This window comes from Trichomycterus rosablanca, chromosome 14 (assembly GCF_030014385.1).
Source record: "Trichomycterus rosablanca isolate fTriRos1 chromosome 14, fTriRos1.hap1, whole genome shotgun sequence".
In the NCBI taxonomy this organism is placed as follows: Eukaryota; Metazoa; Chordata; class Actinopteri; order Siluriformes; family Trichomycteridae; genus Trichomycterus; species Trichomycterus rosablanca.
Genome location: NC_086001.1, coordinates 32,649,867 through 32,794,045, shown reverse-complemented (window position 1 = coordinate 32,794,045; position 144,179 = coordinate 32,649,867). Strand labels below are relative to the sequence as shown.

General features: G+C 39.6%; 2 protein-coding genes and 22 non-coding genes across 24 annotated transcripts; 7 read left to right on the top strand and 17 right to left on the bottom strand.

Moving 5' to 3' along the window:
• The first annotated feature begins 6,312 nt into the window (after nt 1-6,312).
• Nucleotides 6,313-6,384, top strand: trnaq-cug (transfer RNA glutamine (anticodon CUG)). Its single transcript has one exon. It is a non-coding gene; the product is annotated as a tRNA-Gln (tRNA).
• Nucleotides 6,385-50,721: 44,337 nt separating this feature from the next.
• On the top strand, nt 50,722-58,200 carry LOC134326008 (tripartite motif-containing protein 16-like). The gene is made up of 6 exons (XM_063008200.1): nt 50,722-51,312; nt 53,057-53,152; nt 53,941-54,174; nt 56,638-56,797; nt 56,883-56,942; nt 57,629-58,200. The coding sequence occupies exons 1-6, from the start codon at nt 50,722-50,724 to the stop codon at nt 58,168-58,170; spliced, it is 1,683 nt and encodes a 560-aa protein (XP_062864270.1). The 3' UTR covers nt 58,171-58,200.
• A 2,633-nt stretch (nt 58,201-60,833) lies between these two features.
• Nucleotides 60,834-60,905, bottom strand: trnat-cgu (transfer RNA threonine (anticodon CGU)). Its single transcript has one exon. It is a non-coding gene; the product is annotated as a tRNA-Thr (tRNA).
• Nucleotides 60,906-61,224: 319 nt separating this feature from the next.
• Nucleotides 61,225-61,298, bottom strand: trnai-aau (transfer RNA isoleucine (anticodon AAU)). Its single transcript has one exon. It is a non-coding gene; the product is annotated as a tRNA-Ile (tRNA).
• A 4,102-nt stretch (nt 61,299-65,400) lies between these two features.
• On the top strand, nt 65,401-65,474 carry trnai-aau (transfer RNA isoleucine (anticodon AAU)). The gene has a single exon. It is a non-coding gene; the product is annotated as a tRNA-Ile (tRNA).
• A 3,830-nt stretch (nt 65,475-69,304) lies between these two features.
• On the bottom strand, nt 69,305-69,376 carry trnaq-uug (transfer RNA glutamine (anticodon UUG)). Its single transcript has one exon. It is a non-coding gene; the product is annotated as a tRNA-Gln (tRNA).
• Nucleotides 69,377-69,610: 234 nt separating this feature from the next.
• Nucleotides 69,611-69,684, top strand: trnan-guu (transfer RNA asparagine (anticodon GUU)). Its single transcript has one exon. It is a non-coding gene; the product is annotated as a tRNA-Asn (tRNA).
• Nucleotides 69,685-69,900: 216 nt separating this feature from the next.
• On the bottom strand, nt 69,901-69,973 carry trnak-cuu (transfer RNA lysine (anticodon CUU)). The gene has a single exon. It is a non-coding gene; the product is annotated as a tRNA-Lys (tRNA).
• Nucleotides 69,974-77,366: 7,393 nt separating this feature from the next.
• Nucleotides 77,367-77,440, bottom strand: trnaa-ugc (transfer RNA alanine (anticodon UGC)). Its single transcript has one exon. It is a non-coding gene; the product is annotated as a tRNA-Ala (tRNA).
• Nucleotides 77,441-77,536: 96 nt separating this feature from the next.
• On the bottom strand, nt 77,537-77,608 carry trnaa-cgc (transfer RNA alanine (anticodon CGC)). Its single transcript has one exon. It is a non-coding gene; the product is annotated as a tRNA-Ala (tRNA).
• Nucleotides 77,609-78,424: 816 nt separating this feature from the next.
• Nucleotides 78,425-78,496, bottom strand: trnaa-ugc (transfer RNA alanine (anticodon UGC)). The gene has a single exon. It is a non-coding gene; the product is annotated as a tRNA-Ala (tRNA).
• Nucleotides 78,497-79,258: 762 nt separating this feature from the next.
• trnaa-cgc (transfer RNA alanine (anticodon CGC)) lies at nt 79,259-79,330 on the bottom strand. Its single transcript has one exon. It is a non-coding gene; the product is annotated as a tRNA-Ala (tRNA).
• A 601-nt stretch (nt 79,331-79,931) lies between these two features.
• On the bottom strand, nt 79,932-80,003 carry trnaa-cgc (transfer RNA alanine (anticodon CGC)). Its single transcript has one exon. It is a non-coding gene; the product is annotated as a tRNA-Ala (tRNA).
• Nucleotides 80,004-82,560: 2,557 nt separating this feature from the next.
• Nucleotides 82,561-82,632, bottom strand: trnat-cgu (transfer RNA threonine (anticodon CGU)). The gene has a single exon. It is a non-coding gene; the product is annotated as a tRNA-Thr (tRNA).
• Nucleotides 82,633-82,818: 186 nt separating this feature from the next.
• On the bottom strand, nt 82,819-82,890 carry trnaa-ugc (transfer RNA alanine (anticodon UGC)). Its single transcript has one exon. It is a non-coding gene; the product is annotated as a tRNA-Ala (tRNA).
• A 762-nt stretch (nt 82,891-83,652) lies between these two features.
• trnaa-ugc (transfer RNA alanine (anticodon UGC)) lies at nt 83,653-83,724 on the bottom strand. Its single transcript has one exon. It is a non-coding gene; the product is annotated as a tRNA-Ala (tRNA).
• Nucleotides 83,725-83,819: 95 nt separating this feature from the next.
• On the bottom strand, nt 83,820-83,896 carry trnaa-cgc (transfer RNA alanine (anticodon CGC)). Its single transcript is given in 2 exon segments — nt 83,820-83,855; nt 83,861-83,896. It is a non-coding gene; the product is annotated as a tRNA-Ala (tRNA).
• A 2,907-nt stretch (nt 83,897-86,803) lies between these two features.
• Nucleotides 86,804-86,875, bottom strand: trnat-cgu (transfer RNA threonine (anticodon CGU)). Its single transcript has one exon. It is a non-coding gene; the product is annotated as a tRNA-Thr (tRNA).
• Nucleotides 86,876-92,376: 5,501 nt separating this feature from the next.
• trnai-aau (transfer RNA isoleucine (anticodon AAU)) lies at nt 92,377-92,450 on the top strand. Its single transcript has one exon. It is a non-coding gene; the product is annotated as a tRNA-Ile (tRNA).
• Nucleotides 92,451-92,681: 231 nt separating this feature from the next.
• Nucleotides 92,682-92,755, top strand: trnan-guu (transfer RNA asparagine (anticodon GUU)). The gene has a single exon. It is a non-coding gene; the product is annotated as a tRNA-Asn (tRNA).
• A 215-nt stretch (nt 92,756-92,970) lies between these two features.
• trnak-cuu (transfer RNA lysine (anticodon CUU)) lies at nt 92,971-93,043 on the bottom strand. The gene has a single exon. It is a non-coding gene; the product is annotated as a tRNA-Lys (tRNA).
• A 2,535-nt stretch (nt 93,044-95,578) lies between these two features.
• Nucleotides 95,579-95,650, bottom strand: trnaq-uug (transfer RNA glutamine (anticodon UUG)). Its single transcript has one exon. It is a non-coding gene; the product is annotated as a tRNA-Gln (tRNA).
• A 307-nt stretch (nt 95,651-95,957) lies between these two features.
• On the bottom strand, nt 95,958-96,029 carry trnaq-cug (transfer RNA glutamine (anticodon CUG)). Its single transcript has one exon. It is a non-coding gene; the product is annotated as a tRNA-Gln (tRNA).
• A 6,252-nt stretch (nt 96,030-102,281) lies between these two features.
• Nucleotides 102,282-133,752, top strand: LOC134326010 (E3 ubiquitin/ISG15 ligase TRIM25-like; the record flags this gene model as incomplete). Its single annotated transcript, XM_063008202.1, has 6 exons — nt 102,282-102,872; nt 102,989-103,084; nt 103,903-104,136; nt 104,564-104,723; nt 104,951-105,010; nt 133,253-133,752. Coding segments are annotated over exons 1-6 (1,641 nt in total), but the record flags the coding sequence as incomplete, so codon positions are not given.
• Nucleotides 133,753-144,179: the final 10,427 nt, after the last annotated feature.

Genomic DNA, 144,179 nt, shown 5'->3' with positions numbered 1-144,179 from the left:
TGCAGTGTTTGTGTGTTTGGTGTTGAATACTGTTGCTCTGTATCTTTGGTTGTGCTGTGTTTCTGTGTTTGTTTGTGTGTCTAGTGTCACACTCTTTCACACATACTTAGACATACACACACTACACACACACACTGTACACACACTCTCTCTCTCTTCTGTGTTAATTGGTTTATTTTGTGTTTCCTCTCCAGATGTTTGTTGGTTCACACTGGATCCAAACACAGTAAATAAAAACCTCCGTCTGTCTGAGGAGAACAAAGTGGTGACCTGCAGTAGAACATTACAGTCGTATCCTGATCATCCAGATAGATTTGATAATTACCCCCAGGTTCTGTGTAGAGAGAGTGTGAGTGGACGCTGTTACTGGGAGGTTGAGTGGAGTGGGAATTATGGGGTTTTTATAGCAGTGTCATATAAAAGCATCAGCAGGAAGGGATTCGGGGTTAAGTGTTGGTTTGGATGTAATAATCAGTCCTGGAGTTTGTTCTGTTCTCCATCCAGATTTTCATTCTGGCACAAATACATAGAGACTAAAATTCCCATAATGCCGAGTTCCTCTAGAATAGGAGTGTATGTGGATTACAGGGCAGGAACTCTGTCCTTCTACAGCGTCTCTGATACAATGAAGCTCCTCCACAGAGTTCACACCAGGTTCACTCAGCTCCTCTACCCGGGGTTTGATGTTGATTATGGATCAGAAGTGAAACTGTCAGATTTAACAAATTAAATGTAAAATTTACATGAAAGTGTAACATTAAACTGTTTGAGTGATTTTAGAATCTGTGAGGCAGTGATACATTTATGAAGATTTTCTTTTCCTAGGCTGTTTAGTACATTAAGCCACATGAGGTGTTTTAGAGTCTCCCGGAGAAGCTGATTCTCACCTGATTTCTCCTGAGCTGTAAAACACAAGTTTAAAAGTGAAACCAGCACATGGTGAGGAATAATACAGCAGAACTTAGATATGTGGGGATGGTTTCAGAGGGGAATTGATTCTTTCACAGAAATAGTTATTTGTATTGTGGTACGTTCGTTCAGCCTTCATCAGTTTATCTCTGCTCACTCAGCATACAGCAGTTTAGACCTGCCCACTTATCCACCAATTTGCCTCCACGATGAGCCTGTATAGAGAGAGAGATTTGATTTTTAAAATTACATTTTGTTACAACGTTCAAATATACAAATTACTTTTTAAAAAACTATTTTGTACAGCAAACAAATATAACAATCACATTAAACATTTAAGTGCAATTCATTCTCAATTAAAGTACATAATGCTTTTCTACAACACCATGTTTTTACATTATTTAATGTCATGCATCAGTTTATAAAAACGATAATGTATCAATATTTTACACTTAACCAGAGCATAAAATAAAACTACTGCATCATGCCCAGGTTGTTTTTCTATCTTGTTTTTCCTGCTGCTACAAATGCTCATGTTGGTTTGATCTACAATAAAATTCAGTAGAATCAGTAAAATCTGTATGATGTGGTAATATGAGATTTTGTAACCATGTTGGAAAAATCTGTGATGTCGCCCTCTTGTGGTACTTTTGGAGAAATGAAAAAAAAGTAATATGATGTGACTCCGACAACCACAGAAGTTGTTCAGTTTTATGTATTCATCATTCACTCCTTCATCTCCTCCTTTGCATTTTTTAAAGTTTTCTCCATTTTGCACTAATTACTAAACTTGTGTTTTTACTTTCCCGGGTGTTTCTGTGGTATTTGTGTGATTGGCTGAAAGTCCTGCCAAGGATACTGTGGGTCACTGCAAGTGTTGCTAAGTCCTCAGAAAGGAAAGTTGCTATTGGCTGTCCTAAAAGTAGTTAGAAGTCGCTAAATGACGCCATCGCCTAATTTGCATAAGGATTAGCACATGTGATAGGTCTATACAAGGACGGATTAAGGATAGTCTGGGCCCCTGGGCAAAGAGTTTATCATGGTTTTGAGCTATTTTACTAGGACATTTTTCTTTTTCTGTTATGAATGATTTGTTTTGTATCAATTCATCTGCCAGGCTCATGTTCAGATCTGAAGGATATGCTGCAGCGAGTGAGTTAGCCTTTAAAGTGAGCTCACTGTTGGACATATTGTCAGGCATGAAAAGAACATCAAATAGCTCAGTTATGTGTGTGTATGCATTCAAACGGTGGTTGAGACAGGACACAAGTTTGTCAATGACAACATTGAAAGTTTCGATCCGAAACTTGTCCTTTCCGTTAAATGCTACACCTGGCTCTGCACTATCATCAGACATAATTTTGCGCTTCTTTGTACGCTGGAGGTCATGCCTGTACTCTTGGGAGACAGCAGTGGTGACATTTAAAGCTGCCCCTTCAAACACCTCAAAGTTATCTCTCTGTGCTGCCACAAAGTCTCATAAAGACAAGAGAAGTTGTGTAGCTGTACATATGTCAATATCATGCTTCTGCAGCTGCAGGCTTGTGGCTTGGAACCTCTGTAGTATTGTGTCCCAGAAGTATCTCCAACGTGTCCAATTTGTCACAGAGTGCAGAGGCTTCACTTCGAGTTACACATTTCTCCTCCATATCTTTAGACATTTCATTCAATGCCTCTCTCAGTTGTGCATAATATTTCCAAAGAGCCTTAGTTGACTCAGCTCGTGCGCTCCATCGAGTACCTGACAGTGATTTCAGTGTGAGTTTGATATCAGTATCACGGAAAACCTTTCCCCACCTGTGTGTAGATGATGCACAAAATGTGTACATTGCCTGTACAAAGTCAAAAAAAACATCCAGCTTCTGGGCTACTGTCAACAGCATTGACACCAACTAAATTCAGTGAATGTGCTGCACAGGGGGCATAACAAATCAAAGGGTTTCTTTGTTTAAGATGAGCTTGGACTCCATTGTACTTTCCCGACATGTTACTTGCATGATCATATGACTGGCCCCTACAGTTGGATAAGTCTAGGCCCAGATTCTCCACCATAGCAACGACACACTCTACCAAACTGTCCCCACTATGGTTTTCAATAGGCTAAAAAGCTAGAAAACGCTCAACTACATGTCCGTCATTATTAACAAACCTGAAAATAAAAGTAAGTTGGTCCACATGAGCAAGGTCTGGAGTGGAGTCAACTATAACAGAGAAGTATTTTGATTCTTTGATCTCATTAACAATTGCCTGCTTTGTTCTCTGTCCCATCAAATGGATAAATTCTTCACACACTGTCAATGATAAGTAGGACACAGAACCTTTTCCCTTACCTCCAAACCTTTGGAGGTGCTCAGCTAGGAATGGGTCAAATTTGGCTAAGAGTTCTATGATGCCCAAAAAATTACCATTGTGGGCTGATCCTAATAGCTCATCATCTCCCCTGAAAGCAAGTCCCCTCTCCCCCAAAAACTGGATGACTGCAACAACTCTTTTCAAAACTTCCCGCCAGTATTGTCTTTCTGCATCAATTTGTTTTGACAATATCAGAATCAATTGTTGCTGTGCCTCTGGAGCGATTACCAATCGCTGACCAATCCGCTCTGAATGTTTCCAGTCAGAAAATCCATGAACAAAAGTATTGTGCTTACTGGAAAAAAGTTTGCAAGCAAAACAATACACACAGCCAGTTGAAGGAGAGTAAAGTAGCCACTGCCTAGTCACAGTTTGCCCGTTGGGTAGAGAGCAACTGAGTATAGAGCATTTGTAAAGCTCCTACTGGTACCCCCAATGCCTCTATCCCTGACTGAGGCTGGGTACTTAGCACTATTGTTTTGAAATGCAGCTTCTCCTCTACTAACAAGAATCGACTTGGCTTGGTCGGTAATGGTACTGGGCCATAAAGCAGGGTCGTTGACCGTTTCACACCAGCAGTTGGGGTCCTTGCCATCCTCTTTTGAAAAACGACACTCACACGATGCAGCTGGCTGGTCTGATTGTGGGTCTGACACACCTGCAACTTTCCTTTCATGGTCTTTCTGCTGCTGGTCTGTGGTAGCCTGGCAGGGCTGGCATTTCTGCTCTGCACCTGACTGGGTCTGCAAAGGTACATAGTCACTGACAGGTGACACTAAGCCAGTCACATCTTCATTGGTAGAACTCTGATCACTGCTAACATTAGCAATACTTGTCTCACTCATATCCAGCGGTTTCTCAAAGAAGTTTGAGATCAAAGGAACGCTTCTCAGGAAATCTGCCTGATTTGCTTCCTAAATCTTTTTTGCTTTTCTTTTTGAGGCACCACTTTTATGTTTGGGATCCATGTTATTAATGGCAAGTGTTTCTTAAGATGCAAATATAGAAGCTTGTCTTGCAAATTCCTATTCCTATCCACTACTTACTATGTTGTTTCTATGTTGTATGTTCAGGAAAAAAATACAATCACAAAATTGTAGAACCAGATACAATATGTAATAAAAAAAGGCTGACCTATAACTATTTAGCTATAAATTGTTGTTATTGTAAATGTATTGTATGTATGTACTAATATTATAAAGCTTACACTTCTACTATTATCAATAATGTAATATGCAAATAACAATAAGCTTTTAAAAAAGCTGTAAGTTGCTAGTTAGCAACGTTACACTAGCCTTGAAAAAGGCTGTGAACCTTTCAAAGTTTAATATATTATATATAGTAATATAATATTATATCATGTAATATAATATAATATAATATATAAGCCTTTGAAAAGACTATGAAAAGAATGTAACAGAATATATGCAATATAGTATAGTATAGTATAATATTAAAATATTTATATATATTATAAAATAATATAATGCAGTATAAAGGGCAATGAGCCTTTAAAAAGGCTGTTGGTTGCTGATCTGGTAATAGCAAGGTAAAAGTTGTAGTAAAAGCACAGAGCAAGTTCGCAAGCTGAACTGTCTGAATGTGAGGAGTTTTGATACTGGCAGGGGGTTTTATATAGATCTTGCATATTCACTTGGAAGTTCTCGCAACACCTGATTGGCTCAGCCCCCGTGGGAATTTAGGGCAATGTAACAATTTTTCACCACTGAGTGAGAGAGTGGGGGAGGGGCAGCCACTATCTACTACAAAAAATGCTGTTTTGTGAGAGTGTGTGTGTGAGAGAGAGAGAGAGAGGCATGGAGAGGGAGACAGGGGGAAGGTTTTGAGTATATTAAAAATGCTGTGTTAATGATATTAAATCAAGTTTAATTATTGTCGAGACCCCTTCACACTGCCTTGAAACATGTCAAGTCATGTCAAACTGTCATTGAATAGTCATTGAATAACAAGCTGAATAAAATATGTTTTCCAATAAATAATCCTCAAACAAAATATCAGGGTTACACGCATACGCAGCCACAGCTACTACAACAAAACCACTTGCTGTTTCATCATCTGTCACCAAACCAAAATTGTGCTACTCAGTAAAATTAGCTTGCAGTTCTGTTGTATGAAAAGGCACTTTTCCTTTCATGCATTCCTTTAGAGCTAGAGTGACCACTGGTCTCTTTACTGTTGTTTATTAAAGGGGAAACATGAAACTAGTCAAATGGCTTGTTGTTTTCACATAAGTGAAATCACACCCTTGGCCAAATTCACTCAATTTAATCGGTGTCAAAGATAGCATTCATCAGACAAATTGCTTGTCTTAAATTTAAATAATTGCAAAATTGCTAAATTAATTTGTGTCTCTGCGCTTAAGAGAAATTGAACATAAAACTTTGAAACAATACAAATTCAGAAACATTAAGTTAGGGCCTGAATCGCATATTTGCAACAAAACGTCTGTTATGAAATATGGTAGCTTGCCTGGCAATTTGTAGGTCCCTAGAAAGTCAAGGAGCCATGGTAAACGACTTCTATGGAAGTCAAGGGCCCCATAGCAGGGGCCCTCGTGATCAAGGGCCCTCTAATGGTATGCCCTGCTCTTCTCTAGGGCCCCCTGGTAGGGGCTCTCATAACCAGGGCCCTCTAAAAATATGCCCCCCTCTTTCCTAGGACCCCTAGGGTCGCCTCATCCATTTTCATAAGGGGCCCAAAAGCATGGCTAGGGCCCAAAAGCATGGCTAGGGCCCCCAAAAGCATGGCTAGGGGCCCCAAAAGCATGGCTAGGGGCCCCAAAGGCATGGCTAGGGCCCCCAAGAGGCCCTGGGGTCAAAGTCCCTAATAGTCAGAGGATCCTTAAAATGGAGGGCCATTTTAAAAAATATATTGTATCATAAATGTTGATAGGCATCGCAAAATGTTTTGGGCCAGGGCCCCCCCGGGGCCCCCTGACCTCAAGGGCCCCTGGGCGCTGGCCCCACTGGCCCGGTCAGTAATCCAGCCATGGGTGTAATTATTAACCTTTGTGCTCAATTCTTCTTTTGTGGTTCCATGGTGTAATGGTTAGCACTCTGGACTCTGAATCCAGTGATCTGAGTTCAAGTCTCGGTGGAACCTGGTTTTATTTAGGTAAAAACACGGTTATCAATGCTGAGAAGACGATAGTGTTTCACATATGACTGCTCTATGCTAAATTAGAACACAAAGTGGCAAGTCATTGTTTACAGCGCCATCTACCGGCCAACTGGGTCCTGAACTTAGTAGTGATGGGAATTTCGGCTCCAACAGCCGTTCTTTTGGCTCGGCTCACTATAAAGAGCCGGCTCTTTCGGCTCCCAAGTGGCTGCTTAGATTTTTTTGTTGCTTAAATTAATTTATTACCAAATTACATGTAAAATGAATTAATAATGTAAAAAAAACATTGTATCAAATGTTTATTATTTAAATTGCTTTATTTATATACTCAACATGGAACAGAGTGCCACAACAATAAATTATAAAATACAAAAACAAAGACCCATCTCAATTAGACAAAAAGATCTGATTGTGTACATTATTTGTACGTTTGCATCTAAAGTGGGACAGCATGGTGGCTAAGTGGTTGGCACTGTCGCCTCACGGCAAGAAGGTCCTGGGTTCGATCCCCAGGTGAAGAGCCCAGGTCCTTTCTGTGTGGAGTTTGCATGTCTTTCCCGTGTCCGCGTGGGTTTCCTCCGGGTGCTCCGGTCCAAAGACATGCAAGTGAGGTGAATGTTTCTGTCACGAATGTAACCAAAGTGTAAAATGTGACGTTAAAATCCTAATAAACAAAACAAAATAAACAAGCATCTAGAGTGAAACAACACAACATCAACGAAGCATCACTCACACTCAGCAAAATATAAATGAAAATGTGAAAAAAAAAAAGATAAATCAGCATCCAGGTGACAGTATTTGTAAGTATTTAGTGAAGATTAGCATTCAGAAAAACCAAGGAGCTCATCTTTGATGGGTTGATCCTGTTTCTCCTTTCTGTTATGATCTGACCTGTTAAAAAAGATTCTCTCTTAGGGGACAGATACACAGTCTATGTGCCATCACATGTTTAAGATGTGGGTAGACTGAACACTTGGTCTCCCAGTGAACACTTGGTTCAGTGGGTCTGAACTTCTCTGTAAAAAGGGGCTTCTCGAGTCCAAACTTTACTATGTTTCCTCTCACTCATTTTCCTCACCTTTCCAGCGTGTAATGTCTGGCTGTGTAAAGCGCTGAGTTCTCTCTCTCTCTCTCTCTCTCTCTCTCTCTCTCTCTCTCTCTCTCTCTCTCTCTCTCTCTCTCCCTCCTGTTCGTGTGCACGCTGTCTCTGTGTGTGTGTAACCCCTCCCCTCCTGCTCAGTGTAAACACACAAACGCCACCACGTATCTTGACCAATCACGTGCGGTTTTGACAGAACAAAAAAACCGGCAAAACTATTACCTTAACGTTAATACATGGTTGTGTCAGAATCAGTTCACTACTTCGATACGAAAGGTTCCCTGAACGCATGCGCAAGGAGCCTCGCGCACTTAGTCCGGTTTAAATAAGAAAACCGTTATCTTTTACACTGTCACTGAGGATTTCAAGGTAACGTTAACTGCTGCTCTTTAGGACTAAAACTTACTAAAACATTATATTAAAAATACTGATATACTGTAGTAACAGAACAATATATATAATCAAATTATTTCGTATTTTTGATAATTAATAAATATATTATAGCTATGTTTGAACGTTAGCCAAAAATGCTAGCTTGGCAGGTACGGTAAACTAACTATCTAGCCAGCTATACATAAATATGGCAGCAAAAGGCTATCAAAATTAATTTAAAACATACATCTAAAGGAAAATTACACTGATATTATAAATACGATATAAACCATCTAACAATATAGCCAAGTTATATTACACACATAATATTTTAAAACGATTACATTAGTTACCTATACCTACAGCTGTGTGGAGCTGGTGGTCCATTGTTTTTGAGTAAGGGGTTTGATGTATATAAAAGGTTGGTTACATTAGTTCCCTCTTCCTGGCAGTTGACAATATTATAAAAACTTTTAGTCATTGGCTGGCATAAATAACCCAGGAAACATGTGTACAAAGACAAAGCACATTATCATGCCTAAAGCACTTATTTAAAGGTCTTTATACATTTCCTTGATTGAATGATTTAACTAATTAAGTGTTTATATTTCTGCAGTGACTTTTTGTGCACCCAGCTCACTCAGCCACCTTGTGTTATTTGTCCTACACTGATCTTGGTAAAATGTTTACAAAAGCTGCTTTTATCAACATACAGTTTGAAAGACATTTTCAGGATTGATTAGGGATACTGTATGCAAGCACTGTACATAACACTGTAAAATATTATAACCAAAAAGCACATTATCATGTCTAAAGCACATATTTCAAAGTTTGCGCTTATGTTCTTCAGCCTACTAAAGGCACTGTTTATTCTGCTCTAGCACTGTTCTGGAAACAGCTTTTCATGATGCCACTCCTGCTGCCTGAGTAAACCAATGAACCAATTTTAACCAGGCAAACATATTTAAACTACAGTTACTTTTTTTCTTATTCAACATTTCTTTTCCATCATTAAGTGGAACTGAAAATTTGAATAAGATCCACATTGATCTGTGAAAAAATAGTTTTTTGTTTTCATTCCAGAATTACAGACCAGTGTCAGGAGGCAGGAGATCAGCAGTCAATTATGGCAGGACAAAACATTTTTATAATAAATAAAAATACTTGAAATAAAATGTGTTTTGTCTTTTTCTTTTTCATTTGTCTTTTTCTGTTACTGTTTTAATTGTACTCTATTATTATTATTACTTATAATTATAATAAAGTGTATATGTACCTGTATATACAGTATATATATATACTGTATATATATATATATATATATATATATATATATATTATTATTTTATTTTATTTTTTTCCAGAGTGTTTTCATAGCGATAGGAAGCAAGAACAGTTGTAGCAGTCCCAGTGACCATTTAAGGTTACATGTGGCTGGGGAAAGCCTTTTAAAAATGTACTGCAGGGCAGAACTGGGCCATATTTGCCCCGATAATGGCTGTTCTGGCTAGCAGTTGGTTAAGTGTTGGCATATTGCTGGCAGTCATGGCTGGGATCTGGGCTGCCGGATGTGGGCCAGCACAAAAATTTCCGGCATGCCGGATATTTATATCATAAATATTTTGCTAGCTGGGTACCCACCCAGTTCTTTACCTCTATCTTCTATTGTCACTTCAGCTCAAGCCTACATACAAATACATGGACAGTGAGTTTAGTCCCATTTAACAACCGTGGACACATTTGCTGACATCAGATTCAAAACCAAACTCTCATCACACAGATGACTCGGATGGAATTTACAGTTTAACAAATAAATTTTTTCATCAATAAAGAAACACTTGTCTCCCGACCCCTCAGTTGGTCTTGGTCAGTTGGTCACCTCCATGATAAGAAAACACCTGAACTACCACAACAGTATTTATTTATTTTAAAATGTAATTTTAAAACATGACAGTGCAGTCTGTATTAGGATTTATATGAACTGGGTTTTATGCACTAGAAGATGGTGGGATAATTAAACGTAAATATGAGTATTTCTTCTAACAAAGGAGTTTAGCTACCACTAATTTGGTCTATATATAAACACAAAGAACAAAGACTCATGATGATAGAACAATGCAACACTGTTCAGTCCACAGCCCTCCATTCACACCTTCTCATGTACATTCTGGTGGAGGACGGTTCATTATTTGCTAAGTGGAAATCATCTAAAGACTAGAATTTTGGAGTGTAGACCTAGAAGTGTTAAAGTAAGAGGCTATTCATTTATGAAAACTTTGCAAATACCATAAAGACCAGGGTAAAGTTCTTTCACTTGAAAGTAAAAGTTGTTCTGTGTTTATTAAAGTAGATTAAACTTGAATAAAGAACCAAACCAGATTCAGATCTGAGGTTGGTACATTACACCACATTACATTTAAAGATTAATGATCATATTCACACCATCATGTACATTTGATAATTGAAGTAGAACAGTTCTAGTGTATATTAGTAGAAAAAGAAAGTACACATAGCTTTTTCTGTACATGCAGTAGTGGAGTATCATTTTATTTTCTCCTCTGAATGTGCTGGTGTTTTTCAAGACGACTTCAGTCACAAAAACTTAACTTCTGTGTGACCGTACTGGTGTCTATTAAAAATGCTGCTTCCAGTAAAACTTCATCCACACTATAAGCAGCAATATGGGTCATCCTCTTATGTGAATGCGCTGGTGTGGTGTACTTAAAGGATATACCTTTCACTAAAGTTCTTTTCAGACAGTGAACGGTGATACGACCTTTCTCCTGTGTGAATGCGCTGGTGTTGTTGGAGAACATAATGTGCAATAAAATACTTCCCACACTCTTAACAGTGATGTAGCTTTTCTATGTGAATACGCTGATGCCGTTTGAGATTATTTTCATGAGCAAAACTCTTTCCACACTCTGAGCAGTAATATGGTTTCTCTCCTGTGTGAATACGCTGGTGTACTGTAAGGGCACTACTTTGAGCAAAAATCTTTCCACACTCTGAGCAGTAATATGGTTTCTCTCCTGTGTGAATACGCTGGTGTACTGTAAGGGCACTACTTTGAGTAAAACTCTTTCCACACACCAAGCAGTGATACGGCTTCTCTCCTGTGTGAATACGCTGATGTAATTTAAGGTTACTGCTTTGAGTAAAACTCTTTTCACACTCTGAACACTGATATAGCTTCTCTCCTGTGTGAATGCGCTGGTGTACTTTAAGGTCACCACTTTGAGTGAAACTCTTTCCACACTCTGAGCAGGGATATGGCTTCTCTCCTGTGTGAATACGCTGGTGTTGTTTAAGATGACTCTGCGTAGTAAAACTCTTCCCACACTCTGAGCAGTGATATGGCTTCTCTCCTGTGTGAATGCGCTGGTGTCGTTGGAGATTACTCTGCATAGTAAAACTCTTCCCACACTCTGAGCAGTGATGAAAGTTCTTCATGTTTATGCTTTGATAAGACTGTAGAAACTGTTTCCTTGGAAAGCAACAGAAACAAAGAAACAAGTCGATTAATTAGAATTACTTTTACTACATTAATACCACAATAATATTAAACTCTTCATTTAGTAATAAAAACATTAAATTCACTTCACGTCTAAGTGAGAATCTGAATTCAAAGAACATCAGGATCAAATACTTATAAATACTGCAGATATTAATAAGTAAATAACTATAAATAACTTGATATAAATAAAGATATAAGAGATCTGACTTACTCAACATCAGTCCTGCACAAAGCAAATCTAATCCAGTTCATGACAGGACTAATAATTAGCTCACAAGTGTAAATCTTTGGTGTGCTGGGAGTAAAAAAGGCTTCATAAATCACCACAATTATGAGCATAAAGCTATTTCAAACAGTCTGAATATATTAACCTGATAATATTAAATAACAATAAAATAAAAAGAACAACAAATGCATCATAAATGTAAAAGAAACAAACAAGAAAACCCTTTACCTTCCTGTTAGAATCCTGGCAGCCACTTTAACAAAGCTGGTGTCTCCAGCAGGTCGTTTCTAATGGAGAACGTGCAGAAGATCCTTCTTACCAAGTGACTCAGCTACAAGTCTAGAGTTTAGTCCTTAAATAGAGCTGAGGACAAAGACCCAAGACCAGTTAAAAACTCTGCATTGGTCAATCATCAGACAACCATTCACACCTTCTTGTGTGAAGTACTAGATCATTATCTATGGAACGTGTGCAAATGAAGTAGATGGAGCCACAAGGCATGATGGGTGAAGTAAATCTACACCTATTTATCTCAGCAGAAAAGTTATTTACATTTAATCCTAAACACAAACAAGGAATTGAAAGGCTATTCTGTAAAGTGAAATGACATGAACTTAGATAAAGCTTTTATAATAAGAATTTAAGTCATGTAAAATGCTGTATGTACAGTGTATCACAAAAGTGAGTACACCCCTCACATTTCTGCAAATATTTCATTATATCTTTTCATGGGACAACACTATAGACATGAAACTTGGATATAACTTAGAGTAGTCAGTGTACAGCTTGTATAGCAGTGTAGATTTACTGTCTTCTGAAAATAACTCAACACACAGCCATTAATGTCTAAATAGCTGGCAACATAAGTGAGTACACCCCACAGTGAACATGTCCAAATTGTGCCCAAATGTGTCGTTGTCCCTCCCTGGTGTCATGTGTCAAGGTCCCAGGTGTAAATGGGGAGCAGGGCTGTTAAATTTGGTGTTTTGGGTACAATTCTCTCATACTGGCCACTGGATATTCAACATGGCACCTCATGGCAAAGAACTCTCTGAGGATGTGAGAAATAGAATTGTTACTCTCCACAAAGATGGCCTGGGCTATAAGAAGATTGCTAACACCCTGAAACTGAGCTACAGCATGGTGGCCAAGGTCATACAGCGGTTTTCCAGGACAGGTTCCACTCGGAACAGGCTTCGCCAGGGTCGACCAAGGAAGTTGAGTCCACGTGTTCGGCGTCATATCCAGAGGTTGGCTTTAAAAAATAGACACATGAGTGCTGCCAGCATTGCTGCAGAGGTTGAAGACGTGGGAGGTCAGCCTGTCAGTGCTCAGACCATACGCCGCACACTGCATCAACTCAGTCTGCATGGTCGTCATCCCAGAAGGAAGCTGACGCACAAGAAAGCCAGCAAACAGTTTGCTGAAGACAAGCAGTCCAAGAACATGGATTACTGGAATGCCCTGTGGTCTGACGAGACCAAGATAAACTTGTTTGGCTCAGATGGTGTCCAGCATGTGTGGCGGCGCCCTGGTGAGAAGTACCAAGACAACTGTATCTTGCCTACAGTCAAGTATGGTGGTGGTAGCATCATGGTCTTGGGCTGCATGAGTGTTGCTGGCACTGGGGAGCTGCAGTTCATTGAGGGAAACATGAATTCCAACATGTACTGTGACATTCTGAAACAGAGCATGATCCCCTCCCTTCGAAAACTGGGCCTCATGGCAGTTTTCCAACAGGATAACGACCCCAAAACACAACCTCCAAGATGACAACTGCCTTGCTGAGGAAGCTGAAGGTAAAGGTGATGGACTAAACCCAATTGAGCACCTGTGGCGCATCCTCAAGTGGAAGGTGGAGGAGTTCAAGGTGTCTAACATCCACCAGCTCCGTGATGTCATCATGGAGGAGTGGAAGAGGATTCCAGTAGCAACCTGTGCAGCTCTGGTGAATTCCATGCCCAGGAGGGTTAAGGCAGTGCTGGATAATAATGGTGGTCACACAAAATATTGACACTTTGGGCACAATTTGGACATGTTCACTGTGGGGTGTACTCACTTATGTTGCCAGCCATTTAGACATTAATGGCTGTGTGTTGAGTTATTTTCAGAAGACAGTAAATCTACACTGCTATACAAGCTGTACACTGACTACTCTAAGTTATATCCAAGTTTTATTTCTATAGTGTTGTCCCATGAAAAGATATAATGAAATATTTGCAGAAATGTGAGGGGTGTACTCACTTTTGTGATACACTGTATATGTGTGTGACTTTGTTCACATGCTAAAACTAGCAGATCTTGTTTATAGGTATGTGAGCGCAAATCCTCATTAAAAACATTTTGTACGGTTTGCAATGAAAGCTTTTAGACAGCCGTGACACATTTTGAAAGTAGCCCAATTTTCAACCATGACTGAATTTGTAAACAAGCCCAGTTAGGCGGGAAAATAACGAGAGTTGCCAGGTTTAGCAAAATTATCCAGCCTAATGTCTGATCTAAAATCAACCCTGAAGCTGAAACTAGCCCAGAATCCAGTGTGTCACAGATATTGGTGAAATGGAAAATGAACGATCAGTAATTTTTTATTATTAATAATAATATAGTTTCATTTTACTTGTAACTTGTAACTAACTTTATTGTCACTATAAATTGCACAAGTACAATTACAGCGAAATTGGCCATCAGCCCGTCCAGAACATTCAATATGACAAGGGGGGGACAGGACAGGAAGACAGGATTGGGAAAGTAGGAAAGTACACATTGGGAAAGTAGGAGATAAAAAAAACCAGTAACCAGACTGTGTTCCCCAAGGAGCACATTATGGTAACATGAAAAAAAAGCCCCTTACAGCACACAAGCACATATGAACATAACATAATCACACAACAAGCCACGGGTAGGGATGTGGGGATGATGAAAAGTAACCACTATGGGAGGCAGCCATCTGGCGATTTCGCAGCTATAACAGCGCGTGCTACAGACCCGTCCAACCATAGTGGTGGGATGAAGCTAAGAGTGGAGACGTTGGTTTGGGTAAGGAAAGAGTTCTGTCAGTTCCCATTCTGCAGCAAGAAGGAAAGTCTGTACAAAGTTCGCGATGAAATGGCTGTTTTACAGCTCTTACTGGCCAGAATGAAAAACAGTCAGTGAGGGGAGGGGTAGGTGTAGCAGCAGATCTTCCGGAATTTGTTCTTTGAAGAGCAGTGCTGAGAAAAATCTCTGTAGAGCAGAGTGACGAGACAAGACAATACAGGAGAAGCCAAGCAGGGTAGATAAGGGAGGAGGAGGGAAAAGTGCGTCCTGTCTCCACGAGAGCTAAAAGAAGAGTTTACATTGGTATTATAGCTAGTAATATTTTATCATTAACCTATTAGTCATTTTATTTATTTTTTTTATAATCGTTTTATATCTCATAAAAGAACATTAAATAATAACAGTTTAAATACTACAAGGTCTGAATTTCACTTCTACTCTTTTCTGTTCTTTCTCCTCCTGTTTTCTTCTCCTCTCCAATCTCCAATCCAATGATTTAGTCTTTTCATTCTCTTATGGTTTATGAACAGAATTTCAGGTTACATGAAGAACTATTTAGAATGATTACCCACCCAGTCCTTTACATCCACTTTCTATTGTCACTCCAGCTCAAGCCTACATACAAATACATGGACCGTGAGTTTAGTCCCATTTAACAACCATGGACACATTTGCTGACATCGGATTCAAAACCAAACTCTCATCACACAGAGGACTCGGATGGAATTTACAGTTTAACAAACACATTTATTCATCAATAAAAAAAACACTTGTCTCCTGACCCCAGTTGGTCTTGGTCAATTGGTCGCCTCCATGATAAGAAACACCTGAACTACCACAATAGTATTTATTTATTTTTAAATGTAATTTCAAAACATGTCAGTGCAGTCTGTATTAGGATTTATATGAACTGGGTTTATGCACTAGAAGATGGTGGGAAAATTAAACGTAAATATGAGTATTTCTTTTAACAAAGGAGTTTAGCTACCACTAATTTGGTCTATAGATAAACACAAAGAACAAAGACTCATGATGATAGAACAATGCAACACTGTTCAGTCCACAGCCCTCCATTCACACCTTCTCATGTACATTCTGGTGGAGGACGGTTCATTATTTGCTAAGTAGAAATCATCTAAAGACTAGAATTTTGGAGTGTAGACCTAGAAGTGTTAAAGTAACAGGCTATTCATTTATGAAAACTTAGCATTCATAATATGAAGAATTTATGCAAACACCATAAAGACCAGGGTAAAATTCTTCCACTTAAAGTAAAAGTTGTTCTGTGTTTATTAAAGTAGATTAAACTTGAATAAAGAACAAAAACAGAACAAAAACAGATTCAGATCTGAGGTTGGTACATTACACGACATTACATTTGATGATTAATGATCATATTCATAATTGAAGTAGAACAGTTCTAGTGTGTATTTGAAAATAAAACACGGCTTCAGTCACAAAAACGTAATTTCTGTGTGACCGTAATGCTGCTTCACTCTTAAACTCATCACCTAGTAATAAAAACATTAAATTCACTTCACGTCTAAGTGAGAATCTGAATTCAAAGAACATCAGGATCAAATACTTATAAATACTGCAGATATTAATAATGAAATAACTATAAATAACTTGATATAAAAAAAGATATAAGACATCTGACTTACTCAACATCAGTCCTGCACCAAGCAAATCTAATCCAGTTCATGACAGGACTAATAATTAGCTCACAAGTGTAAATCTTTGGTGTGCTGGGAGTAAAAAAGGCTTCATAAATCACCACAATTATGAGCATAAAGCTATTTTAAACAGTCTGAATATATTAACCTGATAATATTAAATAACATAATAAAATAAAAATAACAACAAATGCAACATAAATGTAAAAGAAACAAACAAGAAAACCCTTTACCTTCCTGTTAGAATCCTGGCAGCCACTTTAACAAAGCTGGTGTCTCCAGCAGGTCGTTTCTAATGAAGAACGTGCAGAAGATCCTTCTTACCAAGTGACTCAGCTACAAGTCTAGAGTTTAGTCCTTATATAGAGCTGAGGACAAAGACCCAAGACCAGTTAAAAACTCTGCATTGGTCAATCATCAGCCAACCATTCACACCTTCTTGTGTGAAGTACTAGCTCATTATCTATGGAACGTGTGCAAATGAACTAGATGGAGCCACAAAGCATGATGGGTGAAGTCAAACTACACCTATTTATCTTAGCAGAGAAGTTATTTACATTTAATCCTAAACACAAACAAGGAATTGAAAGTCTATTCTGTAAAGTGAAATAACATGAACTTAGATAAAGCTTTTATGATAAGAATCTAAGTCATGTAAAATGCTGTATGTATATTTGTGTGAATTAGTTTCTACTGTATATGAGGAACAATAAGAAAACTATAAGAGGAAACACCCACCTATAGATTTATCTGTATTTATGGTGTAGAAATATTTACTGTGCACTTGTGTGTCTGTGAATTGTTTGATTTACTACTGCGGTCAAGCCTCCACTTCAAAATGCTCAGTCAAATCAGCCCCCACATTGTTTGTGAAGATGTGCGTATACTAAACATTACGGTAAAAGCATCTGGCGGAACTATTTAGGATAGAATTTCAGGGTTTAAAATAAAAGGTTTGGTAATAACTGGACATTATGATTTTACTTTAAATTTAAAGTCAACTAAAAAATAATCTAAGCTCATTTCCGTTTTAATTTAGATTGTTATTAAATGAAATAATCTTGATTACATGAATTGTTATTGTTATTAAAAGGAATCTACTTGTTTCCACAGAACAATTCCACTTCATAATGATAGTACACAACATGTAGGTTACAAATACATTCTAGAAATGTGACAATATAAAAGGCATTTATTATAAAGTTTAAGGGTACCAAAAAATAGGGTTTAAATCAGGGGTGGGCAATTACATTTTCCAAGGGGCCACATAAGAAACTGGGACTGTTGTGGAGGGCCGGACCAATAAGGGGAACTTAATTCTGCTCAATATTAATTTTGTCTCTTTATTTACATTTTCAGCATTTAGCAGATATCTTTATCCAAAGCGATTTACAATACAGTTACAGTATACAGCAGCAACCTGGCTGTGGTGGGGTTTGAACCAGCGACCTTCTAATTACTAGTTCCAGTACCTGGACTAGTCCAGTAGTCCAGTACCTTAACCACTAGGCTACGACTGCTCACTATTTATAAAAAGCAGTAAATTGTACTGTTCTTATAAGCTGTTAATGTTCAGATGTTACAATCAGAAAATTAGAAGTAGGCAGAGTAAAAATGTTCTTATATTTCTGTTTAGTATCGTAACAGCGATTTAGAGCCTAAATTCTGATCCTTAACCAGCATTACACCTGACTTCAGTTAATAAATACTTCAGAAGTTCATGTCTTGTAAAAACTCCTTCTGTTCACATTACAGTGAAGCTGGAAACACTCGCACACGTAAATCAAAACTTACGGTCATTTAAAGATATAGTGCTCCCTTCAAAATCAATCCTGGTGTAATGCATGTTTGATGTACGTTTATTTACATTTAATTTTTAATTGGCATGAACCTTATGCGGGCCGGATGTAAAATGACGATTATAAAATGACTAATAGTTTAATGATAAAATATTAGTAGCTGTAATACCAATGTAAACAAAATACATCACAAAAAAAGTTTCAATCTGAATGTAAAATGAAACTATATTATTATTAATAATAAAAGATTCACTAGTAGTACTGATCGTTCATTTGCCATTTCAGTTTGACTTCATCCATCATGCTTTGTGGCTCCATCTAGTTCATTTGCACACGTTCCATAGATAATGAGCTAGTACTTCACACAAGAAGGTGTGAATGGTTGGCTGATGATTGACCAATGCAGAGTTTTTAACTCGTCTTGGGTCTTTGTCCTCAGCTCTATTTAAGGACTAAACTCTAGACTTGTAGCTGAGTCACTTGGTGAGAAGGATCTTCTGCACGTTCTTCATTAGAAACGACCTGCTGGAGACACCAGCTTTGTTAAAGTGGCTGCCAGGATTCTAACAGGAAGGTAAAGGGTTTTCTTGTTTGTTTCTTTTACATTTATGATGCATTTGTTGTTCTTTTTATTTTATTATGTTATTTAATATTATTAGGTTAATATATTCAGACTGTTTAAAATAGCTTTATGCTCATAATTGTGGTGATTTATGAAGCCTTTTTTACTCCCAGCACACCAAAGATTTACACTTGTGAGCTAATTATTAGTCCTGTCATGAACTGGATTAGATTTGCTTGGTGCAGGACTGATGTTGAGAAAGTCAGATCTCTTATATCTTTATTTATATCAAGTTATTTATAGTTATTTACTTATTAATATCTGCAGTATTTATAAGTATTTGATCCTGATGTTCTTTGAATTCAGATTCTCACTTAGACGTGAAGTGAATTTAATGTTTTTATTACTAGGTGAAGAGTTTAATATCATTGTGGTATTAATGTAGTAAAAGTAATTCTAATGAATCGACTTGTTTCTTTGTTTCTGTTGCTTTCCAAGGAAACAGTTTCTACAGTCTTATCAAAGCATAAACATGAAGAACTTTCATCACTGCTCAGAGTGTGGGAAGAGTTTTACTACACAGAGTAATCTCCAACGACACCAGCGTATTCACACAGGAGAGAAGCCATATCACTGCTCAGAGTGTGGAAGCAGTTTTTCTCAACAGAATACGTTCCAAACACACCAGCGCATTCACACAGGAGAGAAGCCATATCACTGCTCAGAGTGTGGAAGAAGTTTTTCTCAACAGAATACGCTCCAAAAACACCAGCGCATTCACACAGGAGAGAAGCCATTTCTGTGTTCAGAGTGTGAAAAGAGTTTTACTCAAAGTAGTGACCTTAAAGTACACCAGCGTGTTCACACAGGAGAGAAACCGTATCACTGCTCAGAGTGTGGGAAGAGTTTTGCTAACAGTTATGCTCTTAAAGTACACCAGCATGTTCACACAGGACAGAAACCATATTACTGCTCAGAGTGTGGAAAGAGTTTTATTCAAAGTAGTGACCTTAAAGTACACCAGCGTGTTCACACTGGAGAAAAGCCGTATCACTGCTCAGAGTGTGGAAAGAGTTTTGCTCAACAGGTTAACCTCCAAAAACACCAGCGTATTCACACAGGAGAGAAACCGTATCACTGCTTAGAGTGTGAAAAGAGTTTTGCTTACAGTGATGCTCTTAAAGTACATCAGCGTATTCACACAGGAGAGAAACCGTATTACTGCTTAGTGTGTGGAATGATTTTTGCTCATGAAAAGAATCTCAAACGGCATCAGCGTATTCACATAGAAAAACTACATCAATGTTAAGAGTGTGGGAAGTATTTTATTGCACATTATGTTACCGTCTAAAAAGAACTTTAGTGAAAGGAATATCCTTTAAGTACACCACACCAGCACATTCACATAAGAGGATGACCCATATTGCTGCTTATAGTGCGGATGAAGTGTTACTGGAAGCAGCATTTTTAATAGACACCAAAACAAATAAAATGTGCTCTCGACTTTTGGCACTAATCTGACGTCCCGCTTTGAGTAGAGACTATCGGCCTCGTCTCAAATGACGCCTACTCCCTACTTAGGGCACTACTTATAATAAACTAAATAAACACTGTAAAAACATTCACCTTAAATACAGATTTATTGTTGGATTAAGCTTTCACAACCTTAATTGAACTTTAATTCAATTTAAATCATTTAGCAGGAGAAATAACTCACATCAGCATTGCATAAAGGCTTTTACAAAGCATTAACAAATTGAGACGCGTCCTGAAGGTAAACAGCTGATTACAGTTTTACCTCACTCACTTTTAATTACTTCATTTTCTTTATTCTTTCACACTATTGTAAATTGTTCCCCAACAATTCAGGGTCAGACACCTGGTACATTGTGAAATTAAGGAATATATCATTAAAGTATACTGTAAAAATATGAACATTTATAACCAGAACATATAAAACATAACATACAAAGACTTAATTCAATATGTAATTATCTCCAAATGAATACTGTGTTTTTAATTCATCCTTATCATGGATGCTTCAGCATTTGGTGACTTTTATTCACACTCATCTGATACACCTATCAGTCATAACATTCTGTCCATTTTATCAGCTCCACTTACCATATAGAAGCACTTTGTAGTTATACAATTACTGACTGTAGTCCATCTGTTTCTCTACATGCTTTGTTAGCCCCCTTTCACCCTGTTTTTCAATGGTCAGGACCCCCACAGGACCACCACAGAGTAGGTATTATTTAGGTGGTGGATGATTATCAGCACTGCAGTGACACTGACATGGTCAGTCAGAGTCAGTCAGAGAGGTTTTATTGTCATTTCAGCTACATACAAGTACATATTGAAACGAAACAGCGTTCCTCTAGGATCACGGTGTAACACGGTACAAAAAGTGCAAGACAATACAAAACGGTGTAAATACAACAATAAATACAAAAAATCCTATAATAAATAACTACAAAAGATATTCCTAATTATCCCTAATCTAAACAAGTAATTAGAAGACAGGACTAAAGACAAGTGTTAGTACATGATGGTGAATAGATGGTACAATGGTTCATGAGGTAGTGACATGTTGTACATTAGCAGCATAAAATTGGCAATGCCGATAAGGTGCCTAAAAAGTAAATAAGGTGCAAAAATACAAGTAAGGTGCAGAAATTACTTGTGCAGTTCCAGGAGGTGTGCAAAAAATGCAAGTAACATAGTCAATACAGTTCAGTGTGTGGCAGCAGAAAATATCCAGAGGAAATTGTTACAGTACTGAGTTGAGGAGTCTGTTTGCCTGTGGGATAAAACTGTTACACAGTCTGGTTGTGTTAGTCCGGATGCTGCGGTATCGTCTCCCAGACGGGAGCAGAGTAAAAAGTCCATGTGATGGATGGGTTGGATCGTCCACAATGCTGATAGCTTTGCGGATGCAGCGGGTGTTAAAAATGTCCGTGAGAGATGGAAGAGCGACCCCGATGATCTTTTCAGCTGTCCTCACTACTCGCTGGAGAGTCCTGCGGTCCGACGCAGTACAATTTCCGAACCAGACAGTGATGCAGCCGCTCAGGATGCTCTCGATTGTTCCTCTGTAGAACGTGGTGAGAATGGGGGGTGGCAGATGAGCTTTCCTCAGTCTTCTCAAAAAGTAGAGACGCTGCTGGGCTTTCTTGCTGATAGAACTGGTGTTGAGGGTCCAGGTGAGATTCTCCTCCAGATGAACACCGAGAAATTTGGTGCTCTTGACGATCTCAACAGATGAGCCGTCGATGTGCAGTGGGGAGTGGTCCCTTAGTGTCTTTCTAAAGTCAATGACCATCTCTTTGGTTTTATCCACGTTCAGAGACAGGTTGTTGACTTGGCACCAGTCCATTAGATGTTGTATCTCCTCTCTGTACGCTGACTCATCGTTGTTGCTGATGAGTCCCACCACAGTTGTGTCGTCTGCAAACGTAACGATGGAATTCGAGCTGTGCAGTCGTGCGTAAGCAGAGTAAACAGCAGTGGACTGAGCACACAGCCTTGGGGCGCGCCGGTGCTCAGTGTGGTGGTGCTGGAGGTGTTCTTACCGATCCGGACGGACTGAGGTCTTCCAGTCAAGAAATCCAGGATCCAGTTGCAGAGAGAGGTGTTCAGGCCCAGCGTGCTCAGCTTTCCAATTAGATGCTGAGGAATGATGGTGTTGAATGCTGAGCTAAAGTCTATGAACAGCATCCTGACGTAAGTGTTCTTTCTGTCCAGGTGTGTAGAAGCCAGGTGAAGTGTAGTGGATATGGCGTCGTCCGTTGAGCGGTTAGGACGGTACGCAAACTGCAGTGGGTCCATGGTGGGAGGCAGTAGGGTCTTAATATGCCTCATGACTAGTTTCTCGAAGCACTTCATGATGATAGGCGTGAGTGCTACGGGACGATAGTCGTTGAAGCATGACACAGATGACTTCTTTGGCACGGGTACGATGGTGGTCGTCTTGAGGCACGTTGGAACGATGGCGCTGCTCAGGGAGATGTTGAAGATGTCAGTGAATACATCTGCCAGCTGGTCTGCACATCCTTTGAGCACTCGGCCAGGAATGTTGTCTGGTCCAGAAGCTTTCCGTGGGTTGACTCTGTGCAGAGTTCTCCTCACGTCCGCTGTGGTGAGACGAAGCACCTGGTCGTCACAAGGTGGGATCATCTTCCTCGCCAACATGTTGTTCTGCGCCTCGAACTAGCATCACACTAAATGCCTTAAAACCAGTCAGAAAATATGAAAATTAGAGCATTTTAATCATGACATAAGCGTTAAAAATTCAGTTTCCATGCACAAAAGAAAGACATAGAGACTCAATACTAGTCTGTTTCTCTCATTTAAGTCTATTTGTAAGACTGCATTGCTAGTAATCTGAGACTGTACTTTATACTCAAATTAAAACATCATACGCCAAGTCCGTTTATCAAAAATACAACAGAAAATCTGAATTTTGCTATCAATTTTATTAACTTTAACAAGTGTGCCATCATGGCAGCTTGATATGAATACATTACAAGTGTGCAAACAAGACAGATTTATCCAAATACACAACAAGCATGTTCAGGCCGCTTCTGAGAATTCTATTAAAACATGTCAATCTTAGATGTCAAAGCTTTCCAATAACAATGTCCCTACGTCTACAACATTAACAACATTGCTTGGTCTTCATATACCATCTTTAAACATAAAAAAATAATAATAAAAAGGGACCTGGACCTGACTTGCAGCGCGTATACGCCATGATGTACAGAACACCTTCGTGCAGCAGGCCTTTGGGGAATGTTGTCACTGGGTTCTTCCCAACACTGATCATGCAGTTATCCTGGTCAGTTAGAAGCAGGGGGCTTGATAGACGGCATCTGCTAAGAAAAGCAGCAGCGATTTCAGAGGGCTGAACAAACAAAAAACAAAGGCACTCTAAGCCACAGACATGAACAGAACAAACGATATTCAGCATTTAAATAACAACTTAAAGTTTCTTTGCAAGCAGTTTAGTAAACTATCTAAACAACAAATAAATAACAGTTGACAATACTTACCATGAGAATATGAAACAGAGGCTCACTTGGCTGTCCCAGTTTCTGTGGTGGTGAAACTCCTGATGGGAAGAGTGCTGGAAGGCCGTTCAAAATCTCAATGGACTGTTGCACTATTTAAAGAAAAGCAATGTCTTACTGAAATTGAAATCACTTTTAAAATCAATTGTTTCCCTTCCAGAATGTTTACAATATGTCATATCTAATTCATTTAATTTTTGCCTGGCCACACCACAGGATTTACAATAATTACACATTTATTTTACCTTCAGCCACCGAAACCACCAGACTTCAAATCTACCCAGAATAAAAGAGACACCACCAAACGTGTACAAGGTTCTAGACCAACCTGAGAGCTCACAACATTTCTCATGAACAGACATGACTTTAGACGGGGCTTCAGACTACTGCTTGTTGAGGATGATAAAAATAGCACATGGGATATTTTACTGATTACTGATCAACTGTTTTGCTTCAGGGTCGAGTGGCAAATAAAGACTTAACACTTAACATCTATAAAACAATCATTTACTAATAAAGCAGTATTTCATCCAGAAATTATTTTAAATCACTTTTATTTCATTTATTTAAGTTTTTACTGCAAGCATAACACAAATTTCTATCTTTAATGAGAATGTATTGTAGCATCAAGCTAACAGTTTTGTCTGTTCGTGTTTTTTAACACTCTTAAACAGACAAAGTTTCTAACAAACATTTAAGTAACATTTCCTGTTAGAGTCTCTGTAATCTGGTCAACCTTCTAAGTACTATTCACAAACAACAATCTAATGTTTGTGTTCAGTGATTAGCCAATTTAGTGATTTTAAAACCTAAATTAGGCTCCAGGGAACAAAAAATATGTTTGTGATATTCTTCTTTCAGCCATAAATGTTAATAATTGTTTATAATTACTGTTTGCTAGCTATTTACATCGATTAACCATAACATTAACACCACCTCCTTGTATCTACACTCATGGTCTATTTTATCAGCTCCACTTACCATACTGGAGTACTTTTCTAGTTCTACAATTACTGACTGTAGTCCATCAGTTTCTCTGCATACTTTGTTAGCCACCTGTTCTTCAATGGTCAGGACCCCCACAGGACCACCACAGAGCAGGTATTAATTCACTGAAGGATTGTCTCAGCACTGCAGTGACTGACATGGTGGTGGTGTTTTAGTGTGAGTTGAACTAGTACAAGTGGATCAGACACAGCAGTGCTGCTGGAGTTTTTAAAACATTGTGTCCACTCATTGTCCACTCTACAGACACTCCTACCTTGTAGATGTAAAGTCTGAGACGTTCGCTCATGTCTTGCTGCAGTTTGTGTTGGTCATGCACTAGTCCTTTATTAGTGGTCACAGGATGCTGCCCAAAGAACATTGTTGGCTGGTGGACTTAGCAGTGGAACTGAGATGCTTAAAAACTCAATTAGCACTGCTGTCTTATCCACTCATATCAGTGCAACACACACCAACACACTACCATCACATCAGTGTCACTGCAGTGCTGAGAATAATCCACCACCCAAAGAAAACCTGCTCTGTGTTGATACTCTGGGGGTCCTGAAGAACAGGATGGAAGAGGGATAAAGCATGCAGAGAAACTGATGGACTACAGACTGTAATGGTAGAACTACAAAGTACTCCAGTATGATAAGTGGAGCTGATAAAATAGACGATGAGTGTAGATTAATGTGGTGTTAATGTTACGGCTGATGTGTGTATGATGCCCATTACAATGCATGCTGGTTACAATGCATTCTGAGCCACAATATTACAGTATTTACATATAATTGTAAGAGTTATTACAAAAAAACCTAACTACAATATTAAATTACAATGAAGTTCATTATAAGTAATAAAGTGATGCTTTAAAATATTTTAGACAGCGATGCCTCTAGGGGTACAAACTGCTGAATACATTTTGAGTAATGACTTAAATTGAATTTACCTTCATCCAGAGTCACTGGTGGCCTCATTACATTTTTCATGACTCCAAAGAACTGAACTTTTGAACAGAATGCTTTCCATCAGTTCTGTGGTGTACTTGTGATTTCCAGATTAAAGAATCATCCATCCAACTCATCCATCACCTGTAAACAAGCACAAACAGCCATGACAACATATTTTAGAGAACTAGAACTAAAGCATCTCAATTTTTATTTAATCACTACTTCTGATCTAAAACTGAGATCACTATTGTCACAATTCATTTGGGACATAAAGAGAAAAAATATGATTTAAGAGATATTTAAAACAAAGAGTTTACAAAAAGTATAAATATAAATTTATATGTACACGGCCTTCTAAACAAAGTATAATTTACATAACATTACAAATAAACAAAACACTAAGAGATGAGTTACAAGAATTACTAAAATAATTCAAACAGCAGATATTAACTGTGTATTCAAATGTATTCTTTACAATAAGTCAATGGTTTTTCAAAATACTGTTTCTTATACATCAAATGACAATTTCACAAACATAAGCTGATTAAAAATGTTCTTTATAGCAGCAAAGTAAACAATCAGAAAAAAAGAACAAAACTATTTATTATTACTTGTGTTCATCACTACAGGTTCCACAATAACACAACATGAGCCATGACATGATTATACTGCAATAATATTATTGCAATAATCATTCATTTATCCTGATTTATTACTTCTGGTTACAAGTTATTCCTCCAAAACGCATCTAATAAATCAAAACACTTTTATAATCTTCCTTACCCTTAAACTTTTAGCACTTTGTGTTCTCCACAAAGTTATTTTCCTGTCCCTAACACCACGTTCACCAGGCTGAAGTGACCCTCACCTGTGGAGCCGCTTGTACATGAACAGTTTCAAAACAGTTCAGAAGCTCAAACTCACTTCACTGACATTTAAAAACTCTCATTTTAACTTTCATCTTTTTCAAGTCTAAATGAAACTTCGTTGTTTTTCCCTCTTACAGAAAGCAGCACTCATGTGTACTCTGTGAGGCTTCGTCCCAAATCACTCCCCCTTCCGTATTTAGTGCACTTGGTAGGACATGACATATTAGCGCTTCCACCACAGACAGTGTAGTGCACTATATAGGGAACACGGAGTGATTTGAGACACTACACACGGACTTACTGTAAGGAGCAGATCTGTTACCCAGTTACCTAATAAATTGCATTATCCAAGAATCCAGTGTTACCACTCGCAATTTTAATTTAAAAGTATATTCTATGGTCCAACTACACTTAGTTATCAAACCTGAAAACAATTAAGAAAAAAAATGCTGACTTTAAAGTTAAGCTAGCTAGCTAAGTTAATTAGGTCAATGCTAACGCAAATAAACCTAGACAAGACTCAACATTCAAACAGAAGATATAAGTTATTAGCTCACCTGTAAGTGCTGCGGTGGAAATATCATCCAGGGTTTCTCCATTTCAGTTGTTTATGGTTAGCACTTAGCAGCAGAAAAAGACTGAAATGTCGGTTAGAAGAAAGTTCCGGCGGGAACTGAGGAGGAATCATCTCATGTTGTACAAGGGAGCAATTCATTTCATTAGGCAGCACGGTTTTGGTTAGCTGTTTGAATTGATAAAATGTGTTGCATTTATTACAGCTCTAAAACAGTAATATAATTAAACAAAAACAGCTCAACAATACCGGTGACTGTTTCAGCTGTTACCGTGTGATGTGGCTAGTGATGTGCGATATTGCAAAATTTGGTTTCGATCCGATTCCAATACCAAGTAAATACAGCGCCAGTATCGCTATTATCAATCCGATACTTTTTAATAATTAAGGTAGATGCATCATCAAATTGCTTAATCTGAATTCTCATGAGTTGTATTATTGTAATAAATTTTTTTGTAAAGAGCTGCTCTCAGTAGGGTTGTAAATAAATTCAGATTTCTTGTTTCTTGTAAGATGTGAGAGGAGCGAGTCTGTACACACATGGTCTCTACTTTCTGATGAAACGGGAGAAACGTGCTGAATGTAGCAGAGAAAAAGTAAACTAAAGTATCGATCGCATCACACTAGTATCAATCCAATACCAACGTTGGTATCGATAATATCGATATTTGGATCAATCCACCCACCACTAGCGGTGGCTTGTTATCTACTTGTTAATAGTATATTTGTTATCTACTTGTTAATAGTATCTGTATTTGTAGCTTTAACACTTAAGTCAAATAAACACTGGGTAGAGAGAACAAGGGAGGTTTGAAAGAAAGAGAAGATAAACTGTTGCCTGTTTTCTGTTGATGCATGCTCAATAATCCAGGTACACAAATCCACAAAGTTGAATCAGTTCATCTGGACACAAGTTTGTTGTAGAGATACGTTTCGTCACTCAATCCGAATGACTTCTTCTTTATGACTGAAGAAGTCATTCGGATTGAGTGACGAAACGTATCTCTACAACAAACTTGTGTCCAGATGAACTGATTCAACTTTGTGGAGTTGCCTGTTTTGTTTTGTTTTTTTGACCCAGTTTTTTCATCTGTATGAACCCACAATCAGAATGGCTGTAAAGTTTAAAGTGCATGTGTATAAATAATGTACAAAAGAATATACAGAAAGGATATGTCTTTGTTTTTTTGCACTATTGTACTTTATTTATTTGCACTTTTTGTAAAATGTGTTATAAAACAAAAAAAAATGCTTCACCTTTTTTGAAATTTGTGTTTTGTGTAATGAGCATTTGGTTAAAAGAAACCCAACAGCAAATCGAAAATACCAATAGAATTCTTGTCAGTCACATAAAAATGTGTCATCAAATTAAGGGAAACATGAGTGGGGATGTTTAGCTTTATAATCTTAAAATAGAAATATTCAGAACACATTGTATTCTTAAATTAAGTAAAATTGTCTTAAATTTCTTTTTACGTAGTGGAGTGGGTCAATACTTTTCAGTTCTCTAGAAAAAGTTTCTTGTTTCATTGTAAGAAGTCTGTATAATTAGCTAATTTTTCTAATTAAGACAATTGTAGACAAAGTTTCTTAAATCTAGATTATTAATCTTGCACATGCAAATCTAGTCAAGTCAGTTAATTTTAAAATAAAAAAAACAAGATCTATTGTTTATTTTTAAGATTTTCTGCCTTGTCAAGATTTCATTTTTTGCAGTGCATTTTATTTTGGTATTCAGGTTTTACTGTAATGCTTTTAAGTAACTTTTTTTCTTATATTCAAGTTAAGCTGCTACACAGATTTCTGTTCATTTTTAGTGCATCACTGCATCAAACAGATTTTTTTCTTCGAATGTAAAGTTTAAAGTAAAACTGTAATTATCTAACTCATTTTGATTGATTTTGTAAAAATACAAAACATTAAGCCAATAGCTTGGATGCAGCATTTTTCCCTTCAGCACTGCAGAGCTATTCAGTTGTTAAACATATACATTGGATTAATTTGAATAACTGTAATGTAGTTGAAGTGTGCACTGTGTAAACAGTATTATCTAGTTCTTATCTAGACAATATCTAGAAAATACAAGTATCGGTTTGAGACTCGGTATCGGATCGGGATCAAAATTAATAATCGGGATCGGTATCGGGAACAAAAAAACGTGATCGGGACATCCCTACTTAACACAGATTACAAACTAATCAAGCTCATCAAATTTAAACATTGTTCACGTAAACAAAAATCTCAAGTGAAAGCAAAAGGTGATTCATTTATTTATAGACGGTGCTGCTTATGGTTTTACACTGTAAAACACGAACAGATTAAAAAAAACAACAACAAACACAACAGAAACAATTAATATTTATAAAAATAATAGTAATAATAATGTCACATCTGTACCCAAGCAACAAGCTGTCATTTGTGTGTGTGTGTGTGTGTGTGAGAGAGCGAGAGAGAGAAAGAAAAAAAAGCTTACAGCACCAGCAAGATGTGTACACATCCACTGTGTCGTCTACAACATCCTGCCACAGTGACAAAACACACAGAGAACCACACGCACCGTTTAGCTGCTGCTGCTGATCCTTTTTCACCTGCATTTAGTACAGAAACACCACAACAAATTGTTGTTTAGGTTAGTTTGTCAAATTTCAGACATTGTTTATGTAAACAAAAATCACACACACACACTGCCTGGCCAAAAGAAAGGTCACCACCCGGATTAAACTAAGCAAATAGGTAAGAGCCTCCTATTGGATAATTACTGCATGGGTGATTATGTTTCAGCTGGCAACAAGTTATTTAACCCTAACTGATATAGTGAGTAGCTTCTCATTTGTTAAACAACCATGTTGAGTATGGAGGATGAAAAATGACATAAGTATAAATAAATAAATGCACAAATAAATAATGCAATAAATAAATAAATAAACTAATAAATACATTTTTGTCATGAAAAAGGACATATTTAAATAAAATGGCTTGAATCTATTTCTAAATTTCCATACATCATATTTTATTTGGGCTGTTTCTGTATTTCTACATTTATTTATTTATTTCTACATTTATTTATTTCTGTATTTATTAGGGCTGTCAAACGATTAAAAATTTTAATCGCGATTAATCGCAGAATTTCATATAGTTAATCGTGATTAATCGCATTTAAAAAAATCTGTGTAAATGTTATAGAAAACAAGGATTTTTAAGTGAAATGTTACAATTAAAATGGTGAACACATTTTATGCTATATGTACTTATGTTAAAAACTGCTGGGACAAGAGAAAACTGTAAGGGAGTTTTATTTACTCACATACTAGGCAGTAAATGTCAGATTGCAGGTTAAAATTTCTCCATCAGCAAACATTGTAGATCAGCGGTGCTTTAGGTGGGATAAGGCGTAGTTATTGTAACAGACTTTTCTGTGGTTGTATTGTGACAGTGGTTTGATGGACGTTTCTACACGAAGTGAGTGTGTTTTGACCCTTTTGGGCTTCCATAGTTCATGGACTAACGTGCTTGACTCAGCTTTCCGGTATTTGGTACCGTAACAGAATAAGTTAAAAAAAAGTGTTCTGCTCCCGACAACTTGTGAATATAGCGTGTATTTATTTCTTTATTAAGAAAGTGCATCCCTACAACGCTCGGTTACATTATGATAACAAACCGCAAATGAAAAACGGTGGCAAGTCCGACATTAAAACGTTGGTTCTACCAGTCAAGTCTCAACATGAACTAGAATTTGCGTTAACGGCACTATTTTTTTTAAATCGCGTTAAATTGAAATCGCGTTAATGCGTTATTATCGCGTTAACTTCGACAGCCCTAGTATTTATACATTTCTGCATTTATTTATTTATTTCTGTATTTCCACATTTCTGCATTTATTATTGTATTTCTGTGTCTGTATGTTAATAAGGTATGTGGTCCTATCCTCACTCTACAGCAGGATTGGTTAGCGAGTTGCAATCGATTCCACTCTGCTACTAATGCCTTTGCCCTATACAGTGGCTGCGTTCCAGGCAACAAGTTGTCGATGTTCATTCATTTTAAGCAGTCCTGTGTTACTGATGGCGATTTTTTTACAAGTCATTGCAAATGATTTAAGATCATTAGCGCAGTGGTTCCCAAACTTTTTCTGTCACGGCCCCCCTTTGGAAGATGAAAAACCGATGCCTTTTTTTATGTGGTCACTCACTCATTTACCTATACAGACAGTAAGTGTCATGTAGAATGACATCACGAAGACCCGCATAATAATAATAATAATATTTTTTTCTCTTCATTTTCCCTGACAAGTGAAAAAGCTAAATATAGCAACCTGAACATTACGAGGAAGAATTTCAAAGATATTCCTTTGTAAATCTTTATCATTTGGCTGCCAATTTGTGTGTAATAAAGACACTCAATTGAACCCCAGAACATGCTAGCCTGAATGCATAGAAAACAAATTTTAATGTTCTTTTAACAATATGATACAGACTGGATGGAAGTGTTATTTAACTGCTATTAAATTGTTTTCCAACAAAATCCCAATTTGGCAGAAAACCGCCCAATCTGGCAACACTGGAACGCGCAGAGCCCGTGGGTGCATTTACTCTTTGCGCGCCACAACTACTACTAAAGTAGTAAGTAGTGTTAGGATAAATCTTTTAGTTCAAAAGGTCCTGAAGAAAGCAGTCGGGAAGTCCAGAAAGTACTCTTTAAAACACTTTATTAAGTGTAAAAATGATCTGTGAATATATATCAGAGCTAAGCCGACCGACGCTCCTTTCTCCTGCAGTATAGAAACACAACCACGTAAGAAAGAGAGACAGCCTCTGTCCCCGCCGTTCTTTTTAAACTAGTCTAGGCTCCTCCTCCGCCGCTGCTGTTGGAGCCAATGAAATGTGCTAAAAAACCCAGGGCTCCGCCTCCCCCCCCCTTCGGTAGGAGTCAGGGAGGGCCTCTGCCAAGAGATCATGGCAGCCGCCATTTTGAAAGACCATGCGGCATGAATGTCGTAAAACTTGGAAAATGCCGTAAAACTTCCCATATTGAATTTATGTTTAATAATGATGTTTAATAATGTTGTTATGTTCCAAAAATCCTAACAAGCCCCCCTTGAAAGCATCTTAATGCTTTCACATTAACTTTTAACTATAGGTTAGGTGTTTCTAGATTCCAGGAGATAGGATAGCCGTCAGCAACCCCCAATTTAACCCCTTCTGACTACATGGCCACTGGGCTGAATTTTTACAATAAAAGGTATCTAAAAAATAAAAAGGCTACCAGTTAAACTAAAGGAACCGTACCTATCGCAACAGCTCCTAACCCTAAAACAAACAAACAAACAACAAAAATAATAAAAACAGGAAATCAAAATAAAGTAATTTAAAAAATAGGAAATCAAAAAGAGAAGAAAAAATAATGGGTGCGTAGCTTCCACAGGAAGTCCGTTCAGGTTGTCCTCCACCGGACGGAGCTGCAGATATTCAGAAGGGGCCCATAGCTCCTGTTTTTCTGCATGACTCCTAATGTCTTATGGATTCTCCCCTGTCGGTCTTACCTGTTTCCACAGCAGCACAAACATTTAAACGATGAAACACAGAGAATATCCCTCCTAAAAATAGCAGAGTATCAAACATATATACATTGTAAACAATCCTGAACTAACCCCTTGCGTTTTGTAGCTAAACTATGTGTGTTGCACTTAACTAGTGTTTTCAAAGATGGTCTATGTGTCTGCGAACTATATGTTTATGTTTTTCCCTCCTAGTCTAATCAAATTCTTTCTCTTCTTCTGGTTCCGGTGGCTCCTCTGGACTCGTCTTCCGCATGGTTGGTTTCGTTGGGCTTTCTGCTGTGTTTTTGTTCCCTGTAGGCAGGTCCAGTTAGTGGCACTTCTGTCCCTTGGAGTGGGTCTTCCAGTCCCCTCAGTGTCTGCCTCTGCCAGTCCTTCCAAGTCTCCTTCCTTCATCACGGTGTGTGATCAGTAGTGCTGGTCCTCTCTCCTCATCTTGTCTGGTCGGTTTTACCTTTAATTAAGCAGAGTTAGTAGCACTTATACTGCTCGAAGTGGGTCTTCCGGCCCACCTTCAAGGGTATCCTCCTCATCATCATCTACATGATATCTCGACAAATCAGCCAACATCATCTGGATAACTGGTGGATCCTGCCCCCCTCTGCTTCCTCTACTCACTATATCTATTACAAATCTTCCTATTAACACCCTGATACACGGGACACAACAACAACATATCACTAAAATTACCAATCCCACACATACTGACATCACCAAACTCGTAATAACTTCCTTCCATGGCCCAAACATCCCTTCTAGCCACTTAACCCATTCATACACACATACAATCATACAACAGACAAACATATAAGCTACTTACCCAGCCCTCACCGCAGCCACCCCACTCCCAACAACGGGATACACGGCCACGGTGAGCTTAGACACCACTGCCGCAAGGCTTTCTGGGTAAAGCCCGTGCCAGACCCAGTGGCGACGCTACACTGCCCCCTCCCTAATGGTCAACCGTCCCGGTGACCCACTCACCAGCGTCCACTGGGTGGCTCCATGTCCGGACCGCACCCCATTACACTGCCGAGTCGCTTTTCCACCCACTGCTGGACCGGGTACCCTGCCCCTACAGCCACCTGGGCTAGCGCACTCAGACAGACCGGGCATATTGGCCCACCGAACCACCAGAGCCACCCAAACACCACAATCCCACTTCTGACACCAATGTGGCGCCGGCAAGTAGGAAGGATAGCGTCAGGGCCACAAGTGAGCTTCCTTTGGCAGTTCATTCAGTGGTTTAGGGACAGACACCCATTCATTGTTTATCCCTGAATTTTCCTTCCATTCTCGTGACAAAGCCCTTAATCCTTCCAAAGCTCGTGTCACACTACCATCGGGTGCAGTATTATTGGGGATGAAGGTGCAACCCGATGAACCCACAATCTGGCAAACTCCACCTTTCTCTGCCAACAACATGTCCAACGCCATTCTATTCTGTATGGTCATAAGAGAAGTCTGGTCTAGCTGGTCTCTCAGTCCCTCAATGGCCTGAACACTGAAATTAACAAATCTCTGCTGATTGTAATAGAGATAGTTTATCCAGTCTACATTCTTGTTGATAGTTACCCACCAAAAGAGTGCACTTTCAAACCCTGCAGCAATCTGGTTCCTAGCCTTAAATTCATCTGGGACCCCCCTTGGGACCCCTATACCATCAACCCACACGGTCTTGTCGAAGGATCCGCCAGGTATGACCTCTCGGGTGTCTCTTCGATGGCTGTGGTGATTGGTCAGGACGTCCCCGGCATCCTCCACTCCGTGTTGCTTGTAAATTCTAAAAGGCATAATCAGAAAGACCAACGCACACTCCCCAGACCAATTCCCATGCAACCTTCGCCGGATCCTCATATCTCCACACAACCATACTAAATCCGCCCTACTGAATTTTTGTGCATTCAGCTGGCTGCCTGTATAGTTCCCATCACTATCCAAGATAATGGTTTCCTTACACCAACCTTCTGAAAAATGTCCCCTGTTTACCGGTCCTGGTTTGTTGCTCCTGAAACAGGTGTAATTGTCTTTATAAGCTTTGATGTTGGTTGGGGTTGGTTCCTGAGTTAGTGGGTGAGACATGGATAAATTCTCACACCCTACTGGCTCAATCTCATTGAACAATGAGAGTAGGCATGTCCAATTTCCTGAAGTTACTGGATGTGTGGCCAAATTAGGTTTTGCAGCTGCGCATACGACTTTCGCTAAGGGCTTTTCCACGCTCAATTTCTTTACTGCAGGAGCACCTTCCAATTCCCTTTTACATTTGTCAACTTTATGTTTTAGATAAATTTAGAAAATGTTTAATACGTTGTTCAGAGCCAGGTGGGGCTTTAGTTTCCAGTGGATAGAGACCAACCTCTGTCCAACTCAGTTCCTCAACTTTTGCGCCTGTTTTCGCCTTCTCTTTGACAGAGGAGGTTTCCACCAGTCGCTTAACAACTACTTGTTTCAATTCTCTATGTGTTAAATTAGACATTTTAGACCGCTGTAAACAACCTTTCGAGCAAAATCTGTAACACGTATTAAGAAAAAGACAAACTGATAGGTTTTAACGAGACACACCCTAGAACGGAAGATTCCTGCCTAGTCGAAGAATACGAGTATTCTTTTAACATTCACTGGCACAACTCACTCGGTTGTCCAAACACAACTCAGACAAAAGAACGTAAACCTCAGTACAACAACAGTGTCTACTGGAAACAAACAATTACTTCACAGCGACCGACAATGGCCCTATGGAAACAAACATATACTTCAGGGCAATCGACAGTGATCCCCTGGAAACAAACAGTCACTTCACCGCGACCTACAATGGCCCTATGGAAACAAACATATACTTCAGGGCAATCGACAGTGATCCCCTGGAAACAAACAGTCACTTCACAGCGACCGACTATGGTCCTATGGAAACAAACAAATACTTCAGGGCAATCGACAGTGATCCCCTGGAAACAAACAATTACTTCACAATTTGTCTCTCATACTGCATTAACCCTTCCTGCTATATAAAATTCCACTTCAAACAGTTCAAACTGATCAGAGCAGAAGGTGCATACACATTACATCTAACATTTTCTACACTTATTCTACTTCATCATCGCTGCATGCTAGAGAGCCTTCAAATTTTCTAAATCACATTTTTTCCAATACAAAATCACCAATCCACTATTTATTATTTACTCTGCCATGCTTAAAATAACAACAGCTCTGCTATATCAACTTCCATCAGTCCTACAAACCCCTGACTTATATTATTTATTCATTCAGATTTTTACCCCAACTTTTGGTCACTGGTACTAACACACCTCCTGCTTCTAACAATACAGACTCCATTTCCCACAATCCAATAGACTCTCACATGACCATCTCCTGCTCCTAGTCAGCCAATCCCTCATGCTCATCATCACCAGCGCTTTGATCCACTTTGGCTTTCTTGAATCACATTAAACTCTACTTAAATAGTTCCACTTAGTTAACTGTCTACTAGACTATTCGATACTTCTCACCTACCAAGTTATTTTCTTCACTGTTCCCTCAATCTTTAAACTGCACTCATCTATGATCATGCATAGTATTGCCACAAGGTTTACTGCACCACATTGAACCAATCTAACTTCTTCAATAAACTATATAATATAAAATGAGTGAGTTGACCTGATCAATTAGCTAGAAAAGATTCATCGGATACAACACAAGCATCAAATATTAACAATTGCCAATTAACAATTTCCAAAAAATATTACCAATTAAATTGAATCTTACCGGAGTCCGTGCACGCAATTATATTTAATCTCCTGAGACCCGAGCTTTGATTTTTTCAATGCATTTTTCCTATTCCTTTTGTTTTTAACCTTATTAGTTGGGCGACACGGTGGTTCAGTGGGTAGTACCGTCGCACACTGTCACAGCAAAAAGGTTCCCCTCCGCGGAGCCCGCATGTTGTCATGTGGAAATCAAAAATGCAGTCACACCATGACTTGTATTGACAATAAGAGGATGACATGACCAAATGTGCTGTTTGAGCTATGGTACAAGGGTACAGCTCTCCACTCCCCCCTTTTCTGAAAAAGAACTGCATTTATAATGCCATTCTTTTCAGAAACATCCAAATAGAAAGGGTCCGAGTATTTCGGTTGTTGTAGGTCACAATATTTTAGAAACAGTAACATATTAGCTTTTACCTTTTACTTGTATTCAGCATTTGTACACAGAGAAAAACACGACATCACTCACAAATAAACACAAGCTTTGACAGTATATAATCCAATATATCAACACATGTCTTAATCAGAGGTGGAAAGAGTACCAAAAAGTGTATCCAAGTAAAAGTACTATTACTTTAATTAATCTTTACTTAATTACAAGTAAAGTTACTACTCTGAAAATCCACTCAAGCAATTAGAAAGTAACTCATTTAAAATGTACTCACCGAGTAAACAGCAGGGGGTCTCCTCTGTGTAATGTAAACAGGAGTGGATACAAACCTCAACAGTAGTTTTTAATTCAAATGCAATAGAAGAAACGTTGTCCTTAACTCAAATGCAATAGAAGAAACATGTTGATGCAACAATTAAAACAGTTAGGGATGTGTAATGTGTCATTTCAAATGACATAAAGCTTTTTCAAACTGTACAATCACTAGCGATGTGTCGCAAAATGATTCGAATCTATGAACCGGCTCTTCTATAGCGTTTTTTTATTTTTTGCTCGGTAACAGATGCTATTCAAAATGTAACAATTACTAATACAAAACATACTTAAGCAAAAGCAAAATTACAGTCTGTGAAATGTGCTTTAAAAACTACTTTGTTACTGTAACCAGTGTGATCAGAGCGGTAACACTAAGCACTGGATTCGTGTATGCGGCGTACGTCATCATTCACCGACGCATGCGCACCGATCGAATTTGCCCAAAAATCATATCACCGTTATTGAAACATTTTCCATCGCGACATACATCGACATCAAATCACTGTCCAGCACTACCCCATACATTAAACAAAGAAACAATATAGCAATCTCTCAATAATACATGCACCAATACACCCAGCAAATCTCCTATCACGACTAACAAGCGCTGTGTTACTCACATAATTTTAATCTTATTCACTATAACAACTCTGATTAAGGAGATTTTCCTTAATTATGTGTGAAAATGTCCTATGTCACACATGGATGAATTCCACTCTAAGTACCCCCCTTTCCTGGTTTAAGAACCTTAAAGTTTAAGAACGCTATCTACCTTAAAACACACTTAATAAGGTACCATAAATACTTCATCTTAACTCAGTTATCTTAAGATTATAAAATTAAATTAAATTATATAATTAACTGCAGCACTTACCCAATCCAGGCATACAAAGACAAAACGGCCGTTGGACAACCATAACACGCTGCGCACATAGAGCCAAAATGGCGGATAGACAGAAAACCACGCTCAGCTCTCCCAGAGCCAAAATGGTGGACAGACAGAAAACCACGCTCAGCTCTCCCAGAGCCAAAATGGTGGACAGACAGAAAACCACGCTCAGCTCTCCCAGAGCCAAAATGGTGGACAGACAGAGCCAAAATGGCGGACAGACAGAAAACACGCTGCGTTCCCAAGACAAAAATGGCGGATAGACGGGAGACCACGCTGCGTTCCCAAGACAAAGATGGCGGACAAACAAAAGGTTACATACAAATACACACAGAAACACTGACAAACAAACTCCTGATGTACTATTTTCGAACCGAATTTAGACTTTAGAATAAACAAATTACTCGAGCCCCGTTGCCAAAACAGACAGGCTAGTTAGAATTTTAGAACGACCGAATTAGGCTAATTCCGTTACCGAAACAGACGAACTAGCCGAGTCCCGTTTCCATAACAGCCAGACTCCTTTGAGATTAATAATCAAATTACCCGAATTCCGTTACCGAAACAGACGAATTCGTTAGAATTTAATACACTCGAATTAGGTTCGCTTCGTTACCAAAACAGACAAGCGTCCTTTCCCTTCAATTGTGTCCCAGGCCCGGCCTTGTCGAACACATGGCGCCCTTTACCATTTATTTTTAACCGGTCTGGTTCGAACTCAGATATCAGGAAACACACATTTTTAGCTCCAACATATATTCACAGTTTTAAACTATCTAATGATACTTTAGTAATTTAATCAGACACTTACGGATTCTGAGATTCACTTTCATACTCAATACGCTAAATAATAAATGCAGCTAATATATACAGAGAACATCTGTTTACCTTAAGTAGGCGCGCGCCTTGTACTGAGTACAAAAGATTTTCAGAATTCCAGGTCTTACCTTGATCAGCTGAATCGATTTTGCTGCTATTTCAGGTCTCTTGAACCATCCTCTGGCTACCATTTGTTAGGATAAATCTTTTAGTTCAAAAGGTCCTGAAGAAAGCAGTCGGGAAGTCCAGAAAGTACTCTTTAAAACACTTTATTAAGTGTAAAAATGATCTGTGAATATATATCAGAGCTAAGCCGACCGACGCTCCTTTCTCCTGCAGTATAGAAACACAACCACGTAAGAAAGAGAGACAGCCTCTGTCCCCGCCGTTCTTTTTAAACTAGTCTAGGCTCCTCCTCCGCCGCTGCTGTTGGAGCCAATGAAATGTGCTAAAAAACCCAGGGCTCCGCCTCCCCCCCCCTTCGGTAGGAGTCAGGGAGGGCCTCTGCCAAGAGATCATGGCAGCCGCCATTTTGAAAGACCATGCGGCATGAATGTCGTAAAACTTGGAAAATGCCGTAAAACTTCCCATATTAAATTTATGTTTAATAATGATGTTTAATAATGTTGTTATGTTCCAAAAATCCTAACAGTAGTAATAGTAGTAAGTATTAGTAGTAATAGTAGTAAGTTCTGTAATTGTGTTGGTGGTTGACATTCATGTTGAGTGTATTAGTGCACTGTTTTGATGGAGCACTACTTGTTTGAGGTGCGCTGTTGAATAGCTTCCCTGTGGGAACCTGCGTGCAGAAATGCTTCCGCAAAAAAAGTAACACCGGCAAAGCGGTGGTGGTATCCGCCCTGCCAGAGTGTACTGTGTGATCTAGTGATGGGAATTTCGGCTCCTTGTAGAGAGCCGGTTCTTTTGGCTCGGCTCACTAAAAAGAGCCGGCTCTTTCGGCTCCCAAGTGGCTCCTTAGATTTTTTTGTTGCTTAAATTAATTTATTACCAAATTACATGTAAAATTAATTACTAATGTAAAAAAACATTGTATCAAATGTTTATTATTTAAATGGCTTTATTTATATACTCAACATGAAACAGAGTGCTCCAACAATAAATTATAAAATACAAAAACAAAGACCCATCTCAATTAGACAAAAAGATCTGATTGTGTATATTATTTGTAAATTTGCATCTAGAGTGGGACAGCACAGTGGCTAAGTGGGTAGCACTGTCGCCTCCTGGCAAGAAGGTCCTGGGTTCGATCCCCAGGTGAAGAGCCCGGGTCCTTTCTGTGTGGAGTTTGCATGTCTTTCCCGTGTCCGCGTGGGTTTCCTCCGGGTGCTCCGGTTTCCTCCCACAGTCCAAAGACATGCAAGTGAGGTGAATAATTCTGTCATGAATGTAACCAAAGTGTAAAACGTGACGTTAAAATCCAAATAAACAAGCATCTAGAGTGAAACAACACAACATCAACGACACATCACTCAACAAAATATAAATGAAAATGAGCAAAACAAAAAGAAAAATCAGCATCCAGGTGACAGTATTTGTAAGTATTTAGTGAAGATTAGCATTCAGAAAAACCAAGGAGATCATCTTTGATGGCTTGATCCTGTTTCTCCTTTCTGTTATGATCTGCCCTGTTAAAAAAGATTTTTTTCTAAGGGGACAGATACACAGTCTATGTGCCATCACATGTATAAGATGTGTGTAGACTGAACACCTGGTCTCCCACCAGCTCAGTGGGTCTACTTCTCTGTAAAAGGGGCTTCTCGTGTCCAAACTTTACTATGTCTCCTCTCATTCATTTTCCTCACCTTTCCAGCATGTAACGTCTGCCCCCCCCCCTCTCTCTCTCTCTCTCTCTCTCTCTCTCTCCCTCCTGTTCGTGTGCACGCTGTCTCTGTGTGTGTGTGTGTAACCCCTCCCCTCCTGCTCAGTGTAAACACACCAACGCCACCACGTATCTTGACCAATCACGTGCGGTTTTGACAGAAAAAATAAACCGAAAAGAAACGAATCGGCTCCCAATCAGGAGCCGGATCCCGTCGTTCACTTTAAAGAGCCGGATCTTAGAGCCGGATCGTTCGCGACCGACCCATCACTAGTGTGATCGATGTATTAAGCACCACGATCTAGAGTCTCTGTCAGAATGAGTCCTGACAGACCTGAAAACACGGTTTGTTCACCATCCACCGTAATAAGAATTCTGACGTTAAAACATTTAACAAAATATGGCTCCGCGCTTAATTTCAGTCAGACGCGCCCCCTGTCACACTTCTGCGCCCCCCACTTTGGGAACCGCTGGCCTAGCTAGTGTTCATGTAACGTTAAGGTTGTTACAAATCGGCTGCTTCTGCCTAGTTTGCCAACCTGACCAATCCTGCTGTAGAGTGAGGATAGGACCCGCCTACCTTATTAACAGAAATACATAAATAAATAAATGAAGAAATGTGGAAATACATAAATAAATAAATGCAGAAATATGGGAAAAAACGAAATAAATGTATAATACAGAAATAAATAAATGTATAAATACAGAAATAAATAAATGTAGAAATAAATAAATAAATGTAGAAATACAGAAACAGCCCAAATAAAATCTAATGTATAGAAATAGATTCAAGCCATTTATTTAAATATGTCCATTTTCATGACGAAAATGTATTTATTAGTTTATTTATTTATTTATTACATTATTTATTTGTGCATTTATTTATTTATACTTATGTCATTTTTCGTCCTCCATAGTTGAAAGACATATCCTGTGGTTGTGAAAAAGATTTAATCTGTTTCAGAAGGGTCAAATTACTGGCATGCATCAAGCAGAGAAAACATCTAAGGAGAAGCTGAAACTACTAATATCGGGTTAAGAACTGTCCAACGCATTATTAAAAAGTGGAAGGACAGTGGGGAAACATCATCTTCGAGGAAGGAATGTGGTCGGAAAAAAATCTTGAATGATTGTGACCGGCGATCACTTAAACATTTGGTGAAATCAAATTGTAGAATAACTCCAGTAGAACTCAGGGATGTTTAATAGTGACAGTAAGAGCATTTCCACATGCACAATGTGAAGGGAACTCAAGGGATTGGGACTAAACAGCTGTGTAGCCTTAAAAAAACCACTTGTCAGTGAAGCTAAAGCATAAAGATTGGACTCTGGAGCAATGGAAGAAAGTCATGTGGTCTGATGAGTCCAGATTTACCCTGTTCCAGAGTGATGGGCGCATCAGGGTAAGAAGAGAGGCGGCTGAAGTGATGCACCCATCATGCCCAGTGCCTACCGTACAAGCCTGTGGGGGCAGTGCTATGATCTGGGGTCACTGCAGTTGGTCAGGTCTAGGTTCAGCAACGTTATGTGCCCAAAGAATGAGGTCAGCTGACTACCTGAATAAACTGAACTACCAGGTTATTCCATCAATGGATTTTTTCTTCCCTGATGGCACGGGCATATTCCAAGATGACAATGCCAGGATTCATCAGGCTCAAATTGTGAAAGAGTGGTTCAGGGAGCATGAGACATCATTTTCACACATGGATTGGCCACCACAGAGTCCAGACCTGAACCCCATTGAGAATCTTTGGGATGTGCTGGAGAAGACTTTGCGCAGTGATCCAAATCTCCCGTCATCAATACAAGATCTTGGGGAAAAATTTATGCAACTCTGGACAGAAATAAATGTTGTGACATTGCAGAAGCTTGTACAGCTGCTGCTCGGACGGCCGTGCAGGACCCGTAGACGCTGTTGCCGGCTCAGATACCTGTGGGGGATGAACCGGCCATGGTTGAGCATGATCAGGAGACAGCTGCTGAGGCTGCACCTGCCGAGGGTGAGCCTCTCCGGGTGTCACCAGCGGCAGGAGACATGGGCTCATTCTAAAGACAATGTACTCTCATTGGCAAGGCTAAACCATTTTTATGGTTTTAATTATCAACTTTCTGCTCTTACACACTGTTTTATCTCCCCAGTTGGTTTTTCGGATCATTCTATGGTCCAGTGTACAGTACAGAAAAGTAATGTGAAGCCACAGAGCGCGTACTGGCATTTTAACACTGCACTTTTAAATGATGTTAATTTTATAGAGTCTTTTACTTTTTTTGGAAAGTTTTAAGCTCACAGAAAACAGCTTTTACCTCAATTCAACAGTGGTGGGACGTAGCAAAGGTACAAACTAAAATGTTCTGTCAGCAATACACTTTTAATGTCACTAGAGATACAATCAGATTGCCTAAAGCACTGGAGTCTGAAATAGTGGAACTGCAGTGTTTAGCAGAGACCACAAGAAATAAGGGACACATTGAAGCACTAAAAACAAAAAAGACTGCTCTAGCTGACTTTCTGGACACAAAAGTGCAAGGGGCTCTGGTCCGATCAAGATATCAGTACGCCTCGGAAATGGATGCTCCTTCTAAGTTTTTCTTTGGTCTCGAGCGGAGTAACGGACAGAAAAGATTTATGCATGCAGTGCGAATAGAATCAGGAGATCTCTTATTCGCTTGTTAAGTGTGACGTCACGCGTCATTTCCGGGGCCAAACGAACCTAATCGCAAACGCAAACAACTATGGCTAAACCTGTGAACCTTTATATATATATATATATATATATATATATATATATATATATATATATATATTGCACTAATTATTTTGCACTAATATATTGCACTAATTGTAATGTTCTATGTTTATTGTCATAAATATTTTCTGTTTGGTTAAAGAATACTTATTTGAGGTGGAGATTTAGTATTTCAACTATTGATTATTTTTCCTGGTAATCAGTGTATGCTGTTATTCATTAGTCCTCTTCGGTTAGTCTGCGGGGGGCAGAATTGTACTGACTGTATAAATGGAAAATATATATCAAATATACGGAAAGAAAGAGGACGTGGAGCAACAGATTTATGATCGAAGTTTTGTTTGTTATACGCCAATTGCGAACATAGTGAGTTTTTATTTAGTTTTTATAAGAAACTTGGATTAATGGATAAGTCAATGTAAGAAGAAAGTTAAAATAAATTCTGTTTGTGGAAAACTTAAGGAACTCTGTGTTTGTTCATATAAAATAAGACCTTTTCTCATCCAGACCGCTACTGAGAAGGACTGGACATTTATATATACAGGTCCTTCTCAAAAAATTAGCATATTGTGATAAAGTTAATTATTTTCCATAATGTAATGATAAAAATTAAACTTTCATATATTTTAGATTCATTGCACACCAACTGAAATATTTCAGGTATCTAAAAAAATTAGCATATTTCATCCGACCAATAAAAGAAAAGTGTTTTTAATACAAAAAAAGTCAACCTTCAAATAATTATGTTCAGTTATGCACTCAATACTTGGTCGGCAATCCTTTTGCAGAAATGACTGCTTCAATGCGGCGTGGCATGGAGGCAATCAGCCTGTGGCACTGCTGAGGTGTTATGGAGGCCCAGGATGCTTCGATAGCGGCCTTAAGCTCATCCAGAGTGTTGGGTCTTGTGGGGGGTGGTTTGCCCTAAAGAAGATGACCCCTTCCCAGACATCACCATCATGCCAGATTTACAGGACTGTGAAGGCCCTCTGTTGGGGTCTAAGGAGGAATCCAGCATAGACTTAAAGAATGCATCTGGTAAAATGCTGTACAGAGCCTGTGTAAAGGTTCTAAACAAGAAAAAACTGAATAGAAGGACTGACACACCATGGCGTGATGTTTTTAAGTTAAGTGATGATGTTAAGCCAGAGTGGAGAGCACTATATAAACCGCCATTGACTAAGAAAGTTGCTGACATGCAGTGGAGAATTTTACATGGTATTATCTCAGTTAACGCTTTTATCTCTGTTTTAAACCCAGAGATTTTACCACACTGTCCATTTTGTAATCAGAGGAAAACAGTGTTTCAAGCTTTTATGCACTGTTTTAGGCTGCGTCCCTTGTTTGAGGTTTTAAAGAATGTTTTTAGGTATTTTAATGTGACTTTTACAATCCAGACTTTTATCCTTGGTTTTAAATATGTCAAAAGAAAAAAATCAGAATGTCAGTTGATCAACTTCATGCTTGGGCAGGCAAAAATGGCAATATATATCAGTCGTAAGAATAAGGTGGAGACTGGTACTGACTGTGAAGCCATGAGGATTTTATCAAGACTGGTTAGATCAAGGATTTTAGTTGATTTTAAGTTTTATAAAAGTATGAAAAACCTGGAGACTTTTAAAGAAGTGTGGTGCTGTGAGGAAGCAGTGTGCTCAGTTAATGATGATGAGCTCTGCTTCACACTTGATTTCAGTTAAGCCAAAAAAGGATCGTTTGATTGTACAAATGCTTTTTATTTTTACACATTGAATTATTTCGAAGTGTTTTAATATGATAGAGTGGTTCAGATAATTTTTGTACTGAAAAGACAAAGTCAAAAAAGTCTCTCTCTCTCTCTCTCTCTCTCTCTCTCTCTCTCTCTCTCTCTCTCCTTTAGTTCAGCAGAAGTGAAACTGATCTGATCCTGTTCTGTGCTCTCTCTCTCTCTCTCTCTCTCTCTCTCTCTCTCTCTCTCTCCTTTAGTTCAGCAGAAGTGAAACTGATCTGATCCTGTTCTGTTCGAGTGCGGATCTGTTCCGTGTCTGTGTTTGTAGTTTTGTTGATAATTGAAGTTGATGAACGCAGGTGAGTTTATACATTTCCACACTTCTGTACATTACTGTGTATTGTTACTTTATGTAGTTCAGATTGTTGATTTGATTGAAACACACTTGTTTTGAACAGAACACTCACGAACTAAACCAGGAAGTCTTGGACATTCGCCTGACATTCGAGTTTCTTTCGGCTCGTTCTCGGCTAATAAACATCCAAAAATGAGTAAAACTGCATTAACTGATTCTGCAGTAAACAAGGAACAAACTACAATGAAATATGTTTAAAAAGTTTTTTCTGTACATTTTTATTTTCTGTTATTTTGTAAATGTGAGCTTCATCTTAAGAGCTGGGCGGTTCCTGAATCACTCGGGTTAATGATTCGAATCTTTGTACTGAATCAGGAATCACGAGTCCAAAATCTCAATGAACCTGGATCCTATGAGTCCTCTGACTGGCTGCTGTTAAGTACACAAGGTGAGTAAGTAGATTTACTGGCAACACAGAGGACTCAGATGATTTGACTGAACCGGCTTCACTCCAGTCCATTAATCTAAGTAATAAGTTAAATATTCTAATAAACAAGCAGTTAAACACACTGGTGTTTGTTATGTGGCTGATTTTATGTACGTTATTATTATTATTATTATTATTATTATTATTATTATTATTATTATTATTATTATTATTATTGTTATTATTATTATTATTATTATCAGTAGTAGTGGTATAGATTAGTAATGCAGCATATTTACTTGTAAGCAAAATATAGTTATATTATTATTAAAATGCAAATGCTTACAGGCTACTTTAGTACTGTACCACTTAAAGAGTATCAGAGCCCCCATGGTTATTTTAAACCCTTGACCCATTAATATACCCATCTGATTGGTAGGTGAGTCCACCCTCCTCTCCTGCATGATCAAGATTCCACTTAGAAAAAAGTGTCAACTTGTCACTGATAAGAGAAGTGTGAGGTGCCAGAAGAATTAAGAGAGAAGGATTTCTTTACAGAAGATGAGAAGTGATATTTGGATGCATTTTCATGCTGTAAATCGATCACAATCAGAATGACAGTACAAGTGACTCAAGTGACCCAAGTGAACCGGATCACATTACTGATAGCGCTTTTCCACCAAAAGAACCATGGTTCCTGAACCAGTTCTGTTCAGGTTTCTTAGAACCTTGGTGTTCTGTAGAGAACCGACGCGCACTTCCAAGAGTTTTTGAGAACCAAGCAGCATCATCAACGGTGGGCGTTACACAACGAAAGTTAAGAGTAGTAATATCATGGCGGAGCGTGTACATTATGTGCGAGCATTTGTGCTGCAGTTACAGATGTTTGTTTTTATGTAAAAAGCATCGATCAGCTATCAGTGAAAAGAAAACGTAGACGTGTTTGTCGCAGTTGTTGTTTTCTTTAGTTTATTGATGTGAGAAGCGTTTTGCGCTTCACTTTCACCGCGACTCTCGGCTCAAGTAGCCGATTTGCTCAGCGCTCGGCTTGAGCGATAAAACATCACTAAAGTTCCACAACACGAACATCCATTTGTGTGAAATAACCATCAAATCCAGTCTAAAAGCTCCACATGTATCTGTGTTTAGCTGGATTTACTTCTTGTGTGGTGTTTATGCAGCTCGGGGTTCAAATCCAGGCTCTGCTATGTAGCCACTATTGGGTCCTTGAGCAAGGCCCTTAACCCTGTCTGCTCCAGGGGCGCCGTAAGTTGGCTGACCCTGCGCTCTGACCCCAGCTTCCAACACCAGCTGGGATATGCGAAGAAAGAATTTCATTGTACTGTACATCTGTATATGTATATATGACAAATAAAGGATATCTTTCTAAATCTTCTCGGGAGAGTCGAAAAAGCTTCACGTAAAAAAACGTAACGTGGCTAAATGTACTAAAAGTTTGACATAGAAACACTAAATCTCTCACCGTTATTACTGGTTATAAGCACTCTGTACTGGTTATAAGTGCTCTGTACTCTGTATTCAGCAGCAAACTGGATCAAAATCCAATCAGGTGAACTTTGAAAGACAAAAATGCAGCGTCAAGCGCCATACGAGACACCAGCACAATGGTTTAGCAAAGCGTCCAAACCTCTACACTCTGACACGCCCACCGATTATGTCACGGTTCGCACAGAAAAACTAAGTATTCTGTGGTGCCAGATTAGAATGCTAGTTCACTGTCTGGAAGCTCTTTTTTTCGGTGGAAACACGCGGAACCAATTCAAAATCAAGTTTGCGAACCAGAACCGGAACGTTCCGTGTCGGTGGATAAGGGGTATGAGTGACTCAGATTAACCCGAGTCCATAAAATGAACTGAATTTACCACCACTAGTACAGACTCGCTTTACTCACATCTTACATGCACACCTTTGCTCCTCCTCTCCTGCTCTGCTGTGTTCTGTTGTGGTACCGTCACTTTGTTCTGTTGTTAAAATCCTAACAAACATCAGTACATTGGTAGTAGGGTGGCCAGATTCATAGTAACAAAAAGGAGGACAGTACACCCCAAAAAGACGGACATCATATTAGGAACAGGGGGACATGCTACTGCAACATACAGAATGAATCCAGAACCCATATAACAGAGTTTTTGACCAATTTAAGCAAGAATTCTATAACAAATGACTGTTTTACTCACTAAATGTTGTGTCTACTTTTTATATTTAAGTCCGTTCCTCGCTGCCTCAAAAGTTTACTTTTTGGCATTTTCACCGCGTTCCCGATCATGAAAGCTGAGTGACTGTCTCAGGTAGAGATGTTTACAGGACAGAGCGGGCGGGACAAATTCAACCACCCAATCACAGACTAGCATTTACAGGGCGGACCTTCTCCGATTGGCCAGTGGTAGCTCTATACGGAGTCAAATGAGACTGTTAAACCAATGAAATACAAAGCATTTGTTTTGACATGTACCTGAGCCAATGACTACGGTGGCCGAGAAGTGCAAAACAAATTTACATTTCAGAAAACAAAATTACAAAAAAACAAAAACAAATTTACAACGAAAGCAAAAACAAATTTACAAGTGCTTGGGTACCCAGTGTTTGTAAACTTGTTTTGGCATATGTAAAAGTGTTTCAGCACTTGTAAATTTGTTTTGCACTTCTCGGCCGCACATTTCTGACGGAATTTCTGACGCACATTTCTGCTGTCAATCAAACTGTTTCTCAGCGATAAAGTGAACGGAGTTTGTGATGGTAACAATAAACAAGGTTTTGTCTAGTTTGTGGAAATCATTTTATCCAGTTGACCCGCTATTGTTTTTCTTGTGGAAAGTTATTAGATAGTTTGTGCAGATGTTTAGACGTGGTGTGTGCATCTCTATCTACCGTCCGCTCTTCTACCGTCCGCTCTTCTAAACATCTAAGGAATTCCCACAAGAACAACAAAAGCGAAATAATGAAAGTAATTAACACAAAATGGACAAAACATTGTTTATTAGAGACGGAACATCTGATACCGAGGCTTTAAAACTTGTTTCACTTTTGTAACACTGGACTCAGTGTATCGGAGCTTATATTAAAGCAGCATGTGCGGGACTGATGAAGCTTTGGTGCTATGTTTTATCTCACTCACTATATAAGAGACAATCAAACCAGGGTTACCAACCATCCCGTAAAATACAGAATCCTTCTTTATTTGGAAACTAAACGCCGCGTTCAGTATTGAACTGATACAGGACGCGCTTTGTTCCGTATTTTTATCAATGGGAGACAGTGTGATGTGTATAAAACAGAAGGAAACTGCTGTTTAATTAATTATATTAAGTAGTGTTCACTTTTATTCTTAGTAACGCGGTGTGTGCGCAATATAACCTGTGTAATACAGACTTTTTCTTGCTGCACGAATTGATTGACTGTCAGAACTTTATTTCCCCAACCCCCAACCCAACGTTTTCCACTCTTAGCTTAATTCCACCAACATGGCATGACAGGTCTGTAGTGCGCGCTGGTCTGGCTGCGAATCACCAGATGGCTGCTTGTCGCAGCTGGTTACTCTTTATCCCCTCATCCCTACTAGTGGCTGGTCGTGTGACTATGTTATGTTTTGTTTACATGTGCTTGTGTGCTGTAAGGAGCTTTTTTTCATGTTACCATAGTGGGCTCCTCAGGGAGCACAATCTGGTTGCTGTTTTTTTTATCTCCTATCCTCCCAATGATGTTTATTATTTCTTGTTTCTTATCCTGTCTTCCCGTCCTGTCTCCCCCCCTTGTCATATTGAATGTTTGGACGGGTGGATGGCTAATTTCGCTGTAATTGTACTTGTTGCAATTTATAGTGACAATAAAGTTCTACTACTACATTCAATACACCGCTGTATGAGCATCGCAATGGGCGGAGTGCAGATGAAGGCTTATTTAAGCTTTTGAAGCTTTTTTCCTGATTGTGCTGAACCTGGGGGGGGGGGGGGGGGGCACCTTACACAGTCATGAGAACAAAGGTTTTATTTATGGTGTTTAACATTTATTATTTTCATTCTTTATAATAATAAGTCAGAACCATATTTTAGGCAAAACAACGCACTCTGCCCACGGTGCTACTCATACAGCGGTGTATAACACAGGTTATATTGCGCACACACCGCGTTACTAAGAATAAAAGTGAACACTACTTAATATAATTAATAATATAAATATAAATAATATAAATAATATAGTTACTAAGTAGTGTCAAAAATTCTAAAAATAATCATTTTAATATAATAAACGATGCAATAGTTACCTAGTGACATGTACCACCCACTACACTAAAATTACAGAAACAAACCCTACAGTATGGGTACAGTAATAAAGAATTAAAAGTAAAAATAAAAAACATATTTTTTTCATATAACCAAGGATGTAGCAGTTAACTAGTCACTTTTATTAGTTACTACAACCACATTATAAAAGTCTTACAGCATGGGTACAGTAATGAATCATAAAATGTACTACAGTAAAGGTACAGTAATAATAAAATATAGAAGATTACCAACAATTAAGAAACACAAATTTTGATAAGACAAAGGTTGTATTAGTTAAATAGTGTCTTATATCATTGCAAATTAAAAGTCCCACAGCATGAGTACAATAGATAATCAATAAATTTTAAAAATTAACAAAAATCGAGAAACGTAAACATGAGCATAACGCTCACAAACTAAACCAAGAAGTCTGAGCTGCTGTAAATAACTTGCTGTGTTTACTGGTGTTTCTGTTTACATGTAGAAAAATGTCCGAGTCCAAAATTTCAGTAACTCAGGATGAGTTCAGCTGTTCAGTCTGTCTGGAAACACTGAAGGATCCAGTAACTACACACTGTGGACACAGTTTCTGTATGGTGTGTATTAATAACTGCTGGGATCAGGAGGATGATAAGGGAACATACAGCTGTCCACAGTGTAGAAAAACCTTCACACCAAGACCTGAAGTGAGTAGAAACACCATGCTGGCTGGAGTTGTGGAGAAACTGAAGAAAACAGAACTTCAAGCTCCAAATCCTGCTCACTGTTCTGCTGGACCTGAAGATGTGGAGTGTGATTCCTGCACTGGGAAAAAATACAAAGCTGTTAAATCCTGTCTGGTGTGTTTGGCCTCTTTCTGTGAAACTCACCTTCAACTTCACTATGAATCTCCTGCTTATAAAAAGCACAAGCTGGTTGAAGCCTCCAGACGACTCCAGGATCAGATCTGCTCTCAGCATGATAAACTGCTGGAGGTTTACTGTCGTACTGATCAGCAGTGTATCTGCGTGTTGTGTACCATGGATGACCATAAAGAACATGATACAATATCAGCTGCAGCAGAAAGAACTGAGAAACAGGTAAAAATATTATACAGCTCTCTTTAACAAGTAACAACTCCTCAGTTCTGTTTATACACTACCTGGCCAAAAAAAGATCACACACACTGTAATATTTGGTTGGACCGCCTTTAGCTTTGATTACGGCACGCAGTCGCTGTGGCATCGTTTCCACAAGCTTCTGCAACGTCACAACATTTATTTCTGTCCAGAGTTGCATAAATTTTTCCCCGAGATCTTGTATTGATGATGGGAGATTTGGACCACTGCGCCAAGTCTTCTCCAGCACATACCAAAGATTCTCAATGGGGTTCAGGTCTGGACTCTGTGGTGGCCATGTGTGAAAATGATGTCTCATGCTCCCTGAACCACTCATTCACAATCTGAGCCCGATGAATCCTGGCATTGTCATCTTGGAATATGCCCGTGCCATCAGGGAAGAAAAAAATCCATTGATGGAATAACCTGGTCGTTCAGTATATTCAGGTAGTCAGCTGACATCATTGTTTGGGCACATAACGTTGCTGAACCTAGACCTGACCAACTGCAGCAACCCCAGATCATAGCACTGCCCCCAAAGGCTTGTACGGTAGGCACTTGGCATGATGGGTGCATCACTTCAGCCGCCTCTCTTCTTACCCTGATGCACCCATCACTCTGGAACAGGGTAAATCTGGACTCATCAGACCACATTATCTTCTTCCATTGCTCCAGAGTCCAATCTTTATGCTCCCTAGCAAATTAAGGCTACACAGCTGTTTAGTCCCAATCCCTTGAGTTCCCTTCACATTGTGCGTGTGGAAATGCTCTTACTTTCACTATTAAAAACATCCCTGAGTTCTACTGGAGTTTTTCTACGATTTGATTTCACTAAACGTTTAAGTGATCGCCAATCACGATAATTCAAGATGTTTTTCCGACCACATTCCTTAATTCCTTAATCACCCATGCAGTAATAGGCTCTTACCTATTTGCTTAGTTAAATCCAGGTGGCCTTTTTTTTGACCAGGCAGTGTATTTTATACATATCTTTATATTTTATACATATATTTTATTTTATACAGTTCTCTTCAACAAGTAACAGATCATTTATTTTAGCATGTACAAATGTCAAACATTTCACTCTAGCAGAATTAGATTATTATAATGCTTTTCCATTCTCTAATTGTACAGTTTATTAGGTACGTTTACCTTTTGTCAGATATACTGAGCAAATACAGAGGGCAGTTTTGTACACAAGATTAAACCCCTTTTACACAGAGATGTTTTTTCTTTAAACTGAATTTCCAGGGTCAGTGTTATTTGTGAAAGCACCCCAAAGGTTAAACTTCTGAGGAAATGGATGCAGTAATATACTGTTAAGACCAAGTAGAAATGTTGGGTAAATATTGGATTATGTGAAGGCAATCAAAAACATTAAGATGATATAAAAACACCAGCAGGAAACATTAAAACTAGCTGTTTAGATGGACATTATAATAATATGAGTAAATCAGCTAGGTTGAACATAACCACTATATGGCCAAATGTATTTTTTGACCAAAAAAAGATAAAACAAAACAAGACACCATAAATAAATGACATTACTACTTTTTTGGCAGTTTTACAGGAAAAAAAATATTTAGCTTTTTGCAGCATTGTGATTAAATGTAAGCCTGTTGGGTAGTGCTCCAGCTGCAGATTACCATTTACACTGACCTTGTTACACTGACCATGTGGTGCTTATACACAATACAAGTAAATTCTGAATTGTTATTCTGTGTAGAAGCAGCTGCTGGAGATCCAGATAAAATTCCAGGAGAAAGTCCAGAACAGAGAGAAGGAACTTTGTGAGCTGATAAACGCTGTGGAGTCTCACAAGGTAAATTTTATAAACAAAAAGCTCTCAGGATCAGTCCGACTCTCCTCCATTAAACCAATCTCCATTAAAAATTAGATATTTTATATCTCTGGTAACTTTGCAAGTGATGGAGCATTTTTGTTCATGAATTTAAAAAAAATTCAAATTCTGCCTGGTGATTGATACAGCAATTCTGAGGTTGTGCTAATAATTATAATGGTGATAAGATCAGATTAGGACTTTGACTGAGCCACCCAAGAAGATTATTGATTGTTGCTTTGGATCCAGATGCCTAAGACTTGAGAAGATCACTAAATTAAATTTACCAGTCCTGACCAGGCTGCTGTTTCCTGATACTCAAAAGAATGTCTGTAACAGTATGCTACCACCAGCACATTTTACAGTATGGGGTTTTTAGGTTTTATAAGATTTAATCCACACATCATTTTGAATTAAGAACATACAGGAGCAGGTGTGTTGTATTAGAAATCTGTGAGGAAATATAACATGCTGATAAATGCAGTAAAAACTAAAGTGATGATGAACACTGAAGATGTGCTGGAGTTTAAGGTGGAAGGTAGAAGACTGGAACTCTTTCTTATATTTGGGAAGTAGCGTATTAAATACTGCATCATGTGGACATGATGATGATTGTAACATTTTTAAGGGTATGAAAAACCAAGCCATTTAGCACCATCACCAAGCTATGAGTGATGAAAGTCTTAGTCTGGCCAGTAGCTACATATGAATGTGAAGGATGGACAAAGATCTGAGTGAGAAACGTTTCCTCTTTCTGAATCTTCTAACAGTGTTCTGCACAGACAGCAGTGGAGAACATTGAGAGGATCTGTACTGAACTAATCAACTCAATTAACAGAAGATGCTCTGAGCTAAAAGATCTGATTAGAGATCGAGAGACAGCAGAAGTAAGTCGAGCTGAAAAAGTCCTGAAACAGGTGAAACAGCAGATTGTAGAGCTGAAGAGGAAAGATGCTGAACTGGAACAGCTTTCACACACAGAGGATCCCGTCCATTTCCTCCAGGTAACAGCACAAAAAATTATTATATTATTGCTGCACCAGTCCAAGTAATAAAATATGTTCAGAATGTGAAACAACTTCATGACAGTAGCATCAAAAAGATAAGAAATAGTAAAAACTCACCTGATATCAGATAATGAGATTAGATTGAACATTGATGGCGGTCTCTAGTGGACAGGTAGGGAAATAACTGCGTTTTTTGGTAGACAGCCCTACTATTTAATCTCTAACTGAAAGGAAATCCAAGTGGTTGCCAGCCAAAGGGAAAAGGGGCAGCTTGTATCTGAGAATGTACAGTGTATCACAAAAGTGAGTACACCCCTCACATTTCTGCAGATATTTAAGTATATCTCTTCATGGGACAACACTGACAAAATGACACTTTGACACAATGAAAAGTAGTCTGTGTGCAGCTTATATAACAGTGTAAATTTATTCTTCCCTCAAAATAACTCAATATACAGCCATTAATGTCTAAACCACCGGCAACAAAAGTGAGTACACCCCTAAGAGACTACACCCCTAAATGTCCAAATTGAGCACTGTTTGTCATTTTCCCTCCAAAATGTCATGTGACTCGTAAGTGTTACTAGGTCTCAGGTGTGCATAGGGAGCAGGTGTGTTCAATTTAGTAGTACAGCTCTCACACTCTCTCATACTGGTCACTGAAAGTTCCAACATGGCACCTCATGGCAAAGAACTCTCTGAGGATCTTAAAAGACGAATTGTTGCGCTACATGAAGATGGCCAAGGCTACAAGAAGATTGCCAACACCCTGAAACTGAGCTGCAGCACAGTGGCCAAGATCATCCAGCGTTTTAAAAGAGCAGGGTCCACTCAGAACAGACCTCGCGTTGGTCGTCCAAAGAAGCTGAGTGCACGTGCTCAGTGTCACATCCAACTGCTGTCTTTGAAAGATAGGCGCAGGAGTGCTGTCAGCATTGCTGCAGAGATTGAAAAGGTGGGGGGTCAGCCTGGCAGTGCTCAGACCATACGCCGCACACTACATCAAATTGGTCTGCATGGCTGTCACCCCAGAAGGAAGCCTCTTCTGAAGTCTCTACACAAGAAAGCCCGCAAACAGTTTGCTGAAGACATGTCAACAAAGGACATGGAATACTGGAACCATGTCCTATGGTCTGATGAGACCAAGATTAATTTGTTTGGTTCAGATGGTCTCAAGCATGTGTGGCGGCAATCAGGTGAGGAGTACAAAAATAAGTGTGTCATGCCTACAGTCAAGCATAGTGGTGGGAATGCCATGGTCTGGGGCTGCATGAGTGCAGCAGGTGTTGGGGAGTTACATTTCATTGAGGGACACATGAACTCCAATATGTACTGTGAAATACTGAAGCAGAGCATGATCCCCTCCCTCCGGAAACTGGGTTGCAGGGCAGTGTTCCAGCATGATAATGACCCCAAACACACCTCTAAGACGACCACTGCTTTATTGAAGAGGCTGAGGGTAAAGGTGATGGACTGGCCAAGCATGTCTCCAGACCTAAACCCAATAGAACATATTTGGGGCATCCTCAAGCGGAAGGTGGAGGAGCGCAAAGTCTCGAATATCCGCCAGCTCCGTGATGTCGTCATAAAGGAGTAAAAAAGCATTCCAGTGAAGCTCTGGTAAACTCCATGCCCAGGAGAGTTAAGGCAGTTCTGGGAAATAATGGTGGCCACACAAAATATTGACACTTCAGGAACTTTCACTAAGGGGTGTACTCACTTTTGTTGCCGGTGGTTTAGACATTAATGGCTGTATATTGAGTTATTTTGAGGGAAGAATAAATTTACACTGTTATATAAGCTGCACACAGACTACTTTTCATTGTGTCAAAGTGTCATTTTGTCAGTGTTGTCCCATGAAAAGATATACTTAAATATCTGCAGAAATGTGAGGGGTGTACTCACTTTTGTGATACACTGTATTGGAATGGTATCAATCCAGTGGTTAAATAAATGAACCTGTTCAGTCCTAAGAAGGAAGTGAATGCAGTAAAACTGTGTACAGTTGAGTCCTATTAATCTTTTGATCTTCTGGTGAAGTGTTTTGACTTGGCTGTCGGTGAGGGATCAAATTGTAGGTGCTGCTGTGCACTTGTTCTAATGATTCCAAAATCTCTAAAACCACACAGATGTGCAAGCTGTCCTGACTTCTCTCAATCTAAAATAAATCAAAACAGCAGCAACTCTTTTAAAGTCTTATTTAAAGGAACAAGTTTGACCTTGTTTAACATAATACATACACAGTCCACAATATTCAGACTTACAGGAACCTGAACAATTGTTTTAGGGTCTGGTTTTAAAAAACGAGGACAAACAGAAAACACGTGATGCAGACCATAAAAGATTAGGTTCAATATTTAGGTAATGGTTTAAACTGTAAGATTGTTTAATAATGCATTTTAGAGTTGCTCATAAAAACATCTTTTTATTTCTCTGTGAACATTATCTGTCTGGATGTAGAATTTTCAGTCTCTCTCGGCTCCTGCTGGATCTGCAGAATCAGCCTCCATCACAATCAGTCCTTTCCTCTCATTTGATGATGTTACAAAGTCTGTATCTCAGCTGAGAGAGAAAGTAGAAGAATTCTGGAAAGAGCAGTGTGAGAAGATACCAGATGAAGGTGAGTTCAAGCCCTCAGTGTTCCATTGTCTGGTGTAAATATGTATTTGCTGTGATTAGTGATTGTACTGTTACTCTTTCTGCAGTGAAGAAAGTCCGGATTACTTCACCTCCTGAACCTGAAATCAGAGAAGATTTTCTACAATGTAAGTTTCTCACAAGCACACAAACATACACAGTGCAGTGAAAAAGTATTTGCACCCCCCAGTTATCTGTATTTTTACATAGTTGTCACACTTCAGAGGTCATGAAATTAAAACAAGTAAAACAATCATTTAAACTGCTGTCTGTATATTTTTGATCCAGGAGAGTCTCAATCATTCAGTCACAGAAACAATTGAAACACACACACACACACTAACATATACCAACACACATTTACACAGACAGTTACAGAAACACACCCACTCACACACATGCTTATACACTTGTGATTGTCTAACATTTGTGTGTTTCAGTAGTAATGTTGTGTATGTGTAGTGTCTGTGTGTATTTGTGCAGTGTTTGTGTTATGTATGTGTGTTTGTGGTGTTCATGTGTGTTTGTGTTGTATTTGTGTGTGTTTGTGTTGTATTTGTGTGTGTTGAGTAGTATTTATGTGTATGTGTAGTGTCTGTGTGTATTTGTGCAGTGCTTGTGTGTGTTTATCTAGTGTCACACTCTCACACGCACACACTTAGACATAGTATAATTACACACGTACACACACACACCGTACACACACACACACTGTACACACACTATACACACACACTGTACACACACACACACTGTACACACACTCTCTCTCTCTCTTCTATGTTAATTGGTTTATTTTGTGTTTCCTCTCCAGATGTTTGTCGGTTCACACTGGATCCAAACACAGTAAATAAAAACCTCCGTCTGTCTGAGGAGAACAAAGTGGCGACCTGCAGTAAAACATTACAGTCGTATCCTGATCATCCAGATAGATTTAATATTTACTCTCAGGTTGTGTGTAGAGAGAGTGTGAGTGGACGCTGTTACTGGGAGGTTGAGTGGAGTGGGAATGATTGGGTTTTTATAGCAGTGTCATATAAAAGCATCAGCAGGAAGGGAGGTGGTTATGAGTGTTGGTTTGGAGGTAATGATCAGTCCTGGAGTTTGTTCTGTTCTCCATGCAGCTTTTTATTCAGCCACAATAAGAAAAATACTGAAATTCCCATAATGCCGAGTTCCTCTAGAATAGGAGTGTATGTGGATTATGAAGCAGGAACTCTGTCCTTCTACAGCGTCTCTGATACAATGAAGCTCCTCCACAGAGTTCAGACCACGTTCACTCAGCTCCTCTACCCAGGGTTTAGAGTTGGTTTAGAATCAAAAGTGAAACTGTCAGATTTAACAAATTCAATGTAAAATTTACTTGAAAGTGTAACATTAAACTGTTTGAGTGATTTTAAAATCTGTGAGGCAGTGATACATTTATGAATACTTCTCAAAAAAAAATCTTACTATAAAAATGATCATTTTTCTTTTGAACCACGAGGTTGGTCATTTCAGCAGAAGCGAGCGCTTATGAGCAGTAATAACTGAGAGACTGTAGTACATTAAGCCACGTTAAGTGTTTTAGACTCTCCTGGAGAAGCTGATTCTCACCTGATTTCTCCTGAGCTGTAAAACACAAGTTTAAAAGTGAAACCAGCACATGGTGAGGAATAATACAGCAGAACTTAGATACGTGTGGATGGTTTCAGAGGGGATTTGATTAATTCACAGAAATAGTTATTTGTATTGTGGTACGTTCATTCAGCCTTCATCAGTTTATCTCTGCTCATTCAGCCTACAGCAGTTTAGACCCGCCCACTTATCCACCAATAATCTCCACAGTGACCCTGTATAGAGAGAAATTTGATTTTAAAAATGACATTTTATTACAACGTGCAAATATACAAATGACTTTTTTAAAAACTATTTTGTACGGAAAACAAATATAACAGTAACATTAAAAAGTAAAGTGCAATTCATTCCTGATTAAAATGCATAATGCTTTTCTACAGCACCATGTTTTTAAATGTTTCAATGTCATGCATCAGCTTATAAAAAAACAATAATGTATCAATATTTTACACTTAACCAGAGCATAAAATAAAACTACTGCATCATGTCCAGGTTGTTTTTCAGTCTTGTTTTTCCTGCTTTTATAAATGTTCATGTTGGCTTGATCTAGAATAAAATTCAGTAGAATCAGTAAAATCTGTATGATGTGGTGATATGAGACCTTCTGACTAGTACAAGGATTTTTTTGTCCAACGTGGTCACAAGATCTCATATATTTTTTTTACAATTCTCCAAAAGAGCCACAAGAGGGCGACATTACTTGTGCTGTAATACTTACTGCATTCTTGTTTGCAGTAAAATAAAAATTACTTACGATTAATGTACTCACTCAAATGAAACCTGCATATTTGTCTTTTTAAGAAATAGGTTAACTCGCCTATTTGAATGAACAATGAATCACCTAATATATACTATGTACATAATACATAATAACCTAAAACAACTGAATTTTGGCAGAATTAATTTAAAAGCAAAACTCAAGCAAGTTTAACTAAACGTGTGGCACTTTTAACCCTTTAATGATCTGCTCAACCATTAATATAATCTAAATAGCTGGGTAAAATAAGCTGTATTTAAATAATCTTTTTTGGGCTGTATCTACTCCCTGATTGGCGTGTGTTAAACGTAAAAAACATTGGTATTCTTACTTTAAGAAAACACCATTTCTAACTTATGTGTCAACCTGAAGCAGCAGCTGAAAGATCATCCATAAAATTTTGAAAGTTGAGTTCTTGTTGAGACCATTAAAGGGTTAAAGACGTGCTGCATGTTCCTCAGCACCATGAATGTTTCCTCTGTCAGTGTAATACAGAAGTCATCTGAGGAAATATTTGTCTGTAGGTGAGTTTTTTAAAATGATGGGACATCATGTCTGCACTGAATTAATTACAAACTAATGTAGTGAAACGTTTTATTTGTGGTTCGAATGTAATCGGTAGCTAGATATCTGAACAATGTTAATGCTAATAATAATAATTATAATAGAAACAATGGTGCTGTGGCTTTACTTTGTTAATCATTCCTAACTTACATCAGTGTGTTAGACGGGGAGATTCTGAAATGCCGATTATTCCGTATCTTTGAGTGAACGATGCGCTTTTACAAAACGTTTGCATCTGCGCATTCATGTGTTTAACCGCTGATGTAATTTACAAGCGCAGATTCACCAAACCTGCTGCAGTCTGTCACACATCTCACATTGTTTAGCTAAAAAATTCTTGTCGTTTTATTTTGTAGTAACGAGTAACGAATTCGCATACAGCAAATGTATCGGAGTAAAAGTACACAATTTCTTTAGGAAATGTAGTGGAGTAAAAGTGAAAGTTGCCGAATTTTTTTATGCTCCAGTAAAGTACACATACTCCAAAAAACTACTTAAGTACTGTAACGAAGTATTATTACTTCGTTACTATACACCACTGTAAACCTCCAACAGGTACGAGAGTCTTTGCAAAAAGAGAAGCAGAAAGAGGAGCAAGAATCTCTAGCCTCTGTCAAGTGAGGGATTGCAGATTTAACAGCACACTTGCATAGTCTTCTGTGGTAGCGGTTAAGAACTGGCTCTCTCAACCGGTTGGCTCCAAAAGACATTAAACACTCGGTTAACAAGCTCCATCATGTCATGCAAGCCAATAGAAAGGCCCATCCAAAATTCATCTAACTCCTGTACCTTTGCTCAGTCAGCTGGGTGAAGTTTAAAACTGGCTTGTGATTGAGTCTGACTAAGTACCTGGATATTTCAAGGGATTGTGACACTGGAGCTCATACAGGCACGGCATGCAGTACCTCTAAGCTGCCATCCCTATGTAGAGGAAATGTGCTGGTGTGGAAGCACAGCATTAATGTGGTAAATAAGACCTGCAAGGGAAACTAGGAAAAGAGTTGTGTTTCTCAAATTAGCCTAGAGGGAATGTGAACTAGAGCATATTGGTCATGTTTTAAAATGAGAGCATGCATGTTAAAGGCACGAACGGGGATTGAACCTGTGATCTTCGGTTTACGAGACCGACACCTTACCACTTGGCCATCGCGCCACTCCAGATAACTGGTAAAAAGTTGAAAAAACGTTCTTGTGCAAAAGTAACACCTGGAAGCTGAGCACATTCTTAAAGTTCAAGAGTAACAAGCAGAACGCCAGCTTGATAGTGATTGTTCTTAAAGTCATCGGCTTTAGAAACACACTTGACCATAGTTTTTAACCTGCTTTCACCCTTGTCTGTTTTAATCTTTACCTAACTAATTGGGCAAAAGGGCCAGGGGTTTGGTAACTTTTGGCCAGCCTTCTCTGGCCTTCTCTAACTAGCAGGTACTCTTGACCTCACTTGTTTGTTAGTTTAAGTCCAAAAGTGGGTGTGGCCCATACGGGGATCGAACCCGCGACATTGGCGTTATTAGCACCACGCTCTAACCAACTGAGCTAACCGGCCTGTGTACAAAGGGCAGGGCATATACCCACATACACGATTCTACACTGACAGCCCTTCAGTTATGGAGCTGCCACACAGAAACGATGGAGAGCTTTACTGTTGTTGAGCAGAACAGATCTTCATGTGAGATGACTGAGGTTCATGTATTTTTCTTTTAAGAATAAATAAAAGCTGATGCTTTTAACCTCATACTTTCCTAATACTTTTATTCTACATGGTATACATTTCTTTTAGTCTTCTGCCATGTGCAGTGCAAGAATTCACTAAATTACACAGCAGTTCTTTTTTTTATTGACAAAATTTTATTGATAAAATTGATTGTAACCATTTATAAAGGTCATGCCACGTTCATTAGGTGAAATGAAGCCAGAATTAAAGATGGCAGAAGAACAGGGTGATATTCTTACTTTCTGTGATTAAATTACTCAGGTTAGAAAGTCCTGATACACAGCACATGCTCACCTGACTCTCAGCCATGCTAGCTTTAATCATTAAAGTGGGTGTGACCCTGATTCTGAATCATTCTCGTACCCGTCTGATTCCTGCTGATTCAGACACATTAAACTGGTGTTACAGAGTCGAGAACCGAACCCCTCCCCTCCTGGAGTATAGTGGTGATGATAATTCACCTCGCTCTCAACTGTTTCTTCTCTCCCAGTCAGGTTCTGAATGGCGCTGATCCACGCCCGTCTACCTGCCTCACAGTCGGCTCCTGTACACACACGGTGATAGATACAGATTATATAGGATGCAGACAGATAGACAGTTTGAGTAGATAGATAAACAGATAGATAGACAGACATTCAGACAGACAGATGGATAGACAGATAGATAAATAGTCTGTCTATCTACCTATCTGTCTGTCTATTGATCATCTGTCTGTCTGTCTGTCTCTGATGATTATAGATCTGGACTTACCTTGTGGGCGTGACCACCCGGAAGCAGAAGCGTCACCCGGCGTCCTCGCAGCTCTGGACCGAACAGCGCTGCAGGTTTTCAGCCAGCACCGTGAAGTCACGCTGGGGGAATAGAACATAAAACCTTCTTATTTATACAGTCAATGATATAAACGCCGGTGAAATCGTCCCAGACTTAAACATGACGGGGCGGTGTGGGACACAGCCCGGCACAGAAGTCGACCTCTGCTGTGATGCGCCCAAAAGATGAGGGTGCATTATGGGTCCAGGAGAGAGCTGATTTAGATCATGTAAAGTCATGTGACCTACCTTAAACCTCTTCTTGTAGAGAAGCTGATTGTTGTGTATGATGAACCACCGCCTGCAGAGATCAAACGCATCGTTTATATAAATATAATATTGAGTGTGTATATATATATAAATCCTAATATATACACTAAGCATCAGTGTACAGACCTGTTCCAGGTTTTAAACACACTCCTGGTCCTCTTAAACAGAAACCCCTCCATCAGGAGCGCTTCCTCTGCCTCCGCGCCGCCCCCGTGACCCGGGTCACCCCCGGAGGACACCCGGGGAGGCGCCCCGCAACACAGCACACGCAGAAACCTCTGTCTCAGAGAAGCAGCCATCGTAAATGAGGAGAAAATCTAAATGCTGCTGCTGAAGAGCACAGGTCCACATTGTGATGTCACAGCGTTCCGAGGGAGCAGAGTGCATTTACCTTTACCATATATGGGCATGACTGTATTCATGTGACTGCACATATACAGACTTGATTTCCACTGTGGGACGGCTTCTGGAGGGTCCTGGGTTTGATTCCCGGGTGGAGTTTGCATGTTCTCCCCATGTCCTGGGGGTAACAGAGTACCCTAGGTATAAGTGTGTTTGTTTACGTTTGTCTGGCAACCTGTCCAGAGTGGTTTGTTAATTCCACCCAGTGAATCACACCCCATACCATGACACACCCTGGTACTGACACACCCCCATACCATGACACACCCTGGTACTGACACACCCCCATACCATGACACACCCTGGTACTGGTACTGACACACCCCCATACCATGACACACCCTGGTACTTGTACTGACACACCCCTATACCATGACACACCCTGGTACTGACACACCCCCATACCATGACACACCCTGGTACTGACACACCCCCATACCATGACACACCCTGGTACTGACACACCCCCATACCATGACACACCCTGGTATTGACACCTCATACATGTGTATGAAGTGTGATTGTGTATGATGTGTGTGTATTACATGTGTGTATAAGGTGTGTGTGTTTGTGTGTTTGTGTATTTAGAAACTGAATATTGTAAATGATATTTTACTAACAGTAATGGAGAGAGAAATTTTGACTGTATTAGAGCTGCTGCTACAACAACATAATGAAAAGCTCGACCTACTCAGGTCCATCACAAATGCTCTTGAAAAAAATGATACAAAACAAATTGAGGATTTCACTGCTCCACTTGCCAAATCTCAATTCAGACACTTTGACATGAACCTCTAGACTAGTAAGTGCTTTCTACGTTAAACTGTTTTTTATGTGTTATGTATGTACTTTGTTATAGTCCCTGTAAAAGATGCACTTTGACAATTTACCCAACCCTGGTGTGTTCTTAGGTGGCCCTCTACTATGGTTAAGAGCAGAAAAAAACCCTTAAAACTTTTTGACTTTTATTAGTGAGCACAACATTAGAAAATGTGTGTGTGTGTGTGGTGTACAGTACCTGAATAAATTTGGTTACAGTATGTATACTGACTGTGGTGCAGTAACAGATAGAGGTGCAGTATAAGGGTAACTGTGAGTGTCAGTATGTTGGGTGTGCAGTATAGTGCAGTGAATGTGCAGTATGAATTACATTTGGGTTCATTAGGGATGATCAGGATTATATTCAGAGATCTTAGAACCTCATCACATTCATGCACGTGTCTTTCTTTTACAGATTGAGTGTTTTGGTTTTTGTGGAGGTACGACTGGAAAGGAAACTGTAACAAACGACCTGGTAAATCATCATGGGTAAGTTTTTTAAATTAATATTTAAACTGAATTCACTCATTAAGTCTCCTCTCCTACAGCCGAGACGAACTTGAGACCACACCCAACGGAAGGTGACGAAGACGACGGAGGAAGAGACGACAAAAACGAAGATGCCGGTCCGGTATCTTAGCAAGGCTAAAGAGCCCCTTACAAACTACCGCTAACAAGTCTGTTTGTCACAAACCTCAGGTCGCTTTCAAACGATGGATGAACTGAGACTAAGTTTACCATCGCCAACATCTATACAGAAAACGTGTATGATGATAATCACAGAATCTTGGCTTAATCCAGATGTGCCAGATGCAGCTATTGAATTAGTAGGCTGCTTAATCCACCAGAGAGACAGAAACAAAGACTCCGGTAAGAGTCACAGAGAGGGCGTGTGCTTCTATATAATACCTGGTGCTGTGTCTATTCCAACATCACTAGAGGATACAGAGCAGAGCAAAGATCTTCAAACAGCTAACAGCGTCTCGCTGGCAGAGGATCTAAATAATTTATTTGCCCGCTTTGAGGCACAAGGGATGGATCCAGCTGCTGTAACCACACCAGCTACCAGTGAGCACTCTCTTACTGTACAGACGAACCCTTAGATCTGTGAATGTCAGAAAGGCTGCAGGGCCTGATGGGATCCCAGGAATAGAACTCAGAGACTGTGCCCACCAGTAAAATCTTCAGCATGTCAATGAGAACCTCACTTCCTTAAACATCAAAGGATTAGAAGTGGAAAGAGTCTCCAGCTTCAAGTTTCTGGGAAGCCACATCATAGAGGACCTCACCTGGACCACAAACACCACCTGAAAACACTCAGGAAAACCAACCTGAACATGGAGCTTTTGGTGGCATTCTACCACTGCTCTGTGGAGAGCATACTGACCTACTGCATTAATGCATGGTCTCAAATAGGACGGAGATCTCGGATCATTAAAATAACACGAAATTGCTGCATTTCTGGTGCAATAACAACCAAATTCAGTTTAGGAGCCGCTCATTTCTGCAGATCTTCACTGAAAGTGTGCAGAATCTCTAATGGTTTTTGTGCTGCCATGCAGCTGCTTGAATGGAGTTAGTGTAGAATTATGTACAAAGATCTAAAGAGTGTAGATAAAGAGTGTAGATAAACTGGCTGGTTAGCTCAGTTGGTTAGAGCGTGGTGCTAATAATGCCAAGGTCGCGGGTTCGATCCCCGTATGGGCCACACCCACTTTTGGACTTAAACTAACAAACAAGTGATCCTTCTCTAACTACCAGATCCTATTAACCTGGGCTTCAGACGTTGTCTCTGACAAGTGTGAGATCTTTTTACTGCCCCTCTCATTCAGGTCAGAAACATGCCATTATTTCAATTTACCAAACTTAATTGCCCTTCTGTAAAAGTTAGCAAGTCATGTGACTCATGTGTACTGTCCAATGAAACATCTCTGCGTGTGTCTCTGTGGCGCAATTGGTTAGTGCGTTCGGCTGTTAACTGAAAGGTTGGTGGCTCGAGCCCACCCAGGGACGAGTGCCTTTTATTGCACAACCTGCCTGTTGATGAAACGGATATGAGACACAACAACAATGTGTAGTCTCACAGAATAGTGGAAATAAGTAACTGAAAACATTCAGTAAACAACAGTCCTACAAGCACAAATATCCACCTGATAAGTCACTGGAGACCGGCTGTCCAAAGTGGAAGAACGTCCTTTTGGTTTCAGTAGATGTTAAATGAAGATACTCGTCCAACATGGGGCTCGAACCCACGACCCTGAGATTAAGAGTCTCATGCTCTACCGACTGAGCTAGCCGGGCTTAAGCAGCATGTAAGAACAGACAGCTCATCGGTCAGACCATCAGAGAGATGTAGGTTTAATTCACTAACATCACGACCAGATTAAGAACTAATTCACAGTTTACAAACAAACACAATTCAGAATAAACAACAGAAACAGACACAGACTTACTGTCACTTATAAACTACTACCTTGACTTGTGTTGAGTTATGAGATTTGCAGTATGATGTTGTTTGGTGTTTGTTAGTGATGAATAGAAGGCTGGTCTATAGAATTTACAATTAATGCCAACTTCAGTGGTTATACAGTTTAAAAAAGTTTTATAAGATAGGCTGTCCTAAAATGACACATTACACATCCCTAAATGCAGTGGCGGCTGGCCAATACGGGGTGCAGGGGCACCGCCCCCCTTAAAATTATTAAGATGTTAAAATAAGTAAATTACATACTGCAAAATAATTATGAAATTAATTAGTCTGTTTGTCTAATTGTCTAATTAACTGTTTATCTAATGGTCATGATAGCATTTTTGAAATAAATAAATATTTGTATTTAATTGTTTACATCGTGCACACGTCCCATGCGCGGGGCGCCGGTCTAACGAGTGTCTATGTACGTGCATAAACTTTTGGCAAGCACGTGGTCTGAGGCTGCTCTTTAATTGGTTGTTTTCAATTTTCCACAGGGCGCAGCTCTCTGCGCCCCGTATCAACCCACTCTTATTAGAAGTGTGTCACTATTGGCTTATTTTTTTTAAACGCCGTGTGATTGGACAATCCCCGAGTCCACTCATTAACTGATCAATCAGCTGCGGTTCATCAGCTTGGTTCACGTTTAACAGTTAGTTGCAGATGAAGTTAGTTGTAAGATGAAGGTTACAGGATTACAGGAGGTTACAGGATTGCTGTTAGAAGGCACAATGAAGAGGTGACAAAAAATCGGCACATCCTGTCTAGATTAATAGACTGTGTGAAATTTTGTGGAGCCTTTGAGCTGGCCTTGCGTGGCCATGATGAAAGTAAGAGCTCAGATAATCCCGGAATTTTTCGTGGGTTGGTGGATTTTGTTGCTTCTCTTGATGGAGTGCTGAGAGAGCACATTGAGAATGCCACTGTGTTTAAGGGAACTTCAAAAACTGTGCAGAATGAGCTACTGGACTGTGTGTTGTCTGTTCTGAAGGAACATATAATCAAAGAAGCCCAGGGCAGCGATTTTCTTTCAATCCAGGCAGATAAGACCATGGATATTGCCACGCAGTGCCAGCTTGTTCTTGTACTACGCTATATTGATGCTAAAAACAATGTGCAGGAAAGATTTTTTGAGTTCATCCCTTTGCAGTCGGCCACTGCTGATTCCATTGCTACAGCCCTAAAAGAACGTCTTGCAACTATCCTTCCTGAGGATCAAAAGGGTAAGCTCATCTGCCAGGCATATGATGGAGCCAGCGTGATGAGGGGTGCCACTGCAAGTGTTCAGAAGAAGATACAAGACATGTACCCAAATGCACACTACATCCACTGCTACGCACATCAGCTCAATCTGATAACGCAGCAGGCTACTTCTCACATAACCAAAGTGAGAATTTTTTTTTTCTTGGTGGATTTGCCAGCTTTTTTTCCAGATCACCCAAGCGCACAAGTATTCTTGATAAAGTTGTGGCGCACAGACTACCAGCATCCAGCAATATCAGATGGAACTTTCACAGCCGGACCATCAATACTGTGTTTGAACACAGAGAGGACCTCATTCGCTGTTTTGAAAGCATACGAGACTCTGGTGACTTTGACCCCGTTACTGTCAGAGAGGCAGGTGCGTTTGCCATGCTACTGGAGGATCAGGATTTTAAGTTCTTTCTGCAGCTTTTCCACCATATCATGCCTCATGTGGACCTCCTCTATTCCAAACTCCAGAAGAAGGTCATAGATTCAGTTTATATCAAGGAGAGCATTCAGCAGTTCCAGCAGGACATTCAAAAGATCAGGTAATGGTTGTGCATTTTCCTCCTTTGTTTATTAGTATTATTGTTATTATTATTGTTATTATAATTTTTTTCCTTTGCAGAAATTCTCTCCATTCCATGGTTGGACAAAGCAGTGAAGGTAGCGGTCAGCCAGTAAAGAAGCGTCTGACACTCAGTGTAGAAGACCATGAAAGGATTGCTGCAGAGGTGAGATGTGGAAGTCACAGTCCAATTAGATTAGATTTGTTTAGAGCTGTTTCTATGCTATGCATGAATGATCAGTGTATGTTGGTGTAATGCTTGTCAGCAATATATGTTATTATTCTTGCTGTACTGCAATATATGGGTAATATGGAATAAAACAAATTCTCATAACATTTGGTTCCTGAATTTTCTATAAACCTGTCCCACAAAAATTCTGTTCCAAAAATGCTTTAACACATTTTGTCTTGAAAATGGCAGCAAACTCATTTCTATGACTTGATCTATGACTAAATTTCAACAGTGATAGAAAAATAACTATTTAGATGTGAAATAAATAAATTATGATCACTTCATAATTTTCATGTTTATCCTTCTCTAGGTCTGTGATATCATACTGGGACACACCAGTGAGCGCTTTTCCTTCACAAACCACCTTGTTAGTGCCACACTCTTGCAGGGGGACAGGTTTGAACAATACAAGACAGCATTTCCTGAAGATGCACTGAGCAACACCTTAAAAGCCTATCCAGTGCTCAATCAAGGTAAGCTGAAGACAGAGCTTAGTCTTATCTACAGCAAGGAAGAGTTCAAAGCCTGTTGTGGTGCTGTGGGCCTATTCCAGATGTTTATGGAAAATAATCTTGAAGAAGTATTTTCAGAGACTGTCACTCTCCTGAAGATCCTCATCACCACACCCATGACCACAGCAGAAGCTGAAAGGTGCTTGTCAACCTTGAAAATAATTAAAACTTTTCTGAGAAACTCTATGACCCAGGACAGGCTGAATGCATTGGCCATGTTGTCAATGGAGAAGAGACTAGTGACTGAGATTACTGACTTTAACCATAATGTCATTGAGAAATTTGCAAGACAGAAGGAAAGGAGGGCAAAATTCATGTTCAAATAGTGCTATTTTTAAAGGCTAGTTTTTTTATTGTTTTGTTTTTAATTTGTTGTTTTGTTTGCACCCCCTCAAATTTTTTAGCACCAGCCGCCACTGCTTTTGGTGTTACAATTGGGCATAGAACAGTCACATGTGGAACACTATTCTCTACTCAGCATTGATAACAGTGTTTTTACCTAAATAAAACCAGGTTCCACCGAGATTTGAACTCGGATCACTGGATTCAAAGTCCAGACTGCTAACCATTACACCATGGAACCACACAGTGAGGTCTTACTTAAACCCAAAAGTGAATAATTAGTCATTTAAGAGCAAGTTGGCTGTTAGATGGCGCTGTAAACAATGATTTGCAAACAATGAGGTCGTTTTAATGCCCCTCTCATTCAGGTCAGACACATGTGATCATTTTAATTTACCAAACTTAATTGCCCTGCTGTAAAAGTTAGCAATTCATGTGACCCGTGTGTACCGTCCACTGAAACAGCTGTGCCTGCGTCTCTGTGGCGCAATCGGTTAGCGCGTTCGGCTGTTAACCGGAAGGTTGGTGGTTCGAGCCCACCCAGGGACGAGTGTCTTTTATTGCACAACCTGCCTGTTGATCAAACGGCTATGAGACACAACAATAATGTGTAGCTCCACAGAATAGTGGAAATAAGTAACTGATAAACATCCAGTAAACAACAGTCCTACAAGCACAAATATCCACCTGATAAGTCACCGGAGACCAGCTGTCCAAAGCGGAAGAACGTACTTTTGGTTTCAGTAGATGTTAAATGAAGATACTCGCCCAACATGGGGCTCGAACCCACGACCCTGAGATTAAGAATCTCATGCTCTACCGACTGAGCTAGCCGGGCTTAAGCAGCAGGACAGAACAGACAGCTCATCGGTCAGACCATCAGAGAGATGTAGGTTTAATTCACTAACATCACGACCAGATTAAGAACTAATTCACAGTTTACAAACAAACAAAATTCACCTCTCTCATCTTTCTAAGTAGGAGAACTTGCACAATCAGTGGCTGACTAAATACTTTTTGACCCCATTGTATATGGCCAAGGGGATACACTGTAAACCCTAACATTGTATGTACTTAAAAAATTAAGTTGAAATTACTTAATTTCTTACATAAAGTGGACATCACTTAGTCTTGATAAGTAGTTTCTACTTTCTCTTCGAATGATCATGTGTACTTAATGTTTTAAGAAAAATTAACTCAATAATCCAAGTTTTAGCTTTCTTGTCTGTCACGTGAACACAGAGTTCTAGAACATTTCCAAATGTCGGGGATTGATTCCAAGAAAACTGTTCATGTTGGAGATGTGAAGACATGTTGGCTGATGGAGATATAAATTTTCCTCACTTCATTTCACATTTTTAGTAAGTATTCCCTTTTAAACTTGTATTTTGGTTCATTTTCTGAGTTCATATTCAAAAACTGATCGGCTAAGCATTAACATACAGTTTTAAAAAGATAGCTAGCTAGCCAGAGAGCTGTTGGAGCTAAATTAGCTGCAGTGTTAAAATAGCTAGCTAGTTTTCTGTCTTTTGCTGAGGTTTGACTGAACTGGTTAAGGTTTCTCAACCAAATGTATTTTATGTATTGCTTTATTTGCTAGCTCGGTTAGCTATTAATATTTTACTGGCCAATATTTATCAGGTTAGCTTGAATAGTGGTGTTTTGGAAACATAATTTTACATGCAGTTAATTAAATCTATAGCGCTCGCGATTACTTGAGAAATGTAATTCATTTTTCTGAGTCGGTTTGTTCGTGTTTGTCCGTTTAATAAACTGTGTGCTCGGTTCCATCTAATTCAACCGATTCATCCGAGTGATTCATATGTCGCCTCACTCCCAAGTTTAGACGCACTATACCAAGTTGAAGTCTCACGCACAGAGAAAAGTAAGCTTGTATTTATTTAACATGACTGCTAGACATTATCTGTAGAAATGCGTTGGTCCAGTCATTTTAATCAAGTTTTAACGACAAGCAAGACGTGTCTCATTCAAAAACGCATTCTAGCCAGCGGGTTAGAATCTCGACGACCCGTTAATCTTAACTGGTGTTGCAGTTACATTTTGGAGCTAAGTTCCATTTTAATTGGTACATCAGTTATATTCGGGTGCCTTTTTAAACTATTCTTGTGTAGTCTGCTTTATGATATTACGAGATTTCCATGTGGATTTATAGCAAGGCAGTTTAAACAACTAGCTAATTCATGTTTGTCTATCTTGTAGTTTATCATTCAACACTGAAATGTGAATTTACTGAACCTTGCACTGTGGCCGATTTTTTTAATGTGTGATTACTACAATTTTATTGCAGACTTGGATGTCATGTTTTTTTTTCTCCGGTCAACTTAATTCATACGTGTACATCCATTTCTGCCATTTAGGACTGTAACACATTTTAAAAAAGTTGGGATGGGGCAGTTTAGGGCTAGTAATGAGGTAAAATAAATAATGATATGATTTGAAACAGGTGATGCGAACAGGTGACTGTAATCATAATTTGGAATCTTTTAATTATGTTAATGCACTGTAGAGGGTAAACTTAAACTGGCAATTATCTGCCTATCTTTGCTTTGTGAAGGACTAGACCTTTCCTGGATGTTGCTTTTGTACCAAATCATGATTAGTCACGTCTTTCAAATCACCTCATTAGTAAATTTTTACCTTTTTACTAGCTCTAAATGGCCCGGTGTCAACTTTTTTTTTTTTTTTTTTTTTTTTTTTAAATATGTTGCATGCCTGAATGTCAAAAATTCATGTATATTTATGAATAAAATTATGTTGGCCAGAGAAAACATACAATTTCATTCTGTTTGCAATAATAGAAGTCAAATTACATTTTAGAAAGCTTTCTTTTTTATTTGCATTTTCCACACTTTGTAACTTAATGCATTGTGTTTGAATGACTGAAGTGTAATGTTTTGACATTTTTTAGGATGCTGATGAAGAGCAGATGTTCAGCAGTATTGCTACTGGGATCCTCATAGTGGCGTGTGATGAAGGAGGGCACCTGCTTGTTTCTACACACACTGTCTATTTTATCAGCTCCACTTACCATATAAAAGCACTTTGTAGTTCTACAATTATTGACTGTAGTCCATCTGTTTCTCTACATGCTTTTTTTATACTTTCATACTGCTTTCACTCTGTTCTTCAATGGTCAGGACCACTACAGAGCAGGTATTATTTGGGTGGTGGATTATTCTCAGCACTGCAGTGACACTGACATGGTGGTGGTGTGTTAGTGTGTGTTGTGCTGGTATGAGTGGGTCAGACACAGCAGCACTGCTGAAGTTTTAAAATGCCGTGTCCACTCACTGTCCACTCCATTAGACACAACAACACTTAGTTGGTCCACCTTGTAGATGTAAAGTCAGAGATGATCGCTCATCTATTGCTGCTGTTTGAGTCGGTCATCTTCTAGACCTTCATCAGCGGTCACAGGACGCTGCCCATGGGGCACTGTTGGCTGGATGTTTTTGGTTGGTGGACTATTCTCAGTCCAGCAGTGACAGTGAGGTGTTTAAAAACTCCAGCAGCGCTGCTGTGTCTGACTCACTCATACCAGCACAACACACACTAACACACCACCATCATGTCAGTGTCACTGCAGTGCTGAGATTGATCCACCACCCAAATAATACCTGCTCTGTAGTGGTCCTGGGAGTCCTGACCATTGAAGAACTGCATGACAGGGGGCTAACAAAGCATGCAGAGAAACAGATGGACTATTCACCAGAATTGATTTGTTTTCCACTTTAAAGTTTGAAGTTTAAGTATAGTGTGCAATCAAGCAAATGTTTTTAAGATTTATATTTGCATAACTTGGAGCTTTGTGAGTTGCTGTCAAAATGTTGTCACTTTTTTTACACAGTTTTGTGAAATTGTTTTGTGCTGCTTTTTTCCAATAAATAAGATTTGATACCATTGATTTGATGTCATTTGGATTTTTTTGCAGTTGTAATATCAGTGCCTTCTTAATTTAGAATATTTTGGGTATAAAGCCAGTATAATATGCATATTTTGATGAGTGACAACAACTTTATCATTGCAATAAACTTAAACAAGCAAGTTAGATCAGTTGTGCAATAGTTAATTTGACTTAAAAAGTTAAGTTACAGGTGCAGTACATTTTGAGTGTCAGGTACTTATGATATGTCTGTTGAACTTAAAGACATGAGTTTGTTCAACTCAATACAGTATTACACATTACTTAAAAAACTGAGTTTCGAAAACTTAATTCATTTGAGGCAACGAATTGCCTCAAATTATTTGAGTAAACTCAACTTATTAGGGTTTACAGTGTACCAGGGACATTATGTGCAGCGTAGATATTTATTTATACGCACACCTTTATGGCTCAAACAATGTGTGCATTGCTTTTCTGTTTAATACATGGTACTGGAATGCACCATACGGCAATTGATTTCACAACATACAGAGGTAGAAGTTCCTGCTGGTAATGTCCTGCTAACAGATAACAGACTGATATATCAGATGTCTTGTAATGCTGATGTATTCGCAAATCAGAGCTGTTTTGAGCTTATATTAGGTCGCATACAAACATGTGTAAACAGGTATGGCACTTCTGTGTAATACATATGCAGCAGGCCAACATTTTTGGACTAAACTCATTAAAGATTTGTAATATTTAAATCTGTGAATAAAATGCATGAGTGCAAAAAGGTGATAATGCCAATTGGTCTGGTTTACCATTGATGCAGGGGCGCATATTGGGACTTTAGAGACAATAGAGTGCAGAAATATAGGGTGTGTGCTGTGTGTGACTGTTAAGCTGCTAAAATTTGGTATCAAGCAAGAACAGAGAAAAATTCTACTTAGAAAAAATGCACTAATTAGTGTCCTTGGTTTCTCAATTTCATATAGAAATTAATAAAGAAATTCTGTAGTTAGTCCGAGATCTCTAACAAGTGTGACAGGAAATTTTATACTTTATTAGTTATTTGCATTAAACTCATAAGTTATTTGCTTATTTATTGCTTTCTTAGATCAATAGACCACTGAAGTCGTGCATCATTCTGTAGTCCTCGTTATGCCCATATTTGGAAACCTGGGTCTAAGCGCGATTTCCAATGGGAAAAATTAACAGGGTTTTCAGAAAATCAACTGTAACGCATCCTGTGCTAAATAAACATGTTCAGAACCCATTACGTTTTGTCCCGTGTACATTTTTCTCCTGTACATCACAAGTTCAAGATCACAAATTCAAAGTTCAGAGTTTGGTCAGACCATAACAAGGCTTAGTTTCCCACCACCTTTGTGGCACATGTAATCTAGCCATATTGAGACTTTCCAGCCTGTAGTGGAATTACTTAGGAAAAGGTAACTCACAGGTTTGCTGGGATAAACGTTGGGGGTGGGCTGAACAGTGTGTTATCTGCAATCATTTGCATGACAAGAGGACAGATAGCGCTCTAATGGTTGTGTAGAAGGAGGGGTTTGTCCTCAGAATCTCAGATTTTCAGTCAAGCTAGTGCTAAACCACCAGCGTATTCACACAGGAAAGACACCGTATAACTGCACGGAGTGTGGAAAGAGTTTTACTCAAAGTAGTGCCCTTAAAGTACACCAGCGTGTTCACACAGGAGAGAAGCCGTATCACTGCTCAGAGAGTGGAAAGATTTTGCTCATGAAAAGAATCTCAAACGGCATCAGCGTATTCACATAGAAAAACTACATCACTGTTAAGAGTGTGGGAAGTATTTTATTGCATATTATGTTCTCCAACAACACCAGCGCATTCACACAGGAGAGAAGTCATATCACCGTTCCTTGTCTGAGGAGAACTTTAGTGAAAGGAATATTCTTTAAGTACACCACACCAGCGCATTCACATAAGAGGATGACCCATATTGATGCTTATAGTGCGGATGAAATTTGACTGGAAGCAGCATTTTTAATAGACACCAGTACGGTCACACAGAAGTTACTGTGACTGAAGTCGTCTTGAAAAACACCAGCGCATTCAGAGGAGAAAATAAAATTATACTCCACTACTGCATGTACAGAAAAAGCTACAGTGGAGTCAAAAAGTATTTAGTCAGCCACTGATTGTGCAAGTTCTCCTACTTAGAAAGATGAGAGAGGTCTGTAATTTTCATCATAGGTACACTTCAACTATAAGAGACAAAATGAGAAAAAAAAATCCAGGAAATCACATTGTAGGATTTTTAAAGAATTTATTTGTAAATTATGGTGGAAAATAAGTATTTGGTCACCCACAAACAAGCAAGATTTCTGGCTCTCACACACCTGTAACTTCTTCTTTAAGAAGCTCTTCTGTCCTCCACTCGTTACCTGTATTAATGGCACCTGTTTGACCTCATTATCTGTATAAAAGACACCTGTCCACAGCCTCAAACAGTCAGACTCCAAACTCAACCATGGCCAAGACCAAAGAGCTGTCGAAGGACACCAGGAAGAAAACTGTAGACCTGCACCAGGCTGGGAAGAGTGAATCTACAATAGGCAAGCAGGTTGGTGTGAATAAATCAACTGTGGGAGCAATTGTAAGAAAATGGAAGACATACAAGACCATTGATAATCTCCCTTGTGGTCAAGATCTCATCCCGTGGGGTCAAAATGATCATGAGAACGGTGAGCAAAAATCCCAGAACTACACGGAGGGACCTGATGAATGACCTGCAGAGAGCTGGGACCAAAGTAACAAAGGCTACCATCAGTAAACACACTACGCCGAGAGGGACTCAAATCCTGCAGTGCCAGGCGTGTCTCCCTGCTTAAGCCAGTACATGTCCAGGCCCGTCTGAAGTTTGCCAGAGAGCTTATGGATGATCCAGAAGAGGATTGGGAGAATATCATGTGGTCAGATGAAACCAAAATGGAACTTTTTGGTAAAAATTCAACTCGTCGTATTTGGAGGAAGAAGAAGAACCCAAGAACACCATACCTACTGTGAAGCATGGGGGTGGAAACGTCATGCTTTGGGGCTGTTTTTCTGCAAAGGGGACAGGACGACTGATCCGTGTTAAGGGAAGAATGAACGGGGCCATGTATCATGAGATTTTAAGCCAAAACCTCCTTCCATCAGTGAGAGCATTGAAGATGGAACGTGGCTGGGTCTTCCAGCATGACAATGATCCCAAACACACCGCTCGGGCAATGAAGGAGTGGCTCCATAAAAAGCATTTCAAGGTCCTGGAGTGGCCTAGCCAGTCTCCAGACCTCAACCCCATAGAAAATTTGTGGATTTCGTGTTGCCCAGCGACAGCCCCAAAACATCACTGCTCTAGAGGAGATCTGCATGGAGGAATGGGCCAAAATACCAGCTACAGTGTGTGCAAACCTGGTGAAGACTTACAGGAAACGTTTGACCTCTGTCATTGCCAACAAAGGTTATGTTACAAAGTATTGAGTTGAACTTTTGTTATTGACCAAATACTTATTTTCCACCATAATTTACAAATAAATTCTTTAAAAATCCTACAGTGTGATTCCCTGGATGTTTTTTTTCTCATTTTGTCTCTCATAGTTGAAGTGTACCTATGATGAAAAGTACAGACCTCTCTCATCTTTCTAAGTAGGAGAACATGCACAATCAGTGGCTGACTAAATACTTTTTGACCCCACTGTATTTATATAGGTTTTTTGTGTGTTCTCTAATCCCAGCTCCCTAACCATTAACTTAGCTTCGAGCTATCTCACCATTAAAATTCAACTAAGTTTAGGCATAGGCTCACATTTCTCACGCAGACACAGACTATATAAGCCTGCTTATATACCTAATAAATTGGAAGACTTATTATAAGTGTTTTCTCATATTCAGTAAACGACACTGGAGTAGAAGATCTGAGCAGCAAGATTTTCTTCAAAAGAACTTGATGTTCTAACAGGGTCTGAAACAACTACCCGGATATTTAAATGGCTTAATCTAAGCTACAATCCCTGTGTAGCAGTAAGATGCTGCTGTGGAATTACAGCTTTGATGTATTAAGTTCTCTTGTGCTGTCCTATAGCCGTTGATCTTTCAGTCAGGTGAAGTTTACAAAAGAAAAAAACTTGTGATTGGGTCTTTAATGGCCAAGTGTATGTTTCAAGGAGCATTTTGTCTGTGACATTAAAAACAAAGCACGAATAAGACACACTCTGTGAATGAGCTGTGAGATTTGGTTTACGAGAGCGACGCCTTAGCCCATGGCCATGGCAGCACAGCAAAGAAAGGTCACACACTGAAATATGTCCCTGTGCAAAAGTAACAACTGGATGCAGGGGATTGAACCCTGGACCTCATACATGCAAAGCATGCACTCTACCACTGAGCTACATCCCCTTTTGTAACATGGCAGGATTGCTGTGGCTCGATAGCGCTATTGTAGAGAATAAGACCGACAGGCAAGACATGATCCCTAATTAAAAAGCTACTGAATGGAGATGCTGGGGCTTGAACCCAGGACCTTATACATGCGAAGCACACGCTCTACCACTGAGCTACATCCCCTACTTGTGCTTTTAGGGTAAACCTCCAACAGGTACGAGAGTCTTTGCAAAAAGAGAAGCAGAAAGAGGAGCAAGAATCTCTAACCTCTATCAAGTGAGGGATTGCAGATTTAACAGCACACTTGCATAGTCTTCTGTGGTAGCGGTTAAGAACTGGCTCTCTGAACCGGTTGGCTACAAAAGACATTAAACACTCGGTTAACAAGCTCCATCATGTCATGCAAGCCAATAGAAAGTCCAATCCAAAATTCATCTAACTCCTGTACCTTTGCTCAGTCAGCTGGGTGAAGTTTAAAACAGGCTTGTGATTGAGTCTGACTAAGTACCTGGATATTTCAAGGGATTGTGACACTCTGGAGCTCATACAGGCACGGCATGCAGTACCTCTAAGCTGCCATCCCTATGTAGAGGAAATGTGCTGGTGTGGAAGCACAGCATTAATGTGGTAAATAAGACCTGCAAGGGAAAATAGGAAATGAGTTGTATTTCTTAAATTAGCCTAGGGGGAATGTGAACTAGAGCATATTGGTCATGTTTTAAAACGAGAGCATGCATGTTAAAGGCACGAACAGGGTTTGAATCCGTGATCTTCGGTTTACGAGACCGACGCCTCACCACTTGGCCATCGCGCCTCTCTAGGTAGCTGGCAGAAAGTTGAAAAAACGTTCTGTGTGAAAGTAACAACTGGAAGCTGAGCACATTCTTAAAGTTCAAGAGTAACAAGCAGAACGCCAGCTTGATAGTGACCGTTCTTAAAGCCATAGGCTTTAGAAACACACTTGAAGATTTTTTCTAGCAGAGTGAAACATCAAGCTACTGGAGATGCAGGGGATTGAACCCTGGGCCTCATACATGCAAAGCATGCGCTCTACCACTGAGCTACATCCCCCGGAACTGGCGCCAATGCAACAGGTACAGGACTCTTTGCAAAAACAAAAAGAGACCCATGACCAGGTATCTTTAGCCTCTAGCAGGCAGGGGATTGAAAATTTAAAGGCACACTTGCAGAGTAATCTGTGGTAGCTGTTAAGAATTGGCTCTGCAAGCAAGTTGGCTCCAAAAACCATTAAACACTCAGTTAACAAGCTGCACCGTGTCAATAAAACAAATGGAAAAGCTGGCCAAAAATGATCAAACCCCTGGCCCTTTTGCCCAATTAGTTAGGTAAAGATTAAAACTGATTTGTGAATGGGTCTGGAACAACTACCCGTATATTTGAACAGTTTAATCTAAGCTACAATCCCTGTGTAGCAGTAAGATGCTGCTGTGGAATTACAGCTTTGATGTGTTAGGTAAGTTCTCTTGTGCTGTCCTATAGCCGTTGATCTTTTTAGCCAGGTGAAGTTTACAAAAGAAAACACTTGTGATTGGGTCTTTAACGGCCAAGTGTATGTTTTAAGGAGCGTTTTGTCTGTAACTTCAAAAACAAAGCACGAATAAGACACACTCTGGGAATGAGCCATGAGCTTTGGTTTCCTAGAGCGACGCCTTAGCCCATGGCCATGGCAGCACAGCAAAGAAAGGTCATACACTGAAAAATGTTCCTGTGCACGAGTAAGCACTGGAATGTGTGCTTGAAAGTGCTCATTCTTAAAGCTATCGGGTGTGGAAGCAAACTTGAAGTTTGTTTCAAGTGAGTGAAACAACAAGCTGGAGATGCAGGGGATTGAACCCTGGATCTCATACATGCGAAGCATGCGCTCTACCACTGAGCTACATCACCCGGAAGAGATGCCAATGCAACAGGTACAGGACTCTTTGCAAAAACAAAAAGAGACCCATGACCAGGTATCTCTAGCCTCTAGCAGGCAGGGGATTGAAAATTTAAAGGCACACTTGCAGAGTAATCTGTGGTAGCTGTTAAGAATTGGCTCTGCAAGGCAGTTGGCTCCAAAACACATTAAACACTCAATTAACAAGCTGCACCGTGTCAATAAAGCAAATGGAAAAGCTAACCAAAAATGACCAAACCCCTGGCCCTTTTGCCCAATTAGTTAGGTAAAGATTAAAACTGATTTGTGAATGGGTCTGGAACAACTACCCGAACTGAAAAATGTCCCTGTGCACGAGTAAGCACTGGAATGTGTGCTTGAAAGTGCTAATTCTTAAAGCTATCTGGTGTGGAAGCAAACTTGAAGTTTGTTTCAAGTGAGTGAAACAACAAGCTGGAGATGCAGGGGATTGAACCCTGGACCTCATACATGCGCTCTACCACTGAGCTACATCCCCTTTTCTGATACAGCTGGATTGCTGTGGCTCTATAGCTCTATTGTAGAGAATAAGAACGCCAGGTAAGACATGGTCCCTAATTAAAAGCTTCTGAATGGAGATGCTGGGGATTGAACCCAGGACCTCATACATGCGAAGCACGCTCTCTACCACTGAGCTACATCCCCGACTCATGCTTCCCAGGGTAAACCTCCAGTGGTGTATAAAGTACCTGAAGGCCATTTGAGTAAAAGTACAAGTATCTTACCAGAAATTTACTTAGATAGAAGAAAAAGTCACCTTTTAAAATATTACTTGAGTAAAAGTCTAAAAGTATCTGATGTTTAATGTACTTAAGTATTAAAAGTAATTTGATATTAAATGTACTTAAGTATTAAAAGTAGAAGTAAAAGTAAATGCTGTTAGTATAAACTGAAGCGGTCATTTAGAAAAATATAAGATTGTTCTTTTAAACCTGTAAACCAACTTAACAAGCTTTTTTCTTTCTTCCATCTGAACATGATCTGTGCAAATTTGTGATTATAATCAGCTGTTCACATCACCTATTTGAAATCACGTCATTATTTAGTTGTTTTTTAACCTTATTATGAGGACTAAATTGCCCTGTTCCAACTTTTTTTAGAATGTGTTGTAGCTTAAAATGCATGTATGTGTATGTTAAGAATGAAGTTGACCAGACAAAACATGAAATATTTTGGGTTCATAAAAGATGGAATAAGAGTCGATGTAAATGTAAAAAACACTGCATCTATTTTATTTGCATTTTCTATACTGTTCCATTTTTTTTATTTGGATAGTACATTCAAGTTATAGATACTGTATATATCCCAATAACCTAAAACAACTGAATTTTGGCAGAACTAATTTAAAAGCAAAACTCAAGCAAGTTTAACTACATGTGTGGCACTTTTAACCCTTTAATGATCTGCTCAACCATTAGTATAATGTAAATAGCTGGATAAAATAAGCTGTATTTAAATAATCTTTTTTGGGCTGTATCTACTCCCTGATTGGCGTGTGTTAAACGTAAAAAACATTGGTATTCTTACTTTAAGAAAACACCATTTCTAACTTATGTGTCAACCTGAAGCAGCAGCTGAAAAATCATCCATAAAACTTTGAAAGTTGAGTTCTTGTTGAGAGCATTAAAGGGTTAAAGACGTGCTGCATGTTCCTCAGCACCATGAATGTTTCCTCTGTCAGTGTGTAATGATGTAAGGTACCCTGACACATTACCAACATGGACTGTAGTGTAAACACTCACCTGTTGTATTCTGGCACTGCTCACACTCACCAGTGGGGTCCTAAAAGAGTACTATTGGAAAACTCCTTAGCTTTACTTACCTGGGTGAGTCCATCCTCTGAAGAAGGGGAGGGGTGAAGAACCTGTAAAAGAGAAGAAATGTTAGATAAGCATATGCTGTAAATATTGGAAATGTTGTTACTGAATGGGTTTGAGTATTGTTTGTAACTCATAACATTTTGCCATATTTGATGCTCTGTGAACTAGATATTTATTTTGTTATATATTTTGTCTTTACCTGTATGAGGTATGGTATGATGCAGGGGAGGAGCTACCTGTTTAAATACAGCTCTGGAAAAGGTGTAGGGGGTTCTTTTTTTTGGAGATGGGCTAAAAGCTATGCTAGGCCTGTGACTTGTAAACATCAATGAATGTGACTTAAGTGACTTTGCAGTCACAAGTCTGTTTCCTCTGGTGGTAGAGGTTGAGTTTTCTATTGTTTTTTTTCATAGCGCGCTTGTAAATATTTTGATTGTTGTGGCCAAAAATGAAGGTGACGGGAAAAAAAGAACAACTTCTGTGCTCCTGCTAATTCTTTCAGTGCTTTCAACCATTCACCCTACATTACCCATAAAGAGTGCCCTTTTCTACTTGTTTTGTGGTAGTCTGGGAACACGCTTTATCACACAGTGTAATACAGAAGTAATCTGAGGAAATATTTGTCTGTAGGTGAGTTTTTAAAAATGATGGGACACATCATGTCTGCACTGAATTAATTACAAGCTAATTTAGTGAAACGTTTTATTTGTGGTTCGGAAATGTAGTGGAGTAAAAGTGAAAGTTGCCGAATTTTTTTATACTCCAGTAAAGTACAGATACTCCAAAAAACTACTTAAGTACTGTAACGAAGTATTATTACTTCGTTACTATACACCACTGTAAACCTCCAACGGGTACGAGAGTCTTTGCAAAAAGAGAGGCAGAACCAGGAGCAGGAATCTCTAGCCTCTGTCAAGTGAGGGATTGCAGATTTAACAGCACACTTACACAGTCTTCTGTGGTAGCGGTTAAGAACTGGCTCTCTGAACCGGTTGGCTCCAAAAGACATTAAACACTCGGTTAACAAGCTCCATCATGTCATGCAAGCCAATAGAAAGTCCCATCCAAAATTCATCTAACTCCTGTACCTTTGCTCAGTCAGCTGGGTGAAGTTTAAAACGGGCTTGTGATTGAGTCTGACTAAGTACCTGGATATTTCAAGGGATTGTGACACTCTGGAGCTCATACAGGCACGACATGCAGTACCTATAAGCTGCCTTCCCTATGTAGAGGAAATGTTCTGGTGTGGAAGCACAGCATTAATGTGGTAAATAAGACCTGCAAGGGAAACTAGGAAAAGAGTTGTGATTCTTAAATTAGCCTAGGGGGAATGTGAACTAGAGCATATTGGTCATGTTTTAAAATGAGAACATGCATAGTAAAGGCACGAACGGGGATCGAACCCGTGATCTTTGGTTTACGAGACCAACGCCTTACCACTTGGCCATCGCACCTCTCCAGGTAACTGGCAGAAAGTTGAAAAAACATTCTTCTGCAAAAGTAACAACTGGAAGCTGAGCACATTCTTAAAGTTCAAGAGTAACAAGCAGAACGCCAGCTTGATAGTGACCGTTCTTAAAGCCATAGGCTTTAGAAACACACTTGAAGATTTTTTCTAGCAGAGTGAAACATCAAGCTACTGGAGATGCAGGGGATTGAACCCTGGGCCTCATACATGCAAAGCATGCGCTCTACCACTGAGCTACATCCCCCGGAACTGGCGCCAATGCAACAGGTACAGGACTCTTTGCAAAAACAAAAAGAGACCCATGACCAGGTATCTTTAGCCTCTAGCAGGCAGGGGATTGAAAATTTAAAGGCACAATTGCAGAGTAATCTGTGGTAGCTGTTAAGAATAGGCTCTGCAAGCAAGTTGGCTCCAAAAACCATTAAACACTCAGTTAACAAGCTGCACCGTGTCAATAAAGCAAATGGAAAAGCTGGCCAAAAATGATCAAACCCCTGGCCCTTTTGCCCAATTAGTTAGGTAAAGATTAAAACTGATTTGTGAATGGGTCTGGATCAACTACCCGTATATTTGAACAGTTTAATCTAAGCTACAATCCCTGTGTAGCAGTAAGATGCTGCTGTGGAATTACAGCTTTGATGTGTTAGGTAAGTTCTCTTGTGCTGTCCTATAGCCGTTGATCTTTTTAGCCAGGTGAAGTTTACAAAAGAAAACACTTGTGATTGGGTCTTTAACGGCCAAGTGTATGTTTTAAGGAGCGTTTTGTCTGTAACTTCAAAAACAAAGCACGAATAAGACACACTCTGGGAATGAGCCGTGAGCTTTGGTTTCCTAGAGCGACGCCTTAGCCCAAGGCCATGGCAGCACAGCAAAGAAAGGTCACACACTGAAAAATGTCCCTGTGCACGAGTAAGCACTGGAATGTGTGCTTGAAAGTGCTCATTCTTAAAGCTATCGGGTGTGGAAGCAAACTTGAAGTTTGTTTCAAGTGAGTGAAACAACAAGCTGGAGATGCAGGGGATTGAACCCTGGACCTCATACATGCAAAGCATGCACTCTGCCACTGAGCTACATCCCCTTTTCTGATACAGCTGGATTGCTGTGGCTCTATAGCTCTATTGTAGAGAATAAGAACGCCAGGTAAGACATGGTCCCTAATTAAAAGCTTCTGAATGGAGATGCTGGGGATTGAACCCAGGACCTCACACTGTACATGCGAAGCACGCTCTCTACCACTGAGCTACATCCCCGACTCGTGCTTCCCAGGGTAAACCTCCAGTGGTGTATAAAGTACCTGAAGGCCATACTTGAGTAAAAGTACAAGTATCTTACCAGAAATTTACTTAGATAGAAGAAAAAGTCACCTTTTAAAATATTACTTGAGTAAAAGTCTAAAAGTATCTGATGTTTAATGTACTTAAGTATTAAAAGTAATTTGATATTAAATTTACTTAAGTATTAAAAGTAGAAGTAAAAGTAAATGCTGTTAGTATAAACTGAAGCGGTCATTTAGAAAAATATAAGATTGTTCTTTTAAGCCTGTAAACCACCTTAACAAGCTTTTTTCTTCCTTCCATCTGAACATGATCTGTGCCAATTTGTGATTATAATCAGCTGTTCACATCACCTATTTGAAATCACGTCATTATTTAGTTGTTTTTAACCTTATTACGAGGACTAATTTGCCCGTTCCAACTTTTTTTAGAATGTGTTGTAGCTTAAAATGCATGTATGTGTATGTTAAGAATGAAGTTGACCAGACAAAACATGAAATATTTTGGGTTCATATAAGATGGAATAAGAGTCGATGTAAATGTAAAAAACACTGCATCTATTTTATTTTCATTTTCTATACTGTTCCATTTTTTTTATTTGGGTAGTACATTCAAGTTATAGATACTGTATATATCCCAATAACCTAAAACAACTGAATTTTGGCAGAATTAATTTAAAAGCAAAACTCAAGCAAGTTTAACTACATGTGTGGCACTTTTAACCCTTTAATGATCTGTTCAACCATTAGTATAATCTAAATAGCTGGGTAAAATAAGCTGTATTTAAATAATCTTTTTTGGGCTGTATCTACTCCCTGATTGGCGTGTGTTAAACATAAAAAACATTGGTATTCTTACTTTAAGAAAACACCATTTCTAACTTATGTGTCAACCTGAAGCAGCAGCTGAGAAATCATCCATAAAATTTTGAAAGTTGAGTTCTTGTTGAGACCATTAAAGGGTTAAAGACGTGCATGTTCCTCAGCACCATGAATGTTTCCTCTGTCAGTGTGTAATGATGTAAGGTACCCTGACACATTACCAACATGGACTGTAGTGTAAACACTCACCTGTTGTATTCTGGCACTGCTCACACTCACCAGTGGGGTCCTAAAAGAGTACTATTGGAAAACTCCTTAGCTTTACTTACCTGGGTGAGTCCATCCTCTGTAGAAGGGGAGGGGTGAAGAACCTGTAAAAGAGAAGAAATGTTAGATAAGCATATGCTGTAAATATTGGAAATGTTGTTGCTGAATGGTTTTGAGTATTGTTTGTAACTCATAACATTTTGCCATATTTGATGCTCTGTGAACTAGATATTTATTTTGTTATATATTTTGTCTTTACCTGTATGAGGTATGGTATGATCCAGGGGAGGAGCTACCTGTTTAAATACAGCTCTGAAAAAGGGGTAAGGGGTTCTTTTTTCTGGAGAAGGGCTAAAAGCTATGCTAGACCTGTGACTTGTAAACATCAATGAATGTGACTTAAGTGACTTTGCAGTCACAAGTCTGTTTCCTCTGGTGGTAGAGGTTGAGATTTCTATTTTTTTTTCATAGCGCGCTTGTAAATATTTTGATTGTTGTGGCCAAAAATGAAGGTGACGGGGAAAAAGAACAACTTCTGTGCTTCTGCTAATTCTTTTCAGTGCTTTCAACCATTCGCCCTACATTACCCATAAAGAGTGCCCTTTTCTACTTGTGGTAGTCTGGGAACACGCCTTTATCACACAGTGTATTACAGAAGTTATCTGAGGAAATATTTGTCTGTAGGTGAGTTTTTAAAAATGATGGGACACATCATGTCTGCACTGAATTAATTACAAACTAATGTAGTGAAACGTTTTATTTGTGGTTCGAATGTAATCGGTAGCTAAATATCTGAACAATGTTAATGCTAATAATAATAATAAAAACAATGGTGCTGTGGCTTTACTTTGTTAATCATTCCTAACTTACATCAGTGTGTTAGACGGGGAGATTCTGAAATGACGATTATTCCGTATCTTTGAGTGAACGATGCGCTTTTAGAAAACTTTTGCATCTGCGCATTAATGTGTTTAACCGCTGATGTAATTTACAAGCACAGATTCGCCAAACCTGCTGCAGTCTGTCACACATCTCACATTGTTTAGCTAAAAAATTCTTGTCATTTTATTTTGTAGTAACGAGTAACGAATTCGCATACAGCAAATGTATCGGAGTAAAAGTACACAATTTCTTTAGGAAATGTAGTGGAGTAAAAGTGAAAGTTGCCGAATTTTTTTATACTCCAGTAAAGTACAGATACTCCAAAAAACTACTTAAGTACTGTAACGAAGTACTTCGTTACTATACACCACTGTAAACCTCCAACAGGTACGAGAGTCTTTGCAAAAAGAGAAGCAGAACCAGGAGCAGGAATCTCTAGCCTCTGTCAAGTGAGGGATTGCAGATTTAACAGCACACTTGCATAGTCTTCTGTGGTAGCGGTTAAGAACTGGCTCTCTCAACCGGTTGGCTCCAAAAGACATTAAACACTCGGTTAACAAGCTCCATCATGTCATGCAAGCCAATAGAAAGTCCCATCCAAAATTCATCTAACTCCTGTACCTTTGCTCAGTCAGCTGGGTGAGGTTTAAAACAAGCTTGTGATTGAGTCTGACTAAGTACCTGGATATTTCAAGGGATTGTGACACTGGAGCTCATACAGGCACGGCATGCAGTACCTCTAAGCTGCCATCCCTATGTAGAGGAAATGTGCTGGTGTGGAAGCACAGTATTAATGTGGTAAATAAGACCTGCAAGGGAAATTAGGAAATGAGTTGTATTTCTTAAATTAGCCTAGAGGGAATGTGAACTAGAGCATATTGGTCATGTTTTAAAATGAGAGCATGCATGTTAAAGGCACGAACGGGGATCGAACCCGTGATCTTCGGTTTACGAGACCGACGCCTTACCACTTGGCCATCGCGCCTTTCTAGGTAGCTGGCAAAAAGTTGAAAAAACGTTCTTGTGCAAAAGTAACAACTGGAAGCTGAGCACCTTCTTAAAGTTCAAGAGTAACAAGCAGAACGCCAGCTTGATAGTGACCGTTCTTAAAGTCATCGGCTTTAGAAAAACACTTGACCATCGTTTTTAACCTGCTTTCACCCTTGTCTGTTTTAATCTTTACCTAACTAATTGGGCAAAAGGGCCAGGGGTTTGGTCACTTTTGGCCAGCCTTCTCTGGCCTTCTCTAACTAGCAGGTACTATTGACCTCACTTGTTGGTTAGTTTAAGTCCAAAAGTGGGTGTGGCCCATATTGGGATCGAACCCGCGACCTTGGCGTTATTAGCACCACGCTCTAACCAACTGAGCTAACCGGCCTGTGTACAAAGGGCAGGGCATATACCCACATACACGATTCTACACTGACAGCCCTTCAGTTATGGAGCTGCCACACAGAAACGATGGAGAGCTTTACTGTTGTTGAGCAGAACAGATCTTCGTGTGAGATGACTGAGGTTCATGTATTTTTCTTTTAAGAATAAATAAAAGCTGATGCTTTTAACCTCATACTTTCCTAATACTTTTATTCTACACGCTCTACATTTCTTTTAGTCCTCTGCCATGTGCAGTGCAAGAATTTACTAAATTACACAGCAGTTCTCTTTTTTATTGACACAATTTTATTGATAAAATTGATTGTAAGCATTTATAAAGATGATGCCACGTTCATTAGGTGAAATGAAGCCAGAATTAAAGATGGCAGAAGAACAGGGTGGTATTCTTACTTTCAGTGATTAAATTACTCAGGTTAGAAAGTCCTGATACACAGAACATGCTCACCTGACTCTCAGCCATGCTAGCTTTAATCATTAAAGTGGGTGTGACCCTGATTCTGAATCATTCTCGTACCCACCTGATTCCTGCTGATTTAGACGCATTAAACTGGTGTTACAGAGCCGAGAACCGAACCCCTCCCCTCCCGGAGTATAGTGGTGATGATAATTCACCTCGCTCTCGACTGTTCCTTCTCTCTCAGTCAGGTTCTGAATGGCGCTGATCCACGCCCGTCTACCTGCCTCACAGTCGGCCTGGAACGTACAGCTCCTGTACACACACGGTGATAGATACAGATTATATAGGATGCAGACAGATAGACAGATTGAGTAGATAGATAAACAGATAGATAGACAGACATTCAGACAGACAGATGGATAGACAGATAGATAAATAGTCTGTCTATCTACCTGTCTGTCTGTCTATTGATCATCTGTCTGTCTGTCTATCTCTGATGATTATAGATCTGGTCTTACCTTGTGGGCGTGACCACACGGAAGCAGAAGCTTCGCCCGGCGTCCTCACAGCTCTGGACCGAACAGCGCTGCAGGTCTTCCGCCAGTACCGTGAAGTCACGCTGGGGGAATAGAACATAAAACCTTCTTATTTATACAGTCAATGATATAAACGCCGGTGAAATCGTCCCAGACTTAAACATGACGGGGCGGTGTGGGACACAGCCCGGCACAGAAGTCGACCTCTGCTGTGATGCGCCCAAAAGATGAGGGTGCATTATGGGTCCAGGAGAGAGCTGATTTAGATCATGTAAAGTCATGTGACCTACCTTAAACCTCTTCTTGTAGAGAAGCTGATTGTTGTGTATGATGAACCACCACCTGCAGAGATCAAACGCATCGTTTATATATATATAATATTGAGTGTATAAATATAATATTGAGTGTGTATATACAGGGGTTGGACAAAATAACTGAAACACCTGTCATTTTAGTGTGGGAGGTTTCATGGCTAAATTGGACCAGTCTGGTGGCCAATCTTCATTAATTGCACATTGCACCAGTAAGAGCAGAGTGTGAAGGTTCAATTAGCAGGGTAAGAGCACAGTTTTGCTCAAAATATTGCAATGCACACAACATTATGGGTGACATACCAGAGTTCAAAAGAGGACAAATTGTTGGTGCACGTCTTGCTGGCGCATCTGTGACCAAGACAGCAAGTCTTTGTGATGTATCAAGAGCCACGGTATCCAGGGTAATGTCAGCATACCACCAAGAAGGACAAACCACATCCAACAGGATTAACTGTGGACGCAAGAGGAAGCTGTCTGAAAGGGATGTTCGGGTGCTAACCCGGATTGTATCCAAAAAACATAAAACCACGGCTGCCCAAATCACGGCAGAATTAAATGTGCACCTCAACTCTCCTGTTTCCACCAGAACTGTCCGTCGGGAGCTCCACAGGGTCAATATACACGGCCGGGCTGCTATAGCCAAACCTTTGGTCACTCGTGCCAATGCCAAACGTCGGGTGGAGTTTGCATGTTCTCCCCATGTCCTGGGGGTAACGGAGTACCCTAGGTATAAGTGTGTTTGTTTACGTTTGTCTGGCAACCTGTCCAGAGTGGTTTGTTAATTCCACCCAGTGAATCACACCCCATACCATGACACACCCTGGTACTGACACCTCATACATGTGTATGACGTGTGATTGTGTACTGATGTGTGTGTGTATTACATGTGTGTATAAGGTGTGTGTATGATGTGTGTACAACCCACCAACACACTCACCAGCTTCACCCCACTCACCATGGATGAGGTTACACAGCTCCTCTCATCCAGCAATCCCACTACATGCACACTTGACCCTATACCATCCACCATCCTCAAAGACCTCTTGCAGGACCTAATCCCCTTCATCACACCCATCATCAACAACTCCCTGACATCAGGTGTTGTCCCTACTGCTTTTAAGAAGGCTCAGGTCATTCCCCTTCTTAAGAAACCTACACTAGACACTACAGACATTAACAACTACAGACCTGTCTCACTCCTCTCTTTTCTATCCAAAATTCTTGAACGTGCTGTCTATAACCAACTATCTGCCTTTCTTACTCAGAATGACCTCCACGATCCGTACCAGTCTGGCTTCAAGGCAGCGCATTCTACGGAAACAGCACTGGTAGCTGTTACTGAGAAGCTTTTTGCAGCCAAAGCAGCCAAACTGTCATCTGTTCTTATTCTTCTTGACCTTTCTGCAGCCTTCGACACAGTGAATCACGGCATTCTCATGACCACTCTCTCCAACCTTGGAGTAACAGGTTCAGCATGGCCTTCGGGGTCTAATCAAACCCCGCTCTGTACCACGCAACCTCCGAGCCTCTAGTCTAGCTCGACTTGAGCCTCCATCCAGGACTAAAGGAAGACAAGCATCAAGGCTGTTCTCTGTTCTAGCGCCCAAATTGTGGAACGAACTTCCTCTGTCTGTCCGAACAGAGTCTCTTGCTGTCTTTAAAAAAACGATTAAAAACACACCTTTTTACTAAACACTTAGGCTGATTTGTACTTATTTACTAACACTTTATTCCATTCTTTTCCATTTAAAAAAAAAAAAAAAAAAAAAAAAAAAAAAAAGGCACTTTGGTTCTAACAGGTTTTAGCAGAGTTGTGTTCTTCGACTGTTGTCTATCTAAACTTAAAGAATGAAATGTTCACTGTGGAAGCACTTCTGTAAGTCGCTCTGGATAAGAGCGTCTGCTAAATGCTGAAAATGTAAATGTAAATGTAAATATTACGTGTGTACAAGATGTGTGTGTGTTTGTGTGTGTGTGTGTATTTAGAAACTGAATATTGTAAATGATATTTTACTAACAGTAATGGAGAGAGAAATTTTGACTGTATTAGAGCTGCTGCTACAACAACATAATGAAAAGCTCGACCTACTCAGGTCCATCACAAATGCACTTGGAAAAAATAATCCAAAACAAATTGAGGATTTCACTGCTCCACTTGCTAACCTCTAGACTAGTAAGTGCTTTCTACTTTAAACTGTTTTTTTTATGTGTTATGTATGTACTTTGTTATAGTTCCTTTAAAAGATGCACTTTGACAATTTACTTAATCCTGGTGTGTTCTTAAGTGGCCCTCTACTATGTTTAAGAGCAGAGAAAAAACCCTAAATGATCTATTTTTTAACTTAAAACTTCTTGACTTTTATTCGTGAGCACAACATTAGAAAATTATTGTGTGTGTGGTGTAAAGTATGTGAATACGTTTGGTTACAGTATGTATACTGACTGTGTTGCAGTAACAGGTAGAGGTGCAGTATAAGGGTGTCAGTATGTTGGGTGTGCAGTATAGTGCAGTGAATGTGCAGTATGAATTACATTTGGGTTCATTAGGGATGATCAGGATTATATTCAGAGATCTTAGAACCTCATCACATTCATGCACGTGTCTTTCTTTTACAGATTAAGTGTTTTGGTTTTTGTGGAGGTACGACTGGAAAGGAAACTGTAACAAACGACCTGGTAAATCATCATGGGTAAGTTTTTATAAATTAATATTTAAACTGAATTCACTCATTAAGTCTCCTTTCCTACAGCCGAGACGAACTTGAGACCACACCCAACGGAAGGTGACGAAGACGGCGGAGGAAGAGATGACAAAAACGAAGATGCCGGTCCGTTATCTTAGCAAGACTAAAGAGCCCCTTACAAACCACCGCTAACAAGTCTGTTTGTCATGAACCTCAGGTCGCTTTCAAACGATGGATGAACTTAGACTAAGTTTAACATCGCCAACATCTATACAGAAAACGTGTATGATGATAATCACAGAATCTTAGCTTAATCCAGATGTGCCAGATGCAGCTATTGAATTAGTAGGCTGCTCAATCCACCAGAGAGACAGAAACAAAGACTCCGGTAAGAGTCACAGAGAGGGCGTGTGCTTCTATATCATACCTGGTGCTGTGTCTATTCCAACATCACTAGAGGATACAGAGCAGAGCAAAGATCTTCAAACAGCTAACAGCGTCTCGCTGGCAGAGGATCTAAATAATTTCTTTGCCCGCTTTGAGGCATAAGGGATGGATCCAGCTGCTGTAACCACACCAGCTACCAGTGAGCACTCTCTTACTGTACAGACGAACCCTTAGATCTGTGAATGTCAGAAAGGCTGCAGGGCCTGATGGGATCTCAGGAAGAGAACTCAGAGACTGTGCCCACCAGTAAAATCTTCAGCATGTCCATGAGAACCTCACTCCCTTAAACATCAAAGGAGAAGAAGTGGAAAGAGCTTCAAGTTCTCCAGCTTCAAGTTTCTGGGAAGCCACATCATAGAGGACCTCACCTGGACCACAAACACCACCTGAAAATACTCAGGAAAACCAACCTGAACATGGAGCTTTTGGTGGCATTCTACCACTGCTCTGTGGAGAGCATACTGACCTACTGCATTAATGCATGGTCTCAAATAAGACGGAGATCTCGGATCATTAAAATAACACGAAACTGCTGCATTTCTGGTGCAATAACAACCAAATTCAGTTTAGGAGCCGCTCATTTCTGCAGATCTTCACTGAAAGTGTGCAGACTCTCTAATGGTTTTTGTGCTGCTATGCAGCTGCTTAAATGGAGTTAGTGTAGAATTATGTACAAAGATCTAAAGAGTGTAGATAAAGAGTGTAGCTAAACTGGCTGGTTAGCTCAGTTGGTTAGAGCGTGGTGCTAATAACGCCAAGGTCGCGGGTTCGATCCCTGTATGGGCCACACCCACTTTTGGACTTAAACTAACAAACAAGTGATCCTTCTCTAACTACCAGGTCCTATTAACCTGGGCTTCAGACGTTGTCTCTGACAAGTGTGAGATCTTTTTACTGCCCCTCTCATTCAGGTCAGAAACATGCCATTATTTCAATTTACCAAACTTAATTGCCCTTCTGTAAAAGTTAGCAAGTCATGTGACTCATCTGTACTGTCCAATGAAACATCTCTGCGTGTGTCTCTGTGGCGCAATCGGTTAGCGCGTTCGGCTGTTAACCGAAAGGTTGGTGGTTCGAGCCCACCCAGGGACGAGTGCCTTTTATTGCACAACCTGCCTGTTGATCAAACGGATGTGAGACACAACAACAATGTGTAGCTCCACAGAATAGTGGAAATAATTAACTGAAAACATCCAGTAAAAAACAGTCCTACAAGCAAAAACATCCACCTGATAAGTCACTGGACACCGGCTGTCCAAAGTGGAAGAACGTCCTTTTGGTTTCCGTAGATGTTAAATGAAGATACTCGCCCAACGTGGGGCTCGAACCCACGACCCTGAGATTAAGAGTCTCATGCTCTACCGACTGAGCTAGCCAGGCTTAAGCAGCATGTTAGAACAGACAGCTCATCGGTCAGACCATCAGAGAGATGTAGGTTTAATTCACTAACATCACGACCAGATTAAGAACTAATTCACGGTTTACAAACAAACACAATTCAGAATAAGTAACAGAAACAGACACAGACTTACTGTCACTTTTAAACTACTACCTTGACTTGTGTTGAGTTATGAGATTTGCAGTATGATGTTGTTTGGTGTTTGTTAGTGATGAATAGAAGGCTGGTCTATAGAATTTACAATTAATGCCAACTTCAGTGTTTATACAGTTTAAAAAAGTTTTATAAGATGGGCTGTCCTAAAATGACACATAACACATCCCTAAATGCCAGGGTTGGTGGATTTTGTTTCTTCTCTTGATGGAGTGCTGAAAGAGCACACTGAGAATGCCACTGTGTTTAAGGGAACTTCAAAAACTGTGCAGAATGAGCTACTGGACTGTATGTTGTCTGTTCTGAAGGAACATATAATTAAAGAAGCCCAGGGCAGCGATTTTCTTTCAATCCAGGCAGATGAGACAATGGATATTGCCACGCAGTGCCAGCTTGTTCTTGTACTACGCTATATTGATGCTAAAAACAATGTGCAGGAAAGATTTTTTGAGTTCATCCCTTTGCAGTCGGCCACTGCTGATTCCATTGCTACAGCCCTAAAAGAACGTCTTGCAACTATCCTTCCTGAGGATCAAAAGGGTAAGCTCATCTGCCAGGCATATGATGGAGCCAGCGTGATGAGGGGTGCCACTGCAGGTGTTCAGAAGAAGATACAAGACATTTACCCAAATGCACACTACATCCACTGCTACGCACATTAGCTCAGTCTGATAATGCAGCAGGCTACTTCTCACATAACCAAAGTGAGATTTTTTTTTCTAACCTTGGTGGATTTGCCAGCTTTTTTTCCAGATCACCCAAGCGCACAAGTATTCTTGATAACGTTGTGGCGCACAGACTACCAGCATCCAGCAACATCAGATGGAACTTTCACAGCCGTACCATCAATACTGTGTTTGAACACAGAGAGGACCTCATTCGCTGTTTTGAAAGCATACGAGACTCTGGTGACTTTGACCCCATTACTGTCAGAGAGGCAGGTGCGTTTGCCATGCTACTGGAGGATCAGGATTTTAAGTTCTTTCTGCAGCTTTTCCACCATATCATGCCTCATGTGGACCTCCTCTATTCCAAACTCCAGAAGAAGGTCATAGATTCAGTTTATATCAAGGAGAGCATTCAGCAGTTCCAGCAGGACATTCAAAAGATCAGGTAATAGTTGTGCATTTTCCTCTTTTGTTTATTAGTATTATTGTTATTATTATTGTAATTTTTTTCCTTTGCAGAAATTCTCTCCATTCCATGGTTGGACAAAGCAGTGAAGGTAGCGGTCAGCCAGTAAAGAAGCGTCTGACACTCAGTGTAGAAGACCATGAAAGGATTGCTGCAGAGGTGAGTTGTGGAAGTCACAGTCCAATTAGATTAGATTTGTTTAGAGCTGTTTCTATGCTATGCATGAATGATCAGTGTATGTTGGTGTAATGCTTGTCAGCAATATATGTTATTATTCTTGCTGTACTGCAATATATGGGTAATATGGAATAAAACAAATTCTTATAACATTTGGTTCCTGAATTTTCTATAAACCTGTTCCACAAAAATTCTGTTCCAAAAATGCTTGAAAATGGCAGCAAACTCATTTCTATGACTTGATCTATGACTAAATTTCAACAGTGATAGAAAAATAACTATTTAGATGTGAAATAAATAAATTATCACTTCATAATTTTCATGTTTATCCTTCTCTAGGTCTGTGATATCATACTGGGACACACCAGTGAGCGCTTTTCCTTCACAAACCACCTTGTTAGTGCCACACTCTTGCAGGGGGACAGGTTTGAACAATACAAGACAGCATTTCCTGAAGATGCACTGAGCAACACCTTAAAAGCCTATCCAGTGCTCAATCAAGGTAAGCTGAAGACAGAGCTTAGTCTTATCTACAGCAAGGAAGAGTTCAAAGCCTGTTGTGGTGCTGTGGGCCTATTCCAGCTGTTTATGGAAAATAATCTTGAAGAAGTATTTTCAGAGACTGTCACTCTCCTGAAGATCCTCATCACCACACCCATGACCACAGCAGAAGCTGAAAGGTGCTTCTCAACCTTGAAAAGAATTCAAACTTTTCTGAGAAACTCTATGACCCAGGACAGGCTGAATGCATTGGCCATGTTGTCAATGGAGAAGAGACTAGTGACTGAGATTACTGACTTTAACCATAATGTCATTGAGAAATTTGCAAGACAGAAGGAAAGGAGGGCAAAATTCATGTTCAAATAGTGCTATTTTTAAAGGCTTGTTTTTTTATTGTTTTGTTTTTAATTTGTTGTTTTGTTTGCACCCCCTCAAATTTTTTAGCATCAGCCACCACTGCTTTTGGTGTTACAATTGGGCATAGAACAGTCACATGTGGAAGACTATTCTCTACTCAGCATTGATAACAGTGTTTTTACCTAAATAAAACCAGGTTTCACCGAGATTTGAACTCGGATCACTGGATTCAAAGTCCAGAGTGCTAACCATTACACCATGGAACCACACAGTGAGGTCTTACTTAAACCCAAAAGTGAATAATTAGTCATTTAAGAGCAAGTTGGCTGTTAGATGGCGCTGTAAACAATGATTAGCGATTGTATTTTGGGATGGAGCAGTCGCATGTGGAACACTATAACACTACTAGTGCTATTATGATATTCAAGCTGGATGAATGGATGGAAATTAACATGTCATTTAAGGTGACTCTAAACTCTCTGTTGTACTGCACATGTGCTGAATGCTACCATCCTGAAACTGCTAATGTTTCTCAATCTTGGACCTCACACCGGGCCCCAAATAAAAGCAGTAAGGTCCCACCGAGATTTGAACTCGGATCACTGGATTCAGAGTCCAGAGTGCTAACCATTACACCATGGAACACTGACGCCACAAAAACTAAACGTAATGATTCGCCATTTGCTGAGTAAATAAAGCAAAACTACACAACTTCAGACTTTACTTTAACCTCTCAAGTGATTTAAACTTACGTGACTGATATAATTGACTGAAATCAATTGAACAAACTGAGGTAATTTAGAAGTTTTAAACACAAAATAAAAGTAATTTTAGTTAAACATTGCCACCCAGGTATCAAAATCACAACAAAACGTTCCACTGTTGGAAAATTGCACCAAGTTCAGGACTCAGTTGGCCGGTAGATGGCGCTGTAAACCCACTTTAGGACTTAAACTAACAAACAAGTGATCCTTCTCTAACTAGCAGGTCCTATTGACCTGTGCTTCAAACGTTGTCTCTGACAAGTGTGAGGTCGTTTTAATGCCCCTCTCATTCAGGTCAGACACATGTGATTATTTTTATTTGCCAAACTTAATTGCCCTTCTGTAAAAGTTAGCAAGTCATGTGACCCGTGTGTACCGTCCAATGAAACAGCTGTGCCTGCGTCTCTGTGGCGCAATCGGTTAGCGCGTTCGGCTGTTAACCAGAAGGTTGGTGGTTCGAGCCCACCCAGGGACGACCCAGCTAACACAGAACGTTCCCGTAACGTTAGATTTTGGTTCCCCTATGGTTATTTTTAGGGAACCATCCCATAACGTTATGGTGACGTTCTATTTTCGTTAAAAAAATCAGCGCTGTTCCCGGAACGTTCCGGGAACTATGAAACCTAACGTTCTCTCATGGTTTTATGAAAACTAACAGAGAACGTTATCTAAAAGTTCCCTTAAGGTTTTCTTTCTTATGTGTTTAAAGTAACGTTCCAGTAACGTTCCCGGAAGGTTTTCTTATGATCTTTAAAGTTTTTTAGTAGAAACAAAAAAGCAGCCTTTTGCTTGAGACGGTCCTTGTAGATCAACCTTTACTTACAAGTACCAACTATAAAACTATGAAACATAACTTCTCTCATGGTTTTATGAAAACTAACAGAGAACGTTAGTTAAAGCTTGTATAAGGTTTTATTTCTTATGTGTATAAAGTAACGTTCCAGTAACGTTCCCAGAAGGTTTCTAAGTTAACCCAGCTAGCACAATCATCTGGCCCATGTTGAACAGCGTCACCATAGCAACAGTGCGACGCGAGCCGTTGAAAAAGAGGAATCGTTCGTTCGTGTGAGGTAAATAAACGTTTAATCTTAACAACTTTTTACTTAGTAAAATGTAAGCACAATGTCTATTAATGAGTTCTGGATTAAGATAGAGAGCAATTTGGAAATGGAAACTGTTAGGTAATGTTATCTAGTGAGTTTCAGGTTAACTGGTAGTCTGAACTGAAACACTTCAGGTAACGTTAGCTAAAAGGCTAACAGTTTCTAGCATTAGACAACAGCTGCTAAATAATTGAAGCTCACTGAATACTGTAGATAACGTTAACTTAAAAGCTACAATAAGCAACAAGAACAAGAACAACAATAATAGTAATACAATAATAAGCAACAGACGACCTACCATCTCTGACTACATCCACAAGGTGGACCAACAAAGCAGGTGTGTATAATATAAGAGTGGACAGTGAGTGGACACGGTATTTGAAAACTCCAGCAGCGATGCTGTGTCTGATCCACTCATACCAGCAAAACACACACTAACACACCACCACCATGTCAGTGTCACTGCAGTGCTGAGAATGATCCACCACCTAAATAATACCTGCTCTGAGGTGGTCCTGTGGAGGTCCTGACTATTGAAGAACAGGGTAAAAGGGGGTAACAAAGTATGCAGTGGAACTGATGGACGACAGTGGAACTGTAGAGCTACAAAGTGCACCTATAGATAGATAAATTTATTAATCCCATAGGGAAAGTCAGTAAATGGTTAGTAAACTATATGGTTAGTGGAGCAGATAGAAAAAGTGTATACATACAAGGAGGTGGTTTTAATGTTATGGCTGATCGTATATAATTTTATAACCCAAAGATTGTCCCTTGTATTTTTTGTAGATATTCAAGTGTCCACTACCATCACTGAGCCACATTTGCTTCTTCACCTCTCATACATGAGTAAAAACTATGAACACTACTCTGCAGCATCTAACAGCCGGTGTAGATCATCAGCCAAGGTTCAGCAAGAAGGTTCTGGGTTCGATCCCCAGGTGGGGTGGTCTGGGTCATTTCTGTGTTGTTTGCATGTTCTCCCCATGTCCGTGCAGGTTTCATCCGGGTGCTCCGGTTTCCTCCCACAGTCCAAAGATATGCAAGTGAGGTGAATTGGAGACACTAAATTGTTCATGACTGTGTTTGATATGACCTTGTGAACTGATGAACCTTGTGTTATGAGTAACTACAGTTCCTGTCATGAATGTAACCAAAGTGTAAAACATGACGTTAAAATCCTAATAAACAAACAAACAAACATTACTTCTTTATATTGTTTATATACAGTATATATACATATATATATATATATATATAATATATACAGTGTATCACAAAAGTGAGTACACCCCTCACATTTCTGCAAATATTTTATTATATCTTTTCATGGGACAACACTATAGAAATAAAACTTGGATATAACTTAGAGTAGTCAGTGTACAACTTGTATAGCAGTGTAGATTTACTGTCTTCTGAAAATAACTCAACACACAGCCATTAATGTCTAAATGGCTGGCAACATAAGTGAGTACACCCCACAGTGAACATGTCCAAATTGTGCCCAAAGTGTCAATATTTTGTGTGACCACCATTATTATCCAGCACTGCCTTAACCCTCCTGGGCATGGAATTCACCAGAGCTGCACAGGTTGCTACTGGAATCCTCTTCCACTCCTCCATGATGACATCACGGAGCTGGTGGATGTTAGACACCTTGAACTCCTCCACCTTCCACTTGAGGATGCGCCACAGGTGCTCAATTGGGTTTAGTCCATCACCTTTACCTTCAGCTTCCTCAGCAAGGCAGTTGTCATCTTGGAGGTTGTGTTTGGGGTCGTTATCCTGTTGGAAAAAGGGATTTCGAAGGGAGGGGATCATGCTCTGTTTCAGAATGTCACAGTACATGTTGGAATTCATGTTTCCCTCAATGAACCGCAGCTCCCCAGTGCCAGTAACACTCATGCAGCCCAAGACCATGATGCTACCATCACCATGCTTGACTGTAGGCAAGATACAGTTGTCTTGGTACTTCTCACCAGGGCGCCGCCACACATGCTGGACACCATCTGAGCCAAACAAGTTTATCTTGGTCTCGTCAGACCACAGGGCATTCCAGTAATCCATTCGAGGACTGCTTGTCTTCAGCAAACTGTTTGCTGGCTTTCTTGTGCGTCAGCTTCCTTCTGGGATGACGACCATGCAGACCGAGTTGATGCAGTGTGCGGCGTATGGTCTGAGCACTGACAGGCTGACCTCCCACGTCTTCAACCTCTGCAGCAATGCTGGCAGCACTCATGTGTCTATTTTTTAAAGCCAACCTCTGGATATGACGCCGAACACGTGGACTCAACTTCTTTGGTCGACCCTGGTGAAGCCTGTTCCGAGTGGAACCTGTCCTGGAAAACCGCTGTATGACCTTGGCCACCATGCTGTAGCTAAGTTTCAGGGTGTTAGCAATCTTCTTATAGCCCAGGCCATCTTTGTGGAGAGCAACAATTCTATTTCTCACATCCTCAGAGAGTTCTTTGCCATGAGGTGTCATGTTGAATATCCAGTGGCCAGTATGAGAGAATTGTACCCAAAACACCAAATTTAACAGCCCTGCTCCTCATTTACACCTGGGACCTTGACACATGACACCAGGGAGGGACAATGACACATTTGGGCACAATTTGGACATGTTCACTGTGGGGTGTACTCACTTATGTTGCAGCTATTTAGACATTAATGGCTGTGTGTTGAGTTATTTTCAGAAGACAGTAAATCTACACTGCTATACAAGCTGTACACTGACTACTCTAAGTTATATCCAAGTTTCATGTCTATAGTGTTGTCCCATGAAAAGATATAATTATTATTATAGTTATTTTCTATGTATAGTATTTATATAGCTGTTATTTTGGTTCACTTTTGTAATTGGTCTTATTTATAATATCCTGATTATTATTATTATACTACTTGCTGCAATTATCTTAATAAAATACTTTCTACTGCACAATCTGTAGTTAATCTGTAGCATCTGTAGTTAATCTGTAGTATAAATGTACTATTTTATCTATGAGGATGTGAAAGGAGAAGAAATTGGTAAATAAATAGTATCGTAGTGTTTCGGGGGCTATTCCGGCCCAGTTATGGGAGAGTCGGCGGAGATCTGGTATCCGGATTTGGGCCAGTGTATTTGGCCCGATTCTGGGCAGTCATTCAAAAAGAGTCAGAGCCGACACGGGCTGCCGGTGTTACCGGAGTGTTATTGCAAGGTTGTCTAAAGTTTTCAATAATTTAAAGGTTAGTACAAGGTTCCCTTAAGGTTTCAATAATTTTAAGGTTACGGGAACGTTAGGGGAACGTTCCCACAACTATAATGCACAACCAAATGGGTACGTTCTATTTCCGTAAAGAAAACTTTCCTGAGGAAGCAAAGGGCAACCAAAATGATCCGTTCCCAGAACGTTCTGGTAACCAAAAACTAACGTTCCCGGAACGTTCTGGGAACCAAAAATTGTTAGTTGGGGAAACAGTTGCAGGATGAGACATAGATAAAAAGTAGATGTGTGTGTATTATTTAAAACTACACTGAATGATAATTGATTAACTTCAAATAATTGTGCAGCATGTGTTCCTGATTTACATTCAGTTAACAAGTAAAGAAGGACCCACCGCGACCCTGGCCAGGTTCCATATCTCTCTCTCTCTCTCCTTTAGTTCAGCAGAAGTGAAACTGATCTGATCCTGTTCTGTTCGAGTGTGGATCTGTTCCGTGTCTGTGTTTGTAGTTTTGTTGATAATTGAAGTTGATGAACGCAGGTGAGTTTATACATTTCCACACTTCTGTACATTACTGTGTATTGTTACTTTATGTAGTTCAAATTGTTGATTTGATTTAAACACACTTGTTTTGAACAGAACACTCACGAACTAAACCAGGAAGTCTTGGACATTCGCCTGACATTCGAGTTTCTTTCGGTTTGTTCTCGGCTAATAAACATCCAAAAAATGAGTGAAACTGCATTAACTGATTCTGCAGTAAACAAGGAACAAACTACAATCAAATATGTTTAAAACGTTTTTTCTGTAAATGTTTATTTTCTGTTATTTTGTAACTGTGAGGTTCATCTGCGTTGAAATGCTAAGGAAGTTTAAGGGAGCGTCTAAAAAGTGCATGAAGCTGAGGTGTAGTTATTACCCAGTGGCATGTTTGTTTGTTGTATGTTTATTAGGATTTTAACGTCATGTTTTACACGTTTGGTTACATTCATGACAGGAAACGGTAGTTTATCTTCACACAAGGTTCATCAGTTCACAAGTTTATATTGAACACAGTCATGGACAATTTAGTATCTCCAATTCACCTCACTTGCATGTTTTTGGACTGTGGGAGGAAACCGGAGCTCCCGGAGTAAACCCACGCAGACACTGGGAGAACATGCAAACTCCACACAGAAAGGACCCGGACCTCCCCACCTTCTTGCTGTGAGGTGACAGCGCTACCCACTTAGCCACCGTGCCGCCCAGTGGCATGTACCATTCAATACAACTGTATAAAGTCCTACAGTATGGGTACAGTAACAATATATAGTGTCAAAAATTCTAAAATCAATCATTTTAATATAATAAACGATGCAATAGTTACCTAGTGACATGTACCACCCACTTCACTTACATTACAGAAACAAACCCTACAGTATGGGTACAGTAATAAAGAATTAAAAGTAAAAAAAAAAGAAAGAAAGAAACTATTTCTTTTTATAACCAAAGACGTAGTAGTTAACTAGTCACTTGTACTAGTTACTACAACCACATTATAAAAGTTCTACAGCATGGGTACAGTAATGAATCATAAAATGTACTACAGTAAAGGTACAGTAATAATAAAATATAGAAGATTAACAAAAATCGAGAAACGGAAGTTTTGGTAAGACGAAGGTTGTAGTAGTTAACTAGTCACTTATACTACTTACTACAACCACATTACAAATTAAAAGTCCCACAGCATAAATACAATAGATAATCACGAACTAAACCAGGAAGTCTGAGCTGCTGTAAATAACTTGCTGTGTTTACTGGTGTTTCTGTTTACATGTAGAAAAATGGCTGAATCCAAAATTTCAGTAACTCAGGACGAGTTCAGCTGTTCAGTTTGTCTGGAAACACTGAAGGATCCAGTAACTACATCATGTGGACACAGTTTCTGTATGGTGTGTATTAATAACTGCTGGGATCAGGAGGATGATAAGGGAACATACAGCTGTCCACAGTGTAGACAAACCTTCACTCCAAGACCTGTTGTGAAAAGAAACACCATGCTGGCTGGAGTTGTGGAGAAACTGAAGAAAACAGAACTTCAAGCTCCACATCCTGGTCACTGTTCTGCTGGACCTGAAGATGTGGATTGTGATTACTGTACAGAGAGAAAATCCAAAGCAGTAAAATCCTGTCTGGTGTGTTTGGCCTCTTTCTGTGAAACTCACCTTCAGCCTCATTATAAATCTAATACTTTTAAGAATCACAAGCTGGTTGGAGCCTCCAGACGACTCCAGGATCAGATCTGCTCTCAGCATAATAAACTGCTGGAGGTTTACTGTCGTACTGATCAGCAGTGTATCTGCGTGTTGTGTATGCTAGAGAATCATAAAGGACATGATACAATATCAGCTGCAGCAGAAAGAACTGAGAAACAGGTAAAATATTATACAGCTCTCTTTAACAAGTAACAACTCATTATCATTTACACTGACGTTGTTTATGTGGTGCTCGTACACAATACAAGTAAATCCTGAATTGCTATTCTGTGTAGAAGCAACTGCTGGAGATCCAGAGAAAATTCCAGGAGAATATCCAGAACAGAGAGAAGGAACTTTGTGAGCTGATAAACGCTGTGAAGTCTCACAAGGTAAGTTTTATAAACAAAAAGCTCTCAGTATCAGTCTGACTCTCCTCCATTAAACCAATCTCCATTAAAAATGAGATATTTTATATCTCAGGTAACTTTGCAAGTGATGGAGCATTTTTGTTCATGAATTAAAAAAATCTTTAAAATCTGCCTGGTTAGTTGGTGATTGATGCTGTACAACAATTCTGAGGTTGTGCTAATAATTATAAGGGTGATAAGATCAGATTCGGACTGAGCCGCCCAAAAAGATTATTGATTGTTGCTTTGGATCAAGATGCTTAAACATAAATGACTGTATAAGATTTCTGGTAAAGACTTGAGAAGATCACTACATTGAATTTCCCAGTCCTGGCCAGGCTGCTGTTTCCTGATACTCAAAATAACTTCTGTAACAGTATGCTACCACCAGCACATTTTACAGTATATATGGTGTTTTTAGGTTTTATTAGATTTAATCCACACATATAATTTTGAATTAAGGACATACAGGAGCAGGTGTGTTGTATCAAAATCTGTGAGGAAATATAACATGCTGATAAATGCAGTAAAAACTAAAGTGAAGATGAACACTGAAGAAGTGCTGGAGTTTAAGGTGAAAGGTAGAAGACTGGAACTCTTTCTTATATTTGGGAAGTAGAGTATCAAATATTGCATCATGTGGACATGATGATAATGGTAACATTTACAAGAGTATGAAAAGCACCCTCACCAAGCTATGAGTGATGAAAGTCTTAGTCTGGTCAGTAGCTACATATGAATGTGAAAGATGGACAAATATCTGAGTGAGAAATGTTTCCTCTTTCTGAATCTTCTCACAGTGTTCTGCACAGACAGCAGTGGAGAACATTGAGAGGATCTGTACTGAACTAATCAACTCAATTAACAGAAGATGCTCTGAGTTAAAAGATCTGATCAGAGATCGAGAGACAGCAGAAGTAAGTCGAGCTGAAAAACTCCTGAAACAGGTGGAACAGCAGATTGTAGCGCTGAAGAGGAAAGATGCTGAACTGGAACAGCTTTCACACACAGAGGATTCCGTCCATTTCCTCCAGGTAACAGCACTAAAAATAATTATATTATTGCTGCACCAATTAATAAAATACAGCAGTACCTTGTACCTTGACGTCCCCTAAACTCAAAATCTTTGAAACCTGATGCCTTTTATTGAGAAATTTGTTCCCTTAAACTCGATTATTGTTAGAATTCATTCAAACATGTTTGGGAGAGTCAGAAATGCAACAGAAAACCCGTCACAAGCAAAGCATCCTCTCCTGTCTTCCCAGAGGTCTCCTTTTTATAGGCGTCTCTCCCTGGTGGTAGCTTTGTGCATCTTCCACAAATCTGTAACAGAGAAAACCCCACTACACAAAACACATTATGACCCATAAAGTCATAACACTCGGGGTTCTGAGAAATCGTCCATCATTTGTGATTCATCATCTTGTTGTTTCTCTGTGAACATTATCTGTCTGGATGTAGAATTTTCAGTCTCTCTCGGCTCCTGCTGGATCTGCAGAATCAGCCGCCATCACAATCAGTCCTTTTCTCTCATTTAATGATGTTACAAAGTCTGTATCTCAGCTGAGAGAGAAAGTAGAAGAATTCTGGAAAGAGCAGTGTGAGAAGATACCAGATGAAGGTGAGTGAAGGATCATCATTCATTTACTTATTAACCCAGTACTGGTCATGGTCACAGTGAGTCCAGGGTTAAATGAAATACACTCACACTGTAGTTTCTCAGACTTAGTCACTTTAGACAAACACTCGAGGAACATGTCAAACTTCTTACTGGCTGTACCTGCGACACTTTCTAGTGCAGATATTTATTTACTGTGATAAGTGATTGTACTGTTACTCTCTCTGCAGTGAAGAAAGTCCGGATTACTTCACCTGCTGAAGGTGAAATCAGAGAAGATTTTCTACAATGTAAGTTTCTTCCAAACACACAAACATACACAGTGCAGTGAAAAAGTATTTACACCCCCCAGTTATCTGTATTTTTACATATTTGTCACGTTACTAGTTCAGATGCTACAGCAGCTCAGTTTGGTTCAAGTCCAGATTTGATTAGGTCCAAAACCTAAACTTTATTTCCTCAGATTTATTTTAACAGAGATCTGCTCTTGTTATTTGGAATTGTTGTGTTTTTATATTGCACGAGTGTTTAATCTTTAAATCATGAACTGATGACCAGACGTTCTTCTTTAATCCTGAAACACCATCACACAACCACCACCATGACTGACTGTTAAGTGAGATGTTTTTTATTGTAAAATGCTGTTTTAGCTTCATTGCAAGTATAAGAATTCTGACTCATCAGTTCACAGAACATCATCACCAAAAAGCTTGAGGGTCATTAAGGTTCTTATATTGGTAAATGAGAGGCGAGGCTTTATGTTCCTCTTAGTTAACAGTGATTTTACCTTGTGACTCTCCCATGGATTTTATTTGTGCTCAGTCTCCTTCTAATACTGGAATCATTAAATCAGATTTAAATTGAGGTCAGCAGGTCCTGCGGTTTCCTAAATGTTTGTTTGGGTTCTTGTATGTTTTCCTTGATGAGACATTGATGAGCTCCTGAAGCAATCTTAACTGTTCCAAGTGTCATTTAGAGATCATGGCTCTTACTGTGGTTCACTGAAGTACTAAAATCTTAGGATTGACTTTGTAACTTTTTCCAGACTGATATACAGGGTGGGCCATTTATATGGATACACCTAAATAAAATGGGAATGGTTGGTGATATTAACTTCCTGTTTGTGGCACATTAGTATATGGGAGGGGGAAAACTTTTCAAGATGGGTGGTGACCATGGCGGCCATTTTGAAGTCGGCCATTTTGTATCCAACTAGTTTTTTCAATGGGAAGAGGGTCATGTGACACATCAAACTTATTGAGAATTTCACAAGAAAAACAATGGTGTGCTTGGTTTTAACGTAACTTTATTCTTTCATGAGTTATTTACAAGTTTCTGACCACTTATAAAATGTGTTCAAAGTGCTGCCCATTGTGTTGGATTGTCAATGCAACCCTCTTCTCCCACTCTTCACACACTGATAGCAACACCGCAGAAGAAATGCTAGCACAGGCTTCCAGTATCCGTAGTTTCAGATGCTGCACATCTCGTATCTTCACAGCATAGACAATTGCCTTCAGATGACCCCAAAGATAAAAGTCTAAGGGGGTCAGATCGGGAGACCTTGGGGGCCATTCAACTGGCCCACGACGACCAATCCACTAGGAAAGCTGGCACGTTCCCTGAGTTTTTCCAGCAAGATGGTGCACCACCACATTATGGGTGTCAGGTCCGAGCATTCCTAGATGAACAGTTTCCTGGAAAGTGGATTGGTCGTCGTGGGCCAGTTGAATGGCCCCCAAGGTCTCCCAGCTGTGAGGGAACGAGCATCCCCAGTCAGGGTCGGAGCCGGGGGGGTTGAGTATTATTTGTGTTTGAGCAGTATTTGTGTGTTTGAGTAGTATGTGTGTGTTTGAGCAGTATTTGTGTGTTTGAGCAGTATTTGTGTGTGTTTGTGCAGTATGTGTGTGTTTGAGCAGTATGTGTGTGTTTGAGCAGTATTTGTGTGTGTTTGAGTAGTATGTGTGTGTTTGAGTAGTATTTGTGTGTGTTTGAGTAGTATGTGTGTGTTTGAGTAGTATGTGTGTGTTTGTGCAGTATTTGTGTGTGTTTGTGCAGTATGTGTGTGTTTGAGCAGTATTTGTGTGTTTGAGCAGTATGTGTGTGTTTGAGCAGTATTTGTGTGTGTTTGAGTAGTATGTGTGTGTTTGAGTAGTATTTGTGTGTGTTTGAGTAGTATGTGTGTGTTTGAGTAGTATGTGTGTGTTTGTGCAGTATTTGTGTGTGTTTGTGCAGTATGTGTGTGTTTGAGTAATATTTGTGCTTATGCGTAGTGTCTATATGTCAGTGTAGTGTTCATGCTTTTGTGTAGCATTTGTTTGTTTTTGAGTAGTAGTTGTGTTGTAGTAGTATTTGTGTGATTGTGTCTTTGTGTATGTGTAGGGTTTGTATGAGTTTGTGTAATATATGTGTGTTTGTTTGTGTAGTGTTTGTGTAATGTACAGTATCTTACAAAAGTGAGTACACATTTCTGCAAATATTTGATTTTATCTTTTCATGGGACAACACTATAGAAATGAAACTTGGATGTAACTTGTATAGCAGTATAGATTTACTTCTGAAAATAACTCAACACACAGCCATTAATGTCTAAATAGCTGCAACACATGTGAGTACACCCCACAGTGAACATGTCCAAATTGTGCCCAAAGTGTCAATATTTTGTGTGACCACCATTATTACCTAGCACTGCCTTAACCCTCCTGGGCATGGAATTCACCAGAGCTGCACAGGTTGCTACTGGAATCCTCTTCCACTCCTCCATGATGACATCTGCTGTTTACGGTACGCTTTCATTTTGCAACGATAGCAAAGCATTATGAAATATTGTGATTTTTTAAGTAAAACGGACAGCATAAATGTGATTGTAAGATTCTGCTGGTTTGTTTTTGATCATGTTCCTACGACGGTGTAAGACCCGTTATATTTTTTATAAGTGCAACACTAACCCCCCCCCCCCCCCCCTCCCACACAGGTAAACACCTGACATCCCACCCCCCATACTATGTCTTCCACCAACCCACCAGCCCATGGTGTTTTTTTTTATTTCCAGTTCTAAAAGTTGGCAACCCTAGTTGGCACTATTGACCTGAACCAAGTTAGTTAGCGTCAAGTCCAACTAGTTATAAAATACAGCGATTTATTGAGAATAAACAGAAATAATGCTGTTTTTAATTGATAACAGCAGTTGCAGTCTGTTAGGTGTGTAAAGTGGTTAACGTTTACTCTGAGTACAGTTTAAATTTTAAGAGTTAATTTTTACTTGAGTAGATTTTTAGACTAGTAATTTTACTTGTACTTAAGTAAAAAATCATCAAAGTAATAGTACTTTTACTTGAGTACAATATTTTAGTATTCTTTCCACCTCTGACCTTTACCTTCAGCTTTGTCAGCAAGGCAGTTGTCATCTTGGAGGTTGTATTTGGGGTCATTATTGTGTTAAAAAACTGCCATGCAGCCAAGTTTCCGGAGTGAGGGAAGCATGCTCTGTTTCAGAATGTCACAGTACATGTTGGAATTCATGTTTCCCTCAATGAACTGCAGCTCCCCAGTGCCGGCAGCACTCATGCAGCCCAAGACCATGATGTTACCACCACCATGCTTGCCTGTAGGCAAGAGACAGTTGTCTTGGTACTTCTTACCAGGGCGCCGCCACACATTCTGGTCACCATCTGAGCCAAACAAGTTTATCTTGGTCTCGTCAGACCACAGGACATTCCAGTAATCCATGTTCTTGGACTGCTTGTCTCCAGCAAACTGTTTGCGGGCTTTCTTGTGCGTCAGCTTCCTTCTGGGATGACGACCATGCAGACCGAGTTGATGCAGTGTGCGGCGTATGGTCTGAGCACTGACAGGCTGACCTCCCGCTTCTTTAACCTCTGCAGCAATGCTGGCAGCACTCATGCGTCTATGTTTTTAAAGCCAACCTCTGGATATGACGCCGAACACGTGGACTCAACTTCTTTGGTCGACCCTGGCGAAGCCTGTTCCGAGTGGAACCTGTCCTGGAAAACCGCTGTATGACCTTGGCCACTGTGCTGTTGCTTAGTTTCAGGGTGTTAGCAATCTTATTATAGCTTAGGCCATCTTTGTGGAGAGCAACAATTCTATTTCTCACATCCTCAGAGAGTTATTTGCCATGAGGTGCCATGTTGAATATCCAGGGGCCAGTATGAGAGAATTGTACCCAAAACACCAAATTTAACAGCTCTGTTCCCCATTTACACCTGGGACCTTGACACATGACACCAGGGAGGGACAACGACACACTTTGGCACAATGTGGACATGTTCACTGTGAGGTGTACTCACTTATGTTGCAGCTATTTAGACATTAATGGCTGTGTGTTGAGTTATTTTCAGAAGACAGTAAATCTACACTGCTATACAAGTTGTACACTGACTACTCTAAGTTATAACCAAGTTTCATTTCTATAGTTTTGTCCCATGAAAAGATATAATCAAATATTTGCAAAAATGTGAGGGGCATACTCACTTTTGTGAGATACTGTATGTGTGTATGTGTAGTGTCTGTGTGATTGCGCAGTGTTTGTGTAATGTGTGTTTGAGTAGTATCTGTGTGTATATGTAGTGTTTGTGCAGTGTTTGTGTAATGTTTATGTGTGATTGTGTAGTGTTTGTGTGATTGTGTAGTGTTTGTGTGTATGCGTAGGGTTTGTATGTGTTTGTGTAATGTTTGTGTGATGTATGTGTGTTTGTGTGATTGTGTAGGGTTTGTATGTGTTTGTGTGATGTATGTGTGTGTAGTGTTTGTGTGTATGCGTAGGGTTTGTATGTGATTATTTAATGATTGTGTGATTGTGTCTGTGTTTGTGTGTGTTTGTGTAATGTATGTGTGTATGTGTAGTATCTGTGTGATTGTGCAGTGTTTGTGTAATGTTTGTGTTTGAGTTGTATTTGTGTGTATGTGTAGTGTCTGTGTGTATTTGTGTAGTGTTTGTGTGTTAGTGTAGGGTTTGTGTGTGTTTGTGTAATGTATGTTTGTGTGGTGAAGTCAAGATTCAAGAGTTTTACTGTCATGTGCACAGAAGAACCAGCAGTTACAATGTACAATGAAATTCTTACTTTGTTCATCCTCCAAACATCAATAAGTATTGTACATAAAACAAAATTAAACTAACACAATAAAAAAAATATTTAAATTTAAACTATAAAAAAAAAACGTTTTATATACAAAGTAATAAAAATAGAAATAAACTAAGGCAGTTCTGATAAATGTCCTGTAGTGCAGGGAAGGACGTTCCAGAAATTCCTTGTGCAGTTTTTATTACACGCTGGAGTGCCTTCCTGTCCTCTGCAGTGCAGTTTCCGTACCAGACTGTGATGGAGCTGGTAAGGACACTTTCCACTCTACATTTGTAGAAGTTGCTGAGAATTTTGGTTGACATGCCACATTTTTTTAGTCTTCCTAGGAAGTACAGTCTCTGTTGTGACTTTTTGATGATGTGGTGTGTGTTGCAGGACCAGGTGAGATCCTCACTGATGTGCACACCCAGGAATTTGAAGGTTTTCACCTTCTCCACTACTGTTCCACCTATATACAGTGGTGTATGCTGTTCTCCTCTCCTCCTGGGATCCACAATCAGTTCCTTTGTCTTGTTGATATTTAATGAAAGATTGTTGTTCTGACACCAGCCCACAAGATCTGCTACCTCCTTCCTGTACGCCGTCTCATCCTCCCCAGTAATAAGACCAATGACGGTGGTGTCATCAGCAAACTTAATAATACTGGTGGTGTTATAAGAGGCCACACAGTTATGTGTGAAGAGCGAGTACAGAAGAGGGCTCAGCACGCAGCCTTGAGGTGTCCCAATGTTTATGGTCTTTGTGCTGGATGTTCGCGTGCCAATCCTGACTGACTGAGATCGGTCAGATAGAAAATCTAGTATCCAGTTACAGCACAGCAGTCTCTGATCTCACATTGTGTTGTTATCCTGGTTCTCAGCTCATCCAGCTTGTTTTCGAGGGAGCGAACGTTAGCCAGCAACAGGTTAGGTAGCGGTGGTCGTGTAGCCCTAGCCTTTAGCCTAGCATGAAGCCCACCTCTCCTGCCACGCTTCCGTTTTGGCCGCTCTGTTCGCCGTCTACGTCGCTCGTCCAATACCGGTGCTGCTGGGCCATGCTGCTCGTATTCCGCGGAGTGTGGACGTAAAAGAAAGTCGAAGTCCGAAATGCTTAATGAAAGTTCATGATGAACTTTACCGATATCCAGTAGTGCTTCTCTGCTATACCTAATTTGTGCGTGACTAAACTTTTTGTGTTTAATACAAGCAAAAGAGCTAAAATAAACAAAAAAATAGTGTTTGAGTAAGGAGGACGGAACAAAGACGTCTGCCACGGTGGGCGCCATAAAAAAAAAGAGTTTTTGTGTTTGTGTGATTGTGTTTGTGTGTTTGCGTATGGTTTGTATGTGTTTGTGTGTATGTGTAGGGCTTGTGTTTGTGTAATGTATGTGTGTGTTTGTGTAGTGTTTGTGTGATTGTGTAGTGTTTGTGTGTATGCGTATGGTTTGTATGTGTTTGTGTAGTGTTTGGGTAATGTATGTGTGTGTTTGTGTAGTGTTGTGTGTATCTGTAAGGTTTGTGTGTGTTTGTGTAGTGTTTGTGTAATGCATGTGTGTGTTTATGTAGTCTTTGTGTGTATGCGAAGGTTTTTGTAGGTTTTTTCATTGTGTAATGTTTGAATGTGTAGGGTTTGTTTGATTGTGTAAGGTTTGTGTGATTGTGTAGGGTTTGTTTGATGGTGTAGGGTTTGTGTGATTGTGTAGGGTTTGTTTGATGGTGTAGGGTTTGTGTGATTGTGTAGGGTTTGTGTGATTGTGTAGTTTTTGTGTGATTGTGTAGTATTTGTGTAGGGTTTGTGTGATTGTGTAGGGTTTGTGTGATTGTGTAGTTTTTGATTGTGTAGTGTTTGATTGTGTAGTGTTTGTGTGATTGTGTAGGGTTTGTGTGATTGTGTAGGGTTTGTGTGATTGTGTAGTGTTTGATTGTGTAGGGTTTGTGTGATTGTGTAGGGTTTGTGATTGTGTAGGGTTTGTTTGATGGTGTAGGGTTTGTGTGATTGTGTAGTTTTTGTGTGATTGTGTAGTATTTGTGTAGGGTTTGTGTGATTGTGTAGGGTTTGTGTGATTGTGTAGTTTTTTATTGTGTAGTGTTTGTGTAGTGTTTGTGTGATTGTGTAGTGTTTGATTGTGTAGGGGTTTGTGTGATTGTGTAGGGTTTGTGTGATTGTGTAGGGTTTGTGATTGTGTAGGGTTTGTTTAATTGTGTAGGGTTTGTGTGATTGTGTAGTGTTTGATTGTGTAGGGATTGTGTGATTGTGTAGGGTTTGTGTGATTGTGTAGGGTTTGTTTGATTGTGTAGGGTTTGTGTGATTGTGTAGGGTTTGTGTGATGGTGTAGGGTTTATTTGATTGTGTAGGGTTTGTGTGATGGTGTAGGGTTTATTTGATTGTGTAGGGTTTGTGTGATGGTGTAGGGTTTGTGTGATGGTGTAGGGTTTGTGTGATTGTGTAGTGTTTGATTGTGTAGGGTTTGTTTGATTGTGTAGGGTTTGATTGTGTAGGGTTTGTGTGATTGTGTAGTGTTTGCTTGATTGTGTAGTGTTTGATTGTGTAGGGTTTGTGTGATTGTGTAGGGTTTGTGTGATTGTGTAGTGTTTGATTGTGTAGGGTTTGTGTGATTGTGTTGGGTTTGTGTGATTGTGTAGTGTTTGATTGTGTAATGTGTGATTGTGTAGGGTTTGTTTGATTGTGTAGGGTTTGTTTGATGGTGTAGGGTTTGTGTGATTGTGTAGGGTTTGTTTGATTGTGTAGGGTTTGTGTGATTGTGTAGGGTTTGTTTGATTGTGTAGTGTTTGTGTGATTGTGTAGGGTTTGTGTGATTATGTAGGGTTTGTGTTATTGTGTAGGAATTGTTGGATTGTGTAGGGTTTGTGTGATTGTGTAGGGTTTGATTGTGTAGGGTTTGTATGATTGTGTATGGTTTGTGGGATTATGTAGGGTTTGTGTGATGGTGTAGGGTTTATTTGATTGTGTAGGGTTTGTGTGACGGTGTAGGGTTTATTTGATTGTGTAGGGATTGTGTGATGGTGTAGGGTTTGTGTGATTGTAGTGTTTGATTGTGTAGGGTTTGTTCGATTGTGTAGGGTTTGATTTTGTAGGGTTTGTGTGATTGTGTAGTGTTTGCTTGATTGTGTAGTGTTTGATTGTGTAGGGTTTGTGTGATTGTGTAGGGTTTGTGTCATTGTGTTTGGTTTGTGTGATTGTGTAGTGTTTGTGTAATGTTTGAATGTGTAGGGTTTGTTTGATTGTGTAGGGTTTGTGTGATTGTGTAGGGTTTGTTTGATGGTGTAGGGTTTGTGTGATTGTGTAGGGTTTGTGTGATATATATATATATATATATATATATATTTTTTTTTTTAAGGAAAAATAATTCTTGTGTGAAGCTTCCCCAGCATAAATATTAATAAAAGTACCTGTAAAAAAATTGGAAAATGTAGCTTTGTCTCAGAAGTGTCTTTTTGTTATTACCTTATGGGATAAAAAAGATATCGAGATATATACGGTATATCGCCATTCAGAAAAAAATATCGAGATATAATTTTTGATCCATATCGCCCAGCCCTAGTTTGTTTGATTGTGTAGGGTTTGTGTGATTGTGTAGGGTTTGTTTGATGGTGTAGGGTTTGTGTGATTGTGTAGGGTTTGTTTGATGGTGTAGGGTTTGTGTGATTGTGTAGGGTTTGTTTGATGGTGTAGGGTTTGTGTGATTGTGTAGGGTTTGTGTGATTGTGTATTTTTTGTGTGATTGTGTAGTATTTGATTGTGTAGGGTTTGTGTGATTGTGTAGTTTTTGATTGTGTAGGGTTTGTGTGATTGTGTAGGGTTTGTGTGATTGTGTAGTGTTTGATTGTGTAGGGTTTGTGTGATTGTGTATTTTTTGTGTGATTGTGTAGTATTTGATTGTGTAGGGTTTGTGTGATTGTGTAGTTTTTGATTGTGTAGGGTTTGTGTGATTGTGTAGGGTTTGTGTGATTGTGTAGTAATTGATTGTGTAGGATTTGTGTGATTGTGTAGGGTTTGTGTGATTGTGTAGGGTTTGTGTGGTTGTGTAGGGTTTGTGTGATTGTGCAGTGTTTGTGTAGTGTTTAATTGTGTAGGGTTTGTGTGATCGTGTAGTGTTTGATTGTGTAGTGTTTAATTGTGTAGGGTTTGTGTGATTGTGTAGGGTTTGTTTGCTTGTGTAGTGTTTGTGTGATTATGTAGGGTTTGTGTGATTGTGTAGGGTTTTTTTGCTTGTGTAGTGTTTGTGTGATTGTGTAGTGTTTGTGTGATTGTGTAGGGTTTGTGTGATTGTGTAGGGTTTGTGTGATTGTGTAGGGTTGGTTTGATTGTGTAGGGTTTGTGTGATTGTTTAGGGTTTGTGTGATTGTGTAGGGTTTGATTGTGTAGGGTTTGTGTGATTGTGTAGGGTTTGTTTGCTTGTGTAGTGTTTGTGTGATTGTGTAGGGTTTGTGTGATTGTGTAGGGTTTGTGTGATTGTGTAGGGTTGGTTTGATTGTGTAGGGTTTGTGTGATTGTTTAGGGTTTGTGTGATTGTGTAGTGTTTGATTGTGTAGGGTTTGTTTGATTGTGTAGGGTTTGTTTGATTGTGTAGTGTTTGATTGTGTAGGGTTTGTGTGGTTGTGTAGGGTTTGTGTGATTGTGCAGTGTTTGTGTAGTTTTTAATTGTGTAGGGTTTGTGTGATCGTGTAGTGTTTGATTGTGTAGTGTTTAATTGTGTAGGGTTTGTGTGATTGTGTAGGGTTTGTTTGATTGTGTAGGGTTTGTGTGATTGTGTAGTGTTTGATTGTGTAGGGTTTGTGTGATTGTGTAGGGTTTGTTTGCTTGTGTAGTGTTTGTGTGATTGTGTTTGATTGTGTAGGGTTTGTGTGATTGTGTAGGGTTTGTTTGATGGTGTAGGGTTTGTGTTATTGTGTAGGGTTTGTTTGATGGTGTAGGGTTTGTGTGATTGTGTAGTTTTTGTGTGATTGTGAAGTATGTGATTGTGTATGGTTTGTGTGATTATGTAGGGTTTGTGCGATTGTGTAGTTTTTGATTGTGTAGGGTTTGTGTGATTGTGTAGGGTTTGATTGATTGTGTAGGGTTTGTGTGATTGTGCAGTGCTTGTGTAGTGTTTAATTGTGTAGGGTTTGTGTGATCGTGTAGTGTTTGATTGTGTAGTGTTTAATTGTGTAGGGTTTGTGTGATTGTAGGGTTTGTTTGCTTGTGTAGTGTTTGTGTGATTGTGTAGGGTTTGTGTGATTGTGTAGGGTTTGTGTGATTGTGTAGGGTTGGTTTGATTGTGTAGGGTTTGTGTGATTGTTTAGGGTTTGTGTGATTGTGTAGGGTTTGTGTGATTGTGTAGGGTTTGTGTGATTGTGTAGGGTTGGTTTGATTGTGTAGGGTTTGTGTGATTGTTTAGGGTTTGTGTGATTGTGTAGTGTTTGATTGTGTAGGGTTTGTGTGATTGTGTAGGGTTTGTTTGCTTGTGTAGTGTTTGTGTGATTGTGTAGGGTTTGTGTGATTGTGTAGGGTTTGTGTGATTGTGTAGGGTTGGTTTGATTGTGTAGGGTTTGTGTGATTGTTTAGGGTTTGTGTGATTGTGTAGTGTTTGATTGTGTAGTGTTTGTTTGATTGTGTAGGGTTTGTTTGATTGTGTAGGGTTTGTTTGATTGTGTAGTGTTTGATTGTGTAGGGTTTGTGTGGTTGTGTAGGGTTTGTGTGATTGTGCAGTGTTTGTGTAGTTTTTAATTGTGTAGGGTTTGTGTGATTGTGTAGCGTTCGATTGTGTAGGGTTTGTTTAATTGTGTAGGGTTTGTGTGATTGTGTAGGGTTTGTTTGATTGTGTAGGGTTTGTGTGATTGTGTAGTGTTTGATTGTGTAGGGTTTGTGTGATTGTGTAGGGTTTGTTTGCTTGTGTAGTGTTTGTGTGATTGTGTAGGGTTTGTGTGATTGTGTAGTGTTTGTGTGATTGTGTAGGGTTGGTTTGATTGTGTAGGGTTTGTGTGATTGTGTAGGGTTTGTTTGATTTTGTAGTGTTTGTGTGATTGTGTAGGGTTTGATTGTGTAGGGTTTGTGTGATTGTGTAGGGTTTGTGTGATTGTGTAGGGTTTGTGTGATGGTGTAGGGTTTATTTGATTGTGTAGGGTTTGTGTGATTGTGTAGTGTTTGATTGTGTAGGGTTTGTGTGATTGTGTTTGGTTTGTGTGATTGTGTAGTGTTTGATTGTGTAATGTTTGATTGTGTAGGGTTTGTGTGATTGTGTAGGGTTTGTTTGATGGTGTAGGGTTTGTGTTATTGTGTAGGGTTTGTTTGATGGTGTAGGGTTTGTGTGATTGTGTAGGGTTTGTGTGATTGTGTAGTTTTTGTGTGATTGTGAAGTATGTGATTGTGTATGGTTTGTGTGATTATGTAGGGTTTGTGCGATTGTGTAGTTTTTGATTGTGTAGGGTTTGTGTGATTGTGTAGGGTTTGTGTGATTGTGTAGGGTTTATGTGATTGTGTAGGGTTTGATTGATTGTGTAGGGTTTGTGTGGTTGTGTAGGGTTTGTGTGATTGTGCAGTGTTTGTGTAGGGTTTGGTTGTGTAGGATTTGTGTGATCGTGTAGTGTTTGATTGTGTAGCGTTCGATTGTGTAGGGTTTGTTTGATTGTGTAGGGTTTGTGTCATTGTGTAGTGTTTGTTTGATGGTGTAGGGTTTGTGTGATTGTGTAGGTTTTTTTTGATTGTGTAGTGTTTGTGTGATTGTGTAGGGTTTGTGTGATTGTGTAGGGTTTGTGTGATTGTGTAGGGTTTGTTTGATTGTGTAGGGTTTATTTGATTGTGTAGAGTTTGTGTGATGGTGTAGGGTTTATTTGATTGTGTAGGCTTTGTGTGATGGTGTAGGGTTTATTTGATTGTGTAGGGATTGTGTGATGGTGTAGGGTTTGTGTAATTGTAGTGTTTGATTGTGTAGGGTTTGTTCGATTGTGTAGGGTTTGATTTTGTAGGGTTTGTGTGATTGTGTAGGGTTTGTGTGATTGTGTAGGGTTTGTGTCATTGTGTTTGGTTTGTGTGATTGTGTAGTGTTTGTGTAATGTTTAAATGTGTAGGGTTTGTTTTAGGGCTGGGCGATATATCGATATTTTAAAAATATCGATATATTTTCATACGCGATATAAGATAAGACAATATCGCATATATCGATATAAATGTAGCGTTCCAGTTAGATCCGACAGTTCGTCTTTCTCTTCTCCCAGTTTGTCTCTGCACATGTTCACCTGCCCCGCCCCTCTCCCTCACTGCCCCGCCCCTCTCCCTCACTGCCCCGCCCCTCTCCCTCACTGAACACAACTCGCCCCTCCCCACCGCTTCACCAGTAATTCCTGCAGGCAGCAATAGCATGGAGACGGATAAAGACATGACAGAAGCTATCGAAGAGGAGCTGCTTACTAAAAAGAAAAATAATGACTCTTTTTGGAATTATTTGGAGATGGTTCGAATTCAAAGTGTCAGATGAGCAGCAGAATAATGTATTCTGTAGATAACGCCGAAAACAAGTCCAGACAAAAGGTTCCAGCTCCGTGTACCTTCATTCGTTTTTCACTTCAAATCCCAAAGTTAAAAAACAAGAAAACGAGTCGTTATTCGTTTCAAAAACCAATACAAGTGCATGCACGCGCTGATATGCACGTATTTACTTCATATATAAACAGTATAAATCATGCAAGTGTTGAGAAAGTAATAATAACGTAGCGGTGCGTCTCCTGTTGTTCTAACTTGTGTTTGTATATGTGATGTGCATATATTTGCTCTATCTGTAAAAATCAAACATTATGGGAGTGATTTCTGTACTGGATGTTGTACGTGGTCGTGTTAGTTTATACTGGACGATCGCCCGACGTCCGACACGTCATTTATTTATTTATCTTCTATTATAGTATTTCTTGTTGTCGGCCAATAAACAACCAAACATTATTAAATTGCATGAACTAACTCTGCAGTAAACAAGGAGCAAACAGCAATTAAACAACAAATAAAGCTGTTAAATAATAATAAAGTGCATGAAGCATAACGCTGATTAAAATGCATTAAATGTTGTAATAGTTACACAGTAACATGAACGATTAGTTCTGCCTGTATTACAGAACTGAGTTCTATACAGTAAAAGAAAATATTAATGTAAATGTTAATGTTGTGGCGACATATACATAAAATAATGTATAAAGTCCAAACATGTGGGGGTGGGGGGTTAAAGAGGGGTTTACTTTAACGGGGTTTTACTTTTAATGTCGCACAAGCTCAGCCGGAAACCGTGTCATTCCAACATCTTCCCTACACACTCGCTCCCTGTGCCCTATAGTACACTTAACATTCTTAAAGGACCAGACAATATATTTGTGATTCACATTACACAACAGGAGATGCCTTAGAAAACTACTTTTTTTTCTTCTTAGAATAGCTTTTTTTTTTTTTTTTTTTTAAGGAAAAATAATTCTTGTGTGAAGCTTCCCCAGCATGAATATTAATAAAAGTACCTGTAAAAAAATTGGAAAATGTAGCTTTGTCTCAGAAGTGTCTTTTTGTTATTACCTTATGGGATAAAAAAGATATCGAGATATATACCGTATATCGCCATTCAGAAAAAAATATCGAGATATAATTTTTGATCCATATCGCCCAGCCCTAGTTTGTTTGATTGTGTAGGGTTTGTGTGATTGTGTAGGGTTTGTTTGATGGTGTAGGGTTTGTGTGATTGTGTAGGGTTTGTGTGATTGTGTAGGGTTTGTTTGATGGTGTAGGGTTTGTGTGATTGTGTAGGGTTTGTTTGATGGTGTAGGGTTTGTGTGATTGTGTAGGGTTTGTGTGATTGTGTATTTTTTGTGTGATTGTGTAGTATTTGATTGTGTAGGGTTTGTGTGATTGTGTAGTTTTTGATTGTGTAGGGTTTGTGTGATTGTGTAGGGTTTGTGTGATTGTGTAGTGTTTGATTGTGTAGTGTTTGTGTGATTGTGTAGAATTTGTGTGATTGTGTAGGGTTTGTGTGGTTGTGTAGGGTTTGTGTGATTGTGCAGTGTTTGTGTAGTGTTTAATTGTGTAGGGTTTGTGTGATCGTGTAGTGTTTGATTGTGTAGTGTTTAATTGTGTAGGGTTTGTGTGATTGTGTAGTGTTTGATTGTGTAGGGTTTGTGTGATTGTGTAGGGTTTGTTTGCTTGTGTAGTGTTTGTGTGATTGTGTAGGGTTTGTGTAATTGTGTAGGGTTTGTGTGATTGTGTAGGGTTGGTTTGATTGTGTAGGGTTTGTGTGATTGTTTAGGGTTTGTGTGGTTGTGTAGTGTTTGATTGTGTAGGGTTTGTTTGATTGTGTAGGGTTTGTGTGATTGTGTAGGGTTTGTGTGGTTGTGTAGTGTTTGATTGTGTAGGGTTTGTTTGATTGTGTAGGGTTTGTGTGATTGTGTAGGGTTTGTGTGATTGTGCAGTGTTTGTGTAGTGTTTAATTGTGTAGGGTTTGTGTGATCATGTAGTGTTTGATTGTGTAGTGTTTAATTGTGTAGGGTTTGTGTGATTGTGTAGGGTTTGTTTGATTGTGTAGGGTTTGTGTGATTGTGTAGTGTTTGATTGTGTAGGGTTTGTGTGATTGTGTAGGGTTTGTTTGCTTGTGTAGTGTTTGTGTGATTGTGTAGGGTTTGTGTGATTGTGTAGTGTTTGTGTGATTGTGTAGGGTTGGTTTGATTGTGTAGGGTTTGTGTGATTGTGTAGGGTTTGTTTGATTTTGTAGTGTTTGTGTGATTGTGTATGGTTTGATTGTGTAGGGTTTGTGTGATTGTGTAGGGTTTGTGTGATTGTGTAGGGTTTGTGTGATGGTGTAGGGTTTATTTGATTGTGTAGGGTTTGTGTGATTGTGTAGTGTTTGATTGTGTTTGGTTTGTGTGATTGTAGTGTTTGATTGTGTAATGTTTGATTGTGTAGGGTTTGTGTGATTGTGTAGGGTTTGTTTGATGGTATAGGGTTTGTGTTATTGTGTAGGGTTTGTTTGATGGTGTAGGGTTTGTGTGATTGTGTAGGGTTTGTGTGATTGTGTAGTTTTTGTGTGATTGTGAAGTATGTGATTGTGTATGGTTTGTGTGATTATGTAGGGTTTGTGCGATTATGTAGTTTTTGATTGTGTAGGGTTTGTGTGATTGTGTAGGGTTTGTGTGATTGTGTAGGGTTTGTTTGATTGTGTAGGGTTTGTGTGGTTGTGTAGGGTTTGTGTGATTGTGCAGTGTTTGTGTAGGGTTTGGTTGTGTAGGATTTGTGTGATCGTGTAGTGTTTGATTGTGTAGCTTTCGATTGTGTAGGGTTTGTTTGATTGTGTAGGGTTTGTGTCATTGTGTAGTGTTTGTTTGATGGTGTAGGGTTTGTGTGATTGTGTAGGTTTTTTTTGATTGTGTAGTGTTTGTGTGATTGTGTAGGGTTTGTGTGATTGTGTAGGGTTTGTGTGATTGTGTAGGGTTTGTTTGATTGTGTAGGGTTTATTTGATTGTGTAGGGTTTGTGTGATGGTGTAGGGTTTATTTGATTGTGTAGGCTTTGTGTGATGGTGTAGGGTTTATTTGATTGTGTAGGGATTGTGTGATGGTGTAGGGTTTGTGTAATTGTAGTGTTTGATTGTGTAGGGTTTGTTCGATTGTGTAGGGTTTGATTGATGGTGTAGGGTTTGTGTGATTGTGTAGGGTTTGTGTGATTGTGAAATATGTGATTGTGTATGGTTTGTGTGATTATGTAGGGTTTGTGCGATTGTGTAGTTTTTGATTGTGTAGGGTTTGTGTGATTGTGTAGGGTTTATGTGATTGTGTAGGGTTTGTTTGATTGTGTAGGGTTTGTGTGGTTGTGTAGGGTTTGTGTGATTGTGCAGTGTTTGTGTAGGGTTTGGTTGTGTAGGATTTGTGTGATCATGTAGTGTTTGATTGTGTAGCTTTCGATTGTGTAGGGTTTGTTTGATTGTGTAGGGTTTGTGTAATTGTGTAGTGTTTGTTTGATGGTGTAGGGTTTGTGTGATTGTGTAGGTTTTTTTTGATTGTGTAGTGTTTGTGTGATTGTGTAGGGTTTGTGTGATTGTGTAGGGTTTGTGTGATTGTGTAGGGTTTGTTTGATTGTGTAGGGTTTGTGTAATTGTAGTGTTTGATTGTGTAGGGTTTGTTCGATTGTGTAGGGTTTGATTTTGTAGGGTTTGTGTGATTGTGTACGGTTTGTGTGATTGTGTAGGGTTTGTTTGATGGTGTAGGGTTTGTGTGATTGTGTAGGGTTTGTGTGATTGTGTAGTTTTTGTGTGATTGTGAAGTATGTGATTGTGTATGGTTTGTGTGATTATGTAGGGTTTGTGCGATTGTGTAGTTTTTGATTGTGTAGGGTTTGTGTGATTGTGTAGGGTTTGTGTGATTGTGTAGGGTTTATGTGATTGTGTAGGGTTTGTTTGATTGTGTAGGGTTTGTGTGGTTGTGTAGGGTTTGTGTGATTGTGCAGTGTTTGTGTAGGGTTTGGTTGTGTAGGATTTGTGTGATCGTGTAGTGTTTGATTGTGTAGCGTTCGATTGTGTAGGGTTTGTTTGATTGTGTAGGGTTTGTGTCATTGTGTAGTGTTTGTTTGATGGTGTAGGGTTTGTGTGATTGTGTAGGTTTTTTTTGATTGTGTAGTGTTTGTGTGATTGTGTAGGGTTTGTGTGATTGTGTAGGGTTTGTTTGATTGTGTAGGGTTTATTTGATTGTGTAGGGTTTGTGTGATGGTGTAGGGTTTATTTGATTGTGTAGGCTTTGTGTGATGGTGTAGGGTTTATTTGATTGTGTAGGGATTGTGTGATGGTGTAGGGTTTGTGTAATTGTAGTGTTTGATTGTGTAGGGTTTGTTCGATTGTGTAGGGTTTGTGTGATTGTGTAGTGTTTGCTTGATTGTGTAGTGTTTGATTGTGTAGGGTTTGTGTGATTGTGTAGGGTTTGTTTGATTGTGTAGGGTTTGTGTCATTGTGTTTGGTTTGTGTGATTGTGTAGTGTTTGTGTAATGTTTAAATGTGTAGGGTTTGTTTTAGGGCTGGGCGATATATCGATATTTTAAAAATATCTATATATTTTCATACGCGATATAAGATAAGACAATATCGCATATATCGATATAAATGTAGCGTTCCAGTTAGATCCGCCAGTTCGTCTTTCTCTTCTCCCAGTTTGTCTCTGCACATGTTCACCTGCCCCGCCCCTCTCCCTCACTGCCCCGCCCCTCTCCCTCACTGCCCCGCCCCTCTCCCTCACTGAACACAACTCGCCCCTCCCCACCGCTTCACCAGTAATTCCTGCAGGCAGCAATAGCATGGAGACGGATAAAGACATGACAGAAGCTATCGAAGAGGAGCTGCTTACTAAAAAGAAAAATAATGACTCTTTTTGGAATTATTTGGAGATGGTTCGAATTCAAAGTGTCAGATGAGCAGCAGAATAATGTATTCTGTAGATAACGCCGAAAACAAGTCCAGACAAAAGGTTCCAGCTCCGTGTACCTTCATTCGTTTTTCACTTCAAATCCCAAAGTTAAAAAACAAGAAAACGAGTCGTTATTCGTTTCAAAAACCAATACAAGTGCATGCACGCGCTGACATGCACGTATTTACTTCATATATAAACAGTATAAATCATGCAAGTGTTGAGAAAGTAATAATAACGTAGCGGTGCGTCTCCTGTTGTTCTAACTTGTGTTTGTATATGTGATGTGCATATATTTGCTCTATCTGTAAAAATCAAACATTATGGGAGTGATTTCTGTACTGGATGTTGTACGTGGTCGTGTTAGTTTATACTGGACGATCGCCCGACGTCCGACACGTCATTTATTTATTTATCTTCTATTATAGTATTTCTTGTTGTCGGCCAATAAACAACCAAACATTATTAAATTGCATGAACTAACTCTGCAGTAAACAAGGAGCAAACAGCAATTAAACAACAAATAAAGCTGTTAAATAATAATAAAGTGCATGAAGCATAACGCTGATTAAAATGCATTAAATGTTGTAATAGTTACACAGTAACATGAACGATTAGTTCTGCCTGTATTACAGAACTGAGTTCTATACAGTAAAAGAAAATATTAATGTAAATGTTAATGTTGTGGCGACATATACATAAAATAATGTATAAAGTCCAAACATGTGGGGGTGGAGGGTTAAAGAGGGGTTTACTTTAACGGGGTTTTACTTTTAATGTCGCACAAGCTCAGCCGGAAACCGTGTCATTCCAACATCTTCCCTACACACTTGCTCCCTGTGCCCTATAGTACACTTAACATTCTTAAAGGACCAGACAATATATTTGTGATTCACATTACACAACAGGAGATGCCTTAGAAAACTACATTTTTTTCTTCTTAGAATAGCTTTTTTTTTTTTTTTTTTTTTTTTTTTTTTTTTTAAGGAAAAATAATTCTTGTGTGAAGCTTCCCCAGCATGAATATTAATAAAAGTACCTGTAAAAAAATTGGAAAATGTAGCTTTGTCTCAGAAGTGTCTTTTTGTTATTACCTTATGGGATAAAAAAGATATCGAGATATATACCGTATATCGCCATTCAGAAAAAAATATCGAGATATAATTTTTGATCCATATCGCCCAGCCCTAGTTTGTTTGATTGTGTAGGGTTTGTGTGATTGTGTAGGGTTTGTTTGATGGTGTAGGGTTTGTGTGATTGTGTAGGGTTTGTTTGATGGTGTAGGGTTTGTGTGATTGTGTAGGGTTTGTTTGATGGTGTAGGGTTGGTTTGATTGTGTAGGGTTTGTGTGATTGTTTAGGGTTTGTGTGATTGTGTAGTGTTTGATTGTGTAGGGTTTGTTTGATTGTGTAGGGTTTGTGTGATTGTGTAGGGTTTGTGTGGTTGTGTAGGGTTTGTGTGATTGTGCAGTGTTTGTGTAGTGTTTAATTGTGTAGGGTTTGTGTGATCGTGTAGTGTTTGATTGTGTAGTGTTTAATTGTGTAGGGTTTGTGTGATTGTGTAGGGTTTGTTTGATTGTGTAGGGTTTGTGTGATTGTGTAGTGTTTGATTGTGTAGGGTTTGTGTGATTGTGTAGGGTTTGTTTGCTTGTGTAGTGTTTGTGTGATTGTGTAGGGTTTGTGTGATTGTGTAGTGTTTGTGTGATTGTGTAGGGTTGGTTTGATTGTGTAGGGTTTGTGTGATTGTGTAGGGTTTGTTTGATTTTGTAGTGTTTGTGTGATTGTGTAGGGTTTGATTGTGTAGGGTTTGTGTGATTATGTAGGGTTTGTGTGATTGTGTAGGGTTTGTGTGATGGTGTAGGGTTTTTTTGATTGTGTAGGGTTTGTGTGATTGTGTAGTGTTTGATTGTGTAGGGTTTGTGTGATTGTGTTTGGTTTGTGTGATTGTGTAGTGTTTGATTGTGTAATGTTTGATTGTGTAGGGTTTGTGTGATTGTGTAGGGTTTGTTTGATGGTGTAGGGTTTGTGTGATTGTGTAGGGTTTGTGTGATTGTGTAGTTTTTGTGTGATTGTGAAGTATGTGATTGTGTATGGTTTGTGTGATTATGTAGGGTTTGTGCGATTGTGTAGTTTTTGATTGTGTAGGGTTTGTGTGATTGTGTAGGGTTTGTTTGATGGTGTAGGGTTTGTGTGATTGTGTAGGGTTTGTGTGATTGTGTAGTTTTTGTGTGATTGTGAAGTATGTCATTGTGTATGGTTTGTGTGATTATGTAGGGTTTGTGCGATTGTGTAGTTTTTGATTGTGTAGGGTTTGTGTGATTGTGTAGGGTTTGTGTGATTGTGTAGGGTTTATGTGATTGTGTAGGGTTTGTTTGATTGTGTAGGGTTTGTGTGGTTGTGTAGGGTTTGTGTGATTGTGCAGTGTTTGTGTAGGGTTTGGTTGTGTAGGATTTGTGTGATCGTGTAGTGTTTGATTGTGTAGCGTTCGATTGTGTAGGGTTTGTTTGATTGTGTAGGGTTTGTGTCATTGTGTAGTGTTTGTTTGATGGTGTAGGGTTTGTGTGATTGTGTAGGTTTTTTTTTATTGTGTAGTGTTTGTGATTGTGTAGGGTTTGTGTGATTGTGTAGGGTTTGTGTGATTGTGTAGGGTTTGTTTGATTGTGTAGGGTTTATTTGATTGTGTAGGGTTTGTGTGATGGTGTAGGGTTTATTTGATTGTGTAGGCTTTGTGTGATGGTGTAGGGTTTATTTGATTGTGTAGGGATTGTGTGATGGTGTAGGGTTTGTGTAATTGTAGTGTTTGATTGTGTAGGGTTTGTTCGATTGTGTAGGGTTTGATTTTGTAGGGTTTGTGTGATTGTGTAGGGTTTGTGTGATTGTGTAGTGTTTGCTTGATTGTGTAGTGTTTGATTGTGTAGGGTTTGTGTGATTGTGTAGTGTTTGATTGTGTAGGGTTTGTGTGATTGTGTTTGGTTTGTGTGATTGTGTAGGGTTTGTTTGATTTTGTAGTGTTTGTGTGATTGTGTAGGGTTTGATTGTGTAGGGTTTGTGTGATTGTGTAGGGTTTGTGTGATTGTGTAGGGTTTGTGTGATGGTGTAGGGTTTATTTGATTGTGTAGGGTTTGTGTGATTGTGTAGTGTTTGATTGTGTAGGGTTTGTGTGATTGTGTAGGGTTTGTGTGATTGTGTAGGGTTTGTGTGATTGTGTAGTGTTTGATTGTGTAATGTTTGATTGTGTAGGGTTTGTGTGATTGTGTAGGGTTTGTTTGATGGTGTAGGGTTTGTGTTATTGTGTAGGGTTTGTTTGATGGTGTAGGGTTTGTGTGATTGTGTAGGGTTTATTTGATTGTGTAGGGTTTGATTGTGTAGGGTTTGTGTGATTGTGTAGGGTTTGTGTGATTGTGTAGGGTTTGATTGTGTAGGGTTTGTGTGATTGTGTAGTGTTTGTGTGATTGTGTAGGGTTTGTGTGATGGTGTAGGGTTTATTTGATTGTGTAGGGTTTGTGTGATTGTGTAGTGTTTGATTGTGTAGGGTTTGTGTGATTGTGTAGGGTTTGTGTGATTGTGTTTGGTTTGTGTGATTGTGTAGTGTTTGATTGTGTAATGTTTGATTGTGTAGGGTTTGTGTGATTGTGTAGGGTTTGTTTGATGGTGTAGGGTTTGTGTTATTGTGTAGGGTTTGTTTGATGGTGTAGGGTTTGTGTGATTGTGTAGTTTTTGTGTGATTGTGAAGTATGTGATTGTGTATGGTTTGTGTGATTATGTAGGGTTTGTGCGATTGTGTAGTTTTTGATTGTGTAGGGTTTGTGTGATTGTGTAGGGTTTGTGTGATTGTGTAGGGTTTATGTGATTGTGTAGGGTTTGTTTGATTGTGTAGGGTTTGTGTGGTTGTGTAGGGTTTGTGTGATTGTGCAGTGTTTGTGTAGGGTTTGGTTGTGTAGGATTTGTGTGATCGTGTAGTGTTTGATTGTGTAGCGTTCGATTGTGTAGGGTTTGTTTGATTGTGTAGGGTTTGTGTCATTGTGTAGTGTTTGTTTGTTGGTGTAGGGTTTGTGTGATTGTGTAGTTTTTTTTTGATTGTGTAGTGTTTGTGTGATTGTGTAGGGTTTGTGTGATTGTGTAGGGTTTGTGTGATTGTGTAGGGTTTGTTTGATTGTGTAGGGTTTATTTGATTGTGTAGGGTTTGTGTGATGGTGTAGGGTTTATTTGATTGTGTAGGCTTTGTGTGATGGTGTAGGGTTTATTTGATTGTGTAGGGATTGTGTGATGGTGTAGGGTTTGTGTAATTGTAGTGTTTGATTGTGTAGGGTTTGTTCGATTGTGTAGGGTTTGTGTGATTGTGTAGTGTTTGCTTGATTGTGTAGTGTTTGATTGTGTAGGGTTTGTGTGATTGTGTAGGGTTTGTTTGATTGTGTAGGGTTTGTGTCATTGTGTTTGGTTTGTGTGATTGTGTAGTGTTTGTGTAATGTTTAAATGTGTAGGGTTTGTTTTAGGGCTGGGCGATATATCGATATTTTAAAAATATCGATATATTTTCATACGCGATATAAGATAAGACAATATCGCATATATCGATATAAATGTAGCGTTCCAGTTAGATCCGCCAGTTCGTCTTTCTCTTCTCCCAGTTTGTCTCTGCACATGTTCACCTGCCCCGCCCCTCTCCCTCACTGCCCCGCCCCTCTCCCTCACTGCCCCGCCCCTCTCCCTCACTGAACACAACTCGCCCCTCCCCACCGCTTCACCAGTAATTCCTGCAGGCAGCAATAGCATGGAGACGGATAAAGACATGACAGAAGCTATCGAAGAGGAGCTGCTTACTAAAAAGAAAAATAATGACTCTTTTTGGAATTATTTGGAGATGGTTCAAATTCAAAGTGTCAGATGAGCAGCAGAATAATGTATTCTGTAGATAACGCCGAAAACAAGTCCAGACAAAAGGTTCCAGCTCCGTGTACCTTCATTCGTTTTTCACTTCAAATCCCAAAGTTAAAAAACAAGAAAACGAGTCGTTATTCGTTTCAAAAACCAATACAAGTGCATGCACGCGCTGACATGCACGTATTTACTTCATATATAAACAGTATAAATCATGCAAGTGTTGAGAAAGTAATAATAACGTAGCGGTGCGTCTCCTGTTGTTCTAACTTGTGTTTGTATATGTGATGTGCATATATTTGCTCTATCTGTAAAAATCAAACATTATGGGAGTGATTTCTGTACTGGATGTTGTACGTGGTCGTGTTAGTTTATACTGGACGATCGCCCGACGTCCGACACGTCATTTATTTATTTATCTTCTATTATAGTATTTCTTGTTGTCGGCCAATAAACAACCAAACATTATTAAATTGCATGAACTAACTCTGCAGTAAACAAGGAGCAAACAGCAATTAAACAACAAATAAAGCTGTTAAATAATAATAAAGTGCATGAAGCATAACGCTGATTAAAATGCATTAAATGTTGTAATAGTTACACAGTAACATGAACGATTAGTGCTGCCTGTATTACAGAACTGAGTTCTATACAGTAAAAGAAAATATTAATGTAAATGTTAATGTTGTGGCGACATATACATAAAATAATGTATAAAGTCCAAACATGTGGGGGTGGGGGGTTAAAGAGGGGTTTACTTTAACAGGGTTTTACTTTTAATGTCGCACAAGCTCAGCCGGAAACCGTGTCATTCCAACATCTTCCCTACACACTTGCTCCCTGTGCCCTATAGTACACTTAACATTCTTAAAGGACCAGACAATATATTTGTGATTCACATTACACAACAGGAGATGCCTTAGAAAACTACTTTTTTTTCTTCTTAGAATAGCTTTTTTTTTTTTTTTTTTTTTTAAGGAAAAATAATTCTTGTGTGAAGCTTCCCCAGCATGAATATTAATAAAAGTACCTGTAAAAAAATTGGAAAATGTAGCTTTGTCTCAGAAGTGTCTTTTTGTTATTACCTTATGGGATAAAAAAGATATCGAGATATATACCGTATATCGCCATTCAGAAAAAAATATCGAGATATAATTTTTGATCCATATCGCCCAGCCCTAGTTTGTTTGATTGTGTAGGGTTTGTGTGATTGTGTAGGGTTTGTTTGATGGTGTAGGGTTTGTGTGATTGTGTAGGGTTTGTTTGATGGTGTAGGGTTTGTGTGATTGTGTAGGGTTTGTTTGATGGTGTAGGGTTTGTGTGATTGTGTAGGGTTTGTGTGATTGTGTATTTTTTGTGTGATTGTGTAGTATTTGATTGTGTAGGGTTTGTGTGATAGTGTAGTTTTTGATTGTGTAGGGTTTGTGTGATTGTGTAGGGTTTGTGTGATTGTGTAGTGTTTGATTGTGTAGGGTTTGTGTGATTGTGTAGGGTTTGTGTGATTGTGTAGGGTTTGTGTGGTTGTGTAGGGTTTGTGTGATTGTGCAGTGTTTGTGTAGTGTTTAATTGTGTAGGGTTTGTGTGATCGTGTAGTGTTTGATTGTGTAGTGTTTAATTGTGTAGGGTTTGTGTGATTGTGTAGTGTTTGATTGTGTAGGGTTTGTGTGATTGTGTAGGGTTTGTTTGCTTGTGTAGTGTTTGTGTGATTGTGTAGGGTTTGTGTGATTGTGTAGGGTTTGTGTGATTGTGTAGGGTTGGTTTGATTGTGTAGGGTTTGTGTGATTGTTTAGGGTTTGTGTGATTGTGTAGTGTTTGATTGTGTAGTGTTTGATTGTGTAGGGTTTGTGTGATTGTGTAGGGTTTGTTTGCTTGTGTAGTGTTTGTGTGATTGTGTAGGGTTTGTGTGATTGTGTAGTGTTTGTGTGATTGTGTAGGGTTGGTTTGATTGTGTAGGGTTTGTGTGATTGTGTAGGGTTTGTTTGATTTTGTAGTGTTTGTGTGATTGTGTAGGGTTTGATTGTGTAGGGTTTGTTTGATTGTGTAGGGTTTGTGTGATTGTGTAGGGTTTGTGTGATGGTGTAGGGTTTATTTGATTGTGTAGGGTTTGTGTGATTGTGTAGTGTTTGATTGTGTAGGGTTTGTGTGATTGTGTTTGGTTTGTGTGATTGTGTAGTGTTTGATTGTGTAATGTTTGATTGTGTAGGGTTTGTGTGATTGTGTAGGGTTTGTTTGATGGTGTAGGGTTTGTGTTATTGTGTAGGGTTTGTTTGATGGTGTAGGGTTTGTGTGATTGTGTAGGGTTTGTGTGATTGTGTAGTTTTTGTGTGATTGTGAAGTATGTGATTGTGTATGGTTTGTGTGATTATGTAGGGTTTGTGCGATTGTGTAGTTTTTGATTGTGTAGGGTTTGTGTGATTGTGTAGGGTTTATGTGATTGTGTAGGGTTTGTTTGATTGTGTAGGGTTTGTGTGGTTGTGTAGGGTTTGTGTGATTGTGCAGTGTTTGTGTAGGGTTTGGTTGTGTAGGATTTGTGTGATCGTGTAGTGTTTGATTGTGTAGCGTTCGATTGTGTAGGGTTTGTTTGATTGTGTAGGGTTTGTGTCATTGTGTAGTGTTTGTTTGATGGTGTAGGGTTTGTGTGATTGTGTAGGGTTTGTTTGATTGTGTAGTGTTTGTGTGATTGTGTAGGGTTTGTGTGATTGTGTAGGGTTTGTGTGATTGTGTAGGGTTTGTTTGATTGTGTAGGGTTTGTATGATTGTGTAGGGTTTATTTGATTGTGTAGGCTTTGTGTGATGGTGTAGGGTTTATTTGATTGTGTAGGGATTGTGTGATGGTGTAGGGTTTGTGTGATTGTAGTGTTTGATTGTGTAGAGTTTGTTCGATTGTGTAGGGTTTGATTTTGTAGGGTTTGTGTGATTGTGTAGTGTTTGCTTGATTGTGTAGTGTTTGATTGTGTAGGGTTTGTGTGATTGTGTAGGGTTTGTTTGATTGTGTAGGGTTTGTGTCATTGTGTTTGGTTTGTGTGATTGTGTAGTGTTTGATAGTGTAATGTTTGAATGTGTAGGGTTTGTTTGATTGTGTAGGGTTTGTGTGATTGTGTAGGGTTTAGGGTTTGTTTGATGGTGTAGGGTTTGTGTGATTGTGTAGGGTTTGTTTGATGGTGTAGGGTTTGTGTGATTGTGTAGGGTTTGTGTGATTGTGTAGTTTTTGTGTGATTGTGAAGTATTTGATTGTGTAGGGTTTGTGTGATTGTGTAGTTTTTGATTGTGTAGTGTTTGATTGTGTAGGGTTTGTGTGATTGTGTAGGGTTTGTGTGATTGTGTAGGGTTTGTGTGGTTGTGTAGGGTTTGTGTGATTGTGTAGGGTTTGTTTGATTGTGTAGGGTTTGTGTGATTGTGTAGTGTTTGATTGTGTAGGGTTTGTGTGATTGTGTAGGGTTTGTGTGATTGTGTAGGGTTTGTGTGGTTGTGTAGGGTTTGTTTGATTGTGCAGTGTTTGTGTAGTGTTTAATTGTGTAGGGTTTGTGTGATCGTGTAGTGTTTGTGTAGTGTTTAATTGTGTAGGGTTTGTGTGATTGTGTAGGGTTTGTGTGATTGTGTAGGGTTTGTGTGATGGTGTAGGGTTTATTTGATTGTGTAGGGTTTGTGTGATTGTGTAGTGTTTGATTGTGTAGGGTTTGTGTGATTGTGTTTGGTTTGTGTGATTGTGTAGTGTTTGATTGTGTAATGTTTGATTGTGTAGGGTTTGTGTGATTGTGTAGGGTTTGTTTGATGGTGTAGGGTTTGTGTTATTGTGTAGGGTTTGTTTGATGGTGTAGGGTTTGTGTGATTGTGTAGGGTTTGTGTGATTGTGTAGTTTTTGTGTGATTGTGAAGTATGTGATTGTGTATGGTTTGTGTGATTATGTAGGGTTTGTGCGATTGTGTAGTTTTTGATTGTGTAGGGTTTGTGTGATTGTGTAGGGTTTATGTGATTGTGTAGGGTTTGTTTGATTGTGTAGGGTTTGTGTGGTTGTGTAGGGTTTGTGTGATTGTGCAGTGTTTGTGTAGGGTTTGGTTGTGTAGGATTTGTGTGATCGTGTAGTGTTTGATTGTGTAGCGTTCGATTGTGTAGGGTTTGTTTGATTGTGTAGGGTTTGTGTCATTGTGTAGTGTTTGTTTGATGGTGTAGGGTTTGTGTGATTGTGTAGGGTTTGTTTGATTGTGTAGTGTTTGTGTGATTGTGTAGGGTTTGTGTGATTGTGTAGGGTTTGTGTGATTGTGTAGGGTTTGTTTGATTGTGTAGGGTTTGTATGATTGTGTAGGGTTTATTTGATTGTGTAGGCTTTGTGTGATGGTGTAGGGTTTATTTGATTGTGTAGGGATTGTGTGATGGTGTAGGGTTTGTGTGATTGTAGTGTTTGATTGTGTAGAGTTTGTTCGATTGTGTAGGGTTTGATTTTGTAGGGTTTGTGTGATTGTGTAGTGTTTGCTTGATTGTGTAGTGTTTGATTGTGTAGGGTTTGTGTGATTGTGTAGGGTTTGTTTGATTGTGTAGGGTTTGTGTCATTGTGTTTGGTTTGTGTGATTGTGTAGTGTTTGATAGTGTAATGTTTGAATGTGTAGGGTTTGTTTGATTGTGTAGGGTTTGTGTGATTGTGTAGGGTTTAGGGTTTGTTTGATGGTGTAGGGTTTGTGTGATTGTGTAGGGTTTGTTTGATGGTGTAGGGTTTGTGTGATTGTGTAGGGTTTGTGTGATTGTGTAGTTTTTGTGTGATTGTGAAGTATTTGATTGTGTAGGGTTTGTGTGATTGTGTAGTTTTTGATTGTGTAGTGTTTGATTGTGTAGGGTTTGTGTGATTGTGTAGGGTTTGTGTGGTTGTGTAGGGTTTGTGTGATTGTGTAGGGTTTGTTTGATTGTGTAGGGTTTGTGTGATTGTGTAGTGTTTGATTGTGTAGGGTTTGTGTGATTGTGTAGGGTTTGTGTGATTGTGTAGGGTTTGTGTGGTTGTGTAGGGTTTGTGTGATTGTGCAGTGTTTGTGTAGTGTTTAATTGTGTAGGGTTTGTGTGATCGTGTAGTGTTTGTGTAGTGTTTAATTGTGTAGGGTTTGTGTGATTGTGTAGGGTTTGTTTGATTGTGTAGGGTTTGTGTGATTGTGTAGTGTTTGATTGACTGTGTAGGGTTTGTGTGATTGTGTAGGGTTTGTTTGATTGTGTAGTGTTTGTGTGATTGTGTAGGGTTTGTGTGATTGTGTAGGGTTTGTGTGATTGTGTAGTGTTTGATTGTGTAGGGTTTGTGTGATTGTGTAGGGTTTGTGTGGTTGTGTAGGGTTTGTGTGATTGTGTAGGGTTTGTTTGATTGTGTAGGGTTTGTGTGATTGTGTAGTGTTTGATTGTGTAGGGTTTGTGTGATTGTGTAGGGTTTGTGTGATTGTGTAGGGTTTGTGTGGTTGTGTAGGGTTTGTGTGATTGTGCAGTGTTTGTGTAGTGTTTAATTGTGTAGGGTTTGTGTGATCGTGTAGTGTTTGTGTAGTGTTTAATTGTGTAGGGTTTGTGTGATTGTGTAGGGTTTGTTTGATTGTGTAGGGTTTGTGTGATTGTGTAGTGTTTGATTGACTGTGTAGGGTTTGTGTGATTGTGTAGGGTTTGTTTGATTGTGTAGTGTTTGTGTGATTGTGTAGGGTTTGTGTGATTGTGTAGGGTTTGTGTGATTGTGTAGTGTTTGATTGTGTAGGGTTTGTGTGATTGTGTAGTGTTTGATTGTGTAGGGTTTGTGTGATTGTGTAGGGTTTGTTTGATTGTGTAGTGTTTGTGTGATTGTGTAGTGTTTGATTGTGTAGGGTTTGTGTGATTGTGTAGGGTTTGTATGCATTTTTGTAGTGTTTTTTTAATGTGTATGTGTGTTTGTGTAGTATTTGTGTGTATGTGTAATGTGTGTTTGTGTATTTTGTGTGTTTGTGTGTGTGGTGTTTGTGTAATGTGTGTTTGTGTAGTGTTTGTGTAATGTGTGTGTGATTGTGTGTATGTGTAGGGTTTGTGTGTGTTTGGATTGTGTGTTGCTATGTATAATTACACACACACACACACACTGTACACACGAACACTACACACACACACACACACACACACTGTACACACTCTCTCTCTCTTCTATGTTAATTGGTTTATTTTGTGTTTCCTCTCCAGATGTTTGTCGGTTCACACTGGATCCAAACACAGTAAATAAAAACCTCCGTCTGTCTGAGGAGAACAAAGTGGTGACCTGCAGTATAACATTACAGTCGTATCCTGATCATCCAGATAGATTTGATATTTGGTACCAGGTTGTGTGTAGAGAGAGTGTGAGTGGACGCTGTTACTGGGAGGTTGAGTGGAGTGGGGATCATTGGGTTTATATAGCAGTGTCATATAAAAGCATCAGCAGGAAGGGAGGTGGTGGTGAGTGTGTGTTTGGACGTAATGATCAGTCCTGGAGTTTGTTCTGTTCTCCATCCAGTTTTTCATTCTGGCACAATAACAAAGGGACTGAAATTCCCATAATGCCGAGTTCCTCTAGAATAGGAGTGTATGTGGATTATGAAGCAGGAACTCTGTCCTTCTACAGCGTCTCTGATACAATGAAGCTCCTCCACAGAGTTCAGACCACGTTCACTCAGCTCCTCTACCCGGGGTTTTATCTTTATTCAGGATCAGTGAAACTGTCAGATTGAACAAATTAAATGTAAAATTTACATGAAAGTGTAACATTAAACTGTTTGAGTGATTTTAGAATCTGTGAGGCAGTGATACATTTATGAAGATTTTCTTTTTCAATTTATTAACCACCATTTATTCAGTGCTGTGAAAAAGTATTTACCCCCTTTCCTGATTTCTTCTTTTCTTGAATATTTATCATCTAAATGGATTCAGATATTAAAACTAAATTAAATAAAAGACAAACTGAATATTTAAAAACATAAAAGAGAAGATTTCTGTACATTACAAAATGGTAAATGTGATCATTTTCACCTTAAACTTCTTTCTTCTCAAGTCTATTACACTCCCCAAATCAGAAAAAGTTGGGACAGTATGAAAAATGCAAATAAAATGATGCAAATACTATTAAAAAGAATAAAAAATACATTAATAATAATAAAGTCACAAATCTGTACCTATTGAACAAGATGTAATGTATTTCTAGCACCACTAGATGAGAATGATGATCTCCACATGATTATAAACTCCACTTTAAAAGTCAGTTAAACGGTAAAGATTTTAATTTGGCTTTTTTCAGTTTAGCTAATAATAAATGCAGTACAAGGAGACCTTTGATTTTCAAAAAGAGTTAAACAAAGTTATGACAGTTATTTTCCAGATTTGTGACAATATTATTATAATTATTATTATTGTTATTATTTTTATTTTATTGTTATAATGATTAATTGTTGCTGTTGGGTTTGTTGCTGTAGGTTTACATTGCTGTCTTCAGGATTTCCTCTTTAGTGATATTTAATGTTAATAGCTGTTCTGATCTAAAAGATGCTGCTGCCTTTGACCTTTAAAACTGAGAAACCAACTCTAACCAACTGAGCTAACCGGCCGGTGTACAAGGACAGGGCATATACCCACATACCCGATTCTACACTGACAGCCCTTCAGTTATGGAGCTGCCACACAGAAACGATGGAGAGCTTTACTGTTGTTGAAAACAGATCTTCGTGTGAGATGACTGAGGTTCATGTATTTTTCTTTTAAGAATAAATAAAAGCTGATGCTTTTAACGTCATACTTTCCTAATACTTTTATTCTACATGGTCTAAATTTCTTTTAGTCTTCTGCCATGTGCAGTGCAAGAATTCACATAATTACACAGCAGTGATTGCAGCCATTGACAAAATTGATTGTAAGCATTTATAAAGATGATGCCACAATCATTAGGTGAAATGAAGCCAGAATTAAAGATGGCAGAAGAACAGGGTGGTATTCTTACTTTCAGTGATTAAATTACTCAGGTTAGAAAGTCCTGATACGCAGCACATGCTCACCTGACTCTCTTTCAGTCATGCTACCTTTAATAGTTGGAACATGGCTGGATTACTGACCGGGCCAGTGGGGCCAGCGCCCAGGGGCCCTTGAGGTCAGGAGGCCCCAGGGGGGCCCTGGCCCAAAACATTTTGCGATGCCTATCAACATTTATGATACAATATATTTTTATTTCTGAGGGCCCTTCATTTTAGGGATCCTCTGACTATTAGGGACTTTGACCCCAGGGCCTCTTGGGGGCCCTAGCCATGCTTTTGGGGCCCCTAGCCATGCTTTTGGAAACTCTTTGATTTGTTATGTCCCCTGTGCAGCACATTCACTGAATTTAGTTGGTGTCAATGCTGTTGACAGTAGCCCAGAAGCTGGACGTTTTTTTTGACTTTGTACAGGCAATGTACACATTTTGTGCATCATCTACACACAGGTGGGAAAAGGTTTTCCGTGATACTGATATCAAACTCACATTGAAATCACTGGCAGGTACTCGATGGAGCGCACGAGCTGAGTCAACTAAGGCTCTTTGGAAATATTATGCACAACTGAGAGAGGCATTGAATGATATGTCTAAAGATATGGAGGAGAAATGTGTAACTCGAAGTAAAGCCTCTGCACTCTGTGACAAATTGGACACGTTGGAGATGGCCTTCATGGCATACTTCTGGGACACAATACTACAGAGGTTCCAAGCCACAAGCCTGCAGCTGCAGAAGCATGATATTGACATATAAGATAAGATAAGATAAGACTTTATTGATCCCGAAGGAAATTGCAGTGTCACAGTACTATACAAATTACACAATTACAGTTACAATTTACAAATTACAGTACAAATTACACAAGGGAAGACAGACAAAAAACAACACAATTAAACATAAAAGGGCATAAGCAAAAAGACAGGACATTATCATAAGCAGCCGCATACATATTATTGCACTAAGAGAAAAATATATTATTTTACAAAAGTATATTGCACTAAGAGAGATAAGATATTGCACTGCAAAAGAAAATCAACACTGTTCGGGTGGCAGGAGATCCGTAGTGTTTCTGGAATGGGGAGAATCATTGTAGAGTCTTACTGCAGTGGGAAGAAAAGATCTCACACGGCGCTCTTTAGTACAGCGCAGCTGTATCAGTCTACCACTGAATGTGCTTCTCTGTTTCTCCACTGTAGTGTGCAGGGGGTGTGATGTATTGTCCATAATAGAAAGCAGCTTATTGAGTGACCGTTTTTTTGCTACCTCATCCAGAGTGTCCAATTTGACTCCAACAACAGAGCCAGCCTTCCTAATTAGTTTGTTTCTTTTGTTTTTTGAACTTTTGTTGATGTTGTTGCCCCAGCACACAACAGCATAGAATAAGGCACTAGCAACGACAGACTGGTAGAATGTCCAAAGGAGTTTAGTGCACACTCCAAAGGACCTCAGTTTCCTCAGAATGTACAAACGACTCTGTCCTTTCTTGAACACTGCACAGGTGTTAAAACTCCAGTCCAGTTTGTTGTCCAAGTGCACACCCAGGTACTTGTAAGTGTCAACCACCTCCACTTCCGCTCCATTGATAGTGACTGATGCCAGGGGAGGTCTGAGTTTCCTGAAGTCCACCACCATCTCCTTTGTCTTACTGATGTTGAGATGCAGTTTGTTCAGTGTACACCAGTCAACAAAGTCTGAAACCAGCTTCCTGTATTCCGCCTCCTGCCCATTCCTGATACACCCCACGATGGCCGTGTCATCTGAGAATTTCTGCAGATGGCATGTGCCAGAGTTGTATCTGAAATCTGAGGTGTAGATGTTAAACAGGAACGGTGCTAATACAGTCCCCTGGGGAGCCCCCATACTGCACATGGCCATGTCAGAAACACAGCCCTGCAGTCGTACAAACTGGGGTCGACCAGTCAGGTAGTCCATTACCCAAGAGATGATAGACCCATCCACCTTCATCTGCCGAAGTTTCTCCCCAAGTAAGACAGGCTGTAGGGTGTTGAACGCACTGGAGAAATAAAAAAACATAATCCTCACAGTGCTGCCTGTAGTGTCTAGATGGGAGTACATTCTGTCCAGCAGATAGATAACAGCATCATCCACTCCAATGCTGTCCTGATATGCAAACTGCAGGGGGTCCAGGTCAGCTCCTACCAGTGATCTCAGGTGGCCCAGCATCAGTCTTTCCAGTGTCTTCATCAGGTGGGAGGTCAGAGCAACAGGACGATAGTCATTTAGTGCCACTGGTTGCTTCTTCTTGGGGACAGGAACCACACAAGAAGTTTTCCACCCGAGTGGGACCTTTCCTAGGCTGCAGCTCAGGTTAAAGATGTGCTGAAGGACTCCACACAGCTGCTCAGCACATAGTTTTAATACCTTAGGCTGAATGCCATCCGGTCCAGCCGCTTTACACTGCTTGAGTTTCTTCAGCTCTTTCTTCACCTGGTCCGCAGTAAAAGTTGGTACCCTGCTGCTAGACTGGTCCGGAGTGTGGTTGGGGGAAGGAACATTCATGTCAGGTGAGGTGTTAATGTTTGGTATGGTGGAGGTGTGGGCTGTGAATGATGATGGCTGTTGTTGTGCTGGGGTGTTAAGATGCAAGACGGCTGGAGACAGAGTAGAGGACAATGGGGCAGGAGGAGAGTCGTTGTCAAACCTTAGAAAGAACTGGTTTAACTCATTCGCCCATTCATGACTGCCCTCGTTTGATGTTGATGTTCCTGAGCAGCGTTGATTAAAGCCTGTGATGTTTTTCAGGCCTCTCCACACCTCACGAGCATCGTTTTTCTCCAAATTGGCCTCCAGCTTAGCTCTATACTCGTCCTTGGCCTCCCTAATCCTTATTTTGAGCTCTGCTTGTACCCTCTTTAGCTCCTCCTTGTCCCCTGTCCTGAAGGCTCTCTTCTTCTGGTTCAGGAGGGACTTTAGGTTGCTTGTAACCCATGGCTTGTTATTAGAAAAACATCGGATAGTTTTAGAGGGTACAACAGTGTCCACACAAAAGTTTATGTAGTCCGTGACACACGCTGTTATCTCGTCAATGTCCTGATTGTGAGGGTCACAGAGGACATCCCATTGTGTGGCCTCAAAACAGCCCTGCAGTGATTCCACAGCCTCAGGTGACCACTTCCTCACTGTTATGGTGGATGCTGGCTGTCTTTGGACCAGGGGCTTGTACTGTGTATTGAGGAGTACCAGGTTGTGGTCAGATCGTCCCAGTGGAGGGAGAGCTGTGGATTTGTATGCTTCTTTTACATTAGCATACAACAAGTCCAATGTTCTGTTTTCTCTAGTCCTGCATTTTACAAACTGGGTGAATGTAGGCAGGCATGATGAAAGTGAAGTGTGATTGAAGTCTCCAGACACTATGATGAAGGCACTCGGACTTTGGTTCTGCACTCTAGCGATAGCTGAATGAATGACGTCACAGGCGATGTCCGCGCTGGCGGATGGAGGAATGTACACAGCACACAGAACCACTTTCGTGAATTCTCGCGGCAAATAATACGGACGCATTCCGATCACACACAGTTCAATGTCCGGCTGACAGATCACTTCCTTCACCGTAATGTGACCAGGGTTACACCATCTGTTGTTCACAAACACAGCGAGTCCCCCTCCCTTCTTCTTACCGGTCTGATGGTAAACTCTGTCCGCCCTCACAGTAGTAAATCCGTTCAGGTGAACATGAGAGTCCGGTACATTCTGATTCAGCCAGGATTCTGTAAAGCATAAGATGCTGCACTCACGGTACTCTCGCTGTGTCCGGATCAGTGCGGAAAGTTCGTCCGTTTTATTCACCAGTGATCGCACGTTTCCCATGATGATGGAAGGGAGACAAGGTTTATAACTCCTTCTCCTCTCCCGCCGCTTGTTTCCAGCTCTACATCCACGATACGATCGTCTTAGTTCTGCTGGGATCTCCGTCCTAGATGTAAACAAAGCCGGCGTCTTCCGCAGCGCGATCAGCTGATCCCGCGAGTAGACAATGCGACGAGACATGTTGCTAACGAAGTCCAAAAAAAACTCTCTAAAAAGTAACCTTGACTTAAAAAAGCTGCATGAAAATGTCCATAAACATGACAACGTTCGGGGGAAAGACACAAAATAACCACTAAAACAGACAAAAAGACACGGAAACACAGAGAGACTGTGACTGGCAGCCGCACGGAGCAGCGCACATTCATTAGAATGTACAGCTACACAACTTCTCTTGTCTTTACAAGACTTTGTGGCAGCACAGAGAAATAACTTTGAGGTGTTTGAAGGGGCAGCTTTAAATGTCACCACTGCTGTCTCCCAAGAGTACAGGCATGACCTCCAGCGTACAAAAAAGCACAAAATTATGTCTGATGATAGTGCAGAGCCAGGTGTAGCATTTAACGGAAAGGACAAGTTTCGGATCAAAACTTTCAATGTTGTCATTGACAAACTTGTGTCCTGTCTCAACCACCGTTTGAATGCATACACACACTTAACTGAGCTATTTGATGTTCTTTTCATGCCTGACAATATGTCCAACAGTGAGCTCACTTTAAAGGCTAACTCACTCGCTGCAGCATATCCTTCAGATCTGAACATGAGCCTGGCTGATGAATTGATACAATACAAATCATTCATAACAGGAAAAGAAAACTGTCCTAGTAAAATGCTCAAAACCATGATCAATTTGAATTTACAGTCAACTTTTCCAAATGTCTACATAGCACTTAGACTTTTTTTGACTGTGCCTATCACAAATTGTGAAGGGGAGCGTTCATTCTCCAAACTGGCTCGTATTAAGAATGAACTCAGGATTAGGATGCGCCAAAACCGCCTGAACTCACTGTTACTTCTGGCCATTGAATCAGATTTGGTCAGACAGCTTAATTTTGATGAATTAGTGGATGACTTTGCAAGAAAGAAGAGTAGAAAGAAACTTGTGTTAGGGTTAGTTATTGACAGGTTGTTTAATGTATTAATTTATTTATGTTTTTGGAGGGGGGGGGGTGCGAGTGGTGGGGGTGTGGGGGGGTGGGGCTGGGGTGTAACTCACTCAGGATGGTGACAGTCGACCCGGTCGAGGTCGAGGTGAGCCGGTATCTGCGTGAACTTACAGAATGTTTGTCGCCCTCGTCGTCCTCCTCACACTCCTCGTTCCCCAAATCTTTCTGGTCTCTCTCCTCGGCTCTGACGTCTTCATCTCCGTAACTGGCCGACACCAGACCACCCAGAACTTCTGCAGAACACAAACCAGTAACACCAGTCAGTTCTTACTTATGATCCTACACGTGTCTGATATTAAACACAACGACTCAAAAATCTACAGAAGTGCAATAAAATAAAGAGTGGAGAGGTCAGCTCCATTTAGTTCTGTTCTGTTTACATCAGTTCTGTTCAGCTTTGTTTTCTCAGCACTGTTCTGTTCTTCTAATCAGTTCTGTTCTGTTTAACTCTGTTCTGTCCAGGCCAGTTCTGTTCAGTTCTGTGTAGTTCTGCTCAGCTCTGTTCTGTTTAGGTCAGCTCGGTTCTGTTCTGTCCAGGTCAGTTCTGTAATGTTCTGTTCAACTCTGTTCTTTTTTCTGTTCTGTTTAACTCTGTTCTGTTCACCTCTGTTTTCTCAGCACTGTTCTGTTCTTCTCATCAGTTCTGTTGTGTTTAACTCTGTTCTGTTCCGTTTAGGTCAGCTCGGTTCTGTTCTTATCAGTGGTGTTCAGTTATTTTTTCTGTTCTGTTCAGGTCAGCTATATTCTGTTCAGATTTGTGCTGTGCTTATTATCAGTTCTTTTTTTTTCTTTTTTTTTCCATTCTGTTCAGCTGTTCTTTTCAGCTCTTCTGTTCTGTTTAACTCTGTTCTTTTCCGTTCTGTTCAGACATAGCCAGTCATGTCTGTATGTAGAAGCCAGACAGGCTGATAGCACAGCTGGGGATTTGAACGCTGTATCTCAGCAGTATTGGGCTGGCGTTATTTACCACTGCACCATCCAGGCTCCTTGTTAGATTATATTTCTGCACAGCATTGTATTTTTATTACAATAGGCGTAGGCCCCGGGTCCTGGGGCTCAATGTGACCTGTGATTTCAGTCATTTCATTTGTTCTTTTTCTCTTTGACTAATTTTCACAGATCTGAGCAGGACTGATTACAGCCGGTGACGTCTCAGTGCCCATATAAACACGGCTAGTTTGACCTCACATCTCCAGGCACATGGAACAGTGGTCTCTTACCAAGATCAGAAGGAAAACCTGAACTGTCACCTCCTGCTGAGAGGAAATTCATCCTTAAAGGCTGCAGTACAGAAAGAGGTCTAAAGAAACATTATTAATACATTAAACGCTATTTTTGTGTAAATTCTTCTTAACATTTCATACTAAAAGATCAGTAAGAACTGAACACTTTACCCTGCTGCTGCTTTACTGATCAGTACATCACACCAGCACACGCATAAATAATTATTTAAACAATAAAAAAAGATCCGTTTTATACCCTGTAGTAAATATAAAATTAATTTTAATTTAACAATAAACACAGACTGTGTGGAACACTGTTAGCTACCTGAGGCTAACCACAGCATCTACAGACATCATTAGAAGTGGTGTTTCTAATTATTAAAGCGGATTAAACAGCATCAGACCTGTTCTAACATTAATAATAAATATCAAACATAAGCATTATACCGTTCTGATCAGTTTCAGGATCTGAATCCTGTTAAAATAAGGCTTTTATGGAATATTCTCCACCAGTTGAGCTCGGTTGAGCCCAGGAGAAGACAAAGGCACAGAGACAGACACAGCTGAGCACCAAAAATCTTCTGACTTTATTTGGGGAATAAACAAGAATAAATAGCTAAGGAAAAGGGGGTGTTGGTAGACAATAAAAGCAGGCAAGGTGTGAATACTTTCAGGATGTGGAAGTAACATTTTTAGTTTTGGGTTCCCCTCTTGCTTCTTTCCAGAGTAGAAGGGGAGTTGAAATTCCATTGGTTACTGTTTTGGACACTTCTTGACTCGTGAAGCATGAATCCAGTGTGGCTGGGAATCCGTGAGGATGCCTGTGCGGGTGAAAGCCAGGACAGTAGTCGGGGGTCCGTACGCTGCCTCGCCAACCTTCCTGGGTTTCAGAGATTTCACTAGCACTGTCTCACCAGGCTCAAACGGATGAGTAGGGAGCTCTGCAGGTAATGGGAGAGACAGAGACACTTTAGATTGTATTTCAACAAGCTTATCCACAAGTTTCGCTGCATAATCAGATGTTAGCATAGGCACTAGGGGACATCCTGATTTCCGCTAGTACCGCTGGTAGTAATTTAACCCAATTGTCCTTACCTGTTTCCAGCATGGCTTTGGTCAATCTCTCCTTGAGAGTTCGGTTCATCCTTTCTACAACACCTGAGGACTGTGGGTGGTACGGTATATGAAAGTGCCAGTTGATCTGTAGGTACTTACAAAGTTTGTTCGTAAGCCTTGAAACAAAACTTGGACCTTGATCGCTGTCTATAGAGATAGGTAAACCATATCTAGGGAATATCTCTTGAGACAAGATCTTTACCACAGTGGACGCCTTTTCATTGGCTGTAGGGAATGCCTCTACCCACTTGGAGAATCGATCTACTACCACTAACATATATTTCAACTTACCACACGGGGGCATGTGTGTGAAATCCACCTGAAGGTGTGTGAAAGGCTGGTCTGGAACAGGAAGAGCATCATGTTTAGCGTTCGCTGTTGTGTTGTTTACACGTGCGCAGGTTAAACATGTATCCAGTAAGATTTTTGTTGACAAACCGACTTTGTGTATACAGAAATGTTTGTTTAACAGTTCTACCACTCCCCTCTTTGCAATGTGGGACACACCGTGAAAGTGTCTCACAAGAAAGGGTAGAACGGACTTTGGCAAAGCGACGCGTCCTGAGGGGTCACGAATGATAATATCTGGACTAGGAGAGCAGGACTGTTCAAGCACACCATTGTTTTTCTTGTGAAATTCTCAATAAGTTTGATGTGTCACATGACCCTCTTCCCATTGAAAAAACTAAAGTTGGCTCCAAAATGGCCGACTTCAAAATGGCCGCCATGGTCACCACCCATCTTGAAAAGTTTTCCCCCTCCCATATACTAATGTGCCACAAACAGGAAGTTAATATCACCAACCATTCCCATTTTATTTAGGTGTGTCCATATAAATGGCCCACCCTGTATTTGTGAGAAAATCTGACAAAAGTGACACGAGCGCCAGAACAGTGCAGCCAAAAGTCACGTGATTCACGAACGGCATTTGCAGAACAGCGTTTGTATTTGTAAAACGTGTTCTATTTGTTTGTGAAGTGCAGTGTATTGGAAAACTGCTGTGCATTTATTTGAAAGTCACATTTGCATTTGCAACAGTGGCGTTTTGTATTTGTAAATCACATTGTGTGTGTTAAATAGTCGTGTTTTCTATATGAAGATCGTGTTGTGTTTGTTTACAAATAGCGTTTTCTATTTGTACATCGTGTTGTGTTTGTTTGCAAATCATATCATATTTACAGAATATGTTCTGTTTATTTGTGAAGTTTTGGCACTAAATTAGCTCCATATATCTGCATGTACAATCTGACTAGTAAAAGAACAATTCAAGATATCTTCAATTACATTTTGACGGGTCAGAATGGCGTCCAAGATATCTCAAATGACGTCACTGGATTCGTCATCTGAAGGGTCACACATCCGCAATTACAATTCAAGATATCTCTAACGTAATTATGACTAGTGAAAATGACATTTTCAGATATCTGAATTATAGAAATTACGTGCATTAGGCCCCTTTGTGATGCCACTGAGCCGTCCAAACTGTTGCCTGTGGAATTTTGGGATTGGGACTGCGGTAAAGTTAGTTTAAGGCTACATATTACAAAACCTATTTGATAATAATTTTAAGATTACATATATTTATTTAAAGAAAAAATAAAATGAAACCGCTGATCGAGCTCCCACTTCAGCTAACGCGTTAGGGAGCTTCATAAAACTAAGAGAGAAACGTAGAAAACATTTACTCTGCACTTACTACAGAGAAATAAATCCATTCAAGTCTTGTAATGTATTGATGAATTAATGTCAAACTATTTTTATACAAACACATCAATGTTTTTCATCT

Coding starts and splice junctions, on each gene's coding strand:
- LOC134326008 (XM_063008200.1), top strand. CDS start 50,722: ATGTCCGAGTCCAAAATTTCAGTAACTCAGGATGAGTTCAGCTGTTCA. Junction 51,313..53,056: donor CAGAAAGAACTGAGAAACAG/GTAAAAATATTA, acceptor TATTCTGTGTAG/AAGCAGCTGCTGGAGATCCA. Junction 56,943..57,628: donor CAGAGAAGATTTTCTACAAT/GTAAGTTTCTCA, acceptor TTTCCTCTCCAG/ATGTTTGTCGGTTCACACTG.